Raw genomic sequence first — 143,310 nt, forward strand, 5'->3', positions numbered from 1 at the left:
AACATGTAGAACAGTTATTGTAAAAGATATGATTGTGACTGTAGGACTAATTCACAAACAATTTAAGATTCATTCTTATACAAAATCACTGGATTAGGTCAGTCGGCAAAGATGAAGTTCATGGGGGTCTGTTCATGCCATGTTCATGACCTTGGGCAGCATTGCCATGAAAGCCAGGATAGTATGGAGATAAACATGAACAGGTTCATGTTCATATGAGTAGTAAACATCACACTCTAAGCGTGTGGTGTTGAAGAAATAAGAGGAAGAAATAAACATAAACAAAGCACAAACACATACAAATTACACAAACAAAAAAGTCAGGACTTCTTTTGGTAGCTCGCAGCAGGCCTTCAAGTCCTGAAAATATGGTACTTTTGTTTCTTGTAGTCAGTTTTCCAAATAAATTTTTGTAGAGTTGTGCATCACAAACACTTGTCAAAGTGTCGGTCATGACTGACCCTGTTTGATATCAGAAAACAGAGCTGACCTGCAACATCATATATATGATGCCTCTTAGGGGTGTAATGGTACGTGTATTAGTTCTAACAAAAGGTGAGGAAAGCAGCTATTAAGGTAAATAAAAAGAGAAGGGATTCAAAAAAGTTGACATTAAATGAACAAAATAAGACTCATCCAACTCCACGGCCTGCAGTATTTCTGCGCCTGCGAAGAGATTCAACAAATTTCTAAAAATTCTTCAGTGTTTCCCTCTGCTCCTAACTACACAATCAGAACTGAAGTTGAACTTTCACTGCACAGATTAGTTAACATTAGTGACTTCCCCCATCAAGTGCAAATGACCCGCTGCAGGGTGTACCAACTAAAGTTAACTTAGGGGGTGCTATTCGGCACCAGGTGGAACAACCTGTAACTTGCACTATTGTCTGTTCAACAAAATTAGAAGAAACCTAGCTTTAGGCATTTGACTGTTTTTTGTTGCTTTTTCCGTTGTACCAAACTCATACTGAACCATGATGTCCAAACCATGGTGTGAACTAGGCTGTACCATTCTGTGTACCATTACACCCTTAATGCCTATTCATATAAATTGTTTGTTATCCTCTTATAATCTAATTAGCATAATGTGTATTTATTGTTCTGTTTTTGTTGTGTTTACTTATTGTCGTTATTGCATTTATTATACATTCTGCATGCGTTTCACACTGTGCTATGTGTATGTGGTGCTGTTGTGTTGCGTCATGTCACCTAAAGAACGGTACGTCATTCCAGTGTGTACAAGTTATATTGAGGAATGACAAAAACCGCTTGACTTGATTTGAGGTTACATAACTCATGACACCCTACGTTATAAGAAAAATCAGGTTTCTTGATTAGACAAACTCATATCATGAGCTGTCTCCCCCTCCTTAGCACATTTATGGGTCTTTAAAGTATTTGAATGCCTGAAACTCTTCCCACACTCCGAGCAATGATACGGCTTTTCTCCTGTGTGAATGCGCTGATGTTTTTGAAGACTACTCTGCTGATTAAAGCTCTTCCCACACTCTAAGCAATTATACGGTTTCTCCCCTGTGTGAATGCGCTGGTGTGTTTGGAGGCTACTCTGTGCAGTAAAACTCGTCCCACACTCTGAGCAGTGATACGGTTTTTCTCCTGTGTGAACACGCAGATGTTTTTGGAGATGATTCTGACGTGTGAAGCTCTTCCCGCACTCTGAGCAATCATAAGGTTTCTCTCCTGTGTGGATGCGCTGGTGTGTTTGGAGATTACTAAGTACAGTAAAACTCTTCCCACAGTGTGCACAAAGATACGGTTTCTCTCCTGTGTGAACGCGCTGATGGGTTTGCAAACTATTCTTCTGAGAAAAACTCTTCCCACACTCCGAGCAGTGATACGGTTTCTCTCCTGTGTGAATGCGCTGGTGTGTTGTGAGGGAACTTCCATCTTTAAAACTCTTCCCGCACTCTGAACAGTAATACGGTTTGTCTCCTGTGTGGATGCGCTGATGTGCTTGGAAATGGCTCTGTCGAGTAAAACTCCTCCCACACTCTGAGCAATAATATGGTTTCTCGCCTGTGTGAATGCGCTGGTGTCTTTGGAGACTACTCTGTACACTGAAACTCTTCCCACAGTCTAAACAGTCAAACGGTTTCTCTCCTGTGTGAATACGCTGGTGTCTTTGGAGGATATTCCACTGAGTAAAACTCTTCCCACACTCTGAGCAATTATATGGCTTATATCCAGTGTGAATTCGCTGGTGTGTTTTGAGGATACTTCCATCTGTAAAACTCTTCCCACACTCTGAGCAGACAAATGGTTTCTCTCCTGTGTGAATTCGCTGGTGTGTTCTGAGGATACCTCTACCTGTAAAGCTCTTCCCACATTCTAAGCAGTGATAGGGTTTCTCTCCTGTGTGAGTGCGCTGGTGTTTTTGGAGACTACTCTGCTGAGTAAAACTCTTCCCACAGTCTGGACAGTCATACGGTTTCTCCCCTGTGTGGATGCGCTGGTGTGTTTTGAGGGAACTTCCGTTTTTAAAAGCCCTCCCACACTCGGAGCAGGGGTAACTTCTTTCCTTGTCTCTACATGTTTGCATTTTTATGGGAACTGCATTAGTGTGGAGACCACCAGATGACATTTGCTCAGTACTTGAGCTTCTTCTTGAAGTCATATTCTCATATTTTACCTCTTCATTACATCAGTCTGACACTTTATTCTTGGTGGAATCATGTCCTGCTGTTTTTATGAAGGCAAATTTAAACTGTGGAAGAAAGTTTAGGAAAACAAGACTTAATAGGACATCATGTAATTCTGCAGAAGTACAATATATTAACACAGTACTGTGCCAATGTTCAGAGACAACCTTTCATTTACTTAATTTCCATTTCCAATCATCCCAATCTTTAGTGTGTCCATTGTTCCTTTATTACAGCTTCCATTCTTTTCAGTAGACTAATTTTCAGAAATCTGCAGCCACACCTCCAATAAAACTACTATGATGTAAAATAGACACTCAAATATTAATTGAAAGTTCACTTTTTAGCCTAATTCACCCACAATATGACATGCATCTGCCTTGGTCTGCCTCATGGAGGTGCTGTAGCAAACTGGTTCACCCAGTTGGTCTTTCATAGCCTAGCAACCCTAATTATGCCCGGGATGCCTCTTTAAAATGTGCCATAGCATATTTGTAAATCTGAAAGCTCACCAAATGTCTGAAGAGTTTGGTGTAAAGAGAGAATTGTTACTGTAAGATCTCAGTTAATGTGTGAAACAGCACATTAACAAACTAGAAAAGAGCATTACCTGAAGAATTGATAAATCAAGCATGTTGCTACCATTAAAGCTAGTATCACCATTAGTATTACCACTAAAGCTATTGCGAGTGAGGTGGCAGCCAACCAACACTGGAGTAGTCGGCCAAAATGGGACCCCCCTGAGTTACATGAGATGTTTTGCACACTGAGTAATACCTCCTAATTAATGTTTAATTGACTGCAAAAATTTAGCACACAAAGGTAACCACAGCACCTCCCACCACGGTTACTGTCTTGAACTTTACATGTAAATAATATTGTATTTTGCCCTTCAGGTTAGATACTAATTGCATTTCATTGGCTCTGTACCTTATATGACAAAATGACAAAGTTGAATCTAATCCAATCATACTGGTAATGCATATGTCAATATCCCAAAAAATAGAAAGTTATTATTAAATATTTTGATTTAGTAATTAATTAACAAAGACTGCTTCTGCAGGAAGTTTGTATATTTTGCATCCTAAAGGCTAGAGGACACTGACAAGTATTTGGTTGGTGTACCATACCTCTAGAATGTTCTCTTCCCATTCACTCTAGTTCATTTTACGTCTTACTTCTCCTTTATTTGTCATCTCTCCATGCATGTCTCCGAGGATCAACGAAAAACACACTGCAAACACTGTGATAAAGAGTTAATCAGGTTCTACCTCGATGAGAGCAGCTCCTGTTTGTCTCCCTCCAACAACACTGTAGAAGCGCGGAGGCGTGGACTGCTGATCGGAGCCGAGCTTCTACTTCTCCGCTTTATTGGGGTGGAGAAGCTAAGTGATACAATTAACGCCCCCACCTGGACTGCAGGGGAACCACACTGAAACAGTTAGCGTCCCCAGCTGTACTGCAGGGGAAACCGTACTGGGAACATTTATTATTAGACTGCAAGTAGTAAGCGATTACAATAATGTCTAAGATAAAACAAAATATGCCTACATTTAAAACGTAACTTAATTACTGTCATTTTAAAAAGTAAAGGAAAAAGGAAGGAGCCAAGGGGATAGAATTTACAGGAATTAATTTACAGGGATATATTTCAACTCCATTTCCAAATTGTGATGCTGTGCAAAATGTAAATAAAAACAAAATACAATGATGTGCAAAACATTTTAAAGCATATTGTTTCTGTAGTTGAAATCACTAATGTGCTCAGGAACACTTCTGAAAACCATTATGAAAACAATGGACTGAGATGAAGTGGAAAAGTGTTCTGTGGTCTGACAAATCAAAATTTTAAGTTCTTTTTGGAAATCATGGACACTGCATTCTCCAGGTTAAAGAGAAGGGCCATCAGGCTTGTCAGCACACAGTTCAAAGGCCAACATCCGTGATGGTATGGGGGTGCATTAGTGCACATGGTATGAGTGACTTGCACATCTGTGAAGGCACCATTAATGCTGAATAATATGTACATGTTTTGGAGCAACAAATGCTGCCATCCAGATGATGTCTTTTTTACAGAAGCCCTTGCTTACTTCAGCAAGACAATGTCAAACCACATTCTGCATGTATTACAACAGCATAGCTTCATAGTAAAAGAGTCTGGGTGCTAAACTGACCTGCCTGCAGTCCACACCTGTCACCACTGATAACACGTGGTGCATTATGAAGCGAAAAACATGACAAAGGAGAACTGTTGAGCAGCTGAACTGTTGAGCAGCTATGATGATGATGGTGAAGGTGATGCAGCACAGTGGTAAACATGCCCCTGTCCCAAATTTTTTTAAACATGTTGCTGGCATCAAATTCAAAATGGACATATATTTAAAAAAAAAAAGATATTTCTCAGTTTCAACATTTGATTAAATACAGAGTGTAAATAATTTCCAGTTTTATTTACATTTTGTAGTGTCCCACCTCACGTTCCCAGGGTTGTAAGGAAAGGGCGTATATCAATTGTCTTAATAGATTTTGTTGTTTTTTTAGAAAAGATAATAGAACTCATGTATTGTTTAGCTTCTATTTTAAATTTGATAAATTATTAAATATGCATTCATGAATACAATGTTCTTTGATTTTGCTACACTGTTAAAAAAAAGATGGTTCTTTAAGGGTTCTTTGGTAAAAGGAAGGGCCTGTTTAGCATCATAAATCCTATATGGAACTATTCCATGCTTAAATGGTTCTTCGCACAGTGAAATTATTCTTCAGATTGATGGAGAACGTGTTGGTTCTGTAGAGAACGTATTTTAAGCTTAAAACAATAATAGTCACCAAAAAGGGTTCTATTATTGTTTTAAGCTTGACATTGTAACAACAGAAGAACCATTTTTAAGTGGGTAGAAGCCACAAAAAACTGTATACAGTGAAAAACAAACTTTTTGAAAGTGGTCTCTAGAGCTTTCCAGAGTAAACCCCTACAAATGGGGGGCTGTGTATGAAAAGGGTGCAATTTCCACCCCGGTCACTTGAATTTGGATGTTAATAATCTCATGCTGAAGCTGAAAGTCTGAAGTTTGAGCTCATATTCACTACTAAATTTAAACTCCAACATGCTGTGGTTGACAGCTCAAATAACAGTAACTTTGTCAACATCCAAATATTTATAGACCTGACTGTGTATACATTTTATTTGCCAAAAAAGACAAACCCCAAACAATTTCAGCATAGTAGTGCTTTTATTTGTTTTCAACTTGACTCAATAGAAAATAATAAAACAATCCAAACACACAAAAAGCAAAGATTTGTCTACTTTTTGTGTATGGGGTCACCCAAACCTAGAATAGCAATTAATAAGTGAGCTACTACAGGACTCATTTAAAAACCTGCACAAAGTGGTTACAGCTTTATGCAAATTAGACAAAATATATGCATAGAATTGTCACAAGAAAAGCTATGATTACTAAAATGAATGACAAAGATTTACAGATTAACTCTTGCCCCCCCAGACAAAATATCACTGAAGATCATTTAACAGTTCATTGCTGCATCTACAAATGCGAGAAACAATTCTGATGTCCATCCTGGTGACATCTGCAGCAACAATTCAGCTCAAGTTCAAGGTCTCCAATGGTCCCAAATAATCTCCCAGAGTCACTACATGTCATTTCTATTACCTTGGCTAGTATCACTGTTTGAAGAATAACATGAACAAGTCCTTATCTGAGTTGTGGAACACTTCACCCTCTCAGCATGTGGTGTTCAAAAAAAAATAGGAGCAAGAAAAAAAAACAATGTATAAAAACTTACAAACTATACAAATAAATCTGAACTTTTGCTTTTTTTCATGTAAACATGCAGCATGGTATGAAAATATGGTGCTTTTGTTTCTTGGATATCATCATCAGACCCTGCTTGATATCAGAAAACACAGTTCAGCTTCCTAAATTAGGAACTTCTGGAGGTGCTATGTGACCTCAGATTGCTACATAAACCGGCCCCAAGGACCACATGGTGGCCTGAAGCCACTGCCCGGGGTAGCGGGTAACAAAAACAGTGCCCAATAGAGGGAAGCATGGCAAACACTCGGATATTTATGCTAGACTAAAGACTAATCCTCATATTCCTTGGTCTGCACGTTGCACATGACCTCACCTGGAACCTCAACAACAATCGCCTAGCCGAGAAGGTCCAACAGAGACTTCCCCCCTTCCAGCCTCAAGACGTTCTAGAGGGGGACAGTAGAGAGCATCCTGACCAGCTGTCTCACTGGATGGTATGGCAACCGTGCAGTCTCTGACCCTACAGCGGATTGTGAGGACAGCTAAGAAGATCATCAGACTGTCTTTACCCACTCTAGAGTATCTGTGCCGCCACCACCACCAGACTTCACAACAGCTTCTTCCTTAGGACTACTGAACACACTGACACCCACCAACATCCACCTGGACTAATCTAGATCCTTTCCAACATCCAATATAGGGCTGAGCAATATGGCAATATTTATCATTACTGTGATAAATTACATCATGATACATCACAATATGCTTTTTTATGGATATCATCAGTAGTTCCGACCTGCATGTTTGATTATAAAGAGAGGACAATTAAGTTTTTAATTAGAATTTTAATTAGATTTACTGCAGCGCAGTGTAAGAAATGTTGAATACAAACCACTGGATCAATTGTTTTTGATAGTATTTTTTATAAGGTAATACTTTGTCTGCTCCAAGGTTTTAGATGTCAGGAAAAATAAATATTGTGACATACTGTGTCACATCGTGTATCATGAGAACTTACTGAAGTATCATGATATTACATTTTTGCCATATCGCTCATTTTTAATCAACCACTGATCACACACTCCTTTACCTTCACTGCACACCTGGACTTTTAATCCTTTAAATGCTGCTGAGGGACACATTCATACCCCAATCTGTCTGTATAGTTTACAGTGAACAGTGTTTGCACTAGTTTCTCCATATCTATGCATGTTCCCGTTCTTATTTATTGTTTTTTTTTTGTTGTCCTGTCTAATTAGCAGCTTGTGTATTTGTTGTCCTGTGTATTAACTGCATATTCAACACTTGTTTGATGCAGTTTTTTATCTCGACTGTATTTAGTTCTGTGTAATCAGCTGCTGTTATGTTGCCTATGGACCTGAAGAACATTTCCTTCTAATCTATACAAGCTATGTTTAGGAGTGACACTAAAGACTACTTGACTTGAATAACAATTTACTTTGCTGAAAGCTATTTAATACAAGTTACATAACTCATGATAACTTAGAAAAATCAGGTTTCTTGATTAGACAAACTGATATCATGAGCTGTCAACTCTCTCTTAGCACATTTATGTGTCTTTAAAGTATTTAAATGCCTGAAACTCTTCTCACACTCTGAGCAAGTGTACGGTTTCTCTCCGGTGTGAACACGCTGGTGTTTTTGGAGACTACTCTGCTGAATAAAACTCTTCCCACACTCTAAGCAATCATATGGTTTCTCTCCTGTGTGAGTGCGCTGGTGTAGCTGAAGACTACTTTGTGCCGTAAAACTCTTCCCACACTCTGAGCAGTGATACGGTTTTTCTCCTGTGTGAACGCGCAGATGTTTTTGGAGATGATTGTGTCGAGTGAAGCTCTTTCCGCACTCTAAGCAATCATACGGTTTCTCTCCTGTGTGAATGCGCTGGTGTATATGGAGATTACTCGCAACAGTAAAACTCTTCCCACAGTCTGCACACAGATACGGTTTCTCTCCTGTGTGAATGCGCTGATGGGTTTGCAGATGATTCTGTTGAGTAAAACTCTTCCCACACTGTGGGCAGTGATACGGTTTCTCTCCTGTGTGGACACGCAGATGTTTTTGGAGGTGATTCTGTCGAGTAAAGCTCTTCCCGCACTCTGAGCAGACATACGGTTTCACTCCTGCGTGAATGCGCTGGTGTGTTTTGAGGGTACCACCATCTTTAAAACTCTTCCCACACTCTAAGCACTGAAACGGTTTCTCTCCTGTGTGGATGTACAGGTGTGTTTGAAAGTGACTCTGTCGAGTAAAACTCTTTCCACACTCTGTGCAGTAATACGGTTTCTCTCCTGTATGAATGCGCTGATGTCTAAGCAGATTACTCTGTACAGTAAAACTTTTCCCACAGTCTGAGCAGTAATACGGTTTCTCTCCTGTGTGAATGCGCTGGTGTCTTTGCAGGACAATCCACTGAGTAAAACGTTTCCCACAATCTGAGCAGACATACGGCTTATCTCCAGTGTGAATGCGCTGGTGTGTTCTGAGGGTACCCCCTTCTTTAAAACTCTTTCCACACTCTAAGCAGTGATATCTTTTCTCTCCTGTGTGAATTCGCAGGTGTATTTTGAGAGAACTGACATCTTTAAAACTCTTCCCACACTCTAAGCAGCGAAACGGTTTCTCTCCTGTGTGGATGCGCTGGTGTTTCTGGAGATTACACTGTTGAGTGAAACGTTTCCCACAGTCTGTACAATCATACGGTTTCTCTCCAGTGTGGATGCGCTGGTGTATTTTGAGGGAACTTGCATCTTTAAAAGTCTTCCCACACTCAGAGCAGGAGTGAGTTCTTTCCTTGGCTGTGCAATTTTGCATTCTTTCATGATCTTCGTCAGTGTGGAGACCATCAGACAACATTTGCTGAGTACTTGAGCTCCCTTGGGACATCATTTTCTTAAAGTTTATCTCTTGATTACATCAGTCTTACATTCCTCTTCATGGCATCTCCTGCGTTTTGAAGGTAACTGTAGAGAAAAGTTTAGAAAAACAAGCGTTATAATAGAACATTGTTCAATTAATTTAATACACACACACACATATACATATACATACACATATACATATATATATATATATATATATATATATATATATATATATATATATATATAGACAGAACACTTCGTAGTTCTATAGTAACAGACTGTTGTTCATCTGTTTCTCTGCATACTTTCTTACCCTGTCCTTCAATGGTCAGGACACCCACACAGCAGGTATTACTTGGGTGGTGGATCATTCTCAGCACTGCAGTGAGACTGACGTGGTGGTGGTCGTGTGTTAGTGTGTGTTGCGTTGATGCGAGTGGATCAGACACAGCAGTGCTGCTGGAGTCTTTAAACACTGTGTCCACTCACTGTCCACTCTATTAGACACTCCTACCTTGTCAGTCCACCTTGTAGATGTAAAGTCAAAGACGACAGCTCATCTGCTGCTGTACAGTTTGTGTTGGTCATCCTCTAGTACTTCATCAGTGGTTGCAGGACGCTGCCCACAGGACGCTGTTGGCTGGATGTTTTTGGTTCTCAGTCCAGCAGCGACACTGAGGTGTTTAAAGACTCCAGCAGCACTGCTGTGTCTGATCCACTCAGACCAGCACAACATACACTAACACACCACCACCACGTCAGTGTTACTACTGTGCTGAGAATGACCCACCACCCAAATAGTACCTGCTCTGTGGGGGTCCTGACCACTGAAGAACAGGGTAAAAGGGGGCTAACAAAGTATGCAGAGAAACAGATGATGGACTACATTCTGTGATTGAAGAACTACAAAGTGCTCCTATATGGTCAGAGCTCATTAAATGGGCAGTGAGTGTAGAAACAGTGAACAGGTTTTAATCGTTGTATACACGCAAACATCACTGTGCCAAATCAGACCACCTTTCATTTATTTAACTTCCAGTCAATGCAGCCATTAACATAAATATGTATGTGTTTGTTTATTAGAATTGTTTTAAGTATTCCAGTATTTAATGCTTTGCCTTAATTACAGATCCCATTCTTTTTGAGAGACTTGCTTTCAATATTTCAAATGAATCAGCAGGAATATTTTTCCTCCTTCTTGTAAAACTCATAGTTCAGTCTTACAAGTTGGTTGCATTTTCTGCTTCTCATGCAATTAAGTCATGATCATCTCAGCAGTGTACCTGAGGTCATTATCTTGCAGTTTCGATTTGATTGCCCCCCAAAGATCTGACTCTCTGCCTACATGTATATGTACACGTACACACACACACACACACACACACACACACACACGGCCCTAGATCAAACTAATATCAGACCTTTCATGTGCAGACACTGTTTGGCTACAAAGAGACAACAAGAGAATCAGATCATAGTCAGAAAACATTTCAGAATGAGTGGGACTCAAATCCTGCAAATTACATGCGAGTGTAGAGCAAGTTCACAAGCCAGCAGCACTTCTAGCAGCAGCATTACTTTTGCCACACAATCTTCTCCATTTACTGAAAGGGTCCTTAAATGTACAGCAGATCTGAGGGAACTTCCCCTCGCTGATCAAAGGAGGAAGAGATATTTGTAATAACAAATGCAGTAACATTCATAGCAGAAAACCCTTAAAGTCTACACTTTAAAAAGATTATTTAGTAAAGACAACAGTGCTGTTTAGAACCATGAATTCTACATAGAACCACTTGCATGCTTGAATGGTTCTTTGCATGGTGAAGTGTGTTGTATATGGTTCTATATACTACCAAAAGGGGTACTGCTATTGTTAGTGCCCACTATATTAAAACTCATACATATTTATTAATGTCTAATTCACTGCTATATTTAGTATTTTAGAACGCTGACAGTCAATAATCCTAATGTAATTAATCTTCGCGAATAATTTGGACTACACGAGGGTGAAACTGGCTTCCTATTCGACAGCTTATTGTTCGAATTTTCCTGTTCCACCTTAAATGGCGCATCTGTTACATTTTGGCAACTCAGACATTATAATAATATCTGCTGCGCCATTTAAGGTGGAACGGGAAAATTCGAACAAGAAGCTGGCGAATAGGAAGCTAATTTCAGTCTCGTCGAGACCACCTCCTGCTGACTGCGGTGCGTTATGCTTAGACCGGAAACGTAAAGTGATAAAGGCAAAGGGTGAATAAAACGAATAATTTGTACTTAATGGCCATTTTGAATACGCACAGACAGAACGTACGTACTTGTAACGTAATTACCTGCTTCAGAAAGGTTTCTGATGGAACAGGCAAGCTGAGAATGTGAAAACGGCGTTTTAGGGAAGTATTATTCTCAGTCTCTAACACAAATACAACCACAACTGCAAGATGAATCTGAATAAAGGCTGCATCTGTGGCAAATCTTACTGTTTTACACCCTAAGCGAACATCTCTCCACTCAGTCCTCCAAGAAACAATGAAGAACACACTGTAAACACTGTGATAAAGAGTTAATCAGGTTCTACCTCGATGCGAGCAGCTCCTGTTTGTCTTCTCCAACAACACTGTAGCAGCGCGGAGGCGTGGACTGCCGACCAGAGCGGAGCTTCTGCTTCTCCGTTTTAGTGGGGTTGGAGAAGCTCATTGATACAATTAACGCCCCCACCTGGACTGCAGGGGAACCATATTGGAAACATGTAATCACAGAGCCTGTAGCGCTTTTCTTTTTTTATTGCAAATAACCGTTTATACCCTAACGAAATAACAGTAGGACACATAAAGGCTCAACATTCACATATCAAACTAAATTTCTTTATGAAACATCAGAGTAAAAAGAAAAGTAAAAGAAAAGAAAAAGAAAAAATAAAAACATAAGAGAATACCACTGGGATTTAAATAAAACTGAAAAGCTTTAACACAGCAATGGATTTACAAAAATTCTTGTTTATTTTTTTTTTACTAATGAAGATATGTAATTACACAGATATGCATGTACAAAGTTCACGTGAAGGTACAGGGAGATTCACTCGAAAGAGGCCCCGAATATTCTGTACTAACTCTCTCTAGGACGAAGCGATCTGAACGAAACAACGTGCAATGAGCTCCTCAGTATATGGAGCTTCGAATGCGCCGGGATGCCCCTGTGTCAGAGCGATGAGGTAGGCGCCGGACAGCCGTCGCAACGTTTAAACTCCGTTTGCAACTTCCGGGTGCATACCCCCCGTACCCCTTAGTGTGCTTGGCAGAAAACAGATTTCACTTCCGGCATCGCATGTAATGCAATCGATTACACATACGTCAAGGTATGTAGCTTATTTTTTTGGTTCAGATTGCTTCATCCTAACGGGAGTTACAACAGAATATTCGGGGCCTCTTTCGAGTGAATCTCCCTGTATTTTTCTGGCAAATTTCATTATTATTCACTTATGTAAATAAAATTAGCTTTTGTTATGATCAAGTTTATTAAATGATGGGTAAATAAACGATCATAAAAAAAGTGGGCTTTTCTTTCATCTAAGAGGAGCCTGGCTTCTTCCTATTTCTCTCATTATATCAAAAACATGACTGTAAAAGGCAAAAGGGCGCCCATGAGTGAGTTCTCATTGAAACTAAACCACTTGTCCAGGACCTTCTTTTAATTTTGGAAAACAGAAGGATGTATTTTACTAAAAAAGTGAAGAAAATTTAACTGTATATTTTTTTTTTTACAGCAAACAGGTTTTGGCCAGCAGGGTGCTGAATTACAGAGAGCTGATTGGTTAGCATTACTGCTATGGAGTACAAATTCTTTAACATTACCACTACTCAAATCAAATCAAATCAAATTTATTTGTATAGCGCTTTTTACAACTGATGTTGTCACAAAGCAGCTTCACAGAAATCCGTTTAGAACAAAGTTTCAACATGACATGTAAATCCTCCAGGTGAGCAAGCCAGGGGTGACAGTGGCAAGGAAAAACTCCCTCAGTTGAGGAAGAAACCTTGGGAATTTTGGGAAAATTATTATTCTACTAATATTAATAGTAATAGTAGTAATAGTTAGGAGACTTCTGAGTGCTGATTGGTTAGCATTACTGCTACTGAGTGCTGATTGGTACCGGGAACTGGACAAGAAGTAGTTTGTTTTTTACTCTTATTGTTAAGTGCCATCAAGTAAATTCAGACTACTGGCAACAGTGTGGATAATATTTTTCCATGTTATCCTATTTTCTCTTCGGGCTTTTAAAAGGACTTGGAGACCTTTCTAGTGGAAATGTGTAGCTGCACACAATGTGCAGAACATTGTGTAACGTGGATTGTGCTTTGCTCCCTTCCCCAAGTGGATGAATGAAAGAGAATTCAAAAGTTAGTGAAGGACGCGTTTTCTGAGTGAGTTATCTATTATTGTAATCATACCTTCATCAGTATAACGTAGATTTTGACATTATTTGATGTCTAAACATTGAGCCAAATCTTATTTTTGTAAAGATGTACGCTGTGGTGTAAAAAAAAACCTCCTAACCTGACTTTTTTACAGGGCGACTCGCAGCAGCGCATGCTCAACTTGTTTTTCTTCTTCTCCATCAGTAATCACACTTCTTTCAGTTTTACTAAAAACATCCTACATGATACTGCTTTAATGGCTCGTTCATGATTTCTCTGTATCCATTAGTCTTGTTGCTGGGTATAGTCTTTGTTTTTTACCTTCAACATTAAATCAAATATAATTGCATTACTTTTGTTCACTTTATCAAGTAGAATCTGAACATGAGTTAAATATGTTAATTTTTTTTTTTTGTTTACATCTGAAGTGTTTTGATGTAGGTTTAGATGTGAGCTCCCCAAATAGCAGGTGACACTGATACATTACAGATTTTTCATCAAAATCATGATTTTTGTTGAGGCTGAAATTTTAGTGTCAGCAGTTTGTTGGGACAATGATAAACTATCAGTGTAACCTACCAGCTCTTAACATTGATTTATAATAAGTCTATTTGACTTAACCTGATTGGTACAGTGCATCTAGTTATATTTTAAATAAACTGAAATCTGACAGCAACAATAAAAAACCCTTCCTGTTTGCTAGTATGTCATACAGAGTATGAGAGCATGTTTTTCATATTTTTTTATTGATCGCTTAAGCACAATTTTGCAAACAGGGCTCCTTTTGTCCAAACACTACACACAGTTCACACAGCAACACACAGAGGTAGCAGAACATCTCATATATTTTGCAAAATGAAACACTTAATTTAAAACTATACAACAATTGATAACAACCCAATTTTGTCATGGTATGGCACACACATTCATATGAGTTCATACGATCTGATTTTGTTTTAACCACTCTTAAAATATCTGCTTTTCTAATCATTTAGGGTTTGATTTTATTCAGAGAGAAGTAGAGTAAAAAACATGAATAACCAAACACAACACAGCGCTGCAAACTGATGAACATGTTTATTCCTCTCCACACTACATCAGTCAGTACATCCATGCATTTTCAAAGGCTGCACTTTGCACTTATTCAGAATAGAACATTTTCTAGATAGAATACATTACGCAGCAAAAACATTTGTGGAGACAAAAAAAAAGTATGAATTAAAAAGAAAAAACTCACCTGTTACTTTTTTTAGTGCTATCACCTGACTGGTGAGTTTACAATTAAGCACCTAAGTGTCTGTGCACCTGACAGCTGTGTTTGATCAGTCGGTTTACAGGTGTGATGTTTTGAAAGGTGGCAAAGAAGTGACATCACGTTAGATTTCTGTTTTTTTTTTTCTGTGTTTAGCTGAAAGTGTGAGGCTGAGAATGAGCTTATAGTTGTGCAGATCTGGTCTGAGGTTTTGCTCCTTCAGTGTCAGGTTTCACTAACTGTGTTATTTCTAATTTTAATGTGTAAGCCATCATAAAAAAAGTTAAGCAATGCTTTAGATATACTAAGTAAATTCAGGTTTAAAAGGTCAAATTTCAGCTTCCCGTTAGACTGCATATAAACTGCATTTATGTGTACTGTACCATCAAGTGATTAAAATAACGTAAGTGTGTGTTTTTTTTTTCGGCTGTTAATGAGAGTCAGAACATAAAGGGTAACTTCTGCCAGTGGACGACAACAAAATCTCAGAATCTCTTATAATCTGTCATCATCTTGGCATTGCAGTGGCACTGTAGTTGTCCTTGAACAAAATTAACATTTAAACAATTACAGACCCACAAAAATCCACTGATGAACAGTCAACATTTAAGCATGAATACGACGGAAAATCAAATCAAACATATCTCCAACATTTCAATTCCAGAGCATGATCCATAAGCAAGCTCCTATAAATTTTATTTAAAATCCAGACCTGCACAAAGTAGTAATAATGGGCTTGGGTGACATGACAATGATACTGTATACCACAGTATGCAAAAATGATGAGAGTATTTAAAAATTCTGAGGAGAAAAAAATTGTATTCCATGTCTGAACACATAAATGAACAGATTCCACCCATTTATCTTTTAGAGGGTTCACTGATTGGCGGTGTTGGAGCACAGGTGACACTAACAGAAAAAGCGGGGAAAATAATAGCATAATAGTAGCTCAGCTGCATTCGATTTCAGCTTTCATTCAAGCACTGGTTACTCGACTTTGCTCTCCTAATGGGTGCACTTACCTGGAATACCTTCATATAAGACTGTGTTAATAGAGAACAGAAAATACATGAAGCTGGAATCAGCTTTTTCAAATTTTCCTGTTCCACCTTAAATGGTGCAGCAATTAAATTCTAAAGTGCCAGAATGTAACTGCTGCACCATTTAAATTTAAGCAAGCTGATGAAAAAGAAGCCAACTTATTGGAAATTGGAAATTGTGCACTGTGTTGACTTATTGAGTAGCGTACTACTTCCCCTCCCTTTTTGAAACAACGCTAGATGAGACAGCAAAAAACGTGTTTTAAGTGACCTCTATCACCAGCAGCTGAGCTTTTTTTTCTATTCTCAAATACAGTTATAATGTACATCCCAGTGTCAGGAAGGTAGTAAGGTATGACAAAATATATGCTGCCCAATCTTAAGTTATAGCTTTATGCACATAACACAAAATATGCTTAGAATGGTTAGAATTAGTTCACAGGCAACGAATTAAAGAATGATTCTTGCACATAGACACAATATCACTGATTAAGGTCAGTCAACAAGTATGTTCATGCAGGTCACCAAATATCCATCCTGGTGATGTTTGTTAAGACCTCTAATGTTCTTGAACAAACTAAATTCCCTTCATGTCACTTTTATGATCTTGGGCAGCATGTCTCCAAAGTCAGATATGAGATTTGAACATTAACAAGTCCTTATCTCAGTTAGAGAAAGTTTCTTAAGGAAAATAAAAGATAAAGAAAAAACAAAGGCTAAAGATGTAAGTTCACCAGTTAAAACAATTGGCCTCATTCACCAATATCTTCCCACATTTTTTCTTAAACGTGTTCTCCGGAAAGGTCCCAAGACAAAGTCTACTTCAGATTCATGCATGTTCTTAAACTGCTGAATTGTTTGTGCCTTTATGCTCTTGAGTGTGTGTAGATTCTTGCTTGGTTGTCTTAATGACCATGACAATCCTGTCAGGAAAGGATTACCCCAATCTCCAGTACATTTTAGCTCAGTCGTCCATGAACTGGATTCACATTCAGAGCTTGCATTCCTATTTTAACATTTTGACTTTACAAACTCACGTATCATTTGCAGTCATTTTCCTTTTAGCACATTTATGTTTCTTTAAAGTATTCAGATATATGAAGTTCTTCCCGCAGTCTGAACAGTGATATGGTTTCTCTCCTGTGTGAACACGTTGGTGTATTTGGAAATAACTATGTTGATTAAAGCTCTTCCCACACGCAGAGCAATAATACGGCTTTTTTCCTGTGTGAACACGCTGGTGTTCCTGGAGATGACTCTGTCGGCTAAAACTCCTCCCACACTCTGTACACTGAAAGGGTTTCTCTCCTGAATGAAGGTGCTGGTGTCTTATGAGATTACCTCTGTCTCTAAAACGTCTCCCGCAGTCTGAGCAGTGATACGGCTTCTCTCCAGTGTGGATGCGCTTGTGTTTTTGGAAAACACTCTGTGTGATAAAGCTCTTCCCACACTCTGAGCAGTGATACGGTTTCTCTCCTGTGTGAATGCGCTGGTGTGATTGGAGACTACTTTGTGCAGTAAAACTATTCCCACACTCCGAGCAGTGATACGGTTTTACACCTTGGTGGCTACGTTTGTGTTTTTTGAGACTACTTTGTCGAGTAAATCGCTCCCCACACTCTGAACAGTGATACGGCTTCTCTCCTGTGTGAACCCACTGGTGTTGTTGGAGAAGACTCTGTCGAGTGAACCTCTTCCCACACTCTGAGCAGTCATATAGCTGCTCTCCGGTGTGAACGCGTTCATGTATTTTTAGGGAACTGCCCTTCGTAAAACTCTTTCCACAGTATGAACACTGATATGGTTTCACTCCTGTGTGAATGTGTTGGTGTGTTTGGAGGCTACTCTTTACAGTGAACCTCTTGCCGCACTCTGAGCAGTGAAAGGGTTTCTCTCCTGTGTGGATGCGCTGGTGCGTTTCGAGATGACCCCGTTGAATAAAGCGCTTTCCGCACTCTGAGCAGTCATACAACTTCTCTCCTGTGTGGATGCGCTGGTGTGTTTTGAGGGTAACTCCATTTCTAAAACTCTTCCCACACTCAGTGCAGTGGTGAGTTTTCTCCTTGGCTGTTGTTTTGTCCATTCGTTGGTTCTTCTGTTAGTACTGGAGCTTCTTCTGTATAGCAACTTGTGGCAAATGTAAACTGTGTAGAAAACAGACAGGAAGGCTTATTAGAAGACTCATTTCTGGAGAAGAAACACACACTGTACACAAGCAGGTGACAAATTACACAGAAAAATCTGAAAATGATAGGAGAGGAGCAGCTGTTCCTCAAGTGACTGAAAACGTCAAAGCTGGATGTGCATAAAACCCTCATTACAAAGACCACTGCCTATCTGAGAGTTCAGTGGTGCAAAAACCTTGCACTGGTCTACAGGGATAAAGTGTATATTCTGCCATAAAATACACATTTATTTATATGAAACTATTTAAAGAAATATTCCTAACGTTGTATTTATACAGAGTTAACATTTCAGCTGAGTTCAGTCATTCTGTAAGAAGTTAAACTGAATAACTAAGAGGCAATTTAGAGTCTAAAAAGGGCAAGCCTTTTAAAAATCATAACTAAAGAAATAATTAGAGCACAGTCTTTGCACGGTTGCATGAATGAAACTGTGGATTTTGCTTGATTTTTTAAAATGGAAATCCATGGCATGACCAGACAGGCCCTAGGTGAGTTGGCATGGGATGACCTTATATTTTCTCAAAAGGAGACTAGTCCTATTTCCTTCAAATTACAGGAAATTACACACATTCTTTATTACATTACCAGACCTGCTCTGCTAAAACTAATCCTGCTGCTGCAAAATTATTGCTGTTGCTGCCTCAGAATTTTATGAAATGTCATGAAGTTGAAATTGAAAAACTCTGAAGAGGGATTTAAATTTGAAACAATGGTTACACGAAGTGAATGAAAATTGCACAAACCACAGATATGCATGCACAGATGCTGCATTAGCACGTCAACGGCGCCACCATATTGAGGCGGTCATTATCGCTGCTAGACTGGATTCAGTACCATTACAGAGCATCAGTTTAAGAAAGATACTGTCCAAAACTGTACTATTTCAAAAACATTGCACTCAAAGTGGGACAGGATTACACAATTGAGAGAACACAACGATCTACACTTTTTTTTCTGATGTTTATGTGTAGATATGGCATATGTTTGGTGAAGCACAGAGAACCTGTTGGTGTGACTGTTTTTGCTCTGGTCTTATATTGAGATCATTTTAGCCTTTACAAGGGATCTTAACTTGAGGTAGTAGTTACAATACTTAATTTACAATAATTGTTAGTGCTGTGTAAGCATTCTGCATTCGTTAATCCTTGTAGATATTACTGTAATAAGTCAGCTTCCTATTCGCCAGCTTCTTGTTTGAATTTTTCCATTGCATTTTAAATACTGCATCCTCAGGCACCAGAATGTAACTGGTGCACCATTTAAAGTGGAGCGGGAACGTTCAGACAAGAAGTTGGTGAATAGGAAGCCAACTTCAGCCTTATTGTGTTTTAGAAGGTTTATTTAATTTTTACGTGCAATAAGATTAAAAGTGATTCACACATTGATGAATTTGCTTATGTGCGAGATTGCTTTTATACCGGAGCTCATGCTAAACTCTGTTTTTAACGTCAGTTGCAGACTGAATACTCTCCTGCTGCTCCGGACAGCTAACCAGCATGTTATCAGATAAACTAAAAGCTACCGAGAGCAGTCCATGCAACCTAGATTAATCTATGTCTAAGGATTATAACAACACAAATTTAGTAGAAATCAGTTGAGTAATAAGGAAGTTATGGCCGATTTAATAATGGGAACTCATCATATCTCAACACACGTGTTTGTTTACAAGTGGATCTTAACCGCTCCAACATGGTGGACATATCACATCAGATAGAGAACAACAGACAATGCAGCATCTATGTGTCTCTATCTATGGCGTGAAAGTCAGAGCCGAGTTGAGCCAAAGTGCCGAAAGAACGGTTGCCAGTAGAGTAGACTGTTCAGATGGTTGTAGTGAGCTGTAGTTGGTGAACTGGCTAACTTAGCACACCGCAAGGAGGTTGGGTGGACCTTACTTTGCAATGTTATGAAGTTCAGTTGCACACTGTTTGGACTTTGTGGTATGAAATATGAATGAAGTGGGTCAAAAGGAACTGTTTGTCTATTTTATTGTAAATGCTAGTCAGCTAGGCAATGAGGGTGAGCTACTGTTTGTTTGCTTACAACTTTACAAACTTTTTGTTTGTTTAAAGAAACGACGCTGACGGGAAGGATGGGCAGGGGGCTTGGCTTTGGCCCGTCCAGAGGGCATGAGACTTCTGGCCTCCCACCGCTGCTGAAAAAATTCTAGAGGAAACACTAATTAGCACGATATTTTCTAGATATAAAAAAAAATGCAATTATCAATAATATTGCCCCGTCCCGCCCCCGAAAGGAGAACAAATAGATGTGGCATTAAATGTTATTGCAAACGTGTGTTCATGCGCTTCTTCTGCTGCAGAATTGCAGCGTCTTGCGTGCTAAAAGCGCTCCGTGCTGATGAAACTTTAGACTGCAAGTGATTTCGAAAGCCACTGCCTGCACTTTCCACATTAAAAATAAGGCATTTTCATAATCCAGTTAACCACCAGGACACTTAATCAGTACAGAAAATACTGCACATTTTACTCAGCAAATCACACAGCAGACACAGTGGGGAGCTTACTCTACCACAGCTTTAAAGGCCCCTTTATTACTCAGTGTTTTAAGAGTAAAAGTAAACAAAACATTGTGTACATTTAATTTAATGTTGTTTATTATCTTTTCTGAGAACGCCAGCCGTAGACGATGATCAGAGAAACTTTCTCTCCAGGTTAGAGTTAACTTAGCTGCTCCGTGCAGCCACAGCATGTCAGCATTCAGTTATGATTCTATTCACAAAAGGTTAAGCCAGCATTACAGTGCATAGCAGAGAGAAATAACACAGGCAGTTTCTCAACAAATCTCTCTGTTTCTCTCTCAGACTACTGATGTGCAAGCCTGCACACTTCTTTATCTTTAACCCCAGTTTCCAAATGTATTTTTCAAGCTGTTTAATGGTGGATTGGTCCTCTCTAATTCTCTCTCAGTTCTTTTACCAAAACAGCAATTATTGCCTTTTACACACTGCTGTTGGGCAATGTCCATCATCAACGATATCTGATTACATCACCCTATCACCTAGTCCTACAGCCTGTTCTGTGGCTGTGTCTGTATGTGTTTTTACTACTGGTGTGTCGATAAAAGAACACTTCTCACAGCAGTATTATGGAGAAGGTCTGGCTGCAGACATGCAATCTCAGCCTGACATTCACCGCCAGCCTATTGATGACGTCAGTGCTGCTCTGCCAGGACAGTGTTTTGGTCAGCTTTATGTGGAAAAACAGCGAACCACATACTGTTGGGTAACAAGAGTTACACTGAACATAAATTAACATTGTTGTACTGACAATAGGATAATTAAATATGGAAAGTTTCAAAATAAAACCTATGACGATGATAAACATGAATGTCGGGTTTATTCGCAGAAAAAACAAACAGGCTTTTGCTGAAACTCATGAAAGCCATGCTGATGATGATTAGAGCTGTTAAAAATACAATCTGATGGTTTTGCTTCCTAACGGGAATTGACTTGATGGTTACGTTAGAGACCATTAGGAAATGATCAAATGTATCTGGAATCAGTCCCACTACACCTGAGTATGTGATTTGAACCCTTTAAACTGTGATATCAACCCATCAGGAAAACACAGAATATCATTAGCGACTAGTGAAAACCACCATGAATCAACAGATACTTTTAATGGGTTCTATGACTTTTTTCAACAGGGAGGTGCATTAAACTGATTTCTCTAGCTGTGCGATGGATGAAAAATGGGTTAAGTGATGATATCGCTTAGCAGCAGCAGCCAAAAGTTACCACCGTGACGTTGGGCTGCTTCTGCCAATGTGGCAGAGAGTGCATGTGCACGTGACGTCACTGGGGCTGAGAGTGCATCTGTCTGAGAGTACATGTCTGAGGCCAGACTTTATAGGAATTATGGCCTCCCTGTGTCTTAATCTACACTGACGCCACAATATTAACAGGTTTTTCATTTAAATCACATATAAAAATAAACAAGATGTTTTAAGATTCTAAACCCAACTACACGCTTAAATCAGATGGTTTTTCAAGAGTTCTTTAGTAAAGGGAATGGATTTAGAACCATAAGTTCTATACACCCTGATAGCAAGAGAATAGTGGGCCACTGTTGGCCTGCTGATGGCAGAGCTGGTGGTCCACTGGCGTTTTGCTCAGCGTTTTCTGGGTGGTCCACCTGTGTTTAAGCGGAGTCATAGACGAAATTCCACTTATTACCACTCATTTTCCATTTACAGTCTAATTTTTCCCTCCTTCCTTCTTTAGTTATATTTTGTGAATTAGTTTAGTAAATACTTTTAATCTAGCTCAGTGTCAGCAACAGCATTTTCTATAAAATCTTTTTATATCAAGCCTAGTCATTGTTTTTTTCTCTCAGCTGTTTATAATATTTGTCTTAGCCATTTATTTTAGAAAATAATCTACGTGCAATTAAAATCTGTTTGAGGTGATTAAAAACTAGTTAGGGCTTGTGTGCAGGACAGTAATCTGGGTGGTCCGAGGGTGGACCAGTAGTGGCAAACAGTCAGCGGAGTGCCAACCTTATCAAGACAGCGGACCGATATATGCTCAGTATCTGGGCAGAACCATTTGTATGCCTATATTTTTATTTGCATGATGAAATGGTTCTTCAGATTGATGGAGAATGTGTTGTATATGGCTCTATATAGCACTAAAAAGGGCTGTTATGATGTCAAGTTTGTAATAATAGAATAACACGTTTTTGGTGCTTTTACAGAAAGGTTCTATATATAACGATACAAAACACATTCTCCATCATTCTGAATACGAGTCTGAACAGCGAAGTCTTTGGTAAACTTGTATATTTTGCACCCTAAGTGAACATCTCTCCACTCAGTTCTCCAAGGATCATTGAAACATACTGCAAACACTGCGATAAAGAGTTAATCAGGTTCTACCTCGATGAGAGCAGCTCCTGTTTGTCTTCTCCAACAACACTGTAGCAGCGCGGAGGCGTGGACTGCTGACCAGAGCGGAGCTTCTGCTTCTCCGCTTTACTGGGGTTGGAGAAGCTCACTGATACAATTAACGCCCCCACCTGGACTGCAGGGGAACCACACTGACACAATTAACGCCCCCACCTGGACTGCAAGGGAACCACACTGACACACACTGACAATTGGCGCACCCACCTGCTAATGACAAAATTAATTTGTAAATATAGAAATAAAATAGAGAAATGGAAAAAAGAGAAAGAAAAGCAGTATGTTATGACTGAATAGCACAGAGGTGTCCAATTTTATCCACAAGGGTAGGGTGTGGTTTTCATTCCAAACAGCTCACCTGGTTCCACCTGTTTAATCAGCTGGGTAACACTGGACACCGCTGGGCTAGCAGGTCACGCCATTCCATCCACTATCAAGTCCACATCACCACAGGCATAGAAAGTCCATCAAGCGAGCTTTACAAAAAACATTATACATTCAACTGACCGAGATCATGTTTTCATATGAAATATATCTCATTTAATCCAGTAAACTGCGAGCTGAGTTCAGTTTAGCAGTGCATTCACCATCAGTTCACTGTGCTCACCAGCACTGCTACCAATTTACCCTTAAACGGGAGTAAATCTGGACTAGTGACAGACTGTGGGCAAAAAAAAAAAAAAAAGTTAACCTTGAAAAAGATTGTTGTTTTTGCTCGATATTCGTCCTTGTTTCTCGACTGCCCAATCAGCACACTACTCGATTTTAGAACAAACCAATCGCAGTGAAGGAGGCGGAAAACGTCGTTGTTCAGGGTCCACCGTGTTCTGTGGCTGGTATGACAACGCAAACAATCTAAGGCATTTTTTTACAAAACAACAGAGAGAAAATGAATGACTAGGCCTAAAATAAAATTATATTATTACAAATGTTGTTGCTGGATTGGTTATAGCTGTATAAACGGCTTTATTTATGATATTACTGTTAAAATTATTTACTAATTTATAAAAGATAAAGAAATGAAGGAAGAAGAAGTATATTAGACCATGAGTGGAAAACAAGTGCTGAAAAGTGGCATTGAGCAATACACTTCTTAACCACCAGTGGGCTGCCAATCTTGCCATTAGCAGGCCAACACTGGCTCACTGCCCTAATGCTATCTGGGTATGGAACATATTGTAGAATAGGGTTTGTTGATTTTCCTGCTCAAACTCACCTGACTTAACTCATTTGTTAATAGCCAGATTAAGTGGGATGTGTTGTAGTTAAGAAACTACAAAATTGTGCTGGACACCGGCCTTCTTCTACAGAGCTTCCTGACACTGTCTGATGGGTCTTGATGTGTTAGCGTGATGCCATAATGGACAGACATGCCCATCATGTCTGATTCTGATTTGGGGTGTTATGAGAAAACTGTAGCTCCTCTTCACAGCGAATGGCCCTCAGATTCATCAGTGCAGCTGCAGTTTGGTGCTGAAATTAGGGAATGATAAACTACAACCACAAGAATAAAAGGAACTACAACCACAATCTTCACTAAACTGCACTTTGTAATGATTATTTTTAACAGCGATGAAAATGCAGTGCTGCCACTTAGCACTGTTTCCGGCTCGCATGTTCACCTCACTGTTCACCTCAAACTCCGCCTCACAGCTGATCAGCGGTCAGGAGTTATGATGCTGCTGCAGTTATGAATCCTGATAGGCTGGATCATTTGGCGCTAGCTGCAGAGAGAGGGTCTTCTGCAGACCACCGTTTTCCTGGTAGAACTCGCTCTTGTGAAATTTGGTTCTGCATTATGTTCATCAGCCTTCCCACATACTGTGTATTCTCCATACAACTGCATGAATGACCGTTACACCCCTAGCAATCTTGGCTGAGTTTTTGTCATTTTACTTATTTTTAATTTTCTCATTAGTTATTGTTTTAATATTGATTTCTACTTTATCTTTTTGTTCTTACACAACTCAGTAGTATTATTTATTTTTATTACTAATTTCTATTTTTTTTTTATTAATAATCAGCTTAATAGTTTTAAGTGTTGTCCTGATTTGTCATAGTTGTCCTAATTTCCTAATTTTTATTTTTATGCACTGTTTCAAAAATTATTTCTTGGTCATGTTTTATTATCTTTGCTGTACTTTCACTATCACAAATTATAACAATTTACTCTTCAGTCCCTTATTTTTCTATGAGGATCAGCTACACGGTAAATGAGGGTCACCCTCAATGTACTCCAAGTTTAAATGGTTGATATTTTGGAGATGAACATCTAAGCATGTTCTGTGCTCTTCAGAAAATAAAAGACAAACACACTCATACAGCACAAAAATTAAATAAAAGTTCTTTTGTCTTGAATAAGCAGTGGATTTATATGCATTAACATAAAGGCCAATATGATGATGAAAGTTTATGATTATTAGTAATGTAGTGGGCAACACAGTGACCACGATGAATGATCACAAAAATATTCTTAAATAACTAAAAGTGCATGTTTATGTGAGAACTATCACAGGACTTTCACTCTGCACGTCGTCTTTGGTGTTTTGGGATTGACTGATAATTGCAGTAATAACATACATGATCTGTTACTTGAACTAAGACACTGATGATGCAGAGCTAGGTGATATGGCAAAATATGGCACTAAACCTAGTTTAACGTGACTTATTTTGCTCTCTTTACAATGAAACATGCAGTCTGTCAGTGTTCTAAAAGTACCGATGATATACACAATATATTCAGAACATCATATTGCATTGTGACATAATTTATCAGGATAACAGTAGAAATCACTTGATCAAACTTTAAATTGAGAGTGGAACAAGCAGCCATTATTATATATTCACACAGAAGGACGTACACCAAATAAGAAAACAACCACAAAGACATACAAATCGTACAAAAGAAAGTCAGGGCCTCTTTTCCTTACAGTCGTAATTACTATCATCAAATCCTATTTAAAAGCAGATATAGGTATTAAATAATTCATGATAACATAAAAAAAATAAATCATAAAAATCGTGTTTTCTGATTTGATGAACTCACATAGTTCAGCATATCATCTCTCTCTTGAAGCATTTATGTACCTTCAATGTATTCAGATGCCTGAAGTTGCTCCCACAGTCTGAGCAGTAATACGGTTTCTCTCCTGTGTGGATTCGCTGGTGTAGTTGGAGACTGTACAGAACAGTGAAGCTCTTCCCACAGTCTGGACAATCATATGGCTTCTCTCCTGTGTGAATGCGCTGGTGTGTTAGGAGATTACTCTGTACGCTGAAACTCTTCCCACAGTCCGAGCAGCTAAATGGCTTCTCTCCCGTGTGACTGCGCTGGTGCTTCTGGAGATGATTCTGTTGAGTGAAGCTCTTCCCGCACTCAGAACAATCATACGGCCTCTCTCCTGTGTGGATGCGCTGGTGTCGCTGTAGACTGCACAGTACAGTGAAGCTCTTCCCACAGTCTGAGCAGTGATACGGCTTCTCTCCTGTGTGGATGCGCTGGTGTGTTTGGAGATGATTCTGCTGAGTAAAGCTCTTCCCGCACTCTGAGCAGTCGTATGGTTTCTCTCCAGAGTGGATGCGCTGGTGTGTTTTGAGGGTACATCTCTCAGTGAAGCTCTTCCCACACTCTGAGCATTGGTGATTTCTCTCTTTGGCTGAACCTGGCATTCTTCTAACAATGCAGGAGCTACATAAAATTGTGTAGGGCAGTTCAGTAGAAAACTTCACAGGACAGGACAGCACTCAATTCTAAAGAAGAAAAAAAAATATATTCAATGGTTCTGTTCCTGTCGTGGGGAGATCACTACACTACACTAAACGTTGGTCAGACAGTGCTGGTACCAGGGTTTATTTTGTCACATTACTCCCCGTTTTATGGCGGGGAAAAATACAGAAAGGGATGAGAGTATTATAAAGGACACCTCATGCCAGTGAACTGGGAAGGTGTTTTACTTTGTGAGAGCTGAAATTTTAAGTAGCATATGCATGGTTAACGGTGATGTCATGCTTAATTATTTACAGTTATTTTTACCATTTGAATTTTTTCTTAAGACTGTTGATATGTGGCACGACCATGCCCACAGTCACATGATGAGATTTAACACTGAAAGTGCACTGAGCAGGAGTTTAAAAACAGTATCAGGGCACTTTGGGATTCAGACTGAGCTTCTATCTCTGCACTCTTTCTCTGAAAACATAGAGTTAAACAATGCTTCTTTTTTCAATAATATATAAATAAAGATTGAAAAGAAAAAAACATCTCTAAAACAAGCACACGAGTCTTTGCTGCGCTCAAATTATTACAAGTTCAGATCTCTTATTATTATTAGACCTCATCCACCAATATCTTCCAAAGTTTGTTCTTAAGTGTGTTCTTGAGAAAAGTTGTAAGAAAAAGTCTACATCAGATTCATGACGTGTTCTTAAAGCGCAGAATTGTTCTCACCTTTTTGCTTGAGTGTGTGTAGAATCCCCAGAATATCCCAACAAATCCCAAATAAGAAAACATTGGTTAATGTCAGAATCTTCATGAGAAATGTGGGTTTTAAGAAAAAAATTCTTAGTAAAATGAATGGTCAATGAGGCCCAATGATTTTAGCAGTTGCAGTCCTGAGATCAGGGGGTTTTGCAGCCCCCTCAGCACCTACCACTTCCCGTGTCTCTGCCTCAACCGCACACTATCCCAAATCCAATAAGCAATGTGATCAGGTGAGTATGAAAAGAATTAGAGCCAGAATGCAGAGGCAGTATTTAGCTCTTACGCTGCCCAAAGCCTGAGCCAGCTGCCCGAAGATCTCAGATATGCACCAAATTTGTCCATCTTCAAGTACAGACTTTATTTAGCTTTTATTCATTAAAACACTTTATATTTGGGTATGAAATGTGCTACGCAAATAAACTTGCCTCATCTAGTGCTTGACGTAGAGTGGCACTGACCAGCATGCAGTACCAACACTTCACAGTGGATTAGACACAGCAGTGCTGCTGGAGTGGGGGTCCTGACCATTGCAGAACAGGGTAACAGAGTATGCAGAGAAACAGTCAGACTACAGTTTGTAACTGTAGAACTACAAAGTTCTCCTATATGGTCAGTGGAACTGATAAAATGGACAATGAGTGTAGATATATGGAGGTGGTTGATCGGTGTAAAGCACTAACAAAGTGCTCTTCAGTTCCCAAACAAAACTAGGAAAACATTCATTTCAAACAAAAACCAACAGCCAAAAGATCAGTGTGGATAAATGCTGCACCGGCAATCTCACCACTCAGTTCTCCAAGTGAAGTCAGTGAAGAACACACTGTAAACACTGTGATCAAGAGTTAATCAGGTTCTACCTCGGTGAGAGTAGCTCATGTCTGTATCCTTCAGCAACACTGTAGAGAGCATAATAGATCTTCTTCTTCTCCTCTTTATGAAGACCCACACTTATACAATTAGTGCCCCCACCTGGACTGCAGGGGGAACCTCACTGGAACCATGTCATCACAGAGCCTGGTGGGAATAATAGTAATAGTAATAATAATAAATAATAATAAATAATAATAATAATATCCTCATACCAGCTTATAGAAAGTCTTCACTTGCAATTATTGATATCCTTAGAAAACTAGGATGAAAATGTACTGGCAGGTTTGTGACTATGATATTTGGTCCAATTTCTGCTGCTTATCTTGTTATAATTGTCTGGAGAAAACAACAGGACACACACTAGAACGTGCTTCTGTCCAAAATGAGAGAGTTTCTATACAGCTTTTGTGTAAAATAATAGTTTTTAAATGCTTGTCTCAATATGAAGAAGACTGAGGTTATAACATTTAGGACAGATGGTTAAATTTACCTTCGATGGAGAAGATGTGTAAATGATGGAAGCTTTTGTCTACTCGGATTCATTATTAATAACAGAAGATTCAGCACTCAAGAAATAGGACACAGATCAACACTTAGCAGAACAAGGATGAAGGAGCTTAAAAAGATCTTTCAATGCAGCAATCTGTCTCTAGAAAGATCAGACTGTGGTCTTCTCTGTTCTTCTTTATGGATGTGAAAGCTGGACAATAAACAAGTGAGACAGGAAAAATATAGATGCCTCTGAGCTTTGGTGGTGGTGAAGACTTTGGTGTTTAGTGAAGCACTAAAATGTGCAGGACAGTGGAGCTCCACTAAAAGCAGATTTCTCAGTCTTGCTGCTGGGAAATGTTCCCAGCCCTAGGCTCAGTTTTCTGTTAGCTGAGCAATGTGGTTCAAGCTTGAAACATGCATAGTTCACTTTTAAACCAAAATAAATGTATTCATTAATTGAACAGTTATATATATATAATGACAGCGAATCAAACCAGTCAAATAATGAGACAGGATCTCCTCAGGAGGAAACAAAGAGCCAAGACTCAAGCTAAATTTTAGGTCATGTTATCTCTCTTTTTTGTTCTTTACAACACCAGGTCCAACAAAATCAACACAGGAAAGATGTGAAACTGGGCTTTACACCAAAATAGCAAACAAACATTGCCTGAAACCACTGAGGAAAACCTTTGGGAAACTCTGCCAACAATGCTGCAAAATGACTTGTTTCTGCCATGGCACAGCCATTCAAAATAATGTCTTTTCCACAGGCTTCAAAACAGACCATCATAACCAGCTCTATGGGCATCACACATCACTGGTGTAAGAAACGGAGATCAAGTGAGAACAAGAGAAATGATCTGTCCCACAGTCCACACTTGTGGTTTCTGATTTTGCTTAAGTGCACAATAACATGATGTATAACATCATGTATAACATGAAGTTCACACAGGTCTCTTGACAAGCACACTTGAACAAAGTAGGTATACCCTAATGCAAATTATGCAAAATATGCTAAGTTTTTCTAATTCATTGTTACAACAAAAGCTAAGATGGTGACCAGGGGCGGTCTTTGCACCAGGTAAGGGTAGACAGTCACCTAGGGCCCCATGAAATTATAAATTAAAATATAAATTAAAAAGGCTGTACATGTTGATGTTACATAACATATTCCGATATACACTCTTTATTAAGTCCACCTCCTTGTCTCTACAGTCATTGTCCATTTTATCAGCTCTACTGACTTTGTTACCCTGTTCTTCAGCAGTCAAGACCCCCCAGAACCACCACAGAGCAGGTATATATAGTGAGTGTGCGTGTGTGTGTATTACATACAGGATGATTCAAAAAGATTCATCTGATTTCATAGTGCCATATTTTTAAAACCGTGAGGTTTTAAAGAGTGAATCTGTCCTAACTGTGCAGTGTGATTTTTGTGGGCAGTGAAGCTCCAACAGCTCAGAGCGTTTGTCGTTGGTTCCACAACACTGGATGATCTCCGAAATTGCACTGAAAGAGCCGTGAGTGCAGCGACACCCGACATGCTCAATCCAGTATGGGATGAATTTGACTATGGCGTTGATGTTGTCTGTACAGCTGGAGGAGGTTCATACTGAGACCTTGTACAATTACATAATAAACTTTATGCTCACTTTTTTCATCTTTTTTGAATTCGGATGAATCTTTTTGAATCACCCTGTGTGTGTATATATATATATTGATTTTCTGGGTGTTGAAATGGAAAAGTAAATTATGTAAGTGCAGCGGAAATAAAAGAGCGTAAAATAGGGAGGAAAGAAAATGCTTTCTTCTTCTGTCAGAACAGAGCACTAAACAGGCTTAGCAGACTAATGCTAGTGTTAATGTTAGTGTAGACAGCTCCTGTATTTCAGTAAAATCACTAATTCTGTCCTTTATGGTGACTATAGCACTGGTTCACAGACATGATTATTGATTCTTGCACCTGGATACATCATTGGATAAGATCAGTCATTGTTGTGCAGGTCTCCGACATCCATCCTGGTGATGATGCGAAGCAGTGATTGATTCTCAGAAAGGTCTGAGAATTCCAATGGTCTTGAAAAAAAACTCAGTCAGTTTGTGCCACTTCCATGACCATGAACAACATCATCATGCATCCTGGGATGAACATGGTGTTTTGAAGTGACTCACGCATCACAACCTGTCTCCTCCTTCTTAATGCACTTATGTGTCTTTAATGTATTCCAATGTCTGAAATTCTTCTCACAGTCAGAGCAATAGAAGGGTTTATCTCCAGTGTGAATGCGCTGGTGTATTTGGAGATTACTCTGTTGGGTGAAGCTCCTCCCACAGTCTGAGCAGTAATATGGCTTCTCACCTCTGTGAAGGCGCTGGTGTTTCTGCATGTTACTGTGTTGATTGAAGCTCTTCCCACAGTCTGAGCACTGGAACGGCTTCTCTCCCGTGTGGATGCGCTGGTGGGACTGGAGATTACTCTGCTGGTTAAAGCTCTTCCCGCACTCTGAACAGTGATAGGGCTTTTCTCCTGTGTGAATGCGGCGGTGTGATTGGAGATGACTCTGTATGAAGAAGCTCTTCCCACACTCTGAGCAGTAATACGGTTTCTCTCCTGTGTGAAAGCGCTGGTGTTTCTGCAGATTACTTTGTTGAGTAAAGCTCTTTCCACACTCAGCGCACTGATACGGTTTCTCCACCATATGAATGCACTGGTGTTTTTGGAGACTACTCTGCTGAGTGAAACTCTTCCCACACTCTGAGCAGATGTACGGCTTCTCTCCGGTGTGGATGCGCTGATGTGTTTTGAGGGAACCTCTGTTTTTAAACTTCTTCCCACACTCAGAGCAGTGGTGAGGTCTCTCCTTGGCTGTACTTTTTTGCATTCCGCTGTGAGCTGTATCAATGTGGAGACTACCAGACAATGTTTGGCGAGTACTGGAGCTTCTTCTGGATGCCATAATCTCACATTTTATCTTGCCGTTAAATAGTGATGTGTTCATGAAGGTGAATATAAACTGTGTAGGAAAGTTCTGCAGGAGAACAGGACATCGTTCATTCCTGGAGAAGAAAAAATAAAGACAAATATTCAGTGGTTCTGTCCCAGTTGCAGGGGATCCCTACACTATAGTCAGTCAGTGGCCAGTCAGATTCCTTTTGTGTTTGGGGTTTCTGTTTCCTCTATTTTAGCTGTGATTCAGATTTACATTTACTTTTCAAGAATTCAACATTCATGACATACATTATTAAGGTTTGTAGTATTCTATTAGATCTATTTATGTACACTAACAAAAAGATAGTTCTTCAGTGGTTCTTTAGTAAAGACAGTGTTTCTATACAGAACCATGAACACTCAAAGAATAATTTGCATGCTTACATGGTTCTTCAGATTGATGGAGAGTGTGTTGTATATGGTTCTATATAACACCAAGAAGCATTCTTCTGTTGTATACAAGCTTGACATCATAACAGAAGAACCCTTTTGGTGCTATATAGAACCTTTTTTAAGAAGGTTCTATATGGAATCATATGCAACACATTCTCCACCCAACGAACCTTTTCACCATGCAAAGAACGCTTTAAGCATACAAATAGTTCAAATAGTTGTGTTCATGGTTCTATATAGACTACTGTCTTTACTAAAGAACCCTTGAAGAACCACCTTTTTAAGAGTATGTTGTATATGTTCTTTTATATAGAACATTTCTGAAAATGGTTGTATATAGTACCAAAAAGGGTTCTGCTATTGTTACGATGTCAAGTTTGCATATAATAGAAGACCCTTCTTGCTGCTATATAGAACCATTTCCAACACATTCTCCATCAATCTGAAGAACCCAGGATGCAACTGGTTTTATATATTTGAGCATGCAAATGTTTCTATAAAGAACCATTACATTTACTAAGAAACCCTTGAATAACCATCGTTATATTACTGAACATCTCTCCACCCGTTTCTCCAGGGATCAATGAAGAACACACGGCAAACAAGAATTAAACAGTGTCCTACCTTCATCACAGCTGATCAGAACGGATCTTCTGCTTCTCCGTGGTATTGGGGTTGAAGAACCAGTTACAGAGTAAGCGCCCCCACCTGGACTGCAGGGGAACCACATTGGAGACACGTGAACACAGATCATGTCAAGATTTGTTTATCCGCCCGTATTCCGACAAACCCCGCCTCCTGCGCAACGATTGGCTGTCATTTCATAGAAACCGATTGGTCAGTTGAGAAGTCGTTAACATCACCGTATTAACCGGCATCGATTTCTATTACATAAACATAATAGACCAGGAAAAGGTTCTGCTAGTAGGACACCTTTAGATTCTATCAGAACAGCGGTTAAACCATCAGAGTCCTTTACGCTGTGATATCAGCCCATCAGAAAAACATTAAAAATACATTACAAAACCACCAGGAACCAACAGGACATTTATTTTTATTTGTTTATTTAGCGCTGTACAGTTTTATATATCGTACCCATGAAATGAAAGAGATCCCTGCTGAAAAAATGTCATATAAACCATTCTGGTTCTGCTGGTTTCTGGTGATGTCCAATAGTCACTAATGTTATTATGTATTCTCCTGATGGGTTGATATCACAGTGTAAAGGACTCTAATGGTTTAACAAGTGTTCTGGGACTGACTATAGATGCATTTGATGGTTCTCTAATGGGATCTAAAAGTGTCCTACAAGAAACTAGTGGTCTCTGATGGTAACCATTAAGACAATTCTCATTAGGAAGCAAAACCATTGCTTTTATAAAACTCCTAATGGTTCTAATGGTATTTTCGGCTGGGCTGTTTTCCACTCTTACATTAAGCAGGCATGTTCATTTTATCACGTAGAGCATCACTGATTTAGGGACACAAGTTGTCTTTGTATGGATGAGTTGTCACACCCAGCAGGTTTACATGTTGCATTCTGGTCTTGACATCAAATGATCCAAACAGTTTTCATCAATACAAATTTATATCAAATTTTGCTTGAGAATATGACTTTGATGTAATGTTGAAATTATGCAGTCTTGCTGCTAACAAATGTTCTAGCCTGAGCTGACCCACTTAGCCAAATTTGTCACATCCTTGTGTTTGCTCTGGCCCAGTATACAGCTGGGTTCACAGCCCAGATCTGGCCCACACTGGAAAACAAGTAGAACTAACGAATGTGGCCCAAATCTGACATTACTACATTGTTGATCCACAACATTCACGCCAGAATTGGTCCACAGATATAAACACAGGGCAAAACTGTACACAGCTGTATGGCACAAGGACCTATTCTGGCCCGCATGCCTAACATCTGACCAGTAGTCAACCAAAACTCGCATATGAAAGCCAGCCCAGAACTGTCTGCTATCTGGGGCTAATCTCCAAAAAGACACCCTGAGAAGTCGATATGTGATGGATGAATGAGGAAAACAGCAACAAAAACACATGTAGGACACATCTAGTCTGTGCTCAGTTTTCTGAAACCATGTGGCAGTTTATGTTTACAAATGCATAATTGTGAAATTATAAAAAATGAATGAATACATTAAATGAAGCAAGATTTAATGGATGCTTAGAAATACATGAATATCATCAAACAAGCCTTTATCAAATAATGACCAATCAGTCAACTTTTATTTCAACTTGGAGGTCCATTAAGGTACATTTACAGTGTAGCCAAGGAAGTTAAACAGTGACTGAACAAGTTAAAATGAAATTTAATCAACTAACTCAAATCAAAACCAGCAAGCCAAAATGAATAAAGAAGATTAAAAGAAATTAAGTAAAAAAAATAAAAATAAATAAAATGTGATGAAAACAAATAAAAAACAAGTAAAAACCCAATAAGAAAATACAATAATACTAAAAAATGTTAAAAATAAAATTATTCAGTAAAAGAACTAAGATCAAATAAAATCGTTGCCGGTGGTCAGAAATTAGAAGTTTAAAATGATGGAGTGACACCAGCGAGTGGAGCTTTATAGATCCTGTAATGAATTCCACTTTGTTGGTGCTCTGTAGGTGAAAGCAAACTCACAAACCTGATAGGTGATCTGGTCAATGGAGTGACTCTGATAAACACTTATTTACAGACAGTGTAGATGAAATATAAGATGGCATATGGCCAGCGAGCATCCTATAGATAAAATCAAACCAATGTGTTTCCCAACCAAATATTATGACCAACCAACTTTTATCCATAGTGTGCAGTAATGAGTTCTGTGTGGGTCTCCAGTGATGAATCTCAGAGCTGAGTGATGGGCTGAATCTAGTGGTTCAAGTCTACTCGTAGACACATGGACAGGATCTGTTCACCTACATTAGAATCACTGTACTGCCCACATAATTTGTATTATCTGCTGATGCTGGCACAACAATGGGGACTGCAAGGTGATTTTACAAAAGCAAAATTAAGCTGTAAATAACTATTGACCCTTAAAAAACACAGATGACCATAGTTGATTTTTTTACATAGAATCAAATAGAGAAAAAAAGAAAATGTGATCGCATATCTTTCACTCCTAGTGAGCTACCTTTTTTAGAGCATAAAAAAACAAGGCAAAGAGCCAAGATTCAAGCAAAATCATTGATTCCAATCATTTTTTTATATCAAGTGCAATACAGGAAAAGATATCATTTTTTTTTTGTAAAATATATGCCCATTTTGAATTTGATGCAAGCAACATGTTTTAAAAAAGTTGGGACAGGTTCATGTTTACCACTGTGCTGCATGATCTCTTTTTTTAACAACACTGTGGAGACACTGCTGTAGTTTTGAAAGTGTAATGTTTTACCATTCTTGCTTGATACAGGATTTCAGCTGATCAACAGTTCAGGGTTTCCTTTATCGTATTTTGTGTTTCATAATGTGCCAAATGTTTCAGTGGGTGTCATGTCTGGACTGCAGGCAGGTCAGGTTCGCACCAGGACTCTTTTTCTATAGAGTCATGCTGTTGTACTATGTGCAGAATGTGGTTTGGCATTGTCTTTCTGAAATAATCAAGACCTTCCCTGAAAAAGACCCATGCAGTGGTTTCCACTACAGAATCATGTCTGTTTTTAATGCAGTGCTGTCTGAGGGCCCAAAGATCACGACTAGCCAATATTAGTTTTCAGCCTTGTTTCTTGCATACAGAGATTTCTCCAGATTCTCTGAATCTTTTAATGATATTATGTACCGTAGATGATGAAAATTTGCTATTTTATGTTGAGAAACGTTATTCTTGAATTGTTGCACTATTTGATGGTGCAGTCTTTCACAGAATGGTGAACCCCTCCTCATCTTTACTTCTGGAAGGCTCAGCCTCTCTGGGATGCTCTTTTTATACCCAATAATGCTACTGACCTGTTGCCAAGTAACCACAAGTTTTTTATAGCATTACACAACTTTACCATTCTTTTGTTTTTTTTAAATCTTTTTTTTTAAACATGTTGCAGTTTTAATATTTGATATGTTTTCTCTGTACTATATTCAATTAAATATAGGATTTAAATGATTGGCACATTATTGCACCTGTTTTTATTTACAATTTGCACAGCGTCCCAACTTTTTTGGAAATGGGACTGTAGAACCATTCCATGCTAAAATGGTTCTTTGCATGGTGAAATTGTTGAATGGTTCTGTACAGCACCAAATTGGGGTCTTCTATTGTTACAACATCGAGCTTGTAACAATAGCAGAACACTTTTGGCGCTATATAGAACCATTTTCGAAAAGGGTTTATATACCATATACAACACATTCCCCTTCAATATGAACGCAATTAGGTACGCAAATGGTTCCTTATAGAACTCATGGTTCTAAGTAGAACCATTCCCTTGAAGAACTCTTGAAGAACCATCTTTTTCAAGAATGTTGGTAAAATTTTTCATGGTAATCTAGGCATAACTGCTAAATTCACGTATCAGAATCTGTAATCTCCCTCTTGGTGCATTTATGCAGTTTTAAAGTATTCTGATGCCTGAAGTTCTTCCCACAGTCTGAGCAGTAATACGGTTTCTCTCCTGTGTGAATCCGCTGGTGTATTTGAAGATTAGCCTGTTGGGCAAAACTCTTCCCGCACTCAGAGCAGTGAAATGGCTTCTCTCCTGTGTGGAGGCGCTGGTGATCCTGGAGATGATTCTGTTGGGTGAAGCTCTTGCCGCACTCTGAGCAGTAAAATGGTTTCTCTCCTGTGTGAGTGCGCTTGTGTTTCTGGAGATGACTCCGCTGGGTAAAACTCTTCCCACACTGAGAGCACTGAAACGGCTTCTCTCCTGTGTGAATGCGCTGGTGTGATTGAAGAAGACTTGGAACAAAAAAGCTCTTCCCACAGTCCAAGCAGTGATAGGGTTTCTCTCCTGTGTGAATCCGCTGATGTGATTGGAGATAACTCTGCCGACTGAAACTCTTCCCGCAGTCTGAGCAGTGAAACAGTTTCACCAACATGTGAACGTGCTGGTGTTTTTGGAGACTGCCCAGCTGAGTAAACCGTTTCCCGCACTCTGAACAGGCATATGGTTTCTCTCCAGTGTGGATGCGCTGGTGTATTTTGAGAGAACCTCCATTTTTAAAGTTCTTCCCACACTCTGAGCAGTGGTGAGTCTTTTCTTTGGCTGTACTTTTTGGCATTTTCTCAGGACCTGTGTTAACGTGGAGACTACCAGACGACACTGGCTGAGTATGGGGGCTTTTTCTGGATGCCATATTCTCATATTTTATCTCTCTGTTTCAGCGATGCGACAAATTACTCTTGGAGATCTCCTGTGAAAGTTCTGCAGAAGAAGATTAGGACAGCATTCATTCCTGGAGAACGAAAAACAAAACACAATTATTCAGTAGTTTCTCCCTGTTGTGGTGATCCCTAAACTACACTACTTTAGTCAAACAGTGGAATCAGAATCTGTTTATGTTTTGAGCTTTTTTTCTGGATTCTAGGCTATTTGTCCCACATATGGCCGAGTGTGAAAGCTGTTTTTGAATCCTGGTGCGGTCCACAGCCTGTGAGAAAGCTCACCACACTACATTGGTCCTAATCCACTGACAGATTTATAGACAAGTTTAAAATCAATACTGTGACTAACTAGCAGCCGGTGTGGAGATCTTGTCTGACATAAGCCAAGTGTAGCTGCTGTCCTCACAAACAAACAACTGAATCTGGCACTGAACTGGGGTCTGCTGACACCGAGAAGTGTTACTGACTGTGGAGGTCAGACACAAAGCCATCGGTCACTTTAAACATTCCGCCTTGGTATATTCCCACCAGACGTGCCATGTGTGATTTTAGCCTGTTTTAAGCGCACACCAACACATTCACAACTGCAATATGGGTGGAGACAAAGAGGCTAAAAAATGGAGGCATAAAATTTGCTACCAAAGTCCATAAATGCTGACCTTACATGCCAACATGCCGGTTTCTCTAGCAGACTATCCATCCACTAGCTGCATTTTGAGATGTGAGACTTGCACTGTAGGAGAGTTACACACTGTCTGATATAAACTACCCTATACAGATATCTGATATATGGCCATACATGCACATATATCACAAAGGCTCAGGCATAGAAAACAAAATATATAAGCATCAAATACTGAACACACACACACACACACACACATTTTCTAAGCCACTCATCCTTCTGGGTCGCAGTGGGATCTGGAGCCTTTCCCAGCAGTCATTGGATGGGAGGCAGGATACACCCTGGACAGGTCACCAGTCCATTGCATGGCAGACAGACAGACATATACATTCACACATACACTCACATCTATGGGCAATTTAGCGTGTCCAATTAGCCTGACTGCATGTCTTTGGACTATGGGAGGAAACCGGGGGAACCTGGAAGAAATCCATGCAGACACAGGGAGAACATGCATACTCCACACAGAAAGGACCCTGGTCGCCCAGCCAGGGGAATCAAACCCAGGCAAATACTGAACACATATGCGGAATATAAGGATTGTACATATATGTCTGACATATCATTAAACACATCCTAGTACAATTGTAACCCTTACTATGTTAACTTAGTTAATGTTTTAATGATTTTGTTGCGTAGCTTACAGTGTGCATGTTTTTAGAGTTTAGACACATAAAACCTGATATTACATAGCTTTAAACTAGCATATATGAGTAACATGTCATCCACACATGAATAATGTTTATGTTAGATATGTGCTACACATATGGTTGTATATGTTCATATGTGGCTGAAACATCTGTCTCATATTTGAAGAAGGCCAATCTCAAACAAGTTGGCATATATGTAACTTAAATGCCTATATGTGAATAATATGTTATATATAAAAGAAATCCATATGCTGACGTGTAATATATTTTAAACTTGTACACTGCTATTTTTTGTACACTAAAACAAAGATGATTAGTAAAGTTTTTAACATTATTTAGATCAAATCAGCTCAGCTCTCAGAATCTCTGGGCACCAGTTAAATCAGTCCGAGGGGATGCACACTACTGTTTATCAGATTAACTGCAGTAACTGTAATCTCTGCTCACCTGTCAGCCTTTTAGAGCCACAAATAACACTGTTCTTCTTCTTCACTAAATTATAATAAATAAAGGGTTTCTCTGAACAGTGGAACATGACAAAAGACTGTCTTTATAATATAAACACACACAGGAGAGCACGAATTACTGCAATAAATAAATAGGGAGCTTTTATTGTAAATCACGTATAAAGCATAAACAAAAAGCTCTACGTTTGGCAGCCTCATTATTTTAAATCAAAACCGCCAACAGATCAGTCTGGAGAAAGGCTGCTTCACCATGAGCGAACATCTCTCCACTCTGTTCTCCAGGAGTCAATGAAGAACATGAAAAAATACAATGTGAAAAAAGTGTCCTACCTTCATCAGAGCTGATCAGAGCGGAGCTTCTGCTTCTCCGCTTTACTGGGGTTGGAGAAGCTCACTAATACAATTGGCGCCCCCACCTGGACTGCAGGAGAACCACACTGAAACCACGTGGTCACGGAGTCTGGCAGAACTCAGTTTTTTGTTTAGTTTCTTTGACCCCACCCGTATTCCGACAAACCCTGCCTCCTGCGCTACAATTGGCTGCCATTTTCAGAAGCAGTCCGCTGATTGGTCTTTCACATTACAGTAGCAACCAGAGACCACAGTGGATTTTTTTTTTTACCAGACACTAAGAATGAAATGTAAGAATGTTATTTTCATTTTCAGGTAAGCTGAACACAGTGAGATTCTGCAGTGACTGTTATGGGGATGAAGCCTGTGCGATAATATATATATATATATATATATATATATATATATATATATATATATATATATATATATATAGTTATTTTTCATACACTGTCAACCATATTTGATAAACATATTTTGTTATATTTCCATGTAGGGAAGTAGATGCTGGTTCATTATCTGCTTCAAAGACACATGACCATAACATGAATGAAATTAATTTTTTAATGAAACGGCAGGTAGATGCAAATGGTTGATGCAAATGATGCAAAGTGTTCTTTGAGTGTTCATGGTTCTATACAGAGCCATTTTCTTTACTAAAGAACTGCTGAAGAATCATCTCAAGAGTCCAAAAGTCGGTTTCACTCCAAAAGTGTTGTGTTGTTCTTGCGGGTGCTGTGTTAAACACTGCTCGCTGTTTCCGGGACAGCGCTCTGTTTTCACACATGCGCAGATTGAGAGAAACAAAAGAAATCAGAGGGTCTACATGCACTGAGAAACCCCATTACTGAGCTCAGATCCAGCCTCTTTATCAGATTTCTAGAACTTGATCTGACTTAAGAACTCAGAGTGCGCTGTTTACACGACCACATAATTATCCAATAACTGCAGCAATCTGATAGTGATTGAATTATTAAGGGCTTGTAAACACACTCAATGTGAGGCAAGAAGTTCTCACACTGTTGATGTTCTTCCCTGATATCTTTGAAGCAACATGTTAGAACATCACCAACACACTGAACTGTGGGATACATACTTAGCCCAACTTGGACAAAGTAGTTACATTTTTATGAGAAAATGTGCTTATAATTTGTAATTCATTGTTAGAGTAAGAGCTATAGGACACGATTTATAGACAAAGATATTATTTTACCTAGAGACAAATCATTGGATAAGACCAGTCAACAAGTCAGTTCAATTTATGTGGGCATAAATACTCTGTACTCTGACATCCATCTGACATCCATGATGTCTCCAACAGTCATTGTCAGTCAGGTCCAAGACTTCCGGTCGTCTTAAATAAACTCAAAACAGTCACTTTATGCCACGTCCATGATCTTGGGCATCATTACCATGTCTCCCCGGGCAGTTTGAAGAGGAACACCTCATTCATAGGCAGCTTCTTAATGAATAATAACCTTCTAAGCACATATTGTGGTGCTCAGAAAACAAGCAAAGATCCAAGAAAATACAGGAATAAAAGTAACCTCATTCACATTAATCTGATCATAAAACTAATCATGAAAATTCATTGTTTTGATAGGACCAATTCACACATCACAACCTGTCAACTCCCTCTTGGTGCATTTATGCAACTTTAAAGTATTCTGATGTCTGAAGCTCTTCTCACAGTCTGAGCAGTAATATGGTTTTTCTCCGGTGTGGATACGCTGGTGTTTTTGGAGAGTACTCTGTTGATTAAAATGTTTCCCACATTCAGAGCAGTGAAACGGCTTTTCTTCTGTGTGAATGCGGTGGTGATCTCGGAGATGATTCTGTTGGGTGAAACTCTTCCCACACTCTAAGCATTGATATGGTTTCTGTCCTGTGTGAATCCGCTGGTGTGTTTCAAGGTGACTCTGTCGACCAAAGCTCCTCCCACACTCTGAGCAGACATGCGGTTTCTCTCCTGTGTGGATGCGCTGGTGTTTTTGGAAAGTACTTTGTGCAGTAAATCTTTTCCCGCAGTCAGAGCAGTGAAACGGCTTCTGCCCTGTGTGAATACGCTGGTGTGTTTTCAGGGTACCTGCATCTTTAAAACTCTTTCCACAGTCTATGCAGTGATAGGGTTTCTCTCCTGTGTGGATGCGCTGGTGTGATTGGAGACTACTTTGTGCAGTAAAACTCTTTTCACAGTTTGAGCAGTGATACGGTTTCTCTCCTGTGTGAATGCGCTGGTGTGTTCTGAGGGTACCTCCATCTTTAAAACTCTTCCCGCACTCTAAGCAGTGATACGGTTTCTCTCCAGTGTGGATACGTTGGTGTGCTTGGAGACTGCTCTGCTGAGTAAAACTCTTCCCACACTCTGAGCAGACATACGGTTTCTCTCCTGTGTGGATCCGCTGGTGTATTTTGAGGGAACGTCCGTTTCTAAAATTCTTCCCACACTCTAAACAGTGGTGAGTTCCTTCCTTGGCTGTAGTTTTTTGCATTCTCCTAGGAGCTGCATTGACATGAAGACTACCAGACGACATTTGCTGAGTAGTGGAGCTTCTGGAGAAGGCTTAGAATAGAACAGCATTCATTTCTGGAGAAGAAATGCAGAAGATAATTACTCAGTGGTTCCTCACTGTTGGAGATTCCTACACTACACTTTAGTTATACAGTGGAGTTACCAATAAGAATCTATTCATGTGTTCTGTTTTGAGCTTTTTTTTTTTGACTCAAGGCTGTTTGACCTGAGAGTTCAGGCAAAGTTTAACAAGTTTATAATCAGTTCTGTACAGCCAGTGTAGAGGTCTTGAGCTGCTTTTCAACCGCTTGGTACTGGCTCAACTCAGTTTAACTCTACTTGCCTTTTTTGGCTGTCCATTTGGGCAAACCTGGTACCTGGTACCATTTTTGATATTACCTCTGTCAAGGTTCCAAGTGAGCTGAGTTAATACCAGAGGCTGGCATGGGAAAAACTGCAGACTGCTGACACCCTAAAGACATATGCTAACGTTACCTACCAGTTTAGTGTACCCTCTCGCATTACCTATAATCTTATAATCTTGACATCCAAAATCTGATGCAGTATTTCTAAAACTCTCCTGACATTTTTTTGCTGCGATCAGCTTGTTCTAAATACAATTTGTCTCCTTCACTGATTTTGTTACTGCTTTAATATGCCTGCCGAAACTAAGATCTGAATCCATTAGTACACTCGGGTTTCTGACTCGGCCATTAGAGCCATGTATGCTCTTATACACACACACATTTATAATTAATCAATAAGAGATTTGTCTACAGAGAGCATGGCTTGCTCAATACTTTGAATACTACTTTGATACTTCAAAACAGGGATTTACGAGCTGAATGTGGAGTTTGATACACGTCAGCCATCAGAAACATTGTGTACCTGGTTGAAAACCAGCACAAACTATAAAAGTCCTTTACAAGCCTTCAGATTCAATGATATTTAACTTGAGACGGCATCTGTACTTTTAGTTGATGAGTTTGCTGGGAAAGGCCCAAGACTAGATGTGAAATGTTCTTTCTTAATAAACAGTTTTTCCTGTAAATATATGCTCATTCCAAAATTGATGCCTGCAACACACCCCAAAAAATTTGAGACAGGAGCAACTTAATGCCAAGTACATTGTAAAATGTTCAAAAAATACCTTTAACAGGTGATGCAATCTTGGTTGACGAATACAGAGAAATCTCTATGTGTAAAGGGTAAGGCCAAAAACCACAGCTGAATGCCCATGACCTTTGATCCCTCAGATGGCATGTTTCTGTGATGGATATCACCAAGAGTTCAGGAACACTTTAACAAACTGTTGTCAATAAACAGCATCCACCACTGTAAGACTGTACTGTGCACAGTGGAAGTCCTGTATCAACAACATCCAGAAACACCGCCAACTTCTCTGAGTTCAAGCTCATCTGAAATGGACTGATGCTCAGTGAATATGTGCACTGTGGTCTCACGAGCCGATCTTTCTGATTGTTTATGGAAATAATGGATGTTGTGTTCTCCAGGCTAAACAAGAAAAAGACCATCCAGATTGTTACCAGCGTAAAAGTTCATAATCCAGTGTCTGCTAGTTCAGGCACCATTAACGCTGAACACATACTGAACAACATATTCTGCCTTCCGGACGCCATCTTTTAACAGGGACGTCCATGCTTATTTCAACATGACAACAAGAAACATTCTGCACATAACCAGAGTAACCCTGCTAAACTGACCTGCCTGCAGTCCAGAATGGCCTCTCATTTAAACGTGTGCAAAACACAATGAAGAACCCATGCAGGATAAATTTCACTTCCAAAACTGGATTAGTTTCTGTCTTCAGTTTCTAAAAACTTATTATGTGTTGTTTAAAGGACAAGTGATGTGACACTGTGTTAAACATGCTCCTGTACTGACTTTTTGGGAATGTGATGAAGGCATCAAATTTGGAATGAACATATATTTACCAAGAAAATTATGTCATAAGGTAAAATAAAACATTGCGGTTTTGTACGTTTCAGTTTAATCCAAGTCAAACAGAATTAACTGATTTCATTAGCATTTCACACACTGTTCCAACTTTTTCAGAATTGAGTTTGTAATATGGAAAACGAGGTTTAGAATACAAGTGTGAGAGGATTTTCATCTTGACAATCCCACCAATAAAATATCATCTTTTTGTTAACTGTGACAATAGATTTTTAAAAAGAAAAACATTGCACACTGGTCTTGGTTTGGGCAAAGCCTCGCCGACACACTGAAGCGCAAGTATAGTGTATTTATTGCCCAACAGAAAGTGTGGTAAAGCTGGGTATCACATGCTTTGAAGCACCATTTGACTTCAATTGTGTTACTGCTTCAAACGCCTCGTTCTGCTCAACACTGATCTGCAGTGTAACGTGACAAAGAATGGCGACCACCAGAGGACAGATTATGATCATTATTACTATAACAAATAATAACGGGATTTTCACATAAATCATAAAGAAAACCATCTACGTTTGCCACCCCCAACTATTATTTTCAAACAACGACAGCCAACACATCAGTCTGGACACAGGCTGTTAAAGCGAACATCTCTCCACTGTTAACACTGATAAAGAGTTAATCAGGTTCTACCTCGATGAGAGCAGCTCCTGTTTGTCTCCTCCAACAACACTGTAGAAGCGCGAAGGCGTGGACTGCTGACCAGAGCGGAGCTTCTGCTTCTCCGCTTTACTGGGGTTTTAGAAGATCGGTTGTGGAATTAGCGCCACCAGCGCTACACATGATCAACAACACGATCACAGAGCCTGGCATTACTTTTTATCCCACCTGTATTCGGACATACCCCACCTCCTGCGCTCAGGCTCTACAGTTCTAAACACCGAGTTTTGCGCCGATCCAGCCCAACGCGAAGAATTACATCACTGTATACCTACCCTGCTGAAAGACCACTAGGATTAAGACCTGGTATTTTTGCTTTCTTTTGAGAATTGGCTAAATGGTTACTATTGGAGACCAACTAGCTTCCTTTAGGACACATTTTATTCCATCAGGAAACCATCAGATGCATCTGGAATCAAAACACCTGTTAAACCATTAGAGTCCTTTACATTGTGATATCAACCCATCAGGAGAATACACAATACTATTAGAGACTATGGGACACCAGCAGGAATCAGCAGAACCTTTTAATAGTTTATATGTTTTTTCCAGCAGGGTAGGTAAAGTGTTAGTTCTATATGGAACTGGATGAGATCAAGTATGTTTCCCAGCCTTACTTTTAACCAGGGATGGAGCTCCTGGAGGGCCGGATTCCTGCACAGCTGGATGAGTTTCTTGCTCAAGCGCACTTGATAAGTTAATTACCAGGTTTAGGAAAATGACCAAACTGTGCTGACTCTGGGCCTCAGCTCCCAACCATGCTTAACACTATATCTGTTATTCATGAATTTTATCAATCTAACAATGTTTTATCTTTGAATCTCACTATATAACCAAGGCCAGATTAAGACCTTTTGGTGCCTCTGGGTGTGACAGTTATAATGCCCCACGCCCAAGCACTCTGCAAGCATCACAGTCTCCTATTGCAAGTACCACATATTCACTGATTCACCTTGTCACTCTTCTGCTGAATTGTACTACTCATTCTTCATAATGTCTCGTTCATGTCTCAAATTAACGTTCTCAGCAAACACCTTATCAAGATCAGCCAGGTATGTAGATGAGAGGCCCTCAGTTCATTTGACCAAGATCCCCAATGTCACAGTGCCAAAACCACAATTCTGTCTGTCCAAGTAAGGATTTCATGCTGGGAGTAATAAAAACAATGCAATCCATATGCATCCACAAGAAATATACAAAATAGAGCAAAAAAAAGAAACATATAAAGCCTGTGAGCAACGTATATAAAGATATTGCAGCATACATAAAAATTGCCTAATCAGGCCTTCATGATTCATTTATTTGCTCTGGGATCTATTTTGTATATTTCTGGTGGATGCGTATGGATTACATTGTTTTTATTACACCCAGTGTGAAATCCTTATTTTGAGTTTGCTACACCCATGCCCTAGGCACACCTGTCCTTTTGTCTGTTTTACCCACACTGACCAAATTTAAGGCAGACATAATGATTTACAGCTGAATTATTGTACATAGACTGACTAGTAAATTGTATGTTTAAAAAATGTGTTATCAGATCATTAAAAACATTTTACTTAAGGGAACTGCCACTCAGCGCTTCACTGCAGCACTTCAGAGGATTGGCGGCTATCTATAGCGAAACTCTTCTGCTAGGCCATGGCTGACCAGACAACTAAAACCCCCATGTTCATCACATTCAATATCTATACTGAATAGTATAGTATATAGTAGATATCTCAGTTTCAACAGCAGTTTGCTGACTATCTTGACCAATGATGATTGTCCTGAAAAACAACATGTACACACATGCTGTATTTCCTTTGGCTCCATATTCATTTCCTTCTAGAACTGCTGTGGAATCAGCAGTGTGGATTGTGTGAAGTAGCTAATTTGTTGTTTTGTTGGTTGCAATGGTGAAACAAACATTAAATCAACTCACTACTCTTGGTACTAGAAGCCAATCACAGCGCAGGAGGTCTGTGTTGCTCATGCAGCATTTTGGTTTCCATGGTAATGTGAACATCCAAGCACTGGAATACTTGTTGACCTCAGAACTGACCTGGGCTGGATACTTTTTGGATCAGCAGGGTTTATGAATCTTTTAAGTCAGAGCAGAGCAACAATGAAATTTTACTGTTTTATGGCATTTATTTTACACTGAACACTATTAAGAAATCAAATTTAAAAATCATACAACATCTTAAGATAACTCTGTGTTGTACTACTGAAATAGGTAACCAACCCACACTTTAAAAAGATGGTCCTTCAAGGGTTTTAGTGAAGGCAATCGTTCTATTCACAACCATAAGTTGTATATAGAACCATTTGCATGCTTCAGTGGTTCTTTGCATGGTGAAAATGTTCTTCAGACTAAAGGAGAATGTGTTGTATACAGTTCTATATACAACCTTTTTGAAAAAGTACCAAAAAGCTTGATATAGCAATAACAGAATAAACCATTTTGTTGCTATATAGAACCATTTTCAAAAAAGTTCTAGTACAAGAAATCAGACCGATACCCAATACCCAATGTATCAGTGCATAAAAAACTTGATAAGATCAGTCAATGTGCGTGAAGTTCATGCAGATCTGTGACATCCAAGTTGGTGATGACTCCAGCAGTCATTCTCATTTAGGTTCAAGAGCTCCAATGGTCTTAAATGAACTCACTTAATGCATCATCCATGACATTAAGCAGCGTGTCTCCCAGGATACTTTAAATATGAACATGAACAAGTCCTCATCTCGAATATAGAGGTCTTCTCAAGGAACAATCACTCTGTATGTTCAGTGGTGTTCGGAAATTTAGTGAAGAACAAAAAATTACACAGGTAATAAAGGTCACACCATTCATGTTGCCCTAACCACAAAACTAATCATGAAAATTGTTTTGTTTCAACAAATTCATGCATTACAACCTCCTTCTTGGTGCATTTATGCATCTTTAAAGTATACCAGTGCCTGAAGCTCTTCTCACAGTCTGAGCAGTGATATGGTTTCTCTCCAGTATGAATGCGCTGGTGACCTTGGAGATGATTCCTTTGAGTAAAACTCTTCCCGCACTCTGAGCAGGCATACGGCTTCTCTCCTGTGTGAAGGCGCTGGTGTTTTTGGAGATTACTCTGTTGATTAAAACTCTTTCCGCAATCTGAGCACTGAAACGGTTTCTCTCCTGTGTGAATGCGCTGGTGTGACTGGAGATGACTATGCGAAAAAAAACTCTTCCCACACTCTGAGCAGTAATATGGCTTCTCTCCTGTGTGAAGGCGCTGGTGTGACTGAAGATGACTACGTGCAGTAAAACTCTTCCCGCAGTCCGAGCAGTGATACGGTTTTTGTCCTGTGTGGATGTGCCGGTGTTTTTGAAGACTACTGTGTGCAGTAAAACTTCTCCCACAGTCTGAGCAGTGATATGGTTTCTCTCCAGTGTGAATGCGCTGGTGTTTTTGGAGACTGCTCTGTTGAGTAAAACACCTCCCGCAATCTGAGCAGTGATATGGTTTCTCTCCTGTGTGGATGCGCTGGTGTTTCCGGAGACTACCCAACTGAGTAAACCGCTTCCCACACTCTGAGCAGTAATACGGCTTCTCTCCAGTGTGAAGGCGCTGGTGTGTTTTGAGGGAACCTGCATTTTTGAAGTTCTTCCCACACTCTGAGCAGTGGTGAGTTCCCTCCATGGCGGTAACCTTTTGCATTCTTTTGGAAGCTGACATTTGCTGAGCAGTCGAGCTTATTGTGGATGCCATGTACTCATATTTTAGCTTTCCATTTTAGTGACATATTCCTCTTGGTAGCACCTCCTGAAGTGTGTGAAGAAAACTCTGTAGGAAAGTTTGGCAAAATAAGAATTAGATCAGGACAGCATTCGTTCACAGCATTAAGTTTTTTCTCTATTTTTCCTATGATTTGGATTTTATGTTTGCCTTCAACAACATCTAAAATTATTAGAAAGGTTGTATCTGTTTCTTATTATTAAATTTCATCATATTTTAAAATGAAAGCAATTACCCTTTACTAAAACTTAGCATGAATGAACAAATATTGTTCATACACTTAGAATAATTGGAGCAAAGTGCACTTTTTAGGACTTAAATAAGCGTAAAGTATGAAAATCTGAACTCTTAAAAAAGATGGTTCTTCAAGGGTTCTTTAGTAAAGACAATGGTTCTATAAAGAGCCATGAACTCTCAAAGAACCATTTCCATGGTGAAAGTTCTACATCAAAAAGGGTTCTTCTATTGTAACAAGCTTGACATTGTAACAATGGCAGAACCCTTTTTTGTGCTATACAGAACCAAATACAACACAATCAACTAAATCCCCCTACCCTCACCCCTCCCTTTCCAAGCACGTAGTAAACCTAAGGTGGCCATCAGGTTTTCTGCCATTGCCTGTCCCAATTTGGTTTTGCTTCTTTATATTTCTGCTTCTTTGACGGTGAGGATTCACCCCCTCTCGCTTTGTCTTGTGCTAAATAATAAGCTTGATCCTCCATTTGTCAGAATTTGGGTCCTCAAACTAGACAACACAAAATGGTCAGCCAGCACAGCAGCAACCACTGATTCTGAGAACCATCAATGGTTGCTGCCGGTGTATACAGTTGTATAAGGTTCTACATAGAGCCTTTTTGAAAATGGTTGTACATATAGCACCAAATATGGTTCTTCTGTTGTTACAAGCTTGATGTCATAACAATAGCAGTGCACTTTTTGTACTATGTAGAATCATATACAACATGTTCTCCATCAATCTGAATAACATTTCATGATGCAAAAAACATTCACGCATGAAATGGTTCTATATAGAATGCATGGTTCTAAATAGAACCATTGCCTTTACTAAAGAACCCACAAAGAACCATCTTTTTAAAAGTGTATGTGAAAGTGCTACTTACTGCAGTAAAGTTGTCAGTCAGAGAGGAAATCTGTCATATTACTGTACTATTGACACTAAAGTAGTTTACATGTTTATCTCAGTCATTTATGTGATCCAGCCTTCCTGTGACACTTATCCATAACCTCATGGAAACATTTGCCAATTTTGCTGAGAATAAACAGTTTTTCCATCACATGAAACAATTTAGAATCTCCTAAGAGTCCATTTTAAAAAGGGGGAACAAAAATCAAACAGAATCTAAAAGTCTACAACTCTAAAAGACTGCTGCAATTTCTTGAGTGTGTGTAAAATTTTTAACAGTCTAATAACCGATTTTTCTATAGAAGGTTTTGTGTAAAACATACATAAAACATAAAGAAAAAAGCTGTACGGTTTGCCAAACCCAAACAACAAAACAAGAACACAACAGACGCGAGGAATAAAAGGCCGCTTCTGTTTAAAGCTTCCACTGACTCCACTCTCGCGGTGAATGAAGAACAGCGTCCAGATGTGAAAACAGCTCCTCACCTTCATCATCAGAGCAGCTGCTGATCAGAGCGCATCTTCTTCTTCGCTTTATTGAGATTGGAGCACAGTTACAGAATTAGCGCCCCCACCCGGACTGCTGGGGAAACCACACTGGAATCCCTTACACTTTGATTGGCTTGTCCTTCACACGAGCAGTCGCTGTGTATGAATTACAAACGTTTTCAAGGTGGAAAATCATAAATGCACAAAAGCAAAGCCAAAATGTTTTGATTTATCGTAGAAGAACCTAATAAAATGTATAATAAAGTGTATGATATTAAAAATATTTTTCCAAGGCCCACGCTGCGGGTCTCGCGCTGGTCTGGTGTGCGTTTAGCTCGTCACCCAGCACGGTCATGCTAGTTGACCAGCATATTGCTGCTGTAGAAACAAAATCTTGCATCTCCAGATGATGGCTTTACAGGGAAAAACAAAAACTTTCTTTACTTTCAATGTAAGTCAATGTAACCAGACTTTTTTCCTCCAAGTAATTTTGGGCCGTTTCTTTTGCTCTATTCATCATAAAATTTTACTTAATGTAAAGGGCAGCAGGCATTTTCAAACGATGTCAAAAACTGAAAAACAACAAAAATGGAGAAACAAGGTTTTATTCTGACAGCAGCAATATGCAGGTTTTGCTGGTGACCAGCCCTACTGGTGTATGGTTTTTCTAGTTGGACAACTGCACAAAACACCTTAAATTTGAACACTAAGGGAGGGTTTTCCCTTGTCCATGTACATTTCTTAAGGGTGTTGCATAAAATTCTTTTAGCAAAGAGAGGGCTTACTATACTCTGTTGAAAAAATACAGCACAGAAAACCAGTCTAAGTTGGTCTAGAGCTGCTCTGGTGCTTGTCATGTGAAAACATATGCTGGATTTGCTGGTGACCAGTCAGTCTTTTTAAACTAAAAGTACACGTCACAGGATGTTTGATTAAGTACTGCTTATTTTAGCACTCTCGTCCATGTGTCTTGTATTTAAACTGTGCTGCTGGATAAGTAAAAAATAAGATTAATTTGGGCTGGAAGTTCAGGTAACTTTGTTTGTCATGGGGGGAGTGGAGGAAATGGTCGGCACACAAACCACAGAAAATTACATTATCTTTTGAATACATTCATAATTTTTCTTAAACAGTGATTGAGGATGTGTCTGATTAAATAAACCATGAAACCAATTAAAAAGACCATTGAGTGTTAATCAGATGATGTACAAATAAACTGTGTTTGTTTTACAGGCCAGGTATGTATAAGAATTTGAGCCAGCCTGGAATCCATGCTTGTTAGATTTTATAGAATAGAATGATAGAATGTGTTGTATATGTTTCTATACAGACCCTTTTTTAAAAAGTACCAAAAGGGTTCTTCTTTTGTTACAAGCTTGACATTGTTACAACAGCAGAACCCTTTTTGGTGCTATACGGAACCACTGCTGTGTCTGATCCACTCACACCAGCGCAACACACACTAACACACCACCACCACCACCACCTCAGTATCAATGCAGTGCTGAGAATGACCCACCACCCAAATAATACCTGCTCTGTGGGGGTCCATTGGGGTCCTGACCATTGAAGAATGGAGTAACAAAGTATGCAGAAAAACAGATGGACTACAGTTTGTAACTGTAGACCCACAAAGTGAAACTATATGGTCAGTGGAGCTGATAAGTGGACATTGAGAGTAGATACAAGGAGGCGGTTTTAATGCTATGGCTGATCATAATATATTTAGCCAACAAAGCTTTAAATGTAAGCCAAGAAAAAAAAACAGCAAACAAAACTACTCCCTGGGGAAGCAATACTCAAAAAAAGATTAACAGGGAAGCTCCAACAGATCTCTCATCAAACACATTTGAACAAAGTACATAATCTTTCTACAAATTAGACAAAATGTGCTTAGAAGTTCTACTTCACTGATACAGCAAAAGCTATGACTGTGACTCCAGGACGGCTTCACAGACATAGTCAATTCTAGCACCTAGACACGATATCACTGGATGAGATGAGATCAACGGAGGTTCTTCTACGATGCCTCCAGCAGTCTTTCCCAGACTGATCCAAGATCTCTAATGCTCTTTAATAACTCACCACAGATCTCTTGGTGCCTTTATGTTTTACTATGCCTGAAGCTTCTCTCACAGTCTGAGCAGTGATATGGTTCCTCTCCGGTGTGAATGCGCTGGTGTATTCGGAGATAACCCAGTTGGGCAAAACTCCTCCCGCCCTTAGAGCATTGATACCGTTGCTTTCCTGGGTGAATGCCCTGGTGCTTCAGGAGCTGAGTGAAGCTCTTCCGACACTCAGAGCAGTAAAACAGCTTTTCTCCTGTATGAATGTGGCGGTGTGCATGGACATTACTAAATGAAGTAAAACTCTTCCCACACTCCGAGCAGTAATAGGATTTCCCTCCTGTGTGAATGCACTGGTGATCCTGGAGATAGCTCTTTTGACTGAAACTCTGATACAGATTCTTTCCTGTGTGGATGTGCTGGTGTGATTGAAGACTGCTCCGCTGAGAAAAGCTCTTCCCACAGTCTGAGCAGGTATAGGTTGAACATGAATGTTTGGCAGGAGAGGACAGCATTCATCTCTGGAGGAGAAAAAAAGAAACACATATATTGTAAAAAGTTTGAAATCAGTTCTGACAGCCAGTGTAGAGATCTTAATACTGGTGCAATATGCTGGCCTCTCTTTGTTCTGGTGAGCACGCTAAGCTGCTGCATTTTGAATAAGCTGTAGCTGTCTACTGTTGTTTTGTGGAGATCGATAAGCAGACTGTTGCAGTAGTCCAAACTACTCGAGATAGAAGCATGGACTAACTTCTCTAGGTCCTGTTTAGAGATGAACTTTCTAAATCATCATGTTTTTAAAACAATGAAAAAAATGATCTTGTTACTGCTTTAATGTGGCTGCTGAAATGAACTTCTGACCCAGACAGCATGCAGATCTGAGCCACTTCTGGCAGAGATAATGCAGTATGTTGGCCTATGTCTTTTTTTGGTAACTAAAAAGTTAGGTAGTCTAACACAATCCGCCTCAACAGTAGGAACGCTACAAAATATCCAAATATATGGTTTAATTAGGTTATATGGAGCCTACATAAGGACATGGTTAATTTTTCAATGGGTGACTTGTTTTTGACCTTGTGATTATTGTCTCAAGATGGAAATATATATTTAGATATATGTCAATGTTTTTAGCAGCATAACTATATTATGATGATGAGTTGAAACATATAGGGAAAAGAGTTCCCCACTCTGACCTCTAGATGGCACCAATACACCATTCAGGCAGTATTCCATAAACTTTTTCAGTTGTGTATCCTTGATTGGAACTATTGTAATGGAAACAAACTTCTGTACAGCACTTTGTTTTAACTCAACAGACGTTTTGGAGAAAGCATTACCCAAGCATAGCTGAGCTATGGATTTTATTCAAGAGCAGCTACAGCTTTCTGGACAGCCTAATGGTTAAAGGTGGATGCATGCAAAATGTTCAGAGAACAACCCATGTATCAAAAAATAACACGTCCGGATAATAGACTCAAGAAGCGCTTAGAACAGAACAGAACAGAACAGAAAAGAACTACTTTGTGAAAGTACAGAACAACATCTTTGTGATGTTAATACTCTTTGGCATCTGTATGAATGGCTGCATTGATGGCTACTCAAGAAAAATAATTTGGTTGAGTTAGGAGGAGGTGAGGGCGTGTTCGAGGGTCATCTGTGGGATTGAGAGCCAGTCATGGCGACCCGTCAGGCTGGGTAAGTTATGGTTTACACTTGCTTGTTGTCTCTGACAACAACCTACTGAGAGAAGACAGGAAGACAGGCTGCCAGAAGAAACAACACACAAGCGTAAACCACAACCTACTGAGTTCAACCTGCTGGTTCGCCATGACCGGCTGTCCGTCCTGCAGGTGGTGCTCCACAAATGCATACACACAAAAAAAAATGATGATCCTCTGCTATGTAGAGCAGTGCTTGCCAACCCTCTTTCTGGAGATCTACTTACCTGCAGTTTAGTTCCAAACTTCTTCTTACATGCTGCTCAATCCCTTGTGTAACACTAATGCCTCTCATCCAGACCTACACTCTCCAGGAAGGTTGGTGACCACTGATGTAGAGGCAGTAAAGGCAGTGAGGCAGCTTTTGGGTGAATTACCAAAGTCGATAGTGACACATGCTAGTCCTACCAGAAAGCACGCCAAAATGCTAGAGGCTGGGATAAAGTGAACAGCGCTCCTGGAATGGCATATCGCTGCCATCTAGAGTCCAGAGTGGGATAATACCTTTGTCTCCAGAATTTGTTTTTTCTCAAGAGAATTAACTCAAGAAATTTTTCTTGAGCTAACTCAATTAAAAAGAATTGTGGGTCATTTCCCAGGCAGCAGGTATTTTCTATCCCATTATAAACAAAACCTATGTCCTTTGTCCATGTCAGTGTTGAATGGTGGACTCCACAGGTTTAAAATGATTCATGGCTGACTTCAAATTTTGTGTTTATTGAGCTGTGAATAGTAAATTGACGTTTTGGTACTCAGTTTTGGAGAAAGTCATAGGCCCTTTTCACAAGAAATGGAAGTGTGTAAACGCTGGGTAAAACAAGTTCCGCTATTGCCTTACGGACAGTTACTACTACTCACTTCAGTTCACCACAGAAAGGTGTGTCTCTTTATTTTTGTCACAGTGGCGAAGATTGAAATTCGAGGATGTGTCCAGACTTGCTGAACAACATCAAACACACAACAATGTGGGAGTCCAAACAAAATAAAAGGTATAAAGCCTTCATGGAAAAATTTCTTCACAGCTATCTGAGTATGATAACGTCAGCTAACTTCTACAGAATGATAAATCGATGGATGGTGAAAAATAACTATGACCAAAACGCTAGATTAGCCACGTTAGCTGGAGATACTAAAACAGCTCGCTAGCTGTTCCCCCTGCAGTCCATGCGGGACGCTAATTGTATCAGTGTCTTTCCCCCTGCCCTCTAGGTGGGGGCACTCTACGATTTTTGCCCTAATGTGACTCAGATCTGATGTTTTCAGAGCTGTGTGGACACACAAATCCGATCTTTTCTAATCTGCGTTGAACCACTTTCATATGTGCTCCTAGATCAGATACGTATCCGATTCATAGCCGTGCGACCTTAATATGACGCTCAGCTCGGAATTCATGCGCTTTGTTCCACTGCGTCTGCGCCATCATTCAGCGTTACCATGGCAGCAGCACTGATCAGAGGTTAAAGCCTGTAAACGGTGGAAAAGCAACACATCTCACCTTTTTCGCTTTCGTCTCGTCCCAATAATGAAGCTGAGAGTTAATTATCTTCGAGATGAGGACTCGTTCTGCTCGTTAGTTTGTTTGCTGTTCATGATGCACCTGATTAATTCACGTGACGTTACTGATTAGGATGTGCACACGCAGGTCTGCAGTCCAGATGGGGGCGCTAATTATATCAGTGTGGTTCTCCTGCAGTCCAGGTGGGGGAGCTAATTGTATCAGTGAGCTTCTCCAACCCTAGTGGAACGGAGAAGCAGAAGCTCCGCTCTGGTCAGCAGTCCACGCCTCCGCGCTGCTACAGTGTTGTTGGAGGAGACGAACAGGAGCTGCTCTCATCGAGGTAGAACCTGATTAACTCTTTATCACAGTGTTTACAGTGTGTTCTTCACTGACTCTTGGAGAAATGAGAGGAGAAATGTTCAATTATGGTGAAGCAGTCTGTCTCCAGACTGATCTGTTGGCTGTTTTGATTTAAAATAATGAGGTTGGCAAACGTAAAGCATTTTGTTCATGCTTTATACTCAATTTACAGTAAAAGCTCCCTGTTTATTTATTGCAGTAATTCGTGCTCTCCTGTGTGTGTTTACATTATGAAGACAGTCTTCTGTCATGTTCCACTGTTCACAGAAACCCTTTCTGGCTCTAAAAGGCTGACAGGTGAGCAGAGATTACAGTTACTGCAGTTAACCTGATAAACAGTTGTGTGTTTCCCCTCTGACTGATTTAAATGGTGCACAAAAGCACAGAGAGATTTTAGCATAATATTGTTAATAACTTCGCTGATCATCTCTGTTCTAGTGTGCCCTATATTAAATATGGCAAAATATAGGTTTAAAATATGACATATCTGCATATGGATTTCTCTTATATACAACAATATTAGTCACATGTTAGTGACATTTCTGTGACATATATGCTGACTTGAAATTGTCCATTTTCAAATATGGGATATATATCTCAACCACATATCAACATATACAAACATATATGTGTAACACATATTTAACATAAACATCATTCATGTGTGGATGTTATACATTACTCATATGGTAGTTTCGTGCTCTGTAATATCAGGTTCCACGTGTCTTCTTTGTTTCTTCCACATAGGCTTCTTCCTAATGAAGTGAAAATTAGTATAACAGGTTAACAGCTGCATAAAACTCTACAAACATGCACACTGTAAGCTATGCAACAAAATCATTAAAACATGAAATAAATTAAAACACTGTTCCGTGACACATTTACATAATTTAATATTAATAAAAGCAAACAATTAACATAGAAATGATCATATCTGTGCCGGGCCCACTGTCCTCTTACTATTTGTGCAATGCTGACTTTGACACCAGAGCTTTAAAGAGTTGTCAGAAAAAGACTATTACCTAGCTACACTCATTTAAAAAGATGGTTTCTCAAGGGCTCTTTAGTAAAAGTAGTATAGAACCATGAACACACAGGAAACTGTGTTCCTGAATAATTCTTTTTGTGTTGAAATGGTTCTTTAGATTGATGGAGAATGTATTGTATATAGTTCTATATGGCACCAAAAAGGGTTTTTCTATTGTTACAATGTCAAGCTTAATAATGGAAGAACACTTTTGGTGCTATATAGAACCCTTTTCAAAAAAAGTTCTATATAGAACGATATACAACACATGCTCGATCAATCTGAAGGACCATTTCATGATGCAAAGAACCCTTTAATACCTAGATACATTACTGGTTTTTGATACATTACTCATTAAGTTACACTACTTATTACTGCCAAAAGTAGCGGAATTACAGTAACACATCACTTTGTAACTCATAACTTCAAACACTGCTTACTCAAATTTTCCTCAGAAGCCAGAGTGTAACTGTTGTACCATTTAGGGTGGAAGTGGACGTAGGCTAACCGATTATGTGAAAGACCCCTGAGGATGCCAACCTGGTGACTCCACTGTCTGACTAAAGCAGTGATCTCCAACCTTAGTCCTGGAGAGCTACCTTCCTTTGTCCTGCGCAACAGAGTTGTTGATGATTATTGCATTTAAGAGCATCATAGATTCAGAGAAACCAGTCCCAGTATCAAGTATTTTATTTAACCTAACATGCATATTGGGACACCCTTAGTTTGAACTTTTGAGACAAACAGCTTTGGGTCCAGAAAAAAATTCAAAACATAAACAGAAAATAGTTGCCCAAAGTAGGGACGTATTTTTGACGCATTTTATGATCAAATGAGGGAGTTCGTCAATAGAGCTGGCTTTCCTCTTCTTCCAGCAGCACGTCAGCGCTACATACTGTCAGGATGCCGAGCACCAGCGACCTGAGCAGTTAAACCCAAAATAATAGACCTATGACAAAGAAGCAGATATTAAGTAAGGTTTATCATTATTGTTGACTGTGATGACACTAATCCAAAAGCCAACTTGTGTGGTGTGAGGTTTATTTTAATGAGGCGCTAAAACCTTCAAAACTAAAGAGACATCTTGAGACCAAACAGTTACTCCTGTAAGGAAAAAAAAACATGAAAAAGGTTGACTTTAGTTCTGTGGGACGCTATGCTTTATAATTATAAACAGGTGGGCCTTGGCGTGGCAAAGTTTGAGAACCCCTGTCCTGGAGAAGCTGGACTAAGTTGTAAAGCCAACCAAGAAATCCGCTTTGTGAAATACCACCCAGGATGCCAACTTGGTGACTCCACTGTCTGACTAGATCAGTGATCTCCATCCCTGATCCTGGAGAGCTACATTCCTGCAGAGCTTAGTTCCAACCATAGTTTACCACACCTGCAACAAATCCCTGACTGGCTGAATCAGATGTACAGAGTTCAGTAAGGGGTGGGGCAGTTTATTAGATAGAGGTTATAGCTAAACTCTGCAGCTAGGTAGCTGTCCAGGACCAGGGATGGAGACAAGTGGACTAAAGTGTATTGAAGGAATCCTCAAAACAAGAAGGAACCACTAAATGTTTGTTTGTTTTTTTTTTTTCTTCAGAAAAGAATCGTCCTCTTCCAAGTCTTCTCCTGCTAAGGTGACCTACACAGTTTAAATTCATCATAAACACATCAGATGCCACCAAGAGGAAGACGTCACTGCTGAGACAAAGAAATAGAAGATGACGTCCAGAAAAAGCTCTAATACTCGGCAAATGGTGTCTGGTAGTCTCCACGTTAACATGGCTTGCAGAAGAATGCAAAAAAGTACAGTCAAAATGAGAACTAGCCACTGCTTAGAGTGTGGGAAGAATTTTAGAACCAGACGTATCTTGAAAATACACCAGCGCATCCACACAGGAGAGAAACCGCATGTCTGCTCAGAGTGTGGGAAGCGCTTTAAAGACACAGGTACCCTCAAAACACACCAGCGCATCCACACTGGGGAGAAACCGTACATCTGCTCAGAGTGTGGGAGGAGTTTTACTCAGCTTGGTAGTCTCCTATCACACCAGCGCATCCACACAGGAGAGAAGCCGTATCGCTGCTCAGAGTGCGGGAAAAGTTTTAATCGACAGACTCACCTCCAGTCACACCAGCGGGTTCACACCGGAGAGAAACCGTATTACTGCTCAGAGTGTGGGAAGGGTTTTAAAGACCGAGGTAACTTCAAAACACACCAGCGCATCCACACAGGAGAGAAACCGTATGTCTGCTCAGACTGTGGGAGGAGTTTTACAGCACAAAGTACTTTCCAAAAACACCAGCGCATCCACACAGAAGAGAAGCCATACGTCTGTTTAGAGTGCGGAAAGAGTTATAAAGATGGAGGTGCCCTGAAAACACACCAGCGCATTCACACAGGAGAGAAACCATATCACTGCTCGTACTGCGGACGGAGTTTTACCCGACAGAGTAACTTCATATCACACTACCGTCTTCACACAGAAGAAAAAATGTTCCACTGCTCTGAGTGCGGCAAGAGGTTTAGTCGACAGAGTAATCTCCAGACTCACCAGCGCATCCACACAGGAGAGAAACCATTTTACTGCTCAGACTGTGGGATGCGTTTTTCTCTACGAAATAGTCTCAAAAGACACCAGCGTATCCACACAGGAGAGAAGCCGTATGTCTGCTCAGACTGTGGGAAGAGTTTTACTCAGCACAGTGATCTCCAAAAACACCAGCACATTCACACAGGAGAGAAACCGTATCACTGCTCTCAGTGCGGGAAGAGCTTCACCCAGCAGAGTCATTTCCAAAGTCACAGGCGCATTCACACAGGAGAGAAACCATTTCACTGTTCGGACTGTGGGAAGAGTTTTTCTCTACGAAATAATCTCAGAAAACACCAGCGCGTCCACACGGGAGAGAAGCCATATGTCTGCTCAGAGTGCGGGAGGAGCTTTACTCAACACAGCAGTCTCCAAAAGCACCAGCGCACTCACACAGGCGAGAAACCATATCACTGCTCTCAGTGCGGGAAGAGTTTCACTCAACAGAGTCATCTCCGAAGTCACAAGCGTATTCACGCAAAAGAAAAGCTGTAGTACTTACTGCTCTTCATACATTGGGAAACTTAAAAAGTTGCATAAGTGCACCAAGAGGGAGATTTCAGGTTGTGATGTGTGAATTTGTCAAATCAAAGCATGTGTTTTGTAAATTTATTAAAAATAAAAGACTGTAATATCCCATTTACCTAAGAATGCAGACCCTTTGTTATGACACTTGCAATTGGGTTCTGGTGCGTCCTACGTCTGTCAGCGGTCCTTGAGATTCTTTTACAACTTGATTGGGGTCTATCTGTGCCAAATTGAATTCTTTGGACATAATTAGGAAAGGCACACACCTGTCTATATAAGATCTCATAAGCAGGTTTTCCATCCGCCAGTTTTTTGAGAATTTTGAAAATGTGCAAAAAAGAGCCTGAAGAGAAAAAGCTTAACATTCAAAAAAGTTTCAAAGCTCCGCATTCAAAAGTTTGAATTACACTAAAGCTGAAATGTGAATGAGTGATGTGAAAGGCTTTTTCAAATAAACGATGATGTATAAAGCTGTGAGAAATCTGCAGATGGTCCAATTGTGGCGCATAGCTTTTCAAAGGTTGCTTTCAAGATTCTGAAATGCCTAATCAAAGCACGTTTGAAAAATGGCTCTGCACAGCATGCTCCCAGAACTGTCTGGTGTATATGCGTTCCCAGATGCGGGGTGGATGTCATCGGGGTGGCATGGAGATTTCTGCCCTCATTAGGTGGCCATTGCTCTTCCTACCCAGCATTTCTGAGCTGCAAATAATCATAAAAAGATGGCAAATGACTGTAAAGATAATTCCACTTTAAGCAAAAACCCAGTTAAATCTCTCCGTCATGCTTGTTTCGATGCCCCTAACCACGGTAGCCTACATCATCTAAAGTTTCTTTGCATAACTATAGTGGATGGAAACCTGACCATAGTTGATGTCATATGTCAGAATGAAAAGCAAGCCGTTAGGTTGAGGGAATTGTCCGTAGACCTGCAAGACAAGATTGTGCCAAGGCACAGATCTGGGGAAGAGTACAAGAAAGTTTTTGCAGCATTGAAAGTGCCCAAGAGCACATTAGCTTCCATCATTCACAAATGGAAGTTTGGAACCACCCACAGTCTTCATAGATCTGGCCGACCAGCCAAACTGAGTGAACAGGGACAAAAGGCCTTGGACAGACAAGTAAGCAAGAACCCACTAGCCACTATGAATGAGATCCAGAGTTCCTTTGTGGAGATGTGTGAACCTTAGAGAAGGACAACCATTAATGCAGCGCTCCACCGATCAGGCCTTTACGGTAGAGTGGCCAGATGGAAGCCATTCCTTACTAAAAGGCACAAAGTAGCCCACTGGTTGCTTGACAAAAGGCACCTGAGTGACTTTCAGACTATGACAAATAAAATCCTCTAATCTTATAAAACGAAGATTGAACTATTTGGGGTGTTCGGAGGAAACCAGGCACTGAGCATCACCTCTTTTATACCATCCCTACAGTCAAACACAGTGGTGGCAGCATCATGCTGTGGGGATGTTTTTCTGCGACAGGGAGTGGGGACTAGGCAGGATAGAAGGAAAAATGGATGCGAAACATATAGAGCAATCCTGAGTGAAAACCTTTTCCAGAGTGTGCAGGATCTCAGGCTGGGGTGAAGGTTTACGTTTTAACAAGACAACAACCTGAAGCATACCACCAAGAAAATGCAGGAGTGCCTTCAGGAAAACTGTGGAAGTTCTACAGTGGTCCGGAGCTTTCTCTGGAGAGATCTGAAAATGGCTGTGCACCGATGCTGCCCATTCCCACCTGGTTGAGCTTGAATGATTCTGCCAGGAAGAATGCGAGAAACTTCCAAGAGACATTGCGTTGCAACCCATTGTAGTAGCTCAAGGAGTTACTTTGGTGGGGATCCTTGGACCTGACTTAAAATGACTGCAGCAGACATCACAATGTTGGACATAAGAGACTCACGAAAAAGTTAATCTTTGTTGATTGACCTTATCCAGTGGTATTGTTTCTCTCTGTGAACCTCTCATATACTCACCATCATAGCTTTGTTTCTGTAACAGTGGATTAGAAATTTTAAGCATATTTCTTTACTAATTTGAATAGAGGTATAACTACTTTGTCCACGTGTGCTCGGTGAGAAACCTGTGGTAGCATTCTTATTAATCATGTTTTGGTGGCTTGCATCCCCAGCATGTGTGTTTTGTTATGCCGTCTCTACTCTTGGCCTGTCTCAAAGAAAAGTTTTGTGCAATTGTTAGTATGCTCATGTGATTTACAATAAGTGTCCAAGTGTGTCCCATTTCTACAAAGGAGAGGAACATTAACATTACTAGAACTTCTTGTCCCACAGTGATTTGATACATCTCCACACACTTATTGAAGCCTTACTGAGTACTTGCATACTTAAATGTGCAAAGTCACAAACTAGAAGTGTCATTTCTGTTTCTCTTTCTTGACCTCTGATTCTTCCATCAGTGGATTTGATTGGGCTGGCTGAGTGAAAGCCTGCGGAAATGATGTGTTTATTGTCTGTGCCATGGAGTAAGTATTTCTGCAGGACCAGTGGCAATGTTTCCCCAAGGTATTCCTCATCTGTGGATCTGGAACAACAGTTGTTTTTTTGGCGATAGCCTACCTTGACATCCTTCCTACATTGAAGCTGTTGATGTAAAGAAAAGCAAATGTGAAACATCATGACCTGCAGTTTGAGTCTTGGCTCTTTGTCTCATTATTTTTATGTTGTGACCTCAGTGGAGTAAATAAGGTAGCTCACAAGTCGTAACACTGATTTGAAAGATATGTGATCGCATGATCCTTATCTTTTCTCTATTTGAAGACCGAGATATGGTCATCTGTGGTTCTATCTGGGTCCATCATTGTTTAAAGCAGTGGTCACCAACCCTGGTCCTGGAGAGCTACCTTCCTGCAGAATCTAGTTCCACCTACACTGTGTCACACCTGCTCAAGCTAATCAAAAATCAGAAGTCCTTGATTGACTGGATCAGATGCATCACTGTTAGGTGGGCAGGTTAGATGCAGGCTGCAACTAAACTGCAGGACAGTAGATCTCTGGGAAGAGGATTGATGACCACTGGTTTAAATTTAATTTAGGAAAATCACCACTACTTTGCTAACACCACAGCAGATAAAGTAATTTGAATGTGAACAGTTCAGCAATTCTGGTGTGGGTGAACAGGTCCTGTCTCATCATTTGATTAAAGGTTGATTTGTTTTCATCTTATGTTCTTAACATCCTTTTAATCTCACTTAAGTGTGCGCAATAATTATGGTTCGTTAGGACCAGGTACATTCATCACACCAAGATTGTGAAGTGCTTTTAATTGTCCTTCTGAAAGGTGTGATTTAGGATAGTGTTCAGCTTCTGGCTCACAGCAGGGAGGTCATGCTCTAAAACTGTTATAAAGAAGGGATGTGTTTTTTTTTATTGGTACTCTTAGAAGCACTGAGGCTACTGCACTCTCTGTACCAGCACACAACCTCCCGTTGAAACGAGGTGTTTGGACTTAAGGGCACATAGTAAAAAGAAACTCTTTTTCTCTTTGGCCAACTTTTTCTTTATACAAGAGCATCATCCCATCTGAAAGTTATCTTAAAACGCTTTAGCAGTCTTAAATTCCATTCTTAAGTAGTGTCTGGTGTAAAACACTTTAATTGTTGGTGGTCCAGCATTCTGTCTGCTTTACAAGAGTCCTAAAACTTTGTTGAACCAAAAATATCAGTTCTGAGGTCAGCATGGTTGGGGCTCTCTTGTGCTATGATTGTCATCTACACACTCAAAAATGATGGTTCTTCAAGGGTTCTTTAGTAAAGAAAATGGTTCTATATAGAACACTCAAAGAACCCTTTGCATGATTAAAGGGTGGAGGATAGGTGTAGCCCTTTGTATGACATTTATCAACATTTATAGCTGAATGTTTGGTTAGTTTTAACATTATATGTGTAAAAATTGTACTTTATGTCTCTAACTTTAGCCTACCAGCTCAACCTCAAAAAATATCAGTAACCCAAATGAACCCAGTGCTGGGTCAAATCACCTATTTTAGAGTATCTCCTAGATAACTTAAGCCCAGAGATAAGGACTGTCCCATAGGAATGTCCCTCAGCTCTTTTCCTATTGGACAAACTTGATTTTGTGCTTAAGTTATCTGGCTAAAGAAATTAGAAATCCTGCTTTGTAAAACACCCCCTGAAGACTCAACATTCAAAATTGTTATGACCCGGTCTATCATTAGGCTGTAACAGAGCTTGAGAGTGGGCTCTCTCCCCAGACCAAACACTGGACACTGTTGTAACTAAAACAATACAGTTTTATTGAAGTTGGTAACTGCCATAGGGGAAATGTAGCTTCGGGGACGAGCATTCAGGAAAATAATAAAACAAAACAACTAATGATTCCAAAGCTGACTAAATAAAATAAACAAAAGACAAAATTTTAAAACAACAGAAAAGGGATAATCAAACCAAATGGCACTCATCCCCTACTTCCCAAACATTCAAGGAGTGTTTCACAGACTCTAACAAAGTTTTCACAAAATTTAACAAAGGAAGCAAAGTGGAGTGGAGTGGAGAGTGCCAGGCTGGCCTGGACAGGTGTTCTTCCAGGTCATGTCTACTTTCGTAATGCCTCTTATATACAGGAGGGCACCCCAAGTGAATCTACTTGCACATAATACAACAACAAAAGGAACCCACAAAATGGCAGCAGACAGACATAAAGACAGGCTATTGCGACCAGAGGTCGTAACAGTATTACTAAGAAGGAAAGCTCCCACGGGTCTCTCACTAAGCACACTCAGTAACTCTATTCAAATCAGAAAAGTTAGGCTTATAATTACTAATTCACTGCTACCGAAAAAGCTATGATGGTGAATACAGGACTGGTTCACACACAGATTTTTACCTAGATGCAATTTCACTGAATAAGGTCAGTCAACAAAGACGTTTTTGGGTGTCACTGACACACATCCTGGTGACGTCTGCTGCGGTCATTCTCAGTCAGGTCCAAGACCTCAATGATCCTGAATAAACTCACCAAAATCACTTCATTCCAAATCCATGACCTTAGGCAGCATCGCCATGTCTCCCAGCAAAGTCTGGAGATGAAGGTGAACAAGTCTTCATCTACACACTAGAACCCTTCTTACGGAGTAATCACACTCTAAGCCCATTTTGTGGTGTTCAGAAAATAAGAGAATAACAAAGAAACGCACAGATTATACAGACATCATTCATGGTAACCCATGGGGTGTTTCACAAGAATTCTGTTTACCCAGATAACTTAAGCTCAAAGTTAAGCTTGTCCAACAGGAAGAAAGGTGAGGGACATTCCCATTGGACAATCCTCATCTTTAGGCTTAAGTTCTCTGGCTAACTGAGAAATCCATCTTAGTGGAATCCACTTGATCATAAAACTAATCATGAAAATTGTGTTCTGATTTGACAAATTCAACCCGTCACCCCTCTGGTGGTGCATTTATGCAGTTTTAAAGTATTACAGTGCCGAAAACTCTTCTCACAGTCTGAGCAGTAATACGGTTTCTCTCCGGTGTGAATGCGCTGGTGTATTTGGAGATTAGCCTGCTGGGCAAAACTCTTCCCACACTCAGAGCAGTGAAACGGCTTTTCTTCTGTGTGAACGCGCTTGTGTATTTGCAGAGTGCTCTGCTGAGTGAAACTCCTCCCACAGTCTGAGCAGTAATACGGCTTCTCTCCTGTGTGAAGGCGTCTGTGTTTTTGGAGATCACTGTGTTGGGTGAAGCTCTTTCCACACTCCAAGCAGTGAAATGGCTTCTCTCCAGTGTGGATGCGTTTGTGTTTTCGGAGGCTGCTGTTTACAGTAAAGCTCTTCCCACAGTCCGAGCAGTGATACGGCTTCTCTCCTGTGTGAATTCGTTTGTGTTTTTGGAGATCACTCTGCTGGGCAAAGCTCCTCCCACAGTCTGAGCAGTCAAACGGTTTCTCTCCTGTGTGGATGCGCTGGTGTGTTTTGAGTGTATCTCCGTTTCTGAAACTCTTCCCACACTCAGAGCAGTGGTGGGCTCTCTCCATGGCTGTACGTTTTTGCATCCTTTCAGGAGCTGTGTTACTGTGGAGACCACCAGGTGACGTTTGTAGGGTACTGGGGCTTGGTATGGACGCCATATTCTCCCACTTTATCTCTCCATTTCAGCAGTGTAACGTTCCTCTTGGTGGCATCTCCTGAGGTGTTTGTAAAGGTTAATTTAAACTGTGTGGGAAAGTTTAGCAGGAGAAGACAGAGAGCAGGACAGCATGCATTCCTGGAGAAGAAAAAAAACAAAAAACAATTATTCAGTGGTTCTGCCATGTTGTGGGGATCCCTACACTACACTTTAGTCAAACAGTGGTCAGTTACAATCTAATAAAGTTTTCTATTCGTGAGTTGTGATCTTTATCTGGATGTGAGGCAGTTCAGCCAAAGAGTTAGAACTGTTGGGTGGAGTGTGAAAGCTGTTTCGGTCAACACCCTGTGAGAAATTAATTTATAGAAAACTTAAAAATCAGCTAAGCAATAACTAACTGGTAGCCAGTGTAAGGATCCCAGGGTGATCCTAAGGTATTCCTGTATTCCTAATGTAATCCTAGTGTAATATGCTCAGCTCTCTTTGTTGTGGTGACTATCTAACTGCTGCATAGATGTTCAAGCTCTAAGCTTCTTTGTTGTATCTTGTCAAAAAATCTCATTAGCTGTCATTCTCTCTTCATCTGTGGTCGACCAGAAGGGTATGGGTTCCTTCCTTGAGCCTGGGTTCCTCTCGAGGTTTCTTTTTCTTACTTCTAGGGAGTTTTTCCTTGCCACTGTCACCTCTGGCTTGCTCATGGGGGCTTGGACCTGGATTTAGTTCCTTACGTCTATACATGGACTTATTTATTTTCTTTTTATTCTTTTGATTACCCTTCCATAAACTGTTTTCCTTATATAAACTGCTTTTCTGTAAAGCTGCTTTGAGACAACACTAGTTGTAAAAAGCACTATACGAATAAATGTTGTTGTTGTTGCATTTTGAATAGGCTGTAGCTTTTTAGTCTTTTTGTGGAAACCAGTTTGCAAAGTGCTGCGGTAATCCAACCTGCTGAGGATGAAGTCACAGACTAACTTCTCCAGGTCCTGTTTAGAAATGACACTTCCAAATGTGTTTGAGATTACGAAGAGCTAATTTTATTACTGCTTTAATGCAGCAGCTGAAATTAAGATCTGGATCTATTAGCATATGCAGATTCCTGACTAAGTTCTCATCAACACATATCTGGTTATTTTAGAAAAGTGTTTTAGTTTTTCCCTGTGTTTTAGCCTCCCACTGATATGAAAACAACATTTTCATTTTTTGAACATTCTCCAGGGAGGAGATTTTTTGTAGATTTTTAGTGCTTTAGTGTGGATGTGCAAAAATGCAACTTTTTGAAAATGGTGACATGTCAGCGTCAATTTGTGCATGTCTGTAGCTGTTTTTATTTACTATGTATAAACAATTTGGCTGAAATATGACTGACAACTGTGAGCTTTGCAATTTGTTTGGTAATGTGTTTCATGAAAAAAGTCAATTATTCAAATGAAAGCAAAATTCTTAACATTATTTTGGCTCTCATCGCATGCTTCACTCCACGGCTGCTCCCATAATCACTCTGCCCTTTCAAGACCAAAGCCAACAATTCACCATATTCCAATAATAAAATCTCACAAATTTTACTATAAACTGACGGAATGTCAACAATATGGCCCTGAGACGCTTTTTCCTATGCGAATATCTATTACACTGTTTAAGTGTTGAGTAAATGTGCAGTGTAAGTCCAGCCATACTTCAGTCCATGTGCACAAAGGTTATATGTGATTCACACACACTGATGTGTTTGTCGATATGTGTTAGACTATGTTTCTATTCTTTGGTGTCAGGCTGAATGCATTTCCTGCTGCTCTAGACAGCTAGTTCAATTCTCTCAACTGTCTGTGATTGGTCTTTATTTTCTAAAATAAAGGTCACTGTGCCCTTAAAACAGAGACTGAAAACTAGTTAGATCTTGTATGCAGGACAGTAATCAGGCTGGTCTGAGGGTAATGCGACCCAATAGTTAAAAAATACTAATACAAGAAAGACTGTAGAGAAAAAAAGGAAAAAATAAGAAAAAAGTAAAGAAAAAACACTAAATTCTTTTAAGTAATATCAGAAATACAGAAAAAAACAAGAAAACTTTTATTTTTATTTTGTTATTACTTGAAAAGTTCTGAAAGCATTTCATAAATATCTGTATTTCTTGCTAGAAATGAATGAATTCAGTTGACACAGGCTTTAAAAATGCCTTTTACAGCCTATATCTCCCTAAATTGGGGTTGCAAAAAATGCTGAACATTTCAGAAAAAAATACATAGTGTCTGATTTGACAGCCTGAGGTGGAAAATAACATTTTCGGGGCCAATTTGCAGGCATATCAAAAAGGCCACAAAAACTTTTCTTCTTCTTGAAAAAATTGTGAGCTCTGTTAGTTTGTAAATAGTGAAGAGTTTAAATAGTATAAATGGAATAAATATGTTGTTTACGAACGGATGTTGACTGTTCCAATATAGACACACAGACGTATCGCTGCAGCTGAGAACAACAGACAATGCAACATCTCTGTATATCAGGGGTGGGGAGCTCCAGTCCTGGAGGACAAGATTCCTGCAGAGTTTGGTGATTTTCCTGCTTAAGCACAGCTGATTCAACTCAGCAGTTAATTACCAGGTTTAGCTGGTGTGACAGAGCAGGGAAATCATCAAACTGTGCTGGTCACTGGCCCTCAGTTCCCCATGCCTGCTGTAGATCTATCTATATTAGTGGTCACCAACCCACCTCCTGGAGATCCACTTATCTGCAGAGTTTAGTTCCAATCTGCATCTAACATGCTGCCCCTCCCCTCATCTATTTCCAATGCATCTGATCCAGCCAATCAGGAACTGCTTAAGAAGTTAATTAGCCAGTGCAGGTGTGGTAGATTGTGGTTCAAACTACTGTCCACAGGAAGGCAGACCTCCAGGACCAGGGATCTATATAGATACAGACACATAGATGCTCTTATCGACCATCAAAGTGAGGAGCAGTTCATCTCCAACAAGCCCAAACTTTTCAAGCCATTCAGCGGCTACATGTGCAGCTGTGGTTAAATCAGTCTGAGGGGAAACAAACTGCTGTTTATCAGGTTAAATACTAGCAGCACCTGTAATCTCTGCTCACCTGTCAGCCTTTTAGACATAACACTGAGCCTTATTCTCCAATATCTTCCTGAGTTTGTTCTTAAATGTGTTCTGTGTAAAAGGTGTTCTGATTCCAGGTGCATTTGATGGGTTTCTAAGGGGATCCAAAGGTGTCCTACAGAAAACTAGTGATCTCTATTGGTAACCATTAAGCCAATTCACATTAGAAAGCAAAACCAACAGGTTTTAATCCTAAATGTTCTGATGGGTTTTTTCAGCAGTAATATTAACAAGGTTTTCGTGCAAATCATATATAAAGCATGAACAAAAAGCTCTTATCATTATGAAGGAACAGCCAACAGATCAGTCTGGAGAAAGGTTCTTCACCCTAAGAGAACACCTCTCCACTCAGTTCTCCTAGACTTAATGAAGAACATCATGAAAACAACGTAAACAAGAGGTAACAGTGCTCTACCTTCGTCAAAGCGGATCCTCTGCTTCTCCGCTTTATTGGGGTTGGAGAACATCAGCTGTAGAATTAGCGCCCCCACCTGGACTGCAGGGGAACCACATCGGAGACACGTGATCACTGAGCCTGGTGGTGCTGGTGGCTTGTTTTTTTATCCCACCCGTTTTCCGACAAAACCCTGCCTGCTGTGCTGCGATTGGCTGGTATTTCATAACAGCAGTCTGCTGATTGGTCAGTTGAGAAGTTGTGCATGGTTGCTTACGGATGTCAACACTTAAAAACGATGGTTTGCTCTTGTTTCGTTGTCAAGCTTGTAACAAAAAGAACCCTTTTTAGTGCTAGATAGAACCATTTTCAGAAAAGCTTCATACAGAACCATATACAACACATTCTCCACCAATCTGAAGAACCACTTTACCATGCACATGGTTCTAGATAGAACCTATTATAACTCTTTATAACAGGTTCTAAACACAACCACTGTCTTTACTAAAGAACCCTTGAAGAACCGTCTTTTGCAAGTGTGTACATGTAGCTGAAAATAGTGTATAGGATTTGTCACATAAAAGGCAATATTCCTCACAGAACTGCAAGTATAGGAAGATTTATATTAAAGACTGTAAATTCTTATTTACGATATGTTCTACATTTAAATACAGTTCTTTACGGTTCTTCTCATCCTGCAGTGTACCTCAGGGCCAGATACAGGATACAGCTACCGTTTATTTGTTATTTCGTGTAAGGGTTTTGGGCCATAAATAAGACAAACTGTCCAGAACTAATCAGACAAAAATCACTGGTTAAATGCATTACTGATTAAAAAACACACACACAAAAATAGTAGATTAAAGGAATATATTCAGTAAACAGTAATGGTCAATATGATGTCAGTTTATGATTGTATGAAATGTAGTGGTCAACACAGTAACCATGAAGGTTTATCATAGAAAGATTCTTGCATGACAAGTGCATATTTTTTGTAATATTATGTAAAAGTTATGTACAATTATACAGTTTCCACTGTTTTAAGTGTCTAACCTGTAGTCTTTTGACTCTTGTCTTCTCAATTCTGCTGATTGCAGTAAAGTACATCATTTGTTACATACCAACTACTGTAATTTAAACATGCAACTGATATAATCCCATATAGGTATATATGTCTAATAAACATACAACCAGAAAAACATACATATCACATAATCATAGGATATTTACACTGCAGACACACACACTGATCAGCCCCTTCATTAAGTTCACCTCGTTTCTACACTCATTGTCCACTTTATCAGCTCCACTGACCATATAGTTGCACTCTGTAGTTCTACAGTTACAGACTGTAGTCCATCTGTTTCTCTGATACTTTGTTAACCTGTTCTTCAGTGGTCAGGACCCCCACAGAGCAGGTACTATTTGGGTGGTGGGTCATTCTCAGCACTGTTGTGACACTGATGTGGTGGTGGTGTGTTAGTGTGTGTTGCGCTGGTCTGAGTGGATCAGACACAGCAGTGCTGCTGGAGTTTTTAAACACCTCAGTGTCGCTGCTGGACCGAGAACCAAAAACATCCAGCCAACAGAGTCCTGTGGGCAGCATCCTGTTGCCACTGATGAAGGACTAGAGGATGACCAACACAAACTGTGCAGAAGCAAATGAGTCTGACTACATCTACAAGGTGGACCAACAAGGTGGGAGTGTCTAATAGAGTGGACAGTGAGTGGACACAGTGTTTAAAACTCAAGCAGCACTGCTGTGTCTGATCCACTCACACCAACGAAACACATTTTAACACATCACCACCACCACGTCAGTGTTACTGCAGTGCTGAGAATGATCCACCACCCAAATAGTACCTGCTCTGTGAGGGCCCTGTGGGGGTCCTGACCACTGAAGAACAGGGTAAAACGGGGCTAACAAAGTATGCAGAGAAACAGATGGACTACAGTCTGTAACTGTACATCTACAAAGTGCTCCTATATGGTCAGTGGAGCTGATAAAATGGACAATGAGTGTAGATACAACGAGGTGGACTTAATGAAGCGGCTGATCATTAACGATAACCTAAACAGTGATCACAGAATCATATTTGATGATGACAAAGTCAGGTATTCTCAGCCATTACTTTACTCTTAGTGCATTTATGTATCTTTAAAGTATTCGAGTGCCTAAAGCTCCGCCCACAGTCTGCGCAGTAATAGGATTTCTCCCCTGTGTGGATGCGCTGGTGTGTTTGGAGATGAACTTGCTGATTAAAGCTCTTTCCACACTCAGAACAATGAAACGGTTTCTCTCCCGTGTGGATGTACTGGTGTTCTTGAAGACGACTCTGTCGAGTGAACCTCTTCCCACACTCTGAGCAGACATACGGCTTCTCTCCTGTGTGGACATACTGGTGTTTTTGGAGGTTGCTCTGCTGATTGAAGCTCTTCCCACACTCCGAGCACTGATACGGCTTCTCTCCTGTGTGTATGTAGCGGTGTGTTTTGAGAGTACCTCTGTCACTAAACCTCCGTCCACACTCTGAGCAACAATACGGCTTCTCTCCCGTGTGAACGCGCTGGTGCTGCAGGAGATGGCTGTGCTGAGTAAATCTCTTTTCGCAATTTAAGCAGTAATACGGTTTCTCTCCTGTGTGAATGCGCTGGTGATCTTGGAGATGGCTGTGCCGAGAGAAGCTCTTCCCGCACTCCGAGCAGTAATACGGTTTCTCTCCTGTGTGGACGCGCTGGTGATCCTGGAGATTACTCTGCTGAGTAAAACTCTTCCCACAGTCTAAGCAGCGATATGGTTTCTCTCCAGTGTGGATGCGCTGGTGTCTTTGGAGGTGACTCTGATGAGTAAAGCTCTTCCCACAGTCTGGACAGTGGTGGATTCTCTCCTTGACTGCATTTTGCTTTGTGCATCTGAGAGATTTGTAACTGTAGAGCGAGCTAGAGGAGGTTTGCTCAGGACTTCTTCCGGATTCCATATTTTCACATTTAATTTCACCTCATCTCACCAGTTTGATACATTACTCTGGTGTCTACCGATGTGCTTGTGGCATTGAACTGTGTAGCAAGGTGGACACCAGGAACAGGAGAAGACTTTTAATTGGACAGCAGTCATTTCTGGAAGAAAGAAAACAAAGCAATCTGTTTCATTCTTTTCTACCCTTATTTGCGTATTCATGTTTTGGTTTATGCATCTCTATACCCCCAATCATCATACACAGGTGGTTAACAAATTAAAGTAAAAACAAATGTAAAGTAAAAACAAACATGAAGTTGTTTCACCACTACTCACCAGATGCCTTTGCAAAAATTGTACAGGTCACTGAAAAAATGGATCACTATGGATCATGGGATATCACTGTCCTGTTTTAATGATGGTGGTGGAGAGCACTAAGACACAGACCTTGTTCAGACTGCGAACCCCAAAATCTGATTTTTGTCATATCAATCAAGATACAATCTGGATTTTTGATAGTCTGGACAGCAAGAAACCACATGGAATCTGATTTCTGCAAATTGGATCCAAACCATTTGAAGGTGGTTTGAAATGCGACTCCAATCGGACTTTTACTAATGCATGTCACTCTGGACGCTGTGGACATTCAAATCAGATTTCAAAGCATCTTTTGCATCACTCACAGCACGACAAACAACTCAATCAAGTCAAATCAAGAGTGACGGAAGTGCTGGGATTCAAGAAGAGCTCCAAAGACTCGTGATTATGAAGAGAATTCTGAAGAGTCTGGCGGGTGAGATGATGCTCCTTCATCTCTCCTGCATCTGCATTTGAAATGTGCATCACTACAAAGTCACTGACATCTGTTGTTACCACGGCAACCCATGCAGATGGTGATGTCTGGACAAAGAAATTCGATCTGATCACTCACAGATAACAGAGCGGACAGTCACCTCAAAAGATCCGATTTGAGAAACTTGCCTGCTGTCTGAACACAGCGTTAGAGCTGAATGATTTGGGCAAAATACACTGCTCAAAAAAATTGATGTTATACTGTGTGATTGTGTTTCCTACAGTCACACATTATAACATCAAGTCATTTAAACTTCAAGCATATCAATCTGTCCAATTTCACCTGCTTTGGTGCAAATGAAGATGACAACAGGTGCACTGGAGAGGCAACAGCAAGACAACCCCCAAAAGGGAAGGGTTTTGCAGGTGGTGGCCACAGACTGTTACTCTCTCCTTATCCATCCTGACTGACTCTTTTCTAGTTTTGCATTTCACTAGTGTCCTTGTCACTACTGCCAGCATGAGACGGTACCTGCAGCCCTTTCAGGTTGCACAGGTAGTCCAGCTACTCCAGGATGGCATCTCCATGCGTGTTGTTGCAAGAAGGTTTGCTGTGTCTCCTAGCACAGTCTCAAGAGCATGGAGGAGATGCCAGGACATAGGCCATTAGAGGAGGAGAGCTGGACAGGGCTGTAGAAGGGCATCACTCCAGCAGCAGGACTGGTATCTGCTCCTTTGTGCGAGTAGGAACAGGAGGAGCACTGCCAGAGCCCTACAAAATGACCTCCAGCAGGCTACTGGTGTGCATGTTTCTGACCAGACTGTCAGAATCCATGAGGGAGGCATGAGGGCCTGATGTCCTCTAGTGGGACCTGTGCGCACAGCCCAGCAATGTGCAGCTCGATTTGCATTCACCAACACCACAATTGGCAGATCTGCCACTGGTGCCCTGTTTTCTTCACAGATAAGAGCAGATTCACACTGAGCACATGTGACAGATGTAAAAGAGTCTGGAGATGCCATGGTGAATGTTATGTGGCCTGCAGCATCATCCAGCATGACCAGTTTTGTGGTGTGTCAGTGATGGTCTAAGGAGGCATATTTTTGGAGGGTTGCACAAACCTCCAGGTGATGGCCAGTGGTACCCTAACTGCTGTTGAGTACCGGGATGAAATCCTAAGAGCCACTGTCAGACCTTATGCTGGTGCAATGGGCCCTGGGTTCCTCTTGGTGCAGGACAATGCCCGGCCTCATGTGGCCAGAGTGTGTAGGCATGACAAAGGCATTGATTCCTTTGACTGGCCCCCATGCTGCCCAGACCTGAATCCAATTGAAAACCTCTGGGACACTATGCATCAGTGCAACTGATGCCGCCAAGTCCAGGAGCTCATTGATGCCCTGATGCAGGTCTGGGAGGAGATCCCCCAGGACACCATCCACCGTCTCATCAGGAGCATGCCCAGACATGGGGGCCAGACACACTACTGAGCCACATTGTGTTGCCGTGATGAAATTGACGCAAATTGGATCAGCCTGCGACTTCATTTTTTTACTTTGATTTGCAGTGTGATTTTGAGTCTGGCCCTCAGTGGGCTGATTATTTTGGTTTCTACTGACTGCCATTACGTCATTTTGTTCTCAACGAATTATACAATTTATATCAGTAAAGACTGTCAACTTGAATCTTTTGTTCATCGAGATCAGATGTGTGATTTATGTGTTCCCTTAATTTTTTTGAGCAGTGTAATTGCGATCTTTCTGACCAATATTGCAATTGTGAAATTCCACTTATGACACAAATGGATTTGTTACCAGGATTGGTTAGAGAAGGGAATATGGGCTACAGCACGCTTACTACATGATGAAGGTAATTTCTTAATTTGAGGAGCTCTGCCGTAAGTACAGCCTCAACCAAAAACATTACAGTTCAGTGCTGAAGAGCATCCTAATCAGATGTTGAGGATGGTTAGATGCAGCTCAGACCTGCCAAACTCATTACCTTCTCTTTTAGTCAGTGATATTAATTCTAAAAAAATCAAGTCTAATAAGTTTATTTGTAATTTTATTGATAATTTATTCGTAATTGTATTGATATGGTATGTTATCCCTTACCATAAAACAGTAACTGTATCTCCCCCATTTACCTGTGTGATGTAACTAAAGTTATTTAAAATTTCCTGTGCCTAACGTAAAGGAGGTTCTTTATAAAACTCTGAACAGGATCCCTTCCAGTGAATTTGAGACTACGATTTCAATCAATCAATCAATCAATCAACTGACTGTTTTTTACACTCAAAGTACACTGAGGGAGACCCTCATATACAGTGTAGCTGAGCCAATACAGAAACAGGGATTGAAAAAATTCATTTTAAAAACAAATCAAATGCTAAAAATTTTAAAAACATATCAAATGCTATTACTACTAATAATCATAGTAGTAAATTTAATGACTATTAATAGACTATTTAATAACCTATTAATATTGCAAAAATATAATAATAAATCAAATAAGGATAAAATAAATAAAAACGTCCAAATAACAAATAATGAAATAAAAGATGTAAAACAATAACTTGACAGTAGCTAAGAATTAAAAGTTGATAATAAAATAAAAAGAATAATAAAAGTAAAACAACAGTAGATAAAACATACCATGTGAAACAGTGTCAGGCTGAGTGGAGGTGGTTAGAGAGTAAAAGTTTAAAATGTTCAAGTAATTTGATTTTGACCATAATACTTGTCTTCTGCCAGATAGATTTGTTTCTTACATCATTTTTTAGTCAGACATGTTGGAGAAAATTGCATGAGTGGTTTTAAAAGAGTTAACAAAATAAATAGTCGCTGTCTGAAGAAAAACAAAATAGAAGCTTTGTAGAAAAGGGCAAAAAAGTTATTTATTTTTATCATAAGTTATTGTAAAGAGATTTTATTGCAAGCAATGGAGCATTTCTACTCAATTCCATTGGAAGAATAAAAATAAAAAATGGGAGATATTTGGTTTTGTTTTTCCTTGTTTTTTTTCCTTGTTTTTTTGTCTTGTTTTTCCTCACTGTTTATATGTAATAATTGTCTCTCTTGCACAATGTTGTCATAGTGGTTTATTAGACCTGTTTAATCTGTGGGGTGTGAACCACCTAATCAACAATTCAGTCCAGAAAGACAAAGCAGCTTTGAACAACATCACAAAGACAGACTTCACCTGGCTGAGAAACCTGTAAGATAAAAATCTCTAAGATCTGGAAATTTAGTCTAAAAACAGAATGTCTCTTTAAATCTGCACTAGACCATAATAAACATGTATCTGTTTATTTTGAGAATAAATTACAGCTAAATCATATATTAAATGCTCTACTTCTGACAAACTTAACCAGCACAACATTATTACAAACAGAAACACATCTCTTCAGCACCTCTGCTGAAAAAGGCCACAGAAACCAGTAAGTGTTCCTGCTGGTCTTGTACTATGTTGTGACTTTCCTGATGGGCTGATATCAGGTGTGGTTTAACAGGTGACCTGTGACTGATTCCAGACACTCTGGATGGTTAAGACTAGTAGTTTATTATGATCCAGTTTTCATTAAAAGGTCTTTTTTTCAGCAGGAATATCTTTAAAGCTCTAAAACAGTCCCTACCTTCACCACGAGGAGCTCCTGCTTCTCTCCACACAGACCTCCATTCATCCGTTCTGCATCTCCAACATCAACAACGCTGTACAAGAGCTCTGATCTTCTGCTTCTCCGCTTTACTCGGGTTGGAGAACCTCACTGATACAATTAGCGCCCCCACCTGGACTGCAGGGGAACCACACTGGAAACGCTTGATTACTGAACTACAGTATTGCACTCGTGTGCCCATTCTGCCTCCTGCGATACGATTGGGCAGATCTGCCTGTTGATTGATCAGAAGTCGTTTGCATCACCGCAGTAACACCACAGCAGTTAGTTGCTTTTAAGTAGAGATTTGAGGGTACGCACCTAAAAAAGATGGTTCTGAGATCTGTGTAGAAATATTTGCATACTCAAATGGTTCTTTGCATGGTGAAAGGGTTCTTAAGACCGATGGATAATGAGTTGTATATGGTTCTATACAGGACTTTTTGTAAAGGGTTCAATATAGCACCAAAAAAGGGTTCCTCCTATTGTTACAATGTCAGACTTGCAATAGAAAAACCCTTTTGGTGCCATTCAGAACCTTTTTGCAAAAGGTCCTATATAGAACCATATTGAACAATTCTCCATTAGTCTGAAGAAACTTTTCACCATGCAAAGTACAATATAAGCATATAAAGAACCCTTTAATCACACACTCATGAATGTTATATATAGAACCATTGTCTTTGCTAAAGAACCCTTGAAGAACCATCTTTTTTAAAAGTGTACAGACTTAAAATAACAACATGCAAATTTAGACTGTTGTATTTAAATTCAAATCTCTAATGGCATTAATTTAACTCCATAGGCTGCTGTTACACAGATGCAGTGAGTGATATGCTGGATGAAAGCACATGAGCCAAGAACAGTTTATGAATGATCTCACAGGAAGTTTTCTAAGGTTTTCCTGGCTAAATACAGCATGTGCTCCTGTGAAGAAATTAACACTGAGAACTCTGAGTAGCTTGGATTGACAATTAATTAAGACATCATTTACTAAAATAAGTTGATGGAAGTTACTGGCAATTCTGGCCATGATGAGGACAAACAGAATTACTGTAAATTAAAAAACAATGCATTCATTGTTTTAAAAATAAACTATTTTCTTCTTATTATTAAGTGCTATCAAGTCAGTTCTGACTCCTGGTGACCATATGACCGTGTTTCTCCAGAATGTCCTGTCTTCTGTTTGGGTCTTCAGGCTTCTGAATGTCTGCTTCATGTTTCCTCTGATTGTCTCCATCCATCTTGTTGCTGGTTGTACTCTTACTTCTTTTATCTTCCACTCCTCCAAGCATAACTGTCTTTTTCAAGAAACTGGTTCTTCTATAATAAGAAATGTGTGTATTATTTGCCATATTTTGTGTTGGTAGTGTAGCAGCGTGTGCTGAAACATGCCTTCTATAGCGTGACTGGGGCTTACATGATGATAGACTCATCATGTAATCATCATTGGCAGAACCAAGTCATTCTTAAATAAACACAGAATAATAAGTAATTAAATAAAAATTAAATAGAAAACTGTAATCAGAGATCCTCAACACTCCAAACACAGAACACAAGAAATGAGTCTACAATGCTACACACACAGACCTGGACAGAGCAGTTACTCCTTTATGCACATTAGACAAAATATGCTTACAATGGTTACAGTAAATGCTACGACAGTGACTACAGGACATACAGACTAAGTCTTACACCTACATACAGTATCACAAGATCAGATCAACCAACAATAATGAAAGTCATGTGGATCTCTGATGTCCATCCTGGTGAGGTCTCCAGCAGTCATTCTCCATCAGGTCCAAGACCTTCAGTGATACTTCCATGACCCTGGGAAGCATGTCTCACACACTCCTAACAAACATGGCTCTTCAAGGGTTCTTTAGTATGGGGAATGGTTTACTTAGAACCATGAGTTCTATACAGAACCATCTGCATGCTTAAATGGTTCTTCAAATTGATGGAGAATGTGTTCTATATGGTGCTTTATAGAACCTTTTTGAAAAGGGTTCTGCTACTGTTAGCATGTCCAGCTTGTAACAACAGCAGAACCCTTTTTGGTGCTATACTGAACCATACACAGCACATTCTCCATCAATCTGCAAAATCATTTCACCAGGCAAAGAACCAGTTAAGCATGCAAAACTTCTATGAGTGTTCATGGTTCTAAATATAAGTAAGTCACAATCTCGGTTATAGGAAGCCTCTTCAGGAATAATCGCTCTCTCAGCACGTTCAGAAAATAGGAAAAAAGAAACACATTCAGAGCCACACAGGCTAGAGAAAAGCTGAATAAGCTGCGGATGCACATACATTAAAGTAAGGGCCAAGATAATTATGATAATTTATTATGATATAGAATGTAGTGGTTAACAAAGTGACCAGGAAAGATCACAAAAAGAGCACCACATACGTACAAGTAAATATTTATGGGATATAAATATCACTCCTTTCATGCGTATTATCATCCTTAGTGTTCTGAACCTTAGATTGTAGTACATAAACATCTTTTGTGTACTCTCATAAAACCAAAACAAAGCAAAGCTGGATATTATAACATGTAAGCACATACGCATAATAAGCACACAACCACAAAGACACACATATCATATAAAAGAAAGACAGGAGCTCTTTTTCCAACAGTATTAACTACATCCTTCAGTAGAAGCTATTAAAAAGAGAATTCCACTGATTTTTCAAAATTTCTGCATAATTAAATGGTTAAGATGTAAACAGAGTGGTTCAGAGTGGTTTGGTGTGAAATGCTCCATTCTAGAGAAACTTATTGAGTCAGAACTGTTCACAGTGGTTGTGATAGGAACCAGACGTCCACCTCTAAAACCTCCCCTCCAGAAAGTTACTACATGAAATGGTTATGAATTCACTGCCTGATAGTTTTGAGAACTTAAACTCCATTCATGGTGGAGGGATACATGCAGGGTGCTGTGAGGCAAAATAGTCCCCAAAGAAAACTTATTATTTCAGATTTTCCACTATTTTCCATCATCAACATTCCATATGAACTCAGAAGACTCGTGTAGGTTCACTGGTGGTTCTGGATAGTAAATAAAATGTCTATATTTGTGTTGTAGTCATGGCGACCCCTGGTTCCTATCACCACCACTGTAAAGACATCTGAACCATTTCACACCAAACTACTCTGAATCACTCTGTTTACATCTCCACCACTGAATTAGTGGAATTCCCTTAAAAATTACAAACATATTCATGGTAACCTGAATACCATAAAGTCATGTTTGACAAACTTGCGCATCAACAGCAATCAACTCCCTGTTAACGCATTTATGCACCTTTAAAGTATTGGAATGCCTGAAGCTCCGCCCACAGTCTGCGCAGTAATACGGTTTCTCTCCTGTGTGGATGCGCTGGTGTTTTTTGAGACTCCCTCCATCACTGAAGCTCTTCTCACACTCGGGGCAGTCGTACGGCTTCTCTCCGGTGTGAATGCGCTGGTGCTTTTTGAGATTACACCTGTTTCTGAAGCTCTTCTCGCAGTACAAGCAGTCAAACGGCTTCTCTCCCGTGTGGAGGCGCTGGTGTGTTTTCAGAGTGCCTCCATCGCTGAACCTCTTCCCACAGACCGAGCAGTGATACGGCTTCTCTCCGGTGTGGATGCGCTGGTGTTTCTGGAGATGATCCTGCGCGGTAAAGCGCTTCCCGCACTCTGAGCAGCAGTATGGCTTCTCTCCGGTGTGAAGGCGGCGGTGTAACTGGAGACTGTTCTGCGCACTAAAACTCCGCCCACACTCTGGGCAGTAATATGGTTTCTCCCCTGTGTGAACGCGCAGATGTGTTTGGAGATGGTTCTGCTGGTTAAAGCTCTTCCCGCACTCCAGGCAGTGATACGGTTTTTCTCCAGTGTGGACGCGTAGGTGCTTCTGGAGATTGTCCTGTTGAATGAAACGCTTTCCACACTCCAAGCAAAAGTACGGTTTCTCTCCTGTGTGGATGCGCTGGTGTCTCCTGAGGGTCCCAACATCTCTGAAGCTCTTCCCACATTCCGAACAGCGATGCGGCTTCTCGCCTGTGTGAATGCGTTGGTGTATTTTCAGATGACATCGTTGAGTAAAACCTTTCCCACACTCCAGGCAGTGGTGCGATTTTTCCTTCACAGCAATTTTTGGTGTTGGTCTGTACGATATGTCAGTGTGGAGGGAACCGGAGAACGTTTGCTCAACAGTGGAGCCACTTCCAGACGCCATATTCTCACAATCAGTCTCTGATCCAATGTGACTGTAGGGTTAAGTCAAACTGTGTAGGGAAGAGGACACCAGGAGGAGGCTTGCAACAGAACTGCCTTCATTTCTGGAACAGAAAAAGAAAAAAACATTCAAAACTCACTTTGAAACTCCACAACTGTATGATCTTTGGGATCACAGGGGATACAATCACTGGGTACTGAACCTAGAGCTGTGCTATATTTCTCTGAGCGTAAAGTGGATATCGTCAGGACTTAAAAACACTTTACAACTGCGTATTTGATTATAAAGAGCATCATTAGTCCTGTTTAACTGGATGTAGTGCAGCACAGTGTGTGAAATGTTGAACAGTAATTGGATTCAATTGGAATCACCTATCAGAGAACAGAAAAAATATATATCATGACACTCTAGAGGGTAGTTCACCTGGTATACCAGTTGAAATTCCCTCCCCTCTCTTGTAGTGAGCTGCAGCCTGAGGTCAGTTAGTCCAGTTTACTGTCAAAGTAGTGACATCACACTGTAATGAGTTAATGGGGAAAATGAGGAAAATCCAGTCTCTTGGGGTTAGCTGTTACCCCAGGGGTGTCTTAACTTTTTTTCAAAGAGGGCTAGATCGTACCATGTCAAAATACTGAGGGCTGAAATATAAAAAATTAAGTTTCCAAAATATCAGTGCATAGAATCTGAGCTTTCTGTGAGCTACTGTGTTTTGTGTCACTGTATAAAAGATGCATGAAGCTTCTTTTGTTGTTTGTTTCAGAAATCACTTTATTAAAGGAGAAGAGCAGATCGAACAGCATAAACAGCCATTATTGCTCCACCTTGAAAGGTTAATATTTCCTGAGCTGCTCAATCTGCTCTCATAAGAAGTCGGTGCTGTGAGACTCGGAGCTGCAGCTGCTTTAGTTTCTCTCCTGAATTTTTACTGTAATGTTCTGCTGTTTCATGTCTGTTGATGTTAAATTCATTACAGTCTTTTGAAATATGAGGCTCTTGATGAACACTGTAATTTTACAGAGCTGCAGCCACCATCAGGTGAGAGGAAGAACTACAGCATACTGGCTGGTGGGCCACTAACAACACACTCTAAAACAAGCTACGGGACACTTAAAATCTGTCCATGGCAGGCTTTACAACGCCTCAGCTAAAACTGACTAAATTCCATCAGCGTCGGAATTTAAAGCTCGAGTGTGAGAGACGCACAAACGAGACAAACGTCTTTCAAACATAAAACTACATTCAGCAGCGTTTAGAGAGGGCGCTGTGGGCTTTACACACACTGACGCCTTCATCTCATTAGGGTCAGAAAGACATACTGACATCTCATTGTAATTTGATCATTTCTGTTTTTACTGTTTCACCCAATAGAAATATTTAAGATTTACTTGAATTGTTAAATATGGTTCTTATTAAAAGTGAAGGGACTTCCAGAATAATATGTCACTGTTAATCTACAAAAAGGTTCCTTAAGCATCTAAAATAGTTTAATTTGTAAAAATACATTGTGATATAAACTGAAATTGTCACTGCCCACTACTATTGTGACACATCAGGTATCGTAAAGAAATTCCCAAAGTATCATTATAATACATTCTGCCATATCGCCCAGCTCTAACTGTACCCAGTGCAGACAGTGTCAGGCAATTTTATGGAGGCAAAGCCTAGATTTGCTATGTTTTGCTAAAAAAAACGTGCAGGAAACTGTACTTTTATATTGAAAAATATATTTTTAAACACAGACTAATGTGCCAGCATCAATAACATCACAGATATCCTTCATAGTGAAGAATAATGAAAAACTGTCTATGCACATTTAGGGAAACTGGGACCTGCAAAGATTAAAGCTGCACGTTATATTTAAGATGCTTAAAAACAGATAAAAATCAAAATCAAAATAAAAGATTCATTATTAAATGCACAAAACACACAACAAACTTCGATTGTGATTTAGTTTCAGTGGTTCTCGGTTCCTGCTGTGACGGATCCCTGCACTCAGCAGTGTAAGTCAGATAATGAAAGCGGTAAAGTGGATAAAAGCTTTAAGTTTGCTGAGAGATTTAAAAGGCAGTTTTATAAAGGTTTAGCCTGAGTCATTAACAAACACGCCCAAATAATGTCAAAAACAGAGCAGTTAAATCTCAATGATCGTTTTTACTGCACTGCATGAAATAGTCTTTATTTTAACCCCTTTAATGGCCAGGACCCTCCAGCAGGCCCAAAGTTTAAGAATAGCTCAGCCAGTTTGCACTGAAGTCCCTGTAATTACTGAATAATAAGCCTTAGTATGTAATAAGACTGAGATTTTAAAAGGTTAAATTGATAATATTTCACATCCATCAGCATTTATATTATTAAAGGCATGTTTTATGATGAAATATATATGTGGTTTTAGATAAAGTATGATGTGCAAAAGATTTAAACTGTACATAAAAATGTTATAAAAAAAAAAAAATATATATATAATATAATATATAATATATATATATTATTATTATAAAATGCTATTTATTTATTTATTTATTCATTCATCCAAAATATAAAAACACAGTTAAAAAACATATTTTTTTCCTTTTTGGCAAAGAAATAAAAATGTGTGATTAAGAATGTGCCAACGTATGTTACCAGTGTCTCACACATATATCTGGATATATTCCTGCATGTTCTGTTATTGATTATAGCTGCACATCCAACCTGACATGATCTCTGTCAGCACTGTTTTTCAGATCTGCATTATCTCTATATGAAATCATAATGAAGCCCACAAAGACATGCAAATGAAGGATTTCATAACAATCACAAAGAAGGATCTGATCCACACAGAAAAACAGAATTACTCAAAAGCAGAGCAGCACTTTGAATCACTATCAGTCTGTACCATCAAGCTCCACTCAGAATCTGAATCATTAACAGGGTTTTAGGGTATATATCATTAATAAATAATAATAAGGCTCGTGAGTCCAGATCAACTGACAGGACACACACAAACACAGCAAACACCAAGAACAGCAAGACAGTCTTTGTCCTGTGAAGCTGCCTTTATATTGTCTGGCATCCTTTCTCCATTTCTCTAAGGTTCTACACCCCACTGAGAGCCATTAATCAGGTTCTACCTCGATGAGAGCAGCTCCTGTTCGTCTCCTCCAACAACACTGTAGCAGCGCGGAGGCGTGGACTGCTGACCAGAGCGGAGCTCCTGCTTCTCCGCTTTACTGGGGTTGGAGAAGCTCATTGATACAATTAGCGCCCCCACCTGGACTGCAGGGGAACCACACTGATACAGTTAGCGCCTCCAGCTGGACTGCAGGGGAACCACATACACGCTAGGATTGGCCAGTTAACTATACACCGACCAGCCACTTCATTAAGTCCACTTCCTTGTTTCTACACTCACTGTCCACTTTATCAGCTCCACTGACCATATAGTTTCACTCTGTAGTTCTAGTTAGACTGTACTCCAACTGTTTCTCTGCATACTTTGTTACCCTGTTCTTCAGTGGTCAGGACCCCCACAGAGCAGGTACCATTTGGGTGGTGGATCATTCTCAGCACTGCAGTGGCACTGACGTGGTGGTGCAAGTGGATCAGACACAGCAGTGCTGCTGGAGTTTTAAACACTGTGTCCACTCACTGTCCACTCTGTTAGACACTCCTACCTTGTCAGTCCACCTTGTGGTTGTAAAGTCAGAGATGATAGCTCATCTGCTGCTGCACAGTTTGTGTTGGTCATCCTCTAGACCTTCATCAGTGGTCACAGGACGCTGCCCACAGGACGCTGTTGGCTGAATGTTTTCGGTTCTCAGTCCAGCAGCGACACTGAGGTGTTTAACCACTTTGGATTCAGCCATGTGAGAACAATTCATACTGGACATAAAGACCAATATTTGGGTGGAAAAAACTCAATTTCATAACTGACATAGTGACTATATAGGGAGCAGTGAACCGTTTGAGACTCAGCCTTAGGATTTTCTGAGCTCTGATCTTATAGATGATTAATATTGACCATTAAGGGCTGTTTGTGTTCCCTTTCCAGCTCTTTACCTGCTTGATTTATGGTAAAGATGTTAAATATTAAAAGAAACTTGTTTCCATTAAATGGCTTTGTTTCACTCTGACCCCAATGGAGTTATTTGCGTTTGCAAAAAAACTAAATTTTAAAAAAGTTTTAATTTGTATTTTGTTGCGTTGTTTTTACTTAATTAAAAACAACCCAACTGCAGTTTGATTCATATTACCTGTAATGCATGATAAAAAAAATATGATTTATGAAAATTCCTGGAAATGGAAGTATCTGTTTTTCCAAAAGAACTCTTCATATATCATCGCTGTCCAATGAAAAACATGCATCTCCAAGGTTTTAAATCTGGACTCAAAACCATCAGTACAAACCATTGTATTTTGGGCTTGGACCATTTTTTACCCAGGAGTGTACAGGTCAACACTGTTAAACAGGACAAACTAAATATCGCTGTTGTCGGAACAAAACCTCATATCTCCAAAATGGTAACTTTACGGGAGAAGGAATAAACATACTTTACTTTTAATGTAACTCAATGGAACCAGACTTTTTTCAAGTCATTCTGGGTCATTTCTTTTGGTCCATTCCTCGTGATATTTACACACAATGTAAAGACAAACAGGTATTTTCAAAATATGTCAAAAACTGAAAAACAACACAAATGGAGATACAAGGTTTTCTTCCGAGGGATAGTGTGAACAAGCCACCCACAGCTCTCTCCTCACTCTCTCAACAAAGACTTAAAAGAAAAAGCTGTAACATCTTCATGGTGCAAACAGACAAAATATACTTACAGTTTATAATTCATTGTTACAGTAAAAGTTAAGATGTCAAATTAAAAGTCACTTTATCTCAGTTCTATGATCATGTCACTGTATCCCAAGATAATTTGGAGGTGAGCATGAACAAGTCCTTCTCTCAATAAAAGAGAGCTTTTCAAGATAATCATCAAAACAAAGAGAGGAACATCACAAAGATACTACAAACATAAAATCTAAAGAGACACATTTTAAGCTTCAATTTACAGAACAGACGCATCTTCATTAGCATAAAGGCCAAAATAAGTTTACTATTACATGTGAAGCAGGGGTCAACACAGTGACCAGGAGGTGGGATGATTAAAGACTTGGCCTCATTCTCCAATATCCTCCTAAGTTTGTTCTTAAATGTGTTCTTGAGTAAGATCCTAAGAAAAAGTCTACGTCAGATTCATGACGTGTTCTTAAAGCGCAGAACTGTTCTCACCTTTGTGCTCTTGAGTGTGTAGATTCTGTTCCGACCAAAGAACAAATCCCACATAAGAGAACACTGGTGAGTCTGAATCTTCGTCAAAAAGTGGGTTTAAGAAGAAACTCCTTCTTAAGAATGGTTGGAGAATGAAGGCCAATCTTATTTTAGTACATATTTACAGTCTGTGCAAAAGTCTACAGTCGTCTATCTTGGCAATAAGTGTTTTTGTGCATGTAAAAATACATTAATGTATTATTAGAATAAGTGCAAATAAACATAAATACAATAAAAGGTAAGAAACTTTTGGAGCCCCTAAGTTGGGGTCCAGATGTCTCCTGGATGCTCCCAGCCATCACATAGATTTATTAAACTCCAACAGCAGCACCTGATTTAATTAAGCACTGACGAGCCAATGAGATATTCCACGAGGCCTTCATAAGGAGAAGCTTGGGGGTTAAACACCATTACATAAATATAACTACTTACATTATTAGTGTTACTTGTATTAACTCCACTATTAGTGTTTTTCTGTCAATTAAACAGCTTTTAAATCTCTGGCTTTACAACATGAAACTTTCATGCAACTTTAGTTGCTTGAAACTTACACAAAACTAAATTGCACTTCAGCTGCGTAATGTAAATCATCCTGCAACTCACTTGAATGTTGCAAGTGTCTCCACTTTGTTAAACAAGTCTCATGAAACAGCCAATCAAAACGGCAATAAGACATGTGACCACACTAAACGACACAACGAAGATGATTAAACAGAGGATGGTTTGTTGAAAAGGAAATCATCCCGACTGACTCACGATTGGTAGTTTTTACTTTGTCAGTTGAGCCACGACAACAAACTGGAGTTTCACACAGCTAATATTTCTAATATTCCTGTAACCAGTTGTGTTAACTAGCCACATACAGCTAACACAGCTAACAGCTGTTTAAATAGATGCTGGTGCAGCATTTATTTGTCTTCTACATATCATTGCTGTCAGATAAAAACCTTGTATCTCCATTTTTGTCCATCGTTTTTTAAGTTTTTCATTTGTTCCTTTCTTGGTTCCTCCTAATTTTACACAGAGCTCAGATTCATTTGGGGGCCAAAGGATTAAAATTATTACAGGAGAGGAGACAGATTTGCTCTGCGATGAACCTGCTGTGCTTCTTAGGACAGAATCAGTGAGACATCAAGCAGGCTATAATGGGTTTTCAAAGGCTCAACATGAACACAACATAAATCTCACATATATAAAGACAAAGAAATACAGAAAAAAAAAAACAATGAAAGCTGGAAAAAATATATGTAGATGCTGCAAATATTTCACCTCATGGGTGACTTTACAGCTAGAACGATATGGTGTATCAAAAAATACAAGCTGCTAATTTGACTAATGCACTACAAATACCACCGATCATAAAACCCAAACAGAGAAGCTGCGACAGCGGTCTGAAACGTCAAGAATACACCAGATCAGAATTTAAACCTGCGGTCATTAAGGACAGTCACATATAGAAACACAATCATTACAGACAAAACAAACCACATTCAAAAGAAGAAATCAGGGGTCATATTAGAGAAGTTTCCTCTCTGACAGTTCAAGATAAGATTTATCACAAATTTCTATTACAGAAGCAAATCTGATCTTAATTTAGTAATTTTATCCTATCTTAGAGCATCTTATCTCCAGTTAGGAAATCTTAACCTACTCGATCAGAGTCAACAATCAGCTGTCATGTCTGTTTCCTAGCAACCAACCATAAACACACACAGCTGAAAAGTAAACACATACAAAATAATGCGAAAATGTGAGTCCCAGCTGCTGTTACTGATGTAAAAAAGGTCTAAACAGAACTAAAGTGTGATAAACTGTAAGTTGTGAATGCTGTGAGAGCGCCCCCTGCTGTTTATCAGAGCGTCACCGCTCCCCAGTTTCAATCTCCGTTTCCCAAACGCTTTAGCCGAGCGCGCTAACGTTACTCCTAATGAACAGACACACGTTCAGCTCCGTCTCCTCATTATTCACCACCATCACTGTAATATTTCATCATCAACATTAACACACGAAGGTGATCAGAGGGGCGGTGGAGATCGAGTCTGCAGCGTCTGAGATCTTTAAAACGCAGAGTTAGAAAAGAAAATCATCTCACAGTGAAAGCAGCGTTTTACAGTAGAAATAAATGGAGCTCATTATGCTGGTAGTGAACGATGCTGCTGACTCAGCTGCCTAAAAACCATAGAAACGGACCTTAAACAGAAGTGAGGACCCTGTTGGGGTTCATCCTAAAGTTAGGACAGGATTTAGGAGGTTCAGTCTAGTTAGGATGTTTGTGTGATGCTGTTTTCTTATCTGGAGTTAATGATGAGATTATGAAGGTAGGAACTCTTATTCTAGAATAGCTACTGTCCTGAATTCAGATCAGATTTCAGAGTTAGGATGGTTCTGTATTACAGCCCCAGATTTCTTACTTACAACAGTAACATCTCTCCTCGTTAGGAGCTACTTAGACCGTACAGATAATATTAATCAGATGATCTCAAAGGCTGACTGCAGCAATCCTGGTTTTGATTCGACACGCTTGCGCCTCATAGGCATCCCTTAGTGCATTTGTGTATCTTTAAAGAGTTCAGATGCCTGAAGCTCCGCCCACAGTCTGAGCAGTAATACGGTTTCTCTCCTGTGTGAATGCGCTGGTGTGATTTGAGACCACCCCCGTCACTGAAGCGCTTCCCGCACTCCGAGCAGTGATACGGCTTCTCTCCGGTGTGGATGCGCTCGTGCGTGATGAGGTTGGCCTTGTTGCGAAAGCTCTTCACGCAGAACGAGCAGGTGTACGGCTTCTCTCCGGTGTGGATGCGCTGATGCGTCGTGAGGTGGCCGCCGTTCCTAAAGCTCTTCCCACACTCTGAGCACTTGTACGGCTTCTCTCCGGTGTGAATGCGCTGGTGCAGCTGAAACTGACCACGTACCGTGAAGCTCTTCCCGCAGTCCGAGCAGCAGAACGGCTTCTCTCCCGTGTGGATGCGCTGGTGTAGTCGGAGGTTATTCCGCTGGTTGAAGCTCTTGCCGCACTCCGGGCAGTGATACGGTTTCTCTCCTGTGTGGATGCGTTGGTGGTCTCGCAGGTGAGTCCGTCTAGTGAAACTCTTTCCGCACTTTGGGCAGTGGTGGGTTTTCTCCTTGACTGTGTTTTTTTGGGCTGCTTTGCGGAGAGCGGCGGAGGACTTTCGCTCCGAAGCATTGGAGGAGGGAAGTTTAAAATGTGAATAAAAGTAGTCGCCAGAGGGAGACGACTTCAGAAAATAGGGCACCGAACTGGACATCGTTTCTGGAAGAGAAAAAAGAAGAAAACTGAACTACTTAAGTCATATTTTCAGTCAACTGATCAATCTTTATCATCATGTTTTTTCTACATCAACTGAATACTTTTGAATTACATTGCATGAAAATTTTACCATGAATGGACCAAAAGAAATGCTCCAAATTTGCTTGGAATATGATTTCTTTCCATTAACTTGACATTAAAACAATTAAATGTTTTTGTCTTCTCCTGTACAATTGCAATTTTGGAGATACTTGTCTTTTTTGGAAATATCTGACATAACAATTGCTTGTAGCACCACAAAACTCAAACTAAGCAAAGCAAGTCAAGATCTAACATTAGTAGAGAACGTGTTTGAACATTTATACATTTAGAAAATGTGATTAAATGACAAAAAATATATAGGATTGCTATCAGCCAATACTCAGGGTTTCAGTGTCAGTATCAGTATCAGAAAGGGAAAAGTAGCATGGTGCTAAATGCAACAAAAAGCATTAACATTGGTGGGGACAGTACCTATTGCAGACAACGTTTAGGTCAGGGGTCACAAGCCTATTGTTAGGAAGAGCCATTTTGTTCTTGTTCTTTGTTCAAAAATCAAACCACCTTGGGAGCCACAACAACATTTTGTACGTTTCACCATCTTGGCTGTAAATATGTCTCAGTATGTGCTAATGTGCTAGTATAGACTAAAATATAGTATAAATGAAAACGCAGACTTATTTTGCTCTGCTTTAAGCTTTAGATCAGCTATAGTCGCTTTTCTCACATCTCCGACAGAAAACATTTCCAAAAGCAGTTCGACTTTTTACAAGGCTGAAGTCGCTTCTCATTTGTCAGCTTCTCCCACCTTAAATGGAGCCTGATGTGCCAGAATGTAACTGCTGCACCATTTAAGGTGGAACAGGACAATTTTAATGAGAAACTTCAGCTTTGCGACTCTTTAGTGTTTGTCAGTTTCTCGCTGCAGATTAAACGTATCAGGAAACCAGCTGGAGTGATTATAAACACTAATAAGTCCATTCGTCTCCAAATTATTGAGGTTCATCTTAAATCTTTCTCTTTGCCGTTTCGCTACTAGCTAGGTGAGATTGTTTTCTGTGCTGCTATGGTGACCAGCAGTCTGCACTGATCTTCAGGGTTAAAGGGTGAATTAGCAGTTCTACATTAACTCCATTTATTGTTAAACTGTGTTGAACGATCAGCAGAGCTTTATTTTACTGTAAAGGAGGATTATTTTATTTTTACCTACAAATCTAATTCTGCTGTGGAGCCACAACAGCGCAGTAACACAGCCGCATGAGGCTCCGGAGCCACATGTTGCTGACCCCTGGGTTTAGGTTCACATCAAATGAAAACAATCATTTATAATTGCTCAAAATTAAACCAGAATACAGATCTGCAGCTGTGAATCTGCTTCTGCGGTTCTCAGTTCCTGGCGTAAGGGATCCTGTGCTGCACAGTCCAGTCAGATATAAAAGTGGTCAAGTTTGCTGTGATGTGTAAAAGATTTACAAAGATTGAGCCTGTCTGGGCGATTATTAATGAACATGTTAGAGTCATGTAAACAATGAAAAGTGACTGTTTTACTGCAACACATTATAATTATGGTATGATTAAGTGCAATAGCACAAACATCACTACTCACAGAGGGCTCACCAATCTAATCCACAAAGGGCTTGTATGGTTTTTGATTAAATAGGTTTCATGCAGTTGATCAGTTATGGGAATAAAAGCCATGCAGCCCTTGCAGATATGTGAGCTCTTCATTAATACCCCTGTATTAATGTATAAATGAAAATCGCTGCTAATACACACGCTGTAAACAAAACCATTCCAGACCCAGAAAACACCCTGCTGAAACAGCGTTGCCAGCCCAAGCTGTTTTGGTTCAGGTTTAATGGTTTAGTTGGTCTGCCAGTATGGCCAGGTCTACCAGCATTGGGTGTTTTCACCCAGTTGATGACCAGCTTGTCAACCACCTTGACCATCAAAGGCCACCCTGCTGAAAAAAGACCATCAGAAGCCAGTAGGATCAAACTTAATGGTTTTGCTTTCTAATGGAAATTGGCTTAATGGTTTCCAATATAGTCCACCATTTTCCTGTAGAACACCTTTAGATCCCATTAGGAAACAATTGAATGCATTTAGAATCAGCCACTGGTCACCTGTTAAACCATGAGGATCCTTTACATTGTCATACTAACCCATTAAAAAAAAGCCAAAACAGTACATAACAATCATGAGCCAAATGAAACACTTAATGGTGTCACCTTAGACCATCTTAGACCAGCTGGATTTTTCTGCAGTGTTTTCCCTTATGTACACTTTCCCCTCTCAGTGTCACTGTGTCCTATTCAACACTGTTATAAACCAGCAGCAGCTACTTAACCTGCCAAAGCCTGTAAACTAATCCAGTGGAGAAGACCTGCAGGTCTGTGTGGGGGTTGCTCACACAAAAAAGGATACTTAAAATTCATTTTATTAAGTAAACTTACGTAAAGTTCAAGTATATTTTCTAAGTATACTTTATGTAGTAGGCAAGCTAATATCAAAGTACTAGTAGTATACATGTAAGTGTACTATTTCAGTACTTCTTAGGACTAACCTGACCCACTATTTAGTTTATAAAAGTGTAATTTGAAGTATAGCACAAGTACAAATATTATTATACAGGGTGATTCAAAATGATTCATCCAATTTCAAAGCGCCATATTTATATAACTGTGAGGCGCCGAGGAACCATTCACAATCCAATTAAAAGAGGGGGTCATAGAGTTTCTGACTGTCCGTGGAAGATGGCTCCCTTCAGTCTGAGAGGAGATGCGACCCCTGAGCAGAAAGTGTTCTGCGTTCTCCACTTCAATAAGAGTGAATCCGTCATAATTTTGCCGCTCAGAGTTTTCAGCGTTGGTTCCACAACACTTGATTATCTCTGAAATCGCACTGAAAGAGCCGTGAGTACAGCAAGACCTGACATGCTCAACCCAGTATGGGATAAATGTGACTATGGCGTTGATGTTGTCCGTACAGCTGGAGGAGGTTCATACTGAGACCTTGTACAATTACATAATAAACTTTATGCTCATTTAAACCATTTACAGTTTACTGCAATGTTCTGTAATGAATGAAATAAATCTTTCTGAAATCGGATGGATCTTTTTGAATCACGCTGTATGTACGTTAGCCTGACTGCATGTCTTCGGACTGTGGGAGGAAACCCACACACACACACAGGGAGAACATGCAAACTCCAGGCAGACAGAACTCTGGTCACCCAGGAATCAAACCAACTGTGCCACCATGCTGCCCTGTTACTTTATACATACTTATACTGTTCTTAAGCACATCTCAATCGACAGATTAAGTACAAGTATAGGCTGAATATACTTAAACTTTTCTGTATACTTGTAAGTATAAGCCAAGTATACTTAAGTATAATTTTATCTTGCTTATCTCTTATAAGTACATAAAAGTATACTGAAAGCATACTTAGTTATTTTTTAGTTTAAAAGAAGTTTACTAACAGCTCACTTGAAGAAACTTCTTTTTTGTAAGGGTTGGTCTGATGACATCAGCAGGATTATCTTACATGTAGAATGAAACATATTTAAACATCTTTACGATATTCCAGAAAAAAAAATGACATACGGCATAAACGTGCCAGCTTTAGAACATCCCTGCTTAAAATCAGACTGTTAGATCCATTAGGTCCGAAACCTGATGGTTTTGCTTGCTGATTGGAATTGGCTTAATAATTGCCATTAGAGACCACTAGTTTCCTGTGTAGGGCACGTTTAGATCCCATTAGGAGACCATCAGATACATCTGGAATCAGAACACCTGTTAGTCCTTTACACTGTGATATCAACCCATCAGGAAAAGCCAAAACACCATTACAGAACCACAAGACAGTTAATAGTTTATGTTTTGTCACAAAGGGAAACCCTGAGCTCCTCATCTGTGTCTGAGTACAGACAGCAGCACCTCAGAGCTCGGTTCCTCAGCAGAGTCTCAGAAGGTTGTTCTGGTGCTGGGTTAGGTCAGTGTTCCTGGCCCTGGAGCTCCACTGTCCTGCACAGGTCAGTGCTCTAACACCCACTGTACCTCAGTGATGGGCTGTTAATCAGGTAGATCAGGTGAGCTGAGAGCAAAGAGAACACTGCAAACACTACAGTGCAGAGCAGAGGCCTCCAGAACCAGCGCTCAGAAACACTGCTCTAGATAGCCTGAGAGAGAACATCTCTACAAGCGCTCCTCTCAGAGTAAAGAACACACTGTACACTGAGTTAATCAGGTTCTACCTCGATGAGAGCAGCTCCTGTTCGTCTCCTCCAACAACACTGTAGCGGCGCGGAGGCGTGGACTGCTGACCAGAGCGGAGCTTCTGCTTCTCCGCTTTACTGGGGTTGGAGAAGCTCATTGATACAATTAGCGCCCCCACCTGGACTGCAGGGGAACCACACTGATACAATTAGCGCCCCCACCTGGACTGCAGGGGATACAGCCACAGTTTCTTACGTTGTCGTTTTCCAAAAAATTGGTAAAATGATTTCTAGATTATTATTGGGAATATATATTGTGACTATATGTATTACATTGACCTCACACACTTACAGAACATAAGCTGTGAATTCATCGCCATTTCCTGTGTGCAATATTTTTAAAATATCTCTATAGTGTAAAGATTTTTTGCTTCTCTACTTATAATGTTTATGTTGTTAACTCCTCACCAACCCATGTGTAATATAAATCAGTACCTCACGTGCAATACTTGAAATTCGGGTAAAATATCCTCACAGTGTAAATATCTTTGCTTTTATTTATTTAGAATTCTTTATATTGTTAATTTTTGTGAAGGATAGAGTTTATATTTTTGTTCTTTTTTTATTTTTAGTATTATATATATTGTCTATAAAGTAACAAGTAACAAACTGTAAACCTTGCTAAGTAACTAATAAGATTACTTGCTTGTTAATTCTCTTTTTGTTACTTATTTTCTGTACACTGTAAAAAGTGGCTCATCAGATTAGCCTACAAAATTACTTCCTGTGGTAACAAGTAAATTAACTAGTTTTATTTGACCTAAATAAATACTTTAAATGAATGAATCTTTCAATCAATGTAATATTTTGAAATGAAAATTAAACTAATTAAATTGTTTTTTACTACATTAAGTAATATTTGATCTGACGAGACACTTTTTACACTGTAAGCCCGGATAAGTTTAATTTACTTACAAAAAATGAGGAAACCGGTTGTTATAAAGTTATCACACCTAAAAGACAAGATGATTTAACTTTTTTAACTCTACTTTGAATCTTGATTTTAAGTAAATACAATATTAACTTAAATACTGATTAGGATCATTCATGGAAAAACAACTTGATTAATAAACAGAAAATATAAACAGAACAGATAAAACACTGGCAATAGTTGTGTTTGAGGTTGTAATGTAACGTACCCAAGAATATAATGAATTTTATAAAAGTTTCCCCTCATTTTCAACTTTCAAAAGCAGGTACAGCTGCAATTTTTCATTCCAGTCAGGGATCCAGGTGTTTGGTAGCTAACGCAGCTGGAGCTTAACAACAATTTAGCAAAATCTTTACTTAATTCACCATAAGAGCACCAGGACGTGACCTAGATTGTACACTGATGTGCTGATTGTTGTTTTTACAGTGACATTTTGCTATAAGGTGACATTTGTTCGGAAGCTAAGAATTAGAAGAATTTTGTTCATATTTTCACGCTCAGCAGAAAAAAATAAACTTTCTATGATGATCATGATTGCTTGGGTGTGCTGAGAAATGCACTATACTGTTTTACCAATCAATATGCTAAGCTAACTAGCAAGGTGATTTTAAATTAGCCAAATTCGACTTTTAAGAGAGGCAAAAGACTAAAAAGACAAATATATTACCAATCGTGGTCATTATAACGGTTCCAGCCATTATAATGACAATGAACTAGAGCTAGAAGCTTGAGTCTCATTGGTTCCAAGTTTGGGTCAGTTCTTGTTTCTGAATGTGCAGTGTAAAAACACACTGCAACATTCATCAGTATTAATCAGTTTACCTGGTTAATAAGAACTACTGGTGACTTATTGCTCAGCTGCTGCGTCCGATATACTGTTCGTTCACCACCATTTAGGTTATCCAAACACTGGAGGTTCACTCCAGGTCATTCTACAGAAACATCCATTTTTGTGTCCTTAGTGTTTACAGATATTTTACACTTGTAAAACCCATTAGGGTTACAATTTATTTATATTTTAAAATTAACAATATGTTATTTTAACAATTACACCTTCCTGAGCCCCAATTTAGCAATATTGGTTTTTAAATCAATCACATAGAATTCCAAACACCACAGAAGAGCTCGTCCCCACAGTGTAAAGGGTGAGGCCATATTTTGAGGTAAAAAAAAAAAACATGTTTTTCTGCCATTTTTACTGCAATAATTTATAAATGACTATGGAATATATGAATTAAATGACAGAAAGAAAACAAACACCAAATGAATATTATAAAATATATAGTGAAAGTTGGGGTCCCAGGAGTCGTGTCACTGGTGTTACTGCGTAACAAAAATTTCTTATTTTGAAATAAAAGTCACACTGATGACATCACCTGACTTCCTTTTACCTGTGTTCTGAGGATCTATGAAGAAAAGCTCATGGTGAGTCCACTGTGTCTTTCAGTTATCAGAGATTCTCTCATTTAGCTCATGATTTCATATGGAGCTTTTAGCTGAAGTCACTGGTGTGACCGACTTAATTCTGAGGTAATTGTGAAAAAATAGAATACAAATGGATTAAATTACATATTTTGGTGGATATTCCATGATTGACTACATGTGGTTTGATGCTCTGTAGCAGCCATTCTGTAAAATGCATTGTTCATTAAAATGTCTCTGGTGTTACATTTATTATATAACACCAGTGAGGATCAGGAACACCAGTGACTCAGTGGACGTTTCTGTAGAATGACCCTAATATAAACTTACAACACACATTTTAGCTCTTAGAGTAAAACTCCAGCCCTACAGCAGACAGACTGAGACAGATCTGCAGGAGCTTCATGAAATCATCCACTTTACTACATTTGTAAATAGAAAAAGTTTCAACTCAGTTAAATGCAACAGATGAAAATGGATACACTGTTGATGTACATTCATACGGAGCCCTGCTGATCACATCTCGTGTAAATAAAAAGAATGCATGGCCATTCCTTCTGAACTTGTGGGAACGAGATCCTAATGCATGGCCACAACTTATCTTGTCCCCACACCTTCCTAAGTCAAGACATTGATTCTATATAGAACCAAGAACACTCAAAGAATCGATTTCATGTTTATAGGGTTCTTTGCATCGTGAAAGCGTTCTTCAGATTGATGGAGAATGTACTGTAGATAGTTCTATATAGAACCTTTTTGAAAAGGGTTCTGCTATTACGATATCAAGCTTATAACAGAAGAACCCTTTTTGGTTGTACATAGAACCATACACAGTGCATTCTCTATCAATCTGAATAACCATTTTACCATGCACAGATCCTTTTATTTGTGCACAGGGCTCTTTGACTGTTCATAGTTCTGTATAGAACCATTTTCTTTACTAAAGAATCCTTGAACAACCATCAACCATCTGTGCACTACACAGAATGCATCACAGTGTCAACATCAGGTATATTTTTACACTCTGCTCGTATAAATTTAATGAAATTGGACTTTCAATTTGTCACGTTTGGTACGCTATATAGACAAATTATTGGGGCACTCCTTTTAATTATTGAGTTCAGGTGTTTCAGCCACACTCATAGCTAACAGGTGTATAAAATCAAGCACATAGTCATGCAGTCTCTGTTTTTCAAATTTCTCCTTTAATGATAAACCTACTTTCCCACACTAACCAAACACCAAAACTTCTTTCAACAATATTTAGACTTTTTTATTCCCATTTCTGTCTTTTTTGTCTAGAATTTTTATGTGGATTTTCATAATATGCATTGAAAAAGCTCTCGTGGCTTTCTGAGGGCTTAATATTGGTTTAATTTCATGTAGCAATGGCAAGATGGTATGTTACAAATTTTTGGATGTGGTAAGGCACGCGTGCAGTGGCCTTTACAGTATTAAAGGGGGCTTGTTTCTGTTTTTTCCCTTTCCTTTATTGTGTTGTATTTTTTTGTGCATGTAAATGTTCTACAAAGTCCCAAAGCTCAGTGTTCCCTCCACAGGGAGAAACTCTCTCCTACAGAATCCACATTTCTCAGCTGCCTGAAACGCCTCGTTGGAATTCCAGCCCTTTTCCCTCGTTACAGGATGACTCAATCTCATAACACAGTCCTTACTGCCTGCCTACCGGCGAGCTCGGCCCCCTCACACAGCGCACAGCGGCTACTGGAGGAGGAAGAGTGTGTTCAGTGCTGTAGCGTGTGGAGAAGACACTGACCGGACTTTCAGGATCCACTCTGGATCAAACTGATAAGGCAGAACCGACACTGCTGGAGAAACAGCCACAGCCGAGTTACAGCTACTCAGGAGTGAAGGGTCTGTCTGCAGACTGCAGGACAGGGGCGGAACATGTAGGGGCGCAATCACTTTGGAGGGAGACGGATCAAAGTGGGAGAGCTGACCAATCAGAGCACAATGGCCTCATTGGGAGGGGGAGCTTAAAGACACAGGAGCTCTAACAGAGTGTTTCAAACAGAGGGTGAATAGAGATGAACAATATGAGGAAAATAACGTGTTTTTGGAATACTGCGAAATGTTTGAATGGAAACTCAGCCAATGATGTGCTTAATGATGTGTTTCCATCCTCTACACCTATACAAAGACACTTTAGAGGACGTAGGCTACCGTTATTAGGGGCTGCATCAAAAAGAGCAATATGGAGAGATCTAACTCGGTGTTTGCTTTAAGTAGAATCATCTGTACAGCCATTTGCTATAATGCTACGTTCGTTTGCAGCTCAGAGACGCCGGGCAGGACAAGCAATGGCCACCTACCGAGGGCCAAAATCTCAGTGCCCTCCCAATGATGTTCATCTTGCACCTGGCAAATGCACCAGACAGTTCTGGAGCTCACTGTGCAGAGCCTTTTTTCAAACCAGCTTTGATGAGGCATTTCAGAATCTCCAAAGCAGCCTTTGAAAAGCTCTGCGCTGTGATCGGACCATCTAGGAATCACAGAATTCTGTGACTTACAGCCAAAATAAGAATGCATAATAGGTCCCCTTTAAAGACTCCACTCATTCTAGGCTGTGAGAATAAACACAGTAGTTACAGAGGTTTCATAATTCACTCAACAGTTTTCATCTCACTCTTGGGGCACTTATGCTTCTTGAAGCTGCTCAAATGTCTGAAGCTCTTCCCGCAGTCTGAGCAGAAGTACGGCTTCTCTCCTGTGTGGATGCGCTGGTGAACTTGCAGATAACTCTGCTGGTTAAAACTCTTCCCGCAGTCCGAGCACCGATACGGCTTCTCGCCCGTGTGGATGTACTGGTGTGTTTTCAGGTTCCCTCGGTCTCTGAAATATTTTCCACAGTACGAACAGTGAAACGGCTTCTCTCCCGAGTGAATGCGCGAGTGCGTTCGAAGGTGGCTTTCCTGATTAAAGCTCTTCCCGCACTCCGAACAGCGATATGGCTTCTCTCCTGTGTGAATCCGCTGGTGTTTTTGGAGGTGGCTCAGCTGGTTGAAGCTCTTCCCGCAGTCCGAGCAGTGATACGGCTTCTCTGCCATGTGAATGTGCTGATGAGCTTTGAGATTTCCTCTGTCTCTGAAGCTCTTTCCACAGTACTGACATTCAAACGGCTTCTCCCCCGTGTGGATGCGCTGGTGAACCCGGAGAGTGCTCTTCAGAAGAAAAGCCTTCCCACACTCTGAGCAGGGAAACGGCTTCTCCCCCGTGTGGATACGCTGGTGCAGTTTGAGACTGCTCTGTCTAGTGTACCTCTTCCCACAGTCAGGGCAGAAGTGAGCACTCTCCTCAGTGGTGCTTCTCTGCTTTCGCCTGTGAGATGTTTTAGTGCAGAGAGCACCAGAGGATCTTTGCTGAGCACTGGAGCTTCTTTTGGGTGCCATATTCGCAAGTCTCTACTCATTTCTGTACCATCTGGGGCATCTTTTGTGTTGATGTGTGGAGATAAATACAAACTAGTCGACACACCAGGAGCAGGAGCCCGGCATCAGGATGATGTTCATTCCTGGAGGAGATAAACAAAAAATATTGAGAAGTCAAATGTAAAAATGAGACGACAGTGACACTACACCTAAAGTAGTTATTTTATAGGTGGAACACGTGTCCTGGGTGATCCGATCATAAGGGTACAGCACTAAGCACAGGTCTGAATCAGAGCATGTGAGTGGAGCGGCAGACTGGAACAACAAGCATTTTACTTTAATATTTAGTCACAAAGCACCAGAGTTGGCAGAACCACGGGGGGCGAGCGGGCATTTGACCCACCACTTTCCGATTGAGTTCAGATAGCTTACATCATACAGATATTAACCTATACAGAGCGCTAACCAATAGACATAAACAGAAAGAGAGTCAAACTCACTGACAGAACCAATCAGAATCTCCATTTTACCTGTGGGGTGGAACATTTCCCAGACAATAAAGGGGTTTGAGAGTTGCTGTGCTGTGAGAGGAGCTGCAGCTCACTATTCCCGTAAAAGTGTTTTACTGCGATACATGATGCACCAGGCCACAGTTTGTGTTACTACACTGTGTGACTTTACAAAATATCACTTTGATCTACTCTGAACGACTTCTTTAGTTCAGTGAACACTTCACCTGTATTCAAGTCCGCACTGAAGAACTGATTGATGAGGAAATTCAGCACCAGAGCATGCTTTCCTCAGTGCACATCAGCGCTGCACTGTCTGAATAATCTGCCTGCTTTAACAGCGACTCTGTACAGACGCTCATATCGCTCCTGCAGCTCCAGCTGCTGTTAATTATAACAAAATAATAGTAAAGTTCTATGTCTGATTTGGGCTCATGAATCACGGAGCGTATTTTTGGCCATGCATCAGAGACCTGATTGGTTACATTCAAACTGACAAACCAATCTTAAACAAGCAGGTACAAAGTATGATTTATTGCTACTGCAATGACTGTGACACACTTTTTTATATTTTTTCCCTGTTTTCATGGTGACAAATCTTTGCAGGGCGTCGCTTCCCTGCAAAACTGGTACATACTTTAGAAAATGAACCGGGTTTGAAAACTTCAGATATGTTAGCTATCAGAGTTTACTGTCTGAGGCTGAATCCAGTGCAGGATCAAAGCAAACAATGACCCTTTTTCTCAAATCAGATCTTCTGAGACGACTGTCCACTCTGCTATTTGCAAGCGATCAGATCGGGTTTGTGTGTCTAAGATAAGATGTGTGCTGTAAGATAAGATACGATTCCTAAATGAAGATTTCGCAATTCCTATGATTGCGAAAGATCTTATCTTGACCTGTCAGATCAGAGCTTAAGACAAAAAGATGGACAGTTTCTGTAATGCGGCCCCTGGTTTGTATGTCCACACTGCTCTGAAAAGATCAGATATGTCACATTAAGATGAAACAACTGATTTGTGCCACTCAGATTTGGGTGGGAGGTGAGATGCAGGAACGTGGATCTCCTGAATGAGGGTTGTTGACTGCTGTTCTAAACTATGTTTATAAGTCAGGTAGTAAATTGCATTTTGAGTGGCCACCCACAGAAGTCTTTGCCAGTGCAGTCGTCAGTGTTCTGAAATTCAGTGGCTTCTGAGAGGCTAGCTATCCAGACTACATAAAGATGAAACAGTAACAACACTGTAATGTACATTATAATGTGCTATAACCATCCAATTGCTACATTTATTCAGCCACACCTTTACCCATTACTCTTCATGTAATGAACACAAACACGTCCATCCAACAAGACACCTGATTCTGAAAATTACCAAAAATTTATCAACAACCTTTCAAATGTACTTGGCCTGTTCGCATTGAAGGCATCACAACACTCACCACACCATTTTCACACCACATGTGCAGTAAAACTGTACCTCTTAATGGACTAAATAAAATCCTGGTCCTGCGCTGGTCAGTATTTCTTCTGTTCTAACAAGCCCAGTTCTACTCTGAGGACGCTGTGGGTTCTCCAGGTCCAGATCTGAAACAACAAAGTTCAGTATAACTATGAATCTCTGCACAATTGAGTGTGTGAGATGTAAACAGAGTGATTCAGAGTGGTTTGGTGTGAAATGGTTCAGATGTCTTTACAGTGGTGGTGAAAGGAACCAGGGGTGGCCATGACTACAACACAAATATAGCCATTTTATTTACCATCCAAAACCGCCAGTGAACCTACATGAGTCTTCTGAGTCTATATGGAATGTTGATGATGGAAAATAGTGGAAAATCTGAAATAATAAGTTTTCTTTGGGGACTATTTTGCCTCAAAACTTTCTACGGCTTAAAGTGTTTAAAAAAGTGTTCTACGCCAAAGCCTTCTCAAAACTACCATAACCCTGCTGAAAGAAGACCACTAGAACCATTAGGAGTAAAACCTGATGGTTTGGCTTTCTACTGGGAAAGGGCTTAATGGTTACCATTGGAGACCAACTAGTTTCCAGTAGGACACCTTTATGTCCCATTAGGAAATCATGTATCTAGAATCAGAACACCTGTTAAACCAATCCTTTATTACACTGTGATATTTACACCTAAGATTTTTGTCAGCAGGAAGCGTTCTTTAGTAAAGGCAGTGTTTCTGTTTAGACTTACGAGTTCTATATAGTAATATTTGCATGCTTAAATGGTTCTCTGCATGGTGGAATGGTTCTTCAGATTGATGGGGAGTATGGTGTTGTTTATGGTTCTATGCAGCACCACAAATAGAGTTTTGCTACTGTTAGGATGTCAAACTTGTAACAATGGCAGAACCCTTTTTAGAGCTAATCTGTATAACACTCTCCATCAGTCTGAAGAACCGTTTCACCATGCAGAGAACCATTTAATCATGCAAAGATTACTATATAGAACTCATAGTTCTAAACAGAAACATTGCCTTTACTAAACAACTCTTAAAGAACCATCTTTTTTAAGAGTGTTCTTCTCAAAAAGAGAACATCTCTCCACTCATCTGAGACAGTAAGGCTGGTAATCAGGTTCTACCTCGATGAGAGCAGCTCCTGTTCGTCATCCTCCAACAACACTGTAGCGGCGCGGAGGCGTGGACTGCTGACCAGAGCGGAGCTTCTGCTTCTCCGCTTCACTGGGGTTGGAGAAGTGCACTGATATAATTAGGCGCCCCCACCTGGACTGCAGAGGAACCACACTTGGAACCATGTGATCATCCAGAGCGTTGTTTTTAATTCAACCCGTTTTCCGACAAACCCCCGCCTTCTGCGCAACGACTGGATAGTAGTTCATGCGAGCAGGCTGCCGATTGGCCAGTTGAGAAGGCAGTCATATCCAGATTAGCACGCATTTCACAGTCACAGTTACATTCTGTTAGAAACAAGTTAGAAAAAAAGCATCAGTTAGCATTACTGCTACTGAGCGCTGATTGGTTAGCATTACTACTACTGAGCGCTGATTGGTTAGCATTACTGCTGCTGAGTGCTGATTAGTTAGCATTACTGCTACTGAGTGCTGATTAGTTAGCATTACTGCTACTGAGCGCTGATTAGTTAGCATTACTGCTACTGATTGCTGATTGGATAGCATTACTGCTGCTGAGTGCTGATTAGTTAGCATTACTGCTACTGAGCGCTGATTAGTTAGCATTACTGCTACTGATTGCTGATTGGATAGCATTACTGCTGCTGAGTGCTGACTGGTTAGCATTACTACTACTGAGTGCTGATTGGTTAGCATTTATTCAGCCTAAGTGCTGATTGGTTAGCATTACTGCTACTGAGTGCTGATTGGTTAGCATTACTGCTGCTGAGTGCTGATTGGTTAGCATTACTGCTACTGAGTGCTGATTAGTTAGCATTACTGCTACTGATTGCTGATTGGATAGCATTACTGCTGCTGAGTGCTGATTGGATAGCATTACTACTACTGAGTGCTGATTGGTTAGCATTTATTCAGCCTGAGTGCTGATTGGTTAGCATTACTGCTACTGAGTGCTGATTGGTTAGCATTACTGCTACTGAGCGCTGATTGGTTAGCATTACTGCTGCTGAGTGCTGATTAGTTAGCATTACTGCTACTGATTGCTGATTGGATAGCATTACTGCTACTGAGTGCTGACTGGTTAGCATTACTGCTACTGAGTGCTGATTGGTTAGCATTACTACTACTGAGTGCTGATTGGTCAGCATTACTGTTAATGAGTGCTGACTGGTTAGCATTACTGCTGCTGAGTGCTGACTGGTTAGCATAACTGCTACTGAGCGCTTATTGGTTAGCATTACTGCTGCAGAGTGCTGATTGGATAGCATTACTACTACTGAGTGCTGATTGGTTAGCATTACTGCTACTGAGTGCTGATTGGTTAACATTACTGCTACTGAGTGCTGATTGGTTAGCATTACTGCTACTGATTGCTGATTAGTTAGCATTACTGCTACTGAGTGCTGATTGGTTAGCATTACTGCTGCTGAGTGCTGATTGGATAGCATTACTACTACTGAGTGCTGATTGGTTAGCATTACTGTTAATGAGCGCTGATTGGTTAGCATTACTGCTACTGAGTGCTGATTGGTTAGCATTACTGCTACTGATTGCTGATTGGTTAACATTACTGATACTAAGCACTAATTGGTTAACGTTACTGCTGCTGAGCGCTGATTGGTTAGCGTTACTACTACTGAGTGCTGATTGGTTAGCATTACTGTTAATGAGTGCTGATTGATCAGTATTACTGCTACTTAGCAGTGATTGGTTAGCATTACTGCTACTGAGCGCTGATTGGTTAGCATAACTGCTACTGAGCGCTTATTGGTTAGCATTACTGCTGCTGAGTGCTGATTGGTTAGCATTACTGCTACTGAGTGCTGATTGGTTAACATTACTGCTACTGATTGCTGATTAGTTAGCATTACTGCTACTGAGTGCTGATTGGTTAGCATTACTGCTATTGAGCAGTGATTGGTTAGCATTACTGCTGCTGAGTGCTGACTGGTTAGCGTTACTACTACTGAGTGCTGATTGGTTAGCATTACTGTTAATGAGCGCTGATTGGTCAGCATTACTGCTACTGAGCACTGACTGGTTAGCATTACTGCTGCTGAGTGCTGACTGGTTAGCATAACTGCTACTGAGCGCTTATTGGTTAGCATTACTGCTGCTGAGTGCTGATTGGATAGCATTACTACTACTGAGCAGTGATTGCTTAGCATTACTGCTCAGGAGCAGTAGATTGGTTAGCATTACTGTTACTGAGTGCTGATTGGTTAGCGTTACTGCTATTGAGCAGTAATTGGTTAACAACAACAACAACAACAACAACAACAAACAATAGTAATAAAATAATGATCATATAAAAAAATAAAATTATAAAGAACATTTCTAAAATGTTGGTGAAAATAAAGTAATTATCTTGTCTTGGCTGAAGTGTAAGTCTTAATTCATTTACTACACACCAATAAACGGAACTGAATTGAATTGAATAGTTAGGATTTAGGGTTAAGTGACCAAGCCTAGGCTTAGAGGTTCGGGTTTAGGGTATAGTAAACAAGGCTAAGGTTTGCGGTCAGGGTTTTGGATCAGTTAACAAGGCTAGAGTAGTTAGGGTTTAGAGTGTAGTGAACAAGGCTAGGCTTAGAAGCTAGGGCTTAGGGGACATAGAGTATACGGAACACAGCCTGGATCTCCTGAACCTACTGCGCCCCGCAGCTGGAGTTATCCCGAGTTAAAGTCAGAGTTAGAGTCAGAGTTAGAGTCAGCTCCTCTCCGTGTTTATCTCTCTCTCTCTCTCTCTCTCTCTCTCTCTCTCTGTGTCTGTGTAAAATGAAGCTCTGGGGTTTGGCAGTGTTTTCGGTCCTGCTGGTCTCCTTCCGCTGGGTGGATGTTTCAGCTCAAACCACACCAACCAGTAAGACTGTAAACTTACTGTAAAACTCATCTAAACTGCGGTTTAACGGTTAAACCACAGCATCCTTTAAAAAATAGCACATTTTCTGACTGGCTAGCGTTAAAGTTAACCCGCTAGCGCTGACTGTTTTAGCTGTTTAGCTAAATTAAACCGTTAAAACTGCGTGATAAAGTTTCACCGGAGCTGCTGAGTAACATATAAACCAGTTTAGATGCTGAATTAAACATTATAAAGTGTATTATTGTGTGTAAAGTTACGGAAAACGGCTAAATATCTGATAGAGTTAAAAGTTTTCAGCGGATTTAACGTTAATGCTCGATCACGTGACCCAGAACCGCACAACAATATCGAACATAAACAGAGCGGGTTCAGTAGCTCCGACCCTGCAGGGCTCTGAGTTTAACAACATTAATATCTATATGATATTCTACAGTATCGTGGTTGTTTGTGTCTGTAACTCCCTGTTCTGGTTTTCTTGTTGTGCAATAAGAATCATGCGGTTCACTGCAGTCATGTGATTCCTGTTCACTTACGAAAAATCACAATAATAACTACATATATTTATACAGGACTCCATCAAGACTCTTATTACTGTAGTTCACTACACGATACTACACAAGCGGTATAGATTACTATAATACAGCACTGCGTGTACTATACAGGGGACTCAATATTTTAGATGATGATTATAGAAGTATTATATAAATGTCATAGAGCGCTATGTAAAGCCTGTATACAAAATATTTTTGCTACATTGCTCTATAATTCGTGACCTAAACATATTAACTTGTTATCTCAGTACATTAACTCATGGTCTTAATACATTACCTTGTGATCTCAATAAATTAACTTGTGGCCTTAGTATAGTAGTTGGTTGCCTTGATATATTAACTCATGGAATCAATATATTAACTTATGGATTCAATTTATTAACTTATGGTCTCAATTTATTAACTTGTGGCCCCAATATATTTACTCATGGAGTCAATATACTAACTTGTGGCCTCAATATATTAATTGGTAGCCTCAGTGTATGAATTTGTGGCCACGCTTTATTGAAGAATCCTGGTCCCGCTAAGGGCCTGTAGCTGTGATTATGAAGAGAAACAGTGAGTGTGTCCTGTAGTTTGCAGGGCGGTGTGGGCAGGACTTTCCCCTTCTGCCCATAAATGAAGTTGATTATTCACTGAATAGCCTGTAATGTGTACGTTTCTCTTTCAGGCTGTGCTGCGAAATCCAACACCAGCTGTGAGGAATGTCTGTCTAACGTTACTGTAAGTTTTACGCCCTGTTTATTTGTTCTTTTACTTTGTCCGTTTATTAAGGCATCAGTGACAGAACAAGCAGGTAATCAGTGACAGAGTGAATCTGTAATTAGACAGAAGAACTTCACAGCAGTAATATTGGCTTTCCTGAATGGGCTTCATGATATGGAAATAATATTGTATTGTGATATTTAAAGGCATTTTCACAAGACATGATATGCATCACAATATTTTGACAGAAAAAAATGCATCAGTTGTGCCACATTTAACAACTGCGATCAAAAACTTAAAAACAGGAAAAATGATTTATTGTTATTCTTAGAATATTTTATAGATGTATTGCTGATTAACCCACTGGCCATTCTTCATATGAAGTTCTGAGTTGTGTGTTTTGAGTGCGTTTATGTGTCTGAGTTCTGTTTTGCAGTGTTTGTGGTGCATCACTAATCAGAAGTGTGTAGACTATCCGGTCCAGAGCGTCCTGCCCCCAGCGAGTCTGTGTGGTCTGTCTGAAGCGCGCTGGGGGAAGTGTTGGGGTAGGAAACAGTTCAGTTAAACTGCAATTATCTCCACAGAGCAGACACACTGATCAGGCATAACATTCTGACCACCTCCTTGTTTCTACGCTCATTGTCCATTTTATCAGCTCCACTTACTATATAGGTGCACTTTGTAGTTCTACAGTTACAGACTGTAGTCCATCTGTTTGTCTGATACTTTGTTAGCCCCCTTTTACCCTGTTCTTCAGTGGTCAGGACCCCCATGGACCCTCACAGAGCAGGTACTATTTGGGTGGTGGATCATTCTCAGCACTGCAGTAACACTGACGTGGTGGTGGTGTGGTAGTGTGTGTTGCGCTGGTCTGAGTGGATCAGACACAGCAGTGCTGCTGGACTACAAAGTGCACCTATATAGTAAGTGGAGCTGATAAAATGGACAATGAGTGTAGAAACAAGGAGGTGGTCATAATGTTATGCCTGATCGATGTATAAGGCAGGTACAAACCTCTGTAATGGGCATCATGCCCATATTAGCAATTCCTGATATTAGGAGCTGGTTTATGAGAAAAATGAAAATCTCCCCATGTAGTAAACAAAAATGTTCAAAGCAGATATGTTGTTCTGTGTGGGCGTCTTTGCTCTGCACATCACCAGATATTCTGAATTAAGCCTCGGCTACACCAAACCCGAGTACAGTCTGCCTGCCAAAAGACAGTTCTGGATGAACGTGAAAAGTTAAAGCAGCACTATGTAATATTTTTGTCAAAACTGAAAGAAGTGTCATTATTGGATAAGGAGAATATAAACACTAAAGTATGGTGAGCGTGAGCTGCTGTGAGTCGCCCTGTAAAGCCTGAAATAATCACGTAAAAGTCGGAGGTGTCAAGTACTTCACACCACGTTATACATCTTTACATATTAACGTCACACTCAGACTCTAAAAGAAGGTCTGACTCGATGTTTCGGCCTCAAATAATCTCAAAATCAACATCATACTGAAGAGGATGTGATAACAATGGTAGATAATTCACTCACATCCTCAGAGACATGTCCTTCACCAAGTTTAGACTGAGTTCTCTCTGAATTCTCTTTCAACTCACTCGCAAAAGTCAGATTCACCTGCTTGTGGGGCTCTAAATCACAACTGATGTTACACGTTGTGTGCAATTACATTTTTCCACCAGAGAGGGCTCCAAATCCCCAAAGCTGAAGTAGTGTTGCTTTAATTTGCTTTCCGGTAGCAATTTAATTTCGCTCAGAGAAAAAAACATTAGCCCTGTGAATTCACGAACCCCGGAAGAGTTAGCCAGTAGAAGAAGAGAGGGTGAGGAGCTGCTCCTCAGTCAAAAAAAACGATCTAGTTAACTAGATTAGCCAGTTAGCATGTAACCAAATCAAATACTCCCTTCAAAAACACCACCACATCAGGACCAACCACACTCGCCAGATTATTACTGCACCCCAGTGAAGAAAATAGAGAGGTGAGATAAGGTGTGACCACAGCTTTACAGGGTCAATTAAGAGCTGAAATGCAAATACTGCTACATGTAAGCGAACACTGCTGCACACTGAACTGACATCGTAAGACTGACCACACCTAAATAGCCCACACAGTCCAGCAGGCTCTGTCCAGTGTGGTAGTTTAGAGGTGTTTCTCAGTTTCAGGCTGCAGTTTGAGTAGCTGGTGTTGGATTGAACAGTGTTGAAGTTTTAGGCTCACTTTAATATGATGTCAGCTCAGTGTGCAGGAGTGTTAGTTGCTATCAGCATGCTATTCATATGTCATCTCCTCACTGAGCTCATAATTTAGAGAATCCAGTGACCTTCAGTGGAAAAATGTACACAGGACAAAACCTTTTTTGATTTTTGAATATTATATCAATATTGTCTCAAATAACCTATAAGAAAAGGAAAAAGATACATGTATAAGTGAAAAAGTAGAAAAATAATAATAATAATAATAATAATAATAATAGTATCAATAAAAGGCATCCGTAAGTTTCAGAGCGTTTCACACCAAACCACTCGGAACCTCTTAATTATGCATATTTTTGTAAACATTGGTGGACTTCCCCTTTAGGCGTTCTAACATTACTCTAATGCAGAAGTGAAGCTCAGGAGTGTAAATGTGTTCGTCTGTTGATCAGTGAACTTCCAGGCGCTCATCATCACTCTGTCAGTGGTTGCTGGGGCGATCGTCATCGCGGTGCTCGTCTGCTGCTTCTGCTGCTGCAAGTGTGAAAACATTGGGTGAGTTTAATGTTCTGTGTTAGGCTCTTTAACAGCACACGTTCAGAACACACATCACATCACTATGGAAACGCTTACTATTCACCTGTTTATCAGAGGAACAGTAAAAGCACATCACCATACAACATCAGTCAAGCACTGGCGGAGGATCAGTGCAGGTTTATAACATTATATCTGCATTGGTGATTTTGCCTTTGATACATTTATACATTTATGTGTGTGTGTATATATATATATATATATATATATATATATATATATATATATATATATATATATATATATATATATATATAGTTATAATAAAAGCAACATTATCTAACAGTTTTACCTTAAAACAGCAGCTTCAACATTATTTTGATGCTACACTGACTTACAACAGTGAGAATGGCGTCTCTGTCGTTGCCACTCTGGGCCGGAACGCCTGCTATAGTGTTATGTAACTTTAGAGGAGCAGCACGAGAACCTCTCGCCAGAACTGTGTAACACTTTACGGCACCACGTCACACCAACAACTCAGCTGCTGTAAGAAGAAGCAGCTCGGTATTCCCAGCATGGACTTCACTTTGTGCGTTTACATGCACTTCATAATCTGATAACTGCAGAAAATCAGATTTTGTCAGTAATCTGATCAAAGCATTTATATGCACTTGAGTAATCAGATAATGGGTAAATTCTGCGTCTACATTAGTCAGGCAGTAATCAGATTTCTGCTTTGGAACCGGCCAATGAAGAAGACGTGATGTAAACGTAAACTCAAACCTCTTTTTTGAAAACATTGCGCCACTTTACCTGAAAACATGAACATTCATCATCTAGAAGATGAAGAATATTTAAATCCTTCACTTTATCAAGCATGTATTTGGTTTCAGCGTCGCTCCAAAAGTGTTTTGCTGCGTCTCGTGGCGACGCTGCTCGCTTATTTCCGGTACTGTGGTCTGTTTTCAGACATGCTCAGACTGAGAAATCTGAAAGAAATCAGAGTAAGAGTTTACAGCACTGAGAAATCTGATTACTGAGTTAAAATCCAGCCTCTTATCAGATTTCTTAATCAGATTTCTAGACTTTACTCTGATCTAAGAAATCAGAATGTACTGTTTACATACCATTTGAATAATCAGATAACTGCAGAAATCACATGATGTAAACACACTCGCTGACTTTTGCACAGTGCTGTTCTTCAGTAAGCAGTCAGTCATATCAGCATCACTGAGCCAATCAGCACGCTTGTCTCAAAATCTGGACTGCTGATTGGCTCTTTAAATCACATTCAATAAGCAGATTAACTTTATCAGTCTTGTGATTGCTGCTGGGCTCCCCACTTTAACTGGAACTTTCAGGATAGATTTTTGTAACCTGCCTTACAGAAAAAGCTAAAAAAAAATAATAAAAAAAAAGTTTAAAATTTGTGTAAAATTAACAAATAGTAATAATAATAATAATAATAATAAATACAATAAAAAACCCAAACATTTAGTAAAACTGTTTCTTATTGTAGGTGTAGAGCTGTAATATTTTTATTTGTAAGACATTGAAAAACATTGCTGAGGAATCAGTATATCACACTTGAAGAACTTTCTTTTAAGCGTTCTTTAATAAAAGCAGTGGTTCAATTTAGATCCCTGAGTTCTATATAGAATAATTTCTTTTGTAAAACGGTTCTTTGCATGGTACAATTGTTCTTCAGATTGATGGAGAATGTGTTGTATATTGTTCTAGCACCAAAAAGGGTTCTGCTATGTTTATGATGTCAAGCTTGTAACAATAGAAGAACATTTTTTCAAAATGAACGTATGTAGAACCATAAAATGATTCTAAATCATAAATAAAAGAATCATCTTTTTAAGTGTGTAGAAGTAAAAGTATCTGAGTTGTGATCAGAAGGTTCTGAAGGCTCTGAGGAGGGTTCTGCAGAGCTGGTATTGACGATGATGATTTTCCTGATGTTGAAGGTCCAGAAAGGCTGACGAGAGGCTGGAGAGACAGGCTGACCTGAGAAGAGTCCGGCAGGAGGAGAGGTGAGAGATTACAGCAGGACACAATGGAGTTATTCTGTTGGCTGACCATAGATGCACAGTTGGTGCAACTAGGCATGTGCTGATATCAAAATTACGTATCACGATAGTTACTTTGCCCATTTATCATGGTTTATGATATCACGATATTGTAAAATGCTTAAGAAGAAAAAAAGAAAAACAAACTTTGTGGTTACAGTACAATCTGATAGCTCACACGCTAACAGTAATGTTTATCAGTACAGTTTGGGGGAAATTCTGGTATATGCTAATACTTACAGTGCATCACAGACAGTGGCCTAGTAAAAAGCGTTATACGAGTTAGTGCAGGGGTCGCAACCCAAACGTTAAAAAGAGCCATTTTGTCCTTTCAACAACAAATCAAACCACCCTGGGAGCCGCATATTATGTCCATTTCACCATCTTGGCTGTAAATATGTGTCAGTATGTGCTAATGTGCTAGTCACTTTTCTCACATCTCCAGCAGGAAACTTTTCCAAAAAAGTAGAACAGTTTTTTGTAAAATGTCTCTCAGTGTTTGATTTTTTACGAGGCTGAAGTCAGTTCTTCATTCTCCAGCTTCTTGTTTTGAATTTTCCCGTTCCACCTTAAATGGTGCCTGAGGCGCCAGAGTGTAACTGTTGCACCATTTAAGGTGGAACGGGAAAATTCAAAACAAGAAGCGAATGAGAAACTTCAGCTTCACGACTTTTTAGTGTTTGACAGTTTCTCATTCCAGATTAAACGTATCAGGAAACCAGCTGGAGTGATTATAAACACAAATAAGTCAATTCATCTCCAAATTATCGATGTTCATCTTAAATCTCTCTCTTTGCCGTTTCGTTAGCTACTAGCTAGGCGAGACTGTTGTCTGTGCTGGTCTTCAGGGTTAAAGGGTGAATCAGCAGTTCTACATTAACTCCAGAGTTTAAGATCATTTATTGTTAAACTGTGTTGAACGATCAGCAGAGCTTTATTTTACTGTAAAGGAGGATTATTTTATTTTTACCTACTAATCTGATTCTGCTGTGGAGCCACAACAGGACAGTAAAAGTAAAAGATCCGGAGCCGCATGTTGCTGACCCCTGGGGTAGTAGTTATTAAACTCTGAATCTTCAGAAGTTAAAGATAATAGAATCTGTCACTGACGGTTTCAGCACAGCTCCTCCTCTGAACAGCGGTTAGCCGATGTGCCAGCTACGTGATCAGAGCAGTGAGGGCTTGTTAACGCATGGCTGCTCTGTGTCTCTGGTCTGTGGGTTAAACAGGCAGCTTTTTAAGTGCAGTGTCAGTGTTTTGAAGTGTCCACAATAACATTGCCATACGTCTTTAATATAGCGGTATACTGTATATACAGTAAACCAGCACATTTCTAGGCTCAGTTTCAAAGTGAGTCTCTGTGCCCTGAAAGTGTTCCGATTTGATCCTACACTCTCAGAAAGGTACTAAACTGTCACAGTACAATATACTTTTCTGATCATATCGTGTATATCGTCAGTACTTGTAGACACTGACCAACTGCATGTTTAACTATTAAAGGTTTTCGATGGTACTTTTTAAATGTAGCATTACTGGTTCTTTTCTCTGTTCCAAATGATCAGATGTTTGAAATAATAAATAATGACATATTGTGTATCTTGGAAACTTCTTGAAGTATTGCAATATTATATTTTTTTCCATATCGCCCAGCTATATATTCAACTTGAGGAAAAAACATTAATTCCCTGGTGTATGTACCATTCTGTACACTGTTATCATCGAAGTTTGCTAAAAAACCTTGGAAACAGACCATGAGTTCCCCTCACCACCATAGCCTGGCGAGTATTTTGCTTTAATTTCCGATCCGTTGTGCTGGAGTACAGAACCAACATAAACGTTACCTCACTGTCCGGTTACTTATGGATGGTTACTTATGGCACTGTTAGTGTTTTGAATGGCTGCTCTTATTAATGACCTTTGTTTGATTGCAGGAGAGCAGAGATGAAATCGAGACACGATGAAATTCGCAAGAAATATGGTAAGTTTTTTTTTTTTTTAAATAAAAACAATAGATGAAAACATTCAGCGCTGGTACAAAATAGTTTGCAGCTCATCTTCACTTTCTCTCACTTTTTATAGAGTTTTTGGGAGCTGCATTGTTTTTAACAAAAGCCTCTAAATTTCTAAACTTTTAAATGTTCAGTCTAAACCACAGTAGAGTTTATAAGTAGAGGAGATGTTTTATTATGATCTGAGTCTGATGAAAAGTTATTGTTGTGTGTGTCTCGATTTGCAGAAAGAGAAAATGTTTTTTATTTTTAACAGAAGAAAATTCAGAATTGAATCCAGAAATCAAATATAAATGTGATTTACTGTGTAGCTGTGATCAATTATTGTTCACGTGTTTATTTGGTCACGAGAAACAAACAGTTCATTTAAAATTTAAACACGCTCTCATTATGGCTGCTGATTAATCTTCCCCAGCTGATCAGGTTTAATGAATGTCTTCTTAAAGCAAACCTGACATTAAAATACACCATTTTCACTAGAGATGTGCTGATATGGGAATCGAGGGTCGGTGCGGATGTTCAGTGTTTTTAAAGTTGATTTTTCCTGTAGAAATCTGCTGAGATTTCTGTATCTATATTCCTGCTCACACTGATACATAAACATTTATAAAATGCAGAAACTTTGACTGAATCTACTTTTAGTGTTTTAGAGAAGTATAATTTTTATTTGTGAGTTACAAATGCAGTAGAACAAATAAAATGCAGTTACTGTGGATTTCAGGTCTGTAAGTTGTTCCTAAACAGTTGCTATGGCAGCCCAGGTAGTTGCTAAAGTCTTTGAGTGGTTGCTAAGGTGTTGTTACGTGATTGTGAGGATGCCGCTAAGTGGTTGCTATGATATCCCAGGTGGTTGCATTGGCATCCCAGACTGTTGCTTGGGTGTTGCTAGGTAGTTGCTAAGGTATCCTATGTGGTTGCTAGGTTGTTGCTAGGTGTTTGCAATGGTATTCCAGACGGTTTCCAGGTGGTTGCTATAATTTCTCATGTAAGTGTTAGGGGGTTGCTAGGTGATTGCTAAGGTATCCCACGTGGTTGCTAGGGTGTTGCTAGATGGTTGCCATGGTATCCTGGGTGATTGCTAGGGTGTTTCTAGGTGATTGCTAAGGTATTCCAGGTGGTTACTAGGGTGTTGCTAAGCAGTTGCTGTGGTATCCCAGGTCATTGCTAGGGTGTTTCTAGGTGATTGCTAGGGTGTTTTTAGGTGGTTGCTAAGGTATTCCAGGTGGTCACTAGGGTTTTGCTAGGCGGTTGCTATGGTATCCATTGCTCTGCAGTGTGCATACACTAATAACGTGTTTGACTGAAACACTGAGTGTTCCACTCACAAATGGGGCTCAGAACAGAAGTAGAATCAGTTATTTTTCACTGTTCACAGCGACTTTAACATTTAATACTGTTTTTGTTTGTTTGTGTAGGTTTAATGAAGGATAATCCGTACTCCAAGTTTGAGAATAACTGAGGAGCTCCACCCTGGAGGAGCTGACCCTCCGAACGTCCACACTCCTTCAGAAACTGATCCACTGCACTGATTTAATCTCCGACAGTTTCACTCTTTATCTGTGATTTGTCTCAGTAAATATGCTGCTTTTATCGAAGAGCTCTGTCTGAATCTGCACTCTGAGCCTGAACAGCACTGTAAATCCACAGCATCTCTCTCTCTCTCATATCGGGGGGTGGGGTCTTCAGAACATACTTTCCTATTGCATGCTCTGTTCTCATCACTGTATTTAAACGAGTTAATCCTTCATTGAAAATGTAACATTTACTTTTTTGAACATCTGCCAAATGAAAAGTTATTATACCTGTGAAAATATACAGTACAACTCACTACAGTACAGAACATATTTATAAAACAAAACACAGTGACTAATTTTTAATGTGAGTGAGAGGCGGATTTGTAAGATTCTGCTGTTTGTAGAACAGAAATGATAAATATAAAATCTGCTGAATGAGGTATGGATTGTATTTTTGTATTTCCACTGAATAAATATGATTATTAGTCACGTTACAATTGAAAATCTCTTTAACAGTTGAGTGAGCAAAATATCAGCACACAAAAGTAAAATCATAACTCAGAAGATCAAAAACAATAACAGTGTAGAACCAGTAATGCGTTGAGGAGAAACGAGCGCTCAGATTCTCTTGTTGTTATTTAATAGCCGTGTAGTGTATTTATCCACTTTCAGCCACTCACATAAGAGCCCCTTTTCACATTTTCGTGTTTTTTCTGTTGGAAGTTCTTGTTGCAGGTAACGCTGCTTAATAACGATGACGAGTAGAGCGTTTACAGCTCAGTGTTTGAGCTTGAAGCAAAAACAGCCTCATCTCAGTTTCAGTGGTTTGTCAGCTGATGATGATCAGAGGAGAAATGGGTTTGTGCAGTTAACAAAGGAATAAACTTTGTCATATGGAGGAAAAAAACCCTCTGTCAGCATCTCAGCTCTGCTGACTAACGTTAACATGCTTTAAAGTTGCTGCTGACCAGTGTTTCACTGAATGCTGTTGGTGCTTTAAAGTTGCTGCTGTAGCCGCTTTCAGAGGAACAGTTTTCATTTTCTCCCTCTGAAGCTGTCGGTATCTGAGAGAGCGAGAGCTCGGGGGGGAGCAGATGTTTGTTCACTAGAGTCAGTGTTTGTGGAAAACGTCTACAGTGGCGCTACAGACCATGACGACTCAGCGCCCCCTGCTGGTGTGCGTCTTTAGTTTTTTGCCAATTAGTTTATTGTTGGCAAGCTGTTTCAACATCTCCAGCTAATGTGGCTAATCTGGCGTTTTGGTGATAGTTATTTTCACCATCCGTTATTTCATCACTTTGTAGACGTTCGCTGATGTTACTGTGCTCTGATAGCTGGGAAGGAGTTTTTCTAGGTATCATTTATATCCTATGTTGAGTCTGGACTCCCACATTGTTGTGTGTTTGGTTCTCCAACAGTTCTGGACTCACCCTCAAATTTCAGTCTTGGCAACTATGACAAAGATAAAGTGAGACACCTTTCTGTGGTGGCTGAAGTGAGTAACTGTCTGTAAGGCAATAGTGGAGCTCGTTTTATTCAGCGTTTACACACTTCTGTTTCTTGTGAAAAGGTCCTATTGTGTTTTACCTCTAAACATAAACAAAAAAGAATGTATTAAATGATATGTTTAAAAATAAAGATCTGAACCCCGTATTTTAAAAGGGCTTTCTAAAAGCAGCTCCATCTTTGTTACAACGATGCAAAAAAAATAGTCCTACACCAGCAGCTGGATGTTGATTTTACATGTACAGTACATATCAGCGCACTTGAAGGTCCATTTTGTGAGAGACTTTTGGCAGAAGCAAGCATGTCTTTCAGTGTAGGATTATCTTGGGCTTAAACTGAAGCTAATTATGGCTTTGGTAAGTTTTCTAGATACAAATGAAAATGTTTATTATGCAGCGCTAATAAATTATCATTTTTGATGGGAGTTTGTTAAACAAACATTGGGCCTCATTCACCAACTGTTCTTAAGTAGAAATTTCTTCTTTAAACCCACTTTCGCAGTTTTCACAAAGATTCTTCATTCACCGATATTCTCTTATGTGGGGTTTGTTTTTAGGTAAGAATCTACACACACTCAAGAGCACAAAGGTGAGAACAGTTCTGCGCTGTAAGAACACGTCATGAATCTGACAGAGACTTTTTCTTAGGATCTTTCTCAAGATCAAACTTAGGAACAAACTCAGGAAGATATTGGAGAATGAGGCTCTGTGAGTTCTTGTCTTTTTGAGGATGTTGTTCACAATATTTTGGAAATAAATAGCAGTAAAGCCTGAATCTTAATTTCCCATCTTCCCCTCTGTTTCAGGACATTCAGGACATTCACCCTGACTATTTGTCATTGTAGTGCCTCAATATTTGAATTTACATCATTTTTCTAGAAACGCTTACCAAAAAAGGGGGTTTCAGGCCCCTCAGAGCAAACAGCCCCAAGTTGGGGTTACTTGGTATCGGCTTATGATGTGCCAAAATAAACTAAGAGTAATAATAATAGTGAAAAGGTGCTGAGTGCTGGACCTGACTGTGTAGTGTAGACACAATGAACCTGATCGTTTTGTAGTGATCAGTTGTTACTGTTTTTTCCTCTTTTAGCAGAACCGACCGACTTTTCACTTTCCTGTTAGAATCACTCATAAAATCTCCCAAAACCCCTGAACTTCTCATGTTGTTCACATGTCTAAACTTGCACTATTTGCACTGGAAACATTTGTCATCTTTATGTTTGATGTATTTCCATATAGTGCCCCATTTTTTAGATATTGGTCATTTCACTAAATGTGAGTTTGGTGACCGTTTGTGGTTCTACATCTTATTTAAATAAACACATCTCAAATGTACACACAGCACAGATGAAGCGGGTTAATCACAAAATTAACCTCGCCTATAATCTGTCGTTCTGCTTTGTAAAAACAGAATAAAAATAACATTTTCATTAAATTCTTGTTGAGATTGTTTTCTCCTATTTTCATTTAATATGACTTCAGAAAGACCCAAAAGTAATGGAAAGGACTAAAGTTACATTACTTTAATATAGTAATCCTTTGGATTAGGTTACAATTATATGTTTAACAAGTAATCAGTATCTGTAACTGAGTATGTCTATAAACTAAAATGTTTGTGTAATAAATACTGTCTGGTTTATAGAGTTATATGAAGATTCATTTGAGTAAATATTATAAGTTGTTGAGTGAAGCTGAGTGGAGATGTGCAGAAGGTTCCACTAGATGGCATAATTGTGAAACAGCAGAGTTCATGATAAACAGACTCCGCCCTCTTCAGTGGGTTTTACTGCTTTAAAGTGGTAAAACATTTTAGCCTTTATTCAACAAGTAAAAGTGCTTTTAATGCTGATGAAAAAAAACTATGTAGAAATGTAGAAGATAAAATTCTCAGAATCACATTCTGTGATACAAACTACGCTTTTCTACTAGGAATTACGATTTAGTGTATAATTTATCAGTTTTCAGCAACAAGAACTCAGCTTTTATTATTATTATTTTCAGTGGATCAGCCTTTACTCACTCTGTAAAACATGGTTCTTCAAGGGTTCTTTAGTAAACAAAATGGTTCTATGGTTCTAATGGTTCTTTGCATGCTTAAATTTCACATGGTGAAATGGTTCTTCAGATTGATGGAGAATGTGTTGTAGATGATTCTATGTAGCACCAAAAAGGTTCTTCTATTGTAACAAGCCAAAGAACTGTCTTTTGGTGCTATGTAGAACCATTTTTGCTAAGAGTGTATGAATTCAATTATTACCTGCTAGAAATTAGTGTTTATTTTAGACCAAAACGATCCAAAAGGAGAAGAACAGAGGAAATATACCTTTATTTTCACTGCAGTAACAGCACTTTCACTGGATGATGGGTTTGGATGCTCTGTCTACTCTGCCTCGGGCTGCATTATTGCTTTTACAAGGGTCTGTTCTCTTCCTGTAGTTCTGTTCTATTTTCTCTGTTCCTGTTTAGTTAGTCTACAATTAATAGCTAATTTAGAACACAAATGGATTTTTTAGTGTTTATTCACTAAAACTAAAACAGCAGGTGAAACATTTTATGTAATTTAAAAGCAGAGAGCAAAATAACTTTCAGTGCAATGTTAATAGTCTCATTGTTCCTCGTTCACCAACCATTCTTAAGAAGAAATTTCTTCTTAAACCCATTGACGCAGTTTTCACGAAGATTCTGACTCAATGTTTTCTTATGTGGGATTTGTTGTTAGGTAAGAACAGAATTTACACACACTCAAGAGCCCAAGGGTGAGAACAGTTCTGCGCTTTAAGAACACGTCATGAATCTGACGGAGACTTTTACTTAGGATCTTTCTCAAGAACACACTTAAGAACAAACTTAGGAAGATATTGGAGAATGAGATGCAGTGTTTATTCATATCAGTGTATCAGTTCAGTATTACGAGTATTTCAGTAGGATTTACACTGAGGAATAAAGAGATCCACAGAAAAGGAACAGTGCTCAGAGACTTCGGCCTGCAGTTACAGTTATCTTCTGTTTTACTCTAGAAGGTGGATTAACTGTACAGACTAAACAAGATAAACAGACTGTGCTAATATCTACTGTTCAACTGTGTGGTGGAATTTTAGGCCCTCAGGATCTGAATGTTTCAGCCATAATCTGCACCTGCGGACTGTATGTGCTCTAGTGCAGCACAGATTCATAATGGATTAAAAACACAAATTATATCAAAATGCTAATCCGGCTCAAGATGAGCTTCAGTTTTTAATCTGAATCTTATATTTGCATTTTATAATTTTAACAAATCATAAAAACAGCAGTTCTTTTTGGCTGTCAGTGTGTCGTGGCCGCTCGGTGGTCATATGACCAGTAGGTATTGAGGGTGGGAGATGAACCCTGGGAGCTGAAGTATCAGAGTGGGAAAACCCCTCACTGCTTTGGTCTGGATCAGATACAGTAAATACGCCACTGTGTCAGTGTCTGACGGTAAAAGGCTCTAAGCCCACTATAAAGCTGCTGCTACACTGAGGATTTGTTTATGTTGTGCCATGAATGTTTTGAAGTAGCTTATAATGAGCTCACATACACAAATAATCTACAGTCGAAATAGATGCTAAATGCTGTGGAATTTTCCAGTAAGCTGTCACCTCATGTTTAGTAAATTAGGCAATGAGAGTAGTTGGGGTCATTCAGTACTGTGGTGTCCCACAACTCAGAGTCTAGCTCAGTCAGCTCAAAATAAGAGTAAAAGCACAGAAAGTGGTTCCATTCCTAAATGAACCAAACAAAAAACTGAGAATTCTTCTTTCTGAATCTGTATTTTAGTAATTATTTTAGAGAGGTGTATAATTAACTAAACAAGCTGTGTTTTTTTGTCTTTGCAGGTGAGCAAGTCAAGTGTGTTGTTATTGTGTTTAAATATTAATTGTTTATTGTGTGGGTTGTACAGGAGTGTGATATTTAGAAAGCTGCAGTTGCTTATTTTATCTCAGCATGGCTGTCTTTGTGGAGAGGTGTGAATAGTTTTTCACAGCAGGGGGTTCTCACCCCTCTCCCTTCTCCCCTCATTGCTCACTAGCAGCTCAACAGCATTTCACACACAGAGAGACGACAGAGTCCTAGTTCATCTGATAACTTGTGTTATGGGGCTAAATATTATTTGGTCATATTCATTTAAAACATCTGAGTCTCTTTCCATTCTACTGGCAGAATGGCCACTAGGGGGCACTGCTTTGGCAGTCATTAAGGGGCAGCACCTGTACTTCTGAACAAGCTGCTTTGGGACAGTGTTAGAGAAAGATTAAAATAAATAAACCTGTTAAACCTGTTAAAGTTAAATCAGTGAGAAACAGTGGCCTCTTTTCCACTGTCGAGCTAAATGGTTCTCAGGGCCGTACTGCGCTCTTCCACGCTGGTGCAGACTTATGAGACTGGTTATGGTTTCTTTTTCGATCTGTTGTGTTGCTAAATCAGGAAATATTGAAGAAAACTATACAAATGAGTGGCTAACTGCTAACAGCTACACACACAGCAACCACCGCGAAACATGCCCAATGCCGTCTCCAACTCCAGTCTCTCTGCATGCTCTCAGGTTCTCTGTCCTCTTATTGGGTGTTTTTTAAGCATCACTTCACTGAAACTGAGTATGTACTGCGGTGGGAGACACTGTACACTTGTGTTAGCTTAGCCTAGAAGACTACATCTTAAAACTCTACAGAACAGGTTCGATTTCGGCTTTCTGTCACTCCAACACGAACCAGTCAACTTTGCTCTCGATGAAATAAGTTTTTTTCATCTATACTTGCTTCATATAGCTTTCCGTCCCTCCAACACCAGCAACTTCCTCCGACTTGAGTCATTATCATCTACATTTGTGTCAGTAAAGCTTTTGTTAGTCAAAATAGAACCTGTTCTGTATGAGCAGAGCTGGCAGCATGCTAGCTAAGCTAATGCTAACTAGCTACTCTCTCCTGTTTAGCAGTGCTGTTTAACATTTAGAATTTGATTTTAGATGGAAGCTTTGATGTTTATTAAGTGGAAGCTCGTGCTTGACTTCACCTTCCCAGCTTGGTAACAGTAGCCATGTGTACATGCAGCCTGATAATCTGTTAATAATCCGAATAATGGCTCAATCAAAATAGAAGATGTCCATGTTTACACCTCAGTCGGAATAGTCTAGTCCGATTGAGGCCTTTCAGAATACAGTTTCTATCTGACTGATCGAGGTGGGTAATCCTGTAAATAATCAGTTTATGCTCTGATCTTTAAAAGACGGCGGTGGGACGGACGTCCAGCTTACGTGTCTCAGAACACAACGTCTTACTTTCGGCCTTCTTTAATAAGGACATGTGAAGGACGTTTTCCTGAGTCTGACATAATTTTAAAGTAATTAAAAGCACAAGCGCTGCTCACTGCTGCTCATCTCACTCTGACTGGACTCACGTGATGCTGGTTGTCATGGTAACGTCATTTTGGATCTAATTACTTGTAGTGAGTGAAGAATCCAAACCCTCTTGATTCCAAACCAGGGGACACGATCTGTTGTCTGGACAAGTGAAGTTTATTCGTTGCGCGCACAGGTTCCAGACACCCAGCCAGCCCATAAGACAATGGACTGACAGTTTTATAGCTGGACTGATGCCAGGATTAGACCCAGCTTATACAGGATAAGTAACAGGTGTGACAAACATGACCATATAAGGAGAAACACAAAAATAGGCAGCCTAAAATACAACTTCAGCACATTCACACACAACTCAGCACATTAACTTCCTTCATTCCCCCCTTAGAACATACTATAAAAAAGGTTTATAGTATAAATCAATTTTAAGTTTAAATCAATCTATTCTTTCCTCTTCCAGAGAAATATGGCCAGTATTTCCCTCTTTCTTCATGTCCTAAAGACGGGTCTCTTTCCCTTCAGTCCCCATACAGGCAAATTGGGGAAATGAAGTGGTTCCATGGTTATAGGGAATGCCTACGCCGGTGGAGTTTAGTCATTAAGCACCAGAGTAATTTGAGGCAAAAGTAAATAACAATAGCAACTATTACCGGTGCTATAAAGGGAAGTACATAACGGAGCAGTTGCTGTAAGATCCCAGAAAATATACCTCCAAAAATATTGCCAACCCAGTTAAAGAACTTATCAAGCGATCCCTCCAGAGCAGGATTTGGAATGAGTCTATGAAGGTCTGCTACGTATTTATCAATATTTTCATAGTTATCTGGGACATAGATACAGCAGGAGGTATTGAGAATGTGACATACCCCTCCTTTTTCTAAGGTCAACAAGTCTAAAACCTTCCTTTTCTCCAGCACTACTTCTCGTAACGCACAGAGTTCATCATTTACTAAGCGGAGAGCTTCACTAGTCTCATTAGCTAGTTTCTGTGTGGACCATTCCATGTTTGTATACCTGCTAGGGTAACGCCAAGTTCTCTTTTCATAAGATGTAAAAGTCCATTAAATTTTAATGTGATCCATGAATCGATATGGACTGTAATAGGAGGCATGACTACAGCCATGTAACAGGAACCGCACCATGAATCAGATGGGAGTGATGGATAAGCCTTGTTTCCACAAACCCAGTAGAAACCAGGAGTGGTTTCCTCATCCAAATACCGCATGGGTTGGTATTTGTGGTGGTAGAATGTTTACACCAAAATGTGCCATTCATAGAGAAGGCAGAGATTGAAACGGAACATGTACTGTTACCAAGATAAGTGTCCTCTGGATAACAAGGTTTGTCAATACATACCCAGCCTGAGGAAGCCCTCACAGGAATGGGATCTGCTAATCCATAATTCCAGCTAGATTTATCCCGATAATCATGTGCTATAGTTGAATTTTGATAAACCATAAAGTTGTAATTAGTACTACCAACTCTAACAGTATACTGCCAGCCAACAATCCGGGAGCTATCAGCATTAGGATTGTAACAGGCAGCTCTATTTGACCTGAGACATCTAACAATAGGCAATGGCCAGTTATCGTCACTTATACCATCTACCATCATTTGCTATGATTCTCATTGGTTCAGATGCAGAATGGTCTGTACATAAAGCTTGCGCAGAAATGTTAGACATTGGGATCACATAATAGCGGTGATGCAAGGCATGACACACACACACACACACACACACACACACACACACACACACACACACAGCACATTTGACAACAATAAATTTCTTCATGAGCATGTAAACAGAGATCTATCAGATTGTTGAGTAGAGTGAGAATAAACACCTCAGTCTGAATCTATAATCGGAATGTGTTCAATCGGATTGGAGAAAATCTTTGCATGCAAACACAGCCAGTGATGGAAGAAGACCCAGCTAGCTAGTGGGTGGAACTAGCCATGACTTTTGGGGAGAAAATTCGGCGACTATTTTTTTCCCCAAGCTTCATTTATCAGGTTTAAATAAAAGCAACACCTAATTGAAAAAAACAGATGTAATTGAGTTATTCTATTATAGAATTATAGTTAAATAAAAAAAATAAATAAACTAGTAACAAATATTTAACAAAATACATGACAAAAGAAATAATGTATGTATAAAACTAGCAAAAGCTGTCATTTCAAAGAAAGAAAAACAGCCAACCATGAACGCAGTTTTCTCAGCTGGTCTAAGACTTTTGCACAGTGCTGAATGTACCCCTCACTCTTCAGTGCGACAAGCAGTCAAATCACTTCTGCCATCGTATTTCCTTAAAGGTGTTCACCGAGTGACACGTTCCGTTTTCACAGTCAGCTATCAGTGTTTAAACGCTCTGCTATCTGCCGTTCTGTCACCAAACCTGTCAGCCACTCATTACAGAGCATCGCAGAGATAATCTCCAATTCTGACACTCTGATTCATTACGTTGCGTGATGGTTCAGTCTCATCCATTCATATGTTATTAATCACTCCCTCAGGTTACTCTGCATGGAAATGTCCACTGTCATTCAAACCCACCGTGCTGTTTAACAGAGAGGTCAGTCAGTTTGAAGCCAGAACATTTTTAGAGGTGAAATTACTCTTACGTTATAGCAACCGTCAATAAAATACATGATTAGAGGAATAAATCTGCTGTGGCTGCACTGGACTTTATAAATGGGAGAAAAAACAAATAATGGACCCTCAACATCCAACCAATCAGGACAAGGAGGTGTGTCTATTTTAATGTTAGTCATTAGCTGTGTCCCCATTCAGGGGCTGCATCCAGTGCGACTAGGCCGTCCCGTTTCAAAGCCTCCTTCACATGCGGCCAAGAAATGTGTCCTCCTTTTCCATGGCAACGAAAGATCCAATGGGTGGATCCTTCACCTGTCAACATATCCCGGGGTTCCATGCGTGCCGGAAAGGATTTGAGAACATGGCAGCGTCAACAGAGGAGCGAACGGCGGCTGAGGAGACACATTAAGTGTAAGTATTGGGTTTAAACTGAGTCGAATAGCAAACGATACAGATGTTAAAAAAGCCAATGTGGTCTGAAGAAAAACTTACACTAGCGTTTTGTTTTGTTTTAGGGAACAAAGAGCTGAACTTTAAAAGAACTTGACAGCAGCGCCGTTTTGTGATGCAGCGGTGAGGGCGGGAACAGCAATTCATTGACGCAAACAGGAAATCCACCATAGGGCAGACCGTCTCATTTCGGTTCAGCCTTCGTAGACTCCGCCCTTCGAAGTATGCAGCCCCTGAATTGGGACACAGCTATTTTGACAATCTACATCACATAGCAGGAAGTCATAGCCCAGCTCTAGCTTAGCAAGCATCAAACCTTAGACAATACTAACTTCAGCAGCAGGACTTACTCAGAAACCATTGTGACCTGGAAAAACAGACACCCAAATCCAGACTCAATGAAGCTGATTGTTTATCTGCTTCACCCACAGTCAGCTTCTGTCTTTGGTGTTCTTAACTAACTAGAGCTGCAGCACTGCTCTGCCTCAGGGTGGCGCTGTAGCAGACTGGTTCACCCAGTTGGTCCCTCATAGCCTAGAAACTGTAACTCTGCCCGGATTCCTCTGAAAAACTTTACAATGAGCTGCAGCAGATCTGTAAATCTGAAAACTCGCCCAGTTTCCCAAGAGTTTGGAGTGAAGAGTGACTGTTCCTCATTTCTCACACTGAAGACAGAAGAGGAGACGAGGAAGATCTCAGTTACTGTGAGGAAGAGCGCAGAACCGCACTAGAACAGAGACTTTACAGAAGAACATCTGATAAAACAAACATTTACTGACATTGAAGCCATTGAACACACGACATTGTTACTGCATTCTGTTATCTTGCTAGTTAGCACGTTAAGGCTACACAGCTAGCAACGACAACAAAAGAAAGACAAAACTCCTGGTTTTAAAGCTCAGCTAACAGAGCTGAAGAGAACGATGAGTGACGCCAAACTACAAAACTGCTGTTACTCATTCCCATCACGGTCAGCAAAGAAAAATTGGAAAAAAATTGGAAATTGTTGAACACATTTTTGAACGGTTATGTTTTCTTAGATTCGTGTTACGGAACGGCAGGGAGGCGGACCCAAGTGCAAAGATGAAAATCCGTGAGAAAGGATGTAAAATAAATTTATTGAGGCAATTAATGTGAATTTGGCACGTTGGGGTTGAGGTGACAACTCAAGGAATGGGAAATAAAAAGGCGGGAAAATGGCAAACAAAAGTAACACTGAAAGCAGCTCAAACAAAGGCTGAACTAGAAACGTGAAATAAAAGATAATGAGAAAACAAAAGACTCTTCCACTGTAATTATGATGGGAAGGCAGACTTTATGCTTCACCTGTTTACTCTTAGAGCAAACACCTTTGTATGGCTTGGAGCCGTTTGTAGCTCAAGCCTTCTTGTGTCTTTTTTTTTTAGTAGTTTTGGGACAAGTACTCTCTTTCGTTTTTTCCAGCCCGCTTTTCCTTTTCTTTTCTTTTTGCTTATATACCCACCTGGGCTAAGTACCGTACTGGTCACCCCTCTACAAAGGTGTGACAAAGGGCAGCTGTTTGCCACAGACTTAAGTAGAGGAGTCCACAGGTGTGCCAGGTTGGGCCTAATCAGCCCAAGGGCTTCTGGGAATTGGAGTTCCCTGAAGTTATGGCACTTCGCCGCTGTCGCCCTCTGCTGCCAGCCAACGGCGCAGGCTGGGCACCTTGCTGCCGTCGCCCTCTGCTGGCGGCCGGCGGTGCAGGCTGAACCCCTACAATTTGCTGTTCAAAATGATTAAAAAAATAATATGAAGTTTTCAAATTAAGAGTTACAAAGGGCTAAATGGCACCCTGGTTATGGAATCACTTCATTATCTCGCTTAGCACATTTCTGAGCTGAGGTAGCTGAGTAGCTAATGTACTAGTGTAGTTGCTCAGATCTGTGTTAACTAGCTCAGTCCAACAGGTGTAACATTAGCTAGCTCTTGAATTAGCTAACATTATAGCTAGCAAATTATTGTCCCTGTGCAATGGTTTTTCATTTTATTTGTAAGAATAGATTAAAACTATGTTAGAACCAGCATTCAGGTGTTCTACTGTACATATGAGTATGTGTGTGTTTTTGTGGCTAGACGTTGGAGAGAACACTGGTTTGTATTCTGTCTATCTATCTATCTATCTATCTATCTATTTGTCTGTCTGTCTGCCTTTCTATCTGCCTCTCTATGTGTCTATCTGTCTGTGTCTGTCTGTCTTTCTATCTGCTTGTCTCTCTATGTGTCTGTCTGTGTCTGTTTGTCTGTCTGTCTATCTATCTATCTGTCTATCTATCTATCTATCTATCTATCTATCTATTTATATGTCTGTCTGTCTGTATGTATGCCTGTCTCTCTATGTGTCTATCTGTCTGTCTGCCTTCCTCTCTATGTGTCTGTGTGTCTGTCTGTCTGCCTGTCACTCTGTCTGTTAGCTCCTCAGGCCCTAAAAAAACAGGCACTTACCTGCTACATTAACTCACCTGACTGAGTTAAACACTGCTAGCTCCAGTGGATGGACACTCTGTGTTTCCCACGATGCTTCAGTGCAGATTCCTCAAGTACAAATTGAAGACTGTAGCACTGAACGCTGCAATTACACGACCACTCACAACACCCAGGAATTAAAGAGCCTTTAGCTCAGAGAGAAACACAGAGCCCACTTACCTGAACACCAGCGCCGTGACATCATACACAGTCACCTGAGAGGACAGCAGGTGAGGTTTCATCATGTGGAGGGAATGTCAGCTCCAGTTAGCATGGTGCTAACTGCAGGCCTAAAGCCTCAGAGCGTGTGAAGGTGTTTAACATCTCTAATAGAGTTGATTATGTGGTTTCTGACTCTGTATGATACACGGTCATCTATAAACATGGATTAAAGCACATTAGCTTAGCTAAACACAGTAGCATCGGCCTGAAGACTTAACACTGCCTGTAATGGTTTACAATTTTTATAGATAATGATATTTCAGACAGCAGCCAAGTTACTGCTTAGCTGCTGACTCAAGCGAATAGCTGAAATGTCGCAAAAGAACGATGTGGAAAAATTTATTTATTTATTGATTGATTGATTGATTGATTAACCTGTTCTACTGAATTAGTTCAAACTGTGGTGGAATGCAGTTAAATGTGTCCCAAAGTCTGAAAATCAGTGTGGAACATTAAGAATCGTCATATTTTCTGCAGTTCAGCACTTTTTAGTGTTTTAATGTAAAATATGATGATTTTCTGTGTGAACAGCTGTTCAGAGCTGTGTTTGCTGGTCATGAACTGCTGAGTTTCTGAGCTCAAAATGAGCTAAAATTGTCACTGTAACAGTCACTACTGACACATTTGGTAAAGTTTGGTTAGAGTTTAATGGGTTTTAATAAAATAAACATAATTAAGGTTTAGAGTCACTCAGAGCGAAAGGATTTTAGAGTTTAAAGTCCAAGATCAGTTAAAAGTCCCAAATGTTTCAGCTCTGACTCTGAACCACTTCAGTAGAATCACCCAAACATATGTTTCCTCCACAGAGAGTCCACAGGAACGTGCTGCCTTTTGTAGCTACAGCTGCATAAACACCTGATCAGTCATATGACTTCATCCCTTTCACATATACTTTACTTATTTGGCCATCATAATTTATCACATTTTGTTTTCACCAGCAAAAAATGTAAACTCAACAAAGATTTCAAACGTTTATGCTAAGTTTGGCAATTTTATTTCTAAAATCTGCAGTTTCCATCAACTGTTTTTTCAAAAATGCATGAACAGAAATCTTGTTCCTCACAAATGTATGTGGTTTCTGACACTAACAAGGTTTATATTCACGCATTTTTATGCGTTTTTTGGCATATTGAATAAAATGCATGAACAGAAACCTCGCTGGTGTCTTAAACCACATATGATGCTCAGTTTGCTACATTAGCCTTGTAGCTCCAGTGCTGAAGCTAAGGAAGCACCAAACACGTCTTGGCTGAAGGGCTACATTTGGAGTAAGGGGGCGAAAACTGTGGGAATTTGATTTTTCACCAGACTATCGCTTTGAGCCGCTCGTTCCTGCTTCACTGCTGCTCCATGCAGAACCAACAGCGTCCTAAAACACACAGGATAAAATCGTCTATCAGAGATCAGAGCGTAAACCTCTTCAGAGTTCACACGTTCTCCTGCGCCCGCTAAGAGCCCCTCTGTGCTATCTGATGCTCTTCACAATGGCCGAGTGATGAACTGCAATGGATGAAAGTTGCCTTTCAAGGCTGCAGGTGATGCTCTTTAAATGTCTGAAAGCCCACATTGAGCCCCAGCTGGCTCACATTAAAGGCATTAAGAGCCGGCTGGAGGAGGCCGGAGCTACTCTTCCCCCACGCATGCTGGTATTTAATAAATGCTGGTGTTTGCTACACAGCGCCGTGCTAAATACCTTTAACACCAGCCTGACAGTGAGGAATGTGGAGTGATTTCGCGTCCCATTACTCCAACAGTAAACAAACTACAGTAACAGAGTAGAAGATTACTGATGTACATAAATAGAACACCTGACCTAGATAGATAGATAGATAGATAGATAGATAGATAGATCACTTCATTAATCCCAGAAGGAAAGTTGTTTATTACAGCAGCATAGAGTACAGTAAAGAGCAAAACAAGAGCAAAGGTATTGTCATACGCTATTTACAGATGCATAAATACAATAAGATGTATAATAAAATACATTTATCAAGCATAACATTATGACCACCTCCTTGTTTCTACGCTCATTGTCCATTTTATCAGCTCCACTTACTATATAGGTGCACTTCGTAGTTCTACAGTTACAGACTGTAGTCCATCTGTTTCTCTGATACTTTGTTAGCCCCCTTTTACCCTGTTCTTCAGTGGTCAGGACCCCCATGGACCCTCACAGAGCAGGTCCTATTTGGGTGGTGGATCATTCTCAGCACTGCAGTAACACTGACGTGGTGGTGGTGTGTTTGTGTGTGTTGTGCTGGTCTGAGTGGATCAGACACAGCAGTGCTGCTGGAGTTTTTAAACACCTCAGTGTCGCTGCTGGACAGAGAACAGTCCACCAACCAAAAATATCCAGCCAACAGCGTCCTGTGGGCAGCGTCCTGTGGGCAGCGTCCTGTGACCACTGATGAAGGACTAGAGGATGACGTCTCTGACTTTACATCTACAAGGTGGACTGACAAGGTAGGAGTGTCTAATAGAGTGGACAGTGAGTGGACACAGTGTTTAAAAACTCCAGCAGCACTGCTGAGAATGATCCACCACCCAATCAGATGTCAATAGCTGTTTATGCATGAGTGTATAAACAAGTGACAGTGCAATATGCAAAATGTATGGATGTGTAAACAAAGTGGCGTAGTAGTGCACAGTGCATAGTAATGAGTATTGAGATAGAATGTCCAGTTGGTGCTCAGTGAGTCTGTCCTGTCAGTAGCTCAGTATATAGTAATGTCCCGGCACAGTGACGAGGTATTGCTCAGTGTGATCACTGTTAAACTACACTATGTATATTTTATGTATAAAATATTTAACTGTCATCAACGTAAGTGTTTTTTTAAAGTATAAAGTAAAAAAGTATGCTAACTAAATTTTTGTCATGTTTTAGTTGCAATACAACTCAAACTGTCTAGCAGTGTTGATACGTCCAACAGTGTATGTTTTACACACGTAGCAGAATTCGAGTCTTAACAATTGCTTAAATTAAGTTTATTGGAACATAAGTTGGTCCAATATTAATGCTCCAATAATATTGAAAAGAATGTTTTCAATAATAGCTAAATATAAATAGTAAAACAGAAATACGATTATATTAATATATTACAATTATAATAAATATTATATATTGTTTATAGGAAGTAACATGTAATTCTAATAAATACATATAATATAAAATATAATGATAGTCCATTAGCAACAACCATGTGGGTTACCATAACAACCACAGAGGAACCCACCAGGCAACCACACATGTCTTTGCAACCTATACCCTAGCAACCATCTGAAATGCCATAGCAACAACCTAGCAGCACTCTAGCTAACATCAACCACTTAGCCAAACCTAGCAATCACCTAGGATACCAAAGCAACCATCTAGCAAGCACCTACAACCAAGATGTGAAATACAGGGGGTCCAGGACCCCCTAATTAATCTCTTGGACCCCCTGAATGTCTCAAAATCAAAATTCTGGGCGTCCCTGAAAATAAACCTATTATGAAGTTATGCTCTTCATTTGGGAAAAAAAGACATTCAAATACAAATTCAGGGAAAGATCATTATTCATCCCACAATCAGCTTCTGTCTTTAATATTCTTAACTAACTGCTAAGCACTGCTAAGCCTCAGGGTGGCGCTGTGTAAAATTAGTTGATCCTGTTGGGATACCTCTGAAAGACTTTACAGTATGCAGTAGCATTTTTATAAGTCTGAAAACTTGACCAATTTCACAAGAGACTGGCAGAAAGTAGGGCTGGGCAATATGACAATATATATCATTATCATGATAAATTATGTCACAATACAATACACTTTTCTGATCATGTTGTGTTTGTTGGAGTGGTGGGCAGTCCTATCCACAGCACCCAGGGAGCAGTTGGGGGTCAGGTGCCTTGCTCAAGGGCACTTCAGTCATGTACTGTCAGCCAAGGGGATCAAACCAGTGACCTTCCAGTCATAAGGCTGGTTCCCTAACCTCCAGCCCACGACTGCCCCTGATCAGGTCATCATGATCATGTAGCTCTACTGGCTCTTTTTTCTCTGTTCCAACTTCAAATGTCTGAACAACTAAACGTCATGACTTATCATGTATTGGGAAAACATCTTGAAGTATCGCGATATTATATGTTTGTCATATCACCCACCTCTAGTGGAGGGAGTGAACTGTTCTCTGTTCATTTCTCACAGTGAAGACAGAAGAGAAGATGAGGAAGAACTCAGTTAATGTGAGGAACAGAGACTTTACAGAAGCACAACTGAACAAACAAATACTTTGGTGCCATTGAAACACCAGCACCACTATGGTGAGTGAGTTAGCAGCCAGACAACGCTGAAGTAGCCAGACAACATGGGACCCCTGGATACCAAGGAGTATTTTACACATTGCCTACAACATACTAGCAACCATCTGGGATACCGCAGCAACCACCTTCCAACAACCTAGCAACTACTTGGGATACCATAACAACCACTTAGCAACACCATAGCAACCACCTACCAACAACCTAGAAATACTGCATAATCACTGTGCATCTTCTTCAGGACAATTCATTTTTCTAGTTTTATTTGCGATTATTTTTTTCGTTTCCATCATAATACAGTACTGTGTATAATTCTTAGGCACTGAAGCACATCGTTTAGAACCATCACTGAAAATACACACAAATACAGTAAAAGTAACAAAATTTTATTTTGAAGAGTCGTAGATATCTTGTGAGCTAAACTGAAGAACAAAGTTTGGTTCCAGATTTCCTGGATGCTTCCAGACATCACATGGATTTATGAAATTCCATGATTTAACATAAAGAAGTATTGATTAGATAAAGCAGGTATTTGGTGATAATTACAGTAAACACTGTGTTTCCTCGAGGAGAGGCAGGAAAGGGTTAAACATACTGACAGACTATAAATCTCTAATTACCGTATTAATATTTTCTGTGTTTACTGTAATGTTAGTGTTTCTCTCAGCAAATAAATGTTTGCTGCCCAGATAAACAGCTTTTTAATTCTATTTTTCTCGGGTGCCTAAAATTTTGCACAGCACTGAATATTGCATTGATTTTCATCGCTATAAAGCGAACATAATGATGGAGACAGTATTCGATATCTGCCTCTTCAGTCGAGTCATTTTCATTCAGTGTGTGGAAATACGTATAAAAATGACTCGGCGAATGAGGACAGGCCTCTCGCCCTGAGGCCGAGGGCGTGTTGAGTAACTCTGTGGCATGTTGCGCTGCTGTGAGTTTGAATCTGCTGCTGCGGCTCTCTGAGGGCTCTGAGCGGAGATGAGACGGGCCGCCTGCTCAGGGAAGCAGACCGCCGATAAAACACTTCCTGAGTGGAGAGGCTTATCTGGGCTTTCAGCAGCTGGAGGATCTATCAGATCCACGCAGGCCTCGTCTCTCCCTCTGCCTCTCTCTCTCTCCCTGTCTGTCTCCCTCTCTGTCTCTCTCTGTCTCCCTCTCTCTCTCCCTCTCTCTCTCTCTCTGTCTCTCTCTCTCCCTCCCTCTCTCTCTCTCTCTCTCTCTCTCTCTCCCCACCTCTCTCTCTCTCTCACGCTGAGATAGCATCTCTGCAGCGCTGAAGGTGATAGAAGCATGTGAAGGCTTTGATTCAGGCAGCTCGGCCGGGTCTGTATATCTGACCTGCCGCTTCCTCTGATAGCACGGAGACAGCGCTGCTGTCTGGACTCCACTGACTCACCAACACCAGAGCCGAGCCGGATATTTAGCCTCGGAAAGCCTCGTCTGAGCTCTACTTCAGGATTAAGCTCCATCAGATGAAGTTCGTAACTGAAGCACATTGTTTAAAACCTTTTATCTGGACAATAATTGTGTTTTTGTCATTGTAAATGCACTTAAATACAGTAAAAAGTAACAAAAATGTATTGCTTTGAATAACATACACTCTCAAAAATGATGGTTCTTCAAGGGTTCTTTAGTACTTTGTCAGTAATCCTAACGATATCAAATCAAATCAAATCAAATTTATTTGTATAGCGCTTTTTACAACTGATGTTGTCACAAAGCAGCTTCACAGAAATCCGTTTAGAACAAAGTTTCAACATGAACTGTAAATCCTCCAGGTGAGCAAGCCAGGAAAAACTCCCTCAGAGCTGAGGAAGAAACCTTGGGAGGAACCAAGGCTCACATGGGGGGACCCATCCTCCTCTGGTCAAACTACGTACAAAATTATTATTCTACTAATATTAATAGTAGTAGTAGTAATAGTGACTGGTCATTAATTAAAGTCAGATTTTAAACATACTGAAATGGAGCTAAAAGCTGTAAAAACTCCACTTCTCTGCCTTGTAGAACCAATAATGCCAATAAACCAATGATTTCCCAGTGATGTAAGAACTGACAATGGTTGTATATGGAACCATGAACACTCAAAGAACCATTTGCATGCTTGTATGGTGGAATGGTTCTTCAGACTGATGGAGGATGTGTTGTATATGGTTCTATATACCACCAAAAATGGTTCTTCTATTGTTATGATGTCAAGTTTGTAAAACAGAAGAACTCTTTTCAGTGCTGCATAGAACCCTTTTCAAAAAGGTTCTATACAGAACCATAAATTATATCACCAGATTTAGTTTTTAATACTTGTGAACAAGTTGAAGCTGTCAGAACAGGAGGAAAAATTAAACAATTAGATCAAAATGAATGACAAAGTGACGTAGTTTATCACGGTTGTGGTCTGCTCACAGAAAGCCAGCCAGTAATCCAGAAGACATTTTCAGCTACAGCTTCTCCAGCACTGGCGGCTCTGAAAGGAGAGCTGTGGTTTCCACAAGAACATGAATATTTTTGAAAGTAGTTGCTGTTTAGTAGCATTTTTTCTGTGTTTTCATGTCACTATCGAAACACAAAGAGTTTTAGTCTGTGGGCGGAGCCTTATTTTAGCCACGCCCCTGCATTTTAGAGCAGGAAGGGAGGCTGCATCCCTGTCCCTCATGGCCACATGATGAGCGGTTAGATTCCATTGTAAATGTGTCCCAAAGTCTGAAAATCATTGTGGAACATTAAGAATCATCATATTTTCTGCAGTTCAGCACTTTTTAGTATTTTACTGTAAAATATGATGATTTTCTGTGTGAACAGCTGTTCAAAGCTGTGTTTGCTGAGTTTCTGAGCTCAAAATGAGCTAAAATTGTCACTGAAACAGACACTACTGATACATTTGGTAGAGTTTGGTAGAGTTATGATTGTTTTGATAACAAAATGGAACGCTCAATCGTTAGTTTTAATAAAATAAACATAATTAAGGTTTAGAGTCACTCAAATCAGCAGGATTTTGGTCTAAAATCCAAAGTCGTAAATGTGTTTCGGCTCTGACTCTGAACCAGTTCAGTAGAGCGTTCCATTACTGAAGGAGTGGAGGAGCTCTGTGGGCCGTGGAGGAATAAAAGGCTGAAATCAGACAATGGAGATGATGACGTGAGTCTGGGTGTGTGAACATGATAAAATTTCACCTGCTTTTTTCCTTCAGTTATACACAGACCCCCCCGAGACCCTCGGTAGGTGTGGCTGTTTGTTTGTTTGTGTGTGCTTTTCTGGATGCCTTTTATCGTCACCCAACAAAACCTCATTCAGAGCTCTATTCACTCAGCAAGAACATGAAGCGGTCTGTATGAAGTGTCCACAGGCCTTTCATTTCTACACATCTCAATCACACGCTCTGAAGATCTGAGTGGGTGGCGGCCAGAGCTTTGTTGCTCTTCTTGTACTGTTGCACTTTAACCCTCGAGTCATTAGGGCTACTGTTGTTCCTCTGTACTATCTAAAGTTGCACTACATTTGTTGTTAAAACTGAAAGAAGTATATTTACTAAGTGAGGAGAATAAAACAGGCTAAAATATCGTAGTATCTGTACTGGCTGTGTGACTGCGAGGGGCTCGGGAGACATGGCCATTTGAAGGGCTTTGCAAGGGGTCTCATAAGGGGTGTGCGCCCTCCTGAAAAGAGACTAATTGTTGTTGTTTATGTGGTGGTCTGTCAGACGTGTTATATGTTATTTTGTGTCTGAAGTGTGGGTTGTTTGTCTGGTGAATCCACCCCCCCCCCCGTGGAAATCATGGCCCATCTCCCCTGTGTCTTTGTGCCAATGCCACAGTGGTGTCAGAAGTGGGATAGAGCCTCTCAGCGGTTGAGAAGGATGCTGACTGGAAGGTTCAGCAGCCGTGGGCTGTGGGTCGAGTGCAGCATGGACGGCAGACGGCTCATCGTGCTCACTGTCACAGACTCGCCGACACCACAATATGGTGAGTGTGCGCTGCTGCGAGTCATCCTATAAAGTCTGAAATAATCATATAAAAGTCAGATGCGTCGTGTCGGGATTTTTTTGGATTTACCTGAATACAGTTTTAGCCAGACATGGAAATATGTCAAAGCGTGCAATATGCAATCAAAAAATTTTGCCCTCTCTAATCGCTGAAATGTTATAAAGGACGATAACTGAGAAGATTTAATGTTTAATGTTATTTAATGTTATTTAATGTTATTGCTACACCATGGGGTAACGCAATTTCAATACTCTCTATGTCCTTTACATAATGTAGTATTGACAATAAAGCTGACTTGACTTGACTTGAAGATAACTGGTTGGAAAATGAATGCGAAAGCTCGTAACATGTTTGGAGATAAAGCTGCGCCCTTAAATAAAAAGACCCAATCAGCTTGCTGGTTACACTGTGCTAGCACAGTAGCTAGAACAACCTGAAAATTGTGTTTTATGCATTATTTCAGTCAAATGCCACAAACTGTTGTTGAGGTTTATGTCAGATTTTACCCATGATTTCAAATCTGTATTTGAAACAGTCATTTGACCTTCAAGTTTCAAGTGTTGTCATTCAGAGAGAGAAACGTCTTGTGTAGCTGGACGTATTTGCCCGCTGGTGTTGTCAAGATGGCTGCCTAGTGGACAGCCTATGAGGACTTTGATCCTGCCAGTCGTGCTGTCTTGAACTCCCGGGCACAAATGGCTCTAACATCATTTTTACCATATACTGCGTTAATGTAGTATTGAAGGTATAGGAGACAGTGTGAAGGTATAAAATAGCTGCACTGCCCAAACCTTGAGCTGAGTGTGTTGTGTGTTGGTGTGTAGGTGTGTGTGGAGGTCAGCTGAGTGTCCTGGTGTTAATGACTGGGTGGTGATAAACGCTGTTAGATTGTGTCAGTAATGACTGGGGCTGTGTGATTACAGACCAGCACACCAACCGCCTCACTATTACCCCCCCCAACACACACACTCTGCGGCTTCATCACAGCTCAACACCCTGAACCCTCCGGCCACTCCGCCTCAGAGAGACACGTTATCTGTTTTTAAACATTTTTACATGGATCCAAACACAGACTTTGCAAGCTTGAGCAGGTGAGGTGTTTTATTTTTGTGGGGGGCAGGTTTTTCAGGATTTTCTTAGTATTTTAAAATACCATTATGAACAAAGGTTATTCTAATATTGTGTCACTTTGACTGTAAGTATCAAAACTTTGTCAGTAATCCTAAAGATATTAATGACTTGGTCATTAATTAAAGTCAGATTTTGAACATACTGAAAAAAACTCCACTTCTCTGCTTTGTAGAACCAACAATGCCAATAAACCAATAATTTCCCAGTGATGTAAGAACAGACAGAAATGTTATTTTTCACTTAACTAGGTTACAAATGTAACTAAACCCATGTAATAACTTGGCCAATAATGTAATCTAGTGTCATAACTAAAGGTTTTTTACTGACAGTGTAATCACTCATTACATTATTTAGAATTTATTACTTTTTTAGGTTCACCATTTGTAATGTTTATTACCTTATTGAAGAGAACAGAACACACACTGTCAGTCCTCTGTTTGAATTTGACTGATTTATTATTTTTCTCTATGGTAAATATAATTTCCTTTGTCTGATTTTCATAAGACTTTATTACTTTATTCTAGACTAGGCAAGTTACAGAATCAGCTTTATTAGAAGTCTCAGGGTGTTTTTACACCTGTCCCAATTAGTCAGCGCTCAGGACCTGTTCTGGGCTCATTTGGGGGAGGGGTTTGATAATAAGAACTTCATTCGAACCGTGGAGTGATTACAATCCACTGGTCCAAGCGATTCCATATGTCACTTCCCTGGAAGCGAAACCCAGAGCACCAAATTCAGGAGGACCAGAGATCGGTTCTCTGTTCCGCTCCTGGGCTCGAAAACAGCTTTTACACTCCACCAAATGTACCGAACTCGCAGATCCGGAAAAAACTCCAGTGTGAAAACGTTTAAAAGTGGATGCTCTTTTTGAAAGACGAACAAACTCTTCTGAGACTTTGCCTCGTTGATGCTCCTCAGGAAAAAGAGTTGGACTTTAAATCCATCCAAGATATCTGATTACGTTCGAGTGGGTGTGACTACAGTAACCACAGCAAAGCTGAAGTTTGCTTCTTCTTCGCCAGCTTGTTGTTCATTTTTTGGGATTGTCTTAAATGGTGCAGCAGTTCCATCCTGCTGCCTGTACAGGTGCCAAAATGTAATGCTTCATTTAAGGTGGAACGTAAATTTCAAATAAGAAGCTGGTGAACAGAAAGCAAACCTCAGCCTTGTGTAACCACAGCGGTAAATGTGGCAAATTTGTTTGAGTTTGATGAATCATTCAATCACTGTTAGCGTTTGCTGCACTGTGGCTTGGTGGCTACAGACAGCAAACCTTGTTTTTCTCCTTTCTCAGCATGCTGTTAACACATGTACACGGGATAGAGACACACTACAGAAGACAAACACACAAACACTGTGTGAGGAGCCGTTACCTCTCCAGGAAAGATTCGGCCAAACGTGGTGAACTGAAAACGCCATGAAGCTTTGTCAGTTTGTGATAAACCAGAAAGTGTGTTCATTTGATTTTTAATGAGAACCGGCTTAATGGTTCTGCTTGACATCATAACAATAAAATAACCCTTTTTGGTGCTATTTAGAGCCCTTTTCAAAAAGGTTCTGCATAGAACCATCTACAACACATTCTCCATTAAACTGAAGAATGTTTTCAGGTTCTTTGAGTGTCCATGATTTTACGTTACTAAAGAACCCTTAAAGAACCATCTTTTTTAAGAGTGCATGATACAAGCTTTTAACACTAGAAGAACCCTTTTTGGTGCTATACTGAACCATTTTCAAAAAGGTTCTATATAGAACCATCTACCACACATTCTCCATCAATCTGCAAAGGACTTTTTGAGTCATCATGGTTCTATCTAGAACGATTTCCTTTACTAAAGTACCTCTGAGGAGCCATCTTTTTTAAGAGTGTAGTCTACTGTCGATCAGTCCAGACATCACTATGATTTTTACCTATTTATTTTATTTTTATTATTTTTTTTTATTGCTCTATGTCCCGGAGATGGGATCCTACTCTGAATTTAAAGGAACAGTTCTAGCCACTGTTAAATATTAACACTGTTTTTATTTTATTGCAGTTTATTTGGACACTTTGACTTTAGCTGCCATTGAGGACCGACACCTTCGCTGGACTCTGAGCAGCAGCTGTCATTTCAGCACAAACACAGATCGTTTATTTTCCTGTTCAAACCTGTCCGGATTCTTCGCCCTGCTGATAATGAAGCGACCGCAGAAATCAAAGAGGCGTTTAGAGAGAGAGAGAGAGAGAGAGAGAGAGAGGGGGAGAGAGCGAGCGAGGGAGAGACCTATTGGCTATAATTTCCAGCAGCTCTGTATCGTGGTTGCAGTGCTGGCTCCTGCAGGACAGTGTGGATTACAGTCCAGTGAATATGGGCTTATATTAATTAGTGGAGCCCTTATTAAAACACCGTCCTGTGTCACTAGGACAACATTCAGGCTTCCAGGTCCTGAATGTTGCCCTAGTGACACAGGACGGTGTTTTAAGTTGAGGGTGATGAAGTTTCAGGCAGAAAAACCCACAACTTCATGCTAAATTCTTTATTTTGCTTTTTGTTTGTTGTTTTCTTTTTTTAAATCACAAATACATGACAGAACAGAACAGAGCTGAGTGTATTTTGGTCATTTCAGGGCTCAGTAGCTGCTTGCATGTTACCGTCATGCCTCAAAGTGCCAACAGCTGGTGAAGGAAGTGATTTGCATCAGTTTAAACTGCAGCATTAAATTAAACAGTGCACGGCTACTGAACATTTTGATATAGAATATATATATATAATATATATAATATAATAATACAAACTCCACCCTTATGGCCACTGTACACCAAAATGAATAATAAATAAATAAACGTTTTCTATCAGGAGAGGGTCAATCAGTGTCCACTGAAGCTACAGGTGTGTATGAGAGTCGTACACACACACACATGCACTTTATAACTTCATAGTTTCATCCTTTTCCTTCCTCACCGTTACATATGTCTACATTCCCATGCAAAAAATGGGCCAAGCACAAAATATAAAGGTTTTTATTGATGGTTCTGGCTGGTCAGAGTCCAGATTTAAACCCTGTTGAGAATATTTGGTCTCACATTAAACACAAACTAGCCAATATTGCCAACTTAGCAACTTTGTCGCTAGATTCAGTGATTTTTAGACTCGTTTAGCAACTCTTTTTTATTAAAAAAAAGCACCTAGTGATAAACCTAGCAACTTTTTGAACATACCTTACATAGACGTGAATGAGCTGTGCATGTGCAAACGGTGCTGCCAAGGACCATCACTAATCCGTACTGTTTAGCTGCGTCTCAGCTTAGCTTGACTAACCTTTTTCTGGTTCTTCATAAGCCCGTAGGCAAAACGGTAGGTCACTTCTAGCCTGCAAAACTTCAGAACGGTTAAAGATACTAACATGATCCACATATCAGGACATTCAGCAGACCCACCTCTAACTAGCAAGCATGTGATTTATCATTGAGCTGTGACGTCATCATCAGTGAGTAATTCAGCTCTGAAAAACACCTAAAATCCTAATATTATTGCTCTGCTGTTTGGCCTTCATATTCCAACAAAGGGATAAAACAGTGACATGATTCACAATGAGATCACTCATCAGACTCTGCCTCACCATCCAGAGTGATTTCATCCACCTGTGACCGTCCATCAGCCAGAGATCAGCTCCAAAATCACCCAAACCCACTCACTATTGTTATATTATATATCTCTGCTTTTAGCCTTCATATTATAAACAAAAGGCTTCCAGTTTACATGGATTTTGAGTATTAAAAATATCTGATAGTAAATATGCAACTCAATTTGTAATTAAAAATAAAGCTAGTCTTGCAGTGTATCAGAGTTTTAGAACTCAGTCTGAATCAAAGAGGACAGAAAAATCAATAAAAAACATGTCAATGGGGTTGTAGAACGTTTGTGGCTCATTTCTGTGTTTCTTTGAAAGTTTCAAAGTGGCCCTCTGATTCTCACTACTGATGAGCAGTTTGCTGACGTGTGGTATGGGCTCTATGTTTCTGTTCTCAAAGTCTTCTTCGAATGGCGGATTGTGATACCTTCACCCCTGCCCTGTGGTGGTTGTTGGTGACGTCACATTGTTTTTTTGTTTTTTTTCCACAGCTTTCATGATGTTCCTGTCATCAACTGCTGTTGTTTTCCTTGGCTGACCAGTTCAATGTCTGGTTGTTAGTACACCAATTGTCTCTTTATTTTGCAGGACAGTCCAAATTGTTGTATTGGCTACGTCCAATGCTTGTCAAATGGCTCTGATTTTCTTTTTTTCTCAGCTTGCTTTTCTCCCAAAGACAGTTAACAGGAATAGAAAAACTATGCATATTATTTTAAAATCATATAATGCAGACAGATGAAATTAAAAAGATAAATATAAAAAAGAGCCGTAGAGTTTTAATAAAGCTCTGAGTTAAAGAGCTGCATTTTCAGATGTTTATTAAAAGTGAGCTCTGAGCTTGACTGTCTAATACAAGGTGAACTGAGCTCCACAGTTTAGAAGCAGAATAACTGAAAGAGTCTCTCCATGTTTTCTGTGTTTTACTGAAGGTGTTTGCAGAAGGTCAGAATCTGCAGATCTGAGATCACAAACAGACAACACTCTGTGATGTAAGTGGAGCTTTAAGGTCATTTAGAGCTTTAAAAACTAGTAGCAGAGCTTTAAAATCTTTCTTGAACAATACAGGCAGCGAGTGCAGCTCTTAAAAGGGACTGATCTGATCTCTCTGTTTAGTTTTTGTTAGGATGCTGCCGCATTTTTGTACGAGTTGTAAGGGATGTATTGTTTTCTTAGGAAGTCCAGTAAGAAGATCATTACAGTGATCAACTCTGCTTGTAACAAATGTGTCACTCTAAGATAAAAAAGGCTGAACTTTAATGATTTTCTCACATGATAAAAAGCTGCTTTAGTCACTATGTTTACATGCAGATTAAACAGAGCTCAGAGTCTAAGATCACACCCAGGTTTCTACTGAAGTTTTGGGATATGAAGCTAAAGAGTCGAGCTTCTCATAAAGCAGTTTTCTCTGAGTTTCTGTATCAAATATCAGTATTTCAGTTTTTTCATGATTTAATTGTAGAGCATTTTGCGACATCCACTAAGAAATATCTGACACACAGCTGGTCAGTCTGTCTACAAAGTCTTGATCATCAGAAGGAATGAAAATGTATAACTGTGTGTCATCAGCATAACTATGAATATTGATATTGTGTTTCCTGATGACATCACCGAGGGGTAACATGTACAAAGAGAAAAGCAAAGACCCTAAAACTGAACCCTGTGGCACTCCGTAAGTAATGTCACATTTTTTTGATGAATGATTTCCCAGTGAAATCATAAACTGTCTATGAACTACCCTGCTGAAAAAAAGACCCTTATCACCATTAGGACTAAAACTTTGTTGGTTTTGCTTTCTAATGGGAATTGGCTTAATGGTTTTAATTAGAGACCACTAGTATTCCTGTAGAACACCTTTACATCCCGATAGGAAACTATCCCGTTAGGAAACCTTTACACTGTGATATCAACCCATTGGGAAAACACAGAGTAACATCAGTGAGTACTGGACACCAGCAGAAACCAACAGTTCCAATGGTCACTTATTAGAACAACCAGTTTTTAAGTTGTTCTAAGCTAAAATTCTGATCGATCACCTCAAATGTCAAATGTCTTCAGTGTATAGCAGCAACAAAAGAGCTAACCTTGCCATTTTGA

At 39.9% G+C, this 143,310-nt stretch overlaps 6 protein-coding genes and 1 pseudogene across 10 annotated transcripts; 2 read left to right on the forward strand and 5 right to left on the reverse strand.

The window, feature by feature from the left end:
- Positions 1 to 1,248: 1,248 nt before the first annotated feature.
- Positions 1,249 to 11,991, reverse strand: LOC118811734 (gastrula zinc finger protein XlCGF26.1-like). Of its 3 annotated transcripts, XM_036576179.1 has the most exons (3): positions 11,900 to 11,991; positions 8,011 to 9,420; positions 1,249 to 2,475 (listed from the first exon to the last, which is right to left on the reverse strand). In XM_036576179.1, the coding sequence occupies exons 2-3, from the start codon at positions 9,344 to 9,346 to the stop codon at positions 1,322 to 1,324; spliced, it is 2,490 nt and encodes an 829-aa protein (XP_036432072.1). In that variant the 5' UTR covers positions 9,347 to 9,420; positions 11,900 to 11,991; the 3' UTR covers positions 1,249 to 1,321. The 3 variants fall into 3 exon arrangements, with proteins under 3 accessions (XP_036432072.1, XP_036432063.1, XP_036432055.1); XM_036576170.1 differs by lacking the exons at positions 8,011 to 9,420; positions 11,900 to 11,991 and adding an exon at positions 3,932 to 4,024 and having other exon boundaries at positions 1,249 to 2,725; XM_036576162.1 differs by lacking the exons at positions 8,011 to 9,420; positions 11,900 to 11,991 and adding an exon at positions 3,791 to 3,979 and having other exon boundaries at positions 1,249 to 2,725.
- A 13,542-nt stretch (positions 11,992 to 25,533) lies between these two features.
- On the reverse strand, positions 25,534 to 39,893 carry LOC118811857 (annotated as a pseudogene).
- A 508-nt stretch (positions 39,894 to 40,401) lies between these two features.
- LOC118811862 (zinc finger protein 665-like) lies at positions 40,402 to 50,380 on the reverse strand. The gene is made up of 3 exons (XM_036576410.1): positions 49,858 to 50,380; positions 47,902 to 48,784; positions 40,402 to 42,242 (listed from the first exon to the last, which is right to left on the reverse strand). The coding sequence occupies exons 2-3, from the start codon at positions 48,707 to 48,709 to the stop codon at positions 41,446 to 41,448; spliced, it is 1,605 nt and encodes a 534-aa protein (XP_036432303.1). The 5' UTR covers positions 48,710 to 48,784; positions 49,858 to 50,380; the 3' UTR covers positions 40,402 to 41,445.
- Positions 50,381 to 55,872: 5,492 nt separating this feature from the next.
- Positions 55,873 to 61,810, forward strand: LOC118811717 (gastrula zinc finger protein XlCGF26.1-like). 3 transcript variants are annotated; one of them, XM_036576139.1, is made up of 3 exons: positions 55,873 to 55,991; positions 56,211 to 56,308; positions 58,630 to 61,810. In XM_036576139.1, the coding sequence occupies exon 3, from the start codon at positions 58,751 to 58,753 to the stop codon at positions 60,116 to 60,118; it is 1,368 nt and encodes a 455-aa protein (XP_036432032.1). In that variant the 5' UTR covers positions 55,873 to 55,991; positions 56,211 to 56,308; positions 58,630 to 58,750; the 3' UTR covers positions 60,119 to 61,810. The 3 variants fall into 3 exon arrangements, with proteins under 3 accessions (XP_036432032.1, XP_036432041.1, XP_036432024.1); XM_036576148.1 differs by having other exon boundaries at positions 56,279 to 56,308; XM_036576131.1 differs by lacking the exon at positions 56,211 to 56,308.
- Positions 61,811 to 64,282: 2,472 nt separating this feature from the next.
- Positions 64,283 to 77,241, reverse strand: LOC118811871 (gastrula zinc finger protein XlCGF26.1-like). The gene is made up of 3 exons (XM_036576424.1): positions 77,134 to 77,241; positions 71,891 to 72,870; positions 64,283 to 66,165 (listed from the first exon to the last, which is right to left on the reverse strand). The coding sequence occupies exons 2-3, from the start codon at positions 72,729 to 72,731 to the stop codon at positions 65,561 to 65,563; spliced, it is 1,446 nt and encodes a 481-aa protein (XP_036432317.1). The 5' UTR covers positions 72,732 to 72,870; positions 77,134 to 77,241; the 3' UTR covers positions 64,283 to 65,560.
- Positions 77,242 to 80,288: 3,047 nt separating this feature from the next.
- Positions 80,289 to 103,197, reverse strand: LOC118811848 (zinc finger protein 658B-like). Its single transcript, XM_036576387.1, has 6 exons — positions 103,104 to 103,197; positions 101,993 to 102,099; positions 99,309 to 100,148; positions 93,423 to 93,432; positions 89,261 to 89,754; positions 80,289 to 81,247 (listed from the first exon to the last, which is right to left on the reverse strand). Exons 3-6 carry the CDS (start codon positions 100,024 to 100,026, stop codon positions 80,406 to 80,408), a joined length of 2,064 nt encoding a protein of 687 aa, XP_036432280.1. The 5' UTR covers positions 100,027 to 100,148; positions 101,993 to 102,099; positions 103,104 to 103,197; the 3' UTR covers positions 80,289 to 80,405.
- A 2,511-nt stretch (positions 103,198 to 105,708) lies between these two features.
- pttg1ipb (PTTG1 interacting protein b) lies at positions 105,709 to 118,049 on the forward strand. Its single transcript, XM_036576377.1, has 7 exons — positions 105,709 to 105,975; positions 107,197 to 107,249; positions 107,668 to 107,776; positions 109,888 to 109,990; positions 111,943 to 112,008; positions 113,976 to 114,022; positions 115,469 to 118,049. The coding sequence occupies exons 1-7, from the start codon at positions 105,891 to 105,893 to the stop codon at positions 115,510 to 115,512; spliced, it is 507 nt and encodes a 168-aa protein (XP_036432270.1). The 5' UTR covers positions 105,709 to 105,890; the 3' UTR covers positions 115,513 to 118,049.
- The last annotated feature ends 25,261 nt before the right edge of the window (positions 118,050 to 143,310 follow it).

Source organism: Colossoma macropomum, unplaced genomic scaffold, assembly GCF_904425465.1.
Source record: "Colossoma macropomum unplaced genomic scaffold, Colossoma_macropomum, whole genome shotgun sequence".
Lineage (NCBI taxonomy): Eukaryota > Metazoa > Chordata > Actinopteri > Characiformes > Serrasalmidae > Colossoma > Colossoma macropomum.

Coding starts and splice junctions, on each gene's coding strand:
- LOC118811734 (XM_036576179.1), bottom strand. CDS start 9,346: ATGATGTCCCAAGGGAGCTCAAGTACTCAGCAAATGTTGTCTGATGGT. Junction 2,476..8,010: donor TTTAAATACTTTAAAGACAC/ATAAATGTGCTA, acceptor CCCTCAAAACAC/ACCAGCGCATCCACACAGGG.
- LOC118811862 (XM_036576410.1), bottom strand. CDS start 48,709: ATGGCATCCACAATAAGCTCGACTGCTCAGCAAATGTCAGCTTCCAAA. Junction 42,243..47,901: donor CTGGTATACTTTAAAGATGC/ATAAATGCACCA, acceptor CCCTCAAAATAC/ACCAGCGGATCCACACAGGA.
- LOC118811717 (XM_036576139.1), top strand. CDS start 58,751: ATGACGTCCAGAAAAAGCTCTAATACTCGGCAAATGGTGTCTGGTAGT.
- LOC118811871 (XM_036576424.1), bottom strand. CDS start 72,731: ATGGAATCCGGAAGAAGTCCTGAGCAAACCTCCTCTAGCTCGCTCTAC. Junction 66,166..71,890: donor GATACATAAATGCACTAAGA/GTAAAGTAATGG, acceptor AAAAACGTACAG/CCATGGAGAGAGCCCACCAC.
- LOC118811848 (XM_036576387.1), bottom strand. CDS start 100,026: ATGGCACCCAAAAGAAGCTCCAGTGCTCAGCAAAGATCCTCTGGTGCT. Junction 81,248..89,260: donor CTGCTCAGACTGTGGGCGGA/GCTTCAGGCATC, acceptor AGTGTGGGAAAG/GTTTTACTCAACGATGTCAT.
- pttg1ipb (XM_036576377.1), top strand. CDS start 105,891: ATGAAGCTCTGGGGTTTGGCAGTGTTTTCGGTCCTGCTGGTCTCCTTC. Junction 107,250..107,667: donor AATGTCTGTCTAACGTTACT/GTAAGTTTTACG, acceptor TCTGTTTTGCAG/TGTTTGTGGTGCATCACTAA. Junction 114,023..115,468: donor TGAAATTCGCAAGAAATATG/GTAAGTTTTTTT, acceptor TTGTTTGTGTAG/GTTTAATGAAGGATAATCCG.